Source organism: Physcomitrium patens, chromosome 3 (assembly GCF_059467195.1).
Source record: "Physcomitrium patens ecotype Gransden chromosome 3, ASM5946719v1, whole genome shotgun sequence".
Taxonomy (NCBI): domain Eukaryota; kingdom Viridiplantae; phylum Streptophyta; class Bryopsida; order Funariales; family Funariaceae; genus Physcomitrium; species Physcomitrium patens.
The window spans coordinates 15,327,064-15,469,015 of NC_143412.1; the positions used below are offsets into that span (position 1 = coordinate 15,327,064).

The 141,952-nt window shown below is 36.4% G+C and overlaps 11 protein-coding genes, 1 long non-coding RNA gene and 2 other non-coding genes across 28 annotated transcripts; 8 read left to right on the plus strand and 6 right to left on the minus strand.

Annotated features, from left to right (window-relative positions):
- Positions 1–945: 945 nt before the first annotated feature.
- LOC112280618 (heme oxygenase 1, chloroplastic) lies at positions 946–2,826 on the minus strand. The gene is made up of 4 exons (XM_024516283.3): positions 2,231–2,826; positions 1,827–2,050; positions 1,363–1,470; positions 946–1,253 (listed from the first exon to the last, which is right to left on the minus strand). Exons 1-4 carry the CDS (start codon positions 2,724–2,726, stop codon positions 1,155–1,157), a joined length of 927 nt encoding a protein of 308 aa, XP_024372051.1. The 5' UTR covers positions 2,727–2,826; the 3' UTR covers positions 946–1,154.
- On the minus strand, positions 2,810–3,313 carry LOC149989524 (uncharacterized). Its single transcript, XR_016502162.1, has 2 exons — positions 3,130–3,313; positions 2,810–2,950 (listed from the first exon to the last, which is right to left on the minus strand). It is a non-coding gene; the product is annotated as an uncharacterized LOC149989524 (long non-coding RNA).
- A 35,666-nt stretch (positions 3,314–38,979) lies between these two features.
- LOC112280084 (2-isopropylmalate synthase A) lies at positions 38,980–41,598 on the minus strand. The gene is made up of 2 exons (XM_024515104.3): positions 41,464–41,598; positions 38,980–41,261 (listed from the first exon to the last, which is right to left on the minus strand). The coding sequence occupies exon 2, from the start codon at positions 41,164–41,166 to the stop codon at positions 39,226–39,228; it is 1,941 nt and encodes a 646-aa protein (XP_024370872.1). The 5' UTR covers positions 41,167–41,261; positions 41,464–41,598; the 3' UTR covers positions 38,980–39,225.
- Positions 41,599–42,132: 534 nt separating this feature from the next.
- Positions 42,133–43,430, plus strand: LOC112280085 (putative complex I intermediate-associated protein 30). The gene is made up of 2 exons (XM_024515107.3): positions 42,133–42,416; positions 42,789–43,430. The coding sequence occupies exons 1-2, from the start codon at positions 42,316–42,318 to the stop codon at positions 43,354–43,356; spliced, it is 669 nt and encodes a 222-aa protein (XP_024370875.1). The 5' UTR covers positions 42,133–42,315; the 3' UTR covers positions 43,357–43,430.
- A 20,549-nt stretch (positions 43,431–63,979) lies between these two features.
- Positions 63,980–66,523, minus strand: LOC112279434 (flotillin-like protein 3). The gene is made up of 3 exons (XM_024513858.3): positions 65,848–66,523; positions 64,905–65,637; positions 63,980–64,735 (listed from the first exon to the last, which is right to left on the minus strand). The coding sequence occupies exons 1-3, from the start codon at positions 66,241–66,243 to the stop codon at positions 64,416–64,418; spliced, it is 1,449 nt and encodes a 482-aa protein (XP_024369626.1). The 5' UTR covers positions 66,244–66,523; the 3' UTR covers positions 63,980–64,415.
- Positions 66,524–71,840: 5,317 nt separating this feature from the next.
- On the plus strand, positions 71,841–71,939 carry LOC112280729 (small nucleolar RNA Z122). The gene has a single exon (XR_002969392.1). It is a non-coding gene; the product is annotated as a small nucleolar RNA Z122 (small nucleolar RNA).
- Positions 71,940–71,982: 43 nt separating this feature from the next.
- On the plus strand, positions 71,983–72,068 carry LOC112280732 (small nucleolar RNA U31b). Its single transcript, XR_002969395.1, has one exon. It is a non-coding gene; the product is annotated as a small nucleolar RNA U31b (small nucleolar RNA).
- Positions 72,069–78,269: 6,201 nt separating this feature from the next.
- LOC141045246 (inositol-tetrakisphosphate 1-kinase 6-like) lies at positions 78,270–80,978 on the plus strand. Of its 2 annotated transcripts, none has more exons than XR_012217245.2 (6): positions 78,270–78,918; positions 79,092–79,199; positions 79,367–79,449; positions 79,583–79,645; positions 79,817–79,918; positions 80,148–80,978. XR_012217245.2 is itself a non-coding variant. In XM_073533034.2 (6 exons), exons 1-2 carry the CDS (start codon positions 78,785–78,787, stop codon positions 79,159–79,161), a joined length of 204 nt encoding a protein of 67 aa, XP_073389135.1. In that variant the 5' UTR covers positions 78,270–78,784; the 3' UTR covers positions 79,162–79,199; positions 79,367–79,449; positions 79,583–79,645; positions 79,817–79,918; positions 80,162–80,978. The 2 variants fall into 2 exon arrangements, 1 of the variants encoding a protein (XP_073389135.1); XM_073533034.2 differs by having other exon boundaries at positions 80,162–80,978.
- A 1,443-nt stretch (positions 80,979–82,421) lies between these two features.
- Positions 82,422–89,936, plus strand: LOC112280251 (putative membrane protein At3g27390). 5 transcript variants are annotated; one of them, XR_012217167.2, is made up of 12 exons: positions 82,814–83,048; positions 83,662–84,145; positions 84,579–84,687; positions 85,093–85,285; positions 85,494–85,630; positions 85,772–86,060; positions 86,273–86,379; positions 86,605–86,761; positions 87,323–87,524; positions 87,894–88,137; positions 88,511–88,905; positions 89,458–89,936. XR_012217167.2 is itself a non-coding variant. In XM_090248926.1 (11 exons), exons 2-11 carry the CDS (start codon positions 84,019–84,021, stop codon positions 88,806–88,808), a joined length of 1,863 nt encoding a protein of 620 aa, XP_090105052.1. In that variant the 5' UTR covers positions 82,422–82,590; positions 83,662–84,018; the 3' UTR covers positions 88,809–89,160. The 5 variants fall into 5 exon arrangements, 3 of the variants coding, with proteins under 3 accessions (XP_090105052.1, XP_090105051.1, XP_024371308.1); XM_090248926.1 differs by lacking the exons at positions 82,814–83,048; positions 89,458–89,936 and adding an exon at positions 82,422–82,590 and having other exon boundaries at positions 88,511–89,160; XM_090248925.1 differs by lacking the exons at positions 82,814–83,048; positions 89,458–89,936 and adding an exon at positions 82,589–82,672 and having other exon boundaries at positions 88,511–89,160.
- A 687-nt stretch (positions 89,937–90,623) lies between these two features.
- LOC112280252 (ricin B-like lectin EULS3) lies at positions 90,624–92,038 on the minus strand. 2 transcript variants are annotated; one of them, XM_024515545.3, is made up of 2 exons: positions 91,879–92,038; positions 90,624–91,662 (listed from the first exon to the last, which is right to left on the minus strand). In XM_024515545.3, the coding sequence occupies exon 2, from the start codon at positions 91,598–91,600 to the stop codon at positions 91,022–91,024; it is 579 nt and encodes a 192-aa protein (XP_024371313.1). In that variant the 5' UTR covers positions 91,601–91,662; positions 91,879–92,038; the 3' UTR covers positions 90,624–91,021. The 2 variants fall into 2 exon arrangements, with proteins under 2 accessions (XP_024371313.1, XP_024371314.1); XM_024515546.3 differs by having other exon boundaries at positions 90,624–91,658; positions 91,879–92,034.
- A 2,115-nt stretch (positions 92,039–94,153) lies between these two features.
- Positions 94,154–97,876, plus strand: LOC112279298 (uric acid-xanthine permease). Of its 6 annotated transcripts, none has more exons than XM_024513594.3 (8): positions 94,154–94,339; positions 95,010–95,307; positions 95,415–95,481; positions 95,629–95,912; positions 96,045–96,212; positions 96,341–97,220; positions 97,358–97,469; positions 97,606–97,876. In XM_024513594.3, exons 2-8 carry the CDS (start codon positions 95,137–95,139, stop codon positions 97,661–97,663), a joined length of 1,740 nt encoding a protein of 579 aa, XP_024369362.1. In that variant the 5' UTR covers positions 94,154–94,339; positions 95,010–95,136; the 3' UTR covers positions 97,664–97,876. The 6 variants fall into 6 exon arrangements, with proteins under 6 accessions (XP_024369362.1, XP_024369365.1, XP_024369359.1 ...); XM_024513597.3 differs by having other exon boundaries at positions 94,203–94,339; positions 94,955–95,307; positions 95,679–95,912; XM_024513591.3 differs by lacking the exon at positions 94,154–94,339 and adding an exon at positions 94,380–94,713 and having other exon boundaries at positions 94,955–95,307.
- Positions 97,877–103,219: 5,343 nt separating this feature from the next.
- On the minus strand, positions 103,220–110,063 carry LOC112280599 (apoptosis inhibitor 5-like protein API5). 2 transcript variants are annotated; one of them, XM_024516246.3, is made up of 16 exons: positions 109,726–110,063; positions 109,386–109,547; positions 107,993–108,092; positions 107,738–107,803; positions 107,439–107,521; positions 106,965–107,039; positions 106,554–106,703; positions 106,210–106,275; positions 105,963–106,028; positions 105,735–105,845; positions 105,451–105,540; positions 105,081–105,187; positions 104,689–104,803; positions 104,366–104,431; positions 103,929–104,065; positions 103,220–103,749 (listed from the first exon to the last, which is right to left on the minus strand). In XM_024516246.3, exons 1-16 carry the CDS (start codon positions 110,023–110,025, stop codon positions 103,518–103,520), a joined length of 1,926 nt encoding a protein of 641 aa, XP_024372014.1. In that variant the 5' UTR covers positions 110,026–110,063; the 3' UTR covers positions 103,220–103,517. The 2 variants fall into 2 exon arrangements, with proteins under 2 accessions (XP_024372014.1, XP_024372013.1); XM_024516245.3 differs by having other exon boundaries at positions 106,554–106,733.
- A 3,031-nt stretch (positions 110,064–113,094) lies between these two features.
- LOC112280475 (nucleobase-ascorbate transporter 12) lies at positions 113,095–120,025 on the plus strand. 3 transcript variants are annotated; one of them, XM_090248929.1, is made up of 13 exons: positions 113,095–113,521; positions 114,169–114,469; positions 114,701–114,773; positions 114,964–115,975; positions 116,373–116,470; positions 116,590–116,763; positions 117,009–117,109; positions 117,312–117,447; positions 117,701–117,751; positions 118,026–118,319; positions 118,572–118,806; positions 118,987–119,276; positions 119,563–120,025. In XM_090248929.1, the coding sequence occupies exons 4-13, from the start codon at positions 115,189–115,191 to the stop codon at positions 119,782–119,784; spliced, it is 2,388 nt and encodes a 795-aa protein (XP_090105055.1). In that variant the 5' UTR covers positions 113,095–113,521; positions 114,169–114,469; positions 114,701–114,773; positions 114,964–115,188; the 3' UTR covers positions 119,785–120,025. The 3 variants fall into 3 exon arrangements, with proteins under 3 accessions (XP_090105055.1, XP_090105056.1, XP_024371775.1); XM_090248930.1 differs by lacking the exon at positions 113,095–113,521 and adding an exon at positions 113,556–113,613; XM_024516007.3 differs by lacking the exon at positions 113,095–113,521 and having other exon boundaries at positions 114,329–114,469; positions 114,701–114,733.
- Positions 120,026–126,966: 6,941 nt separating this feature from the next.
- On the plus strand, positions 126,967–138,875 carry LOC112279927 (uncharacterized). The gene is made up of 25 exons (XM_024514700.2): positions 126,967–127,495; positions 128,245–128,354; positions 128,513–128,684; positions 128,971–129,071; positions 129,287–129,359; positions 129,856–129,994; positions 130,235–130,395; positions 130,641–130,762; positions 130,909–131,014; positions 131,157–131,250; positions 131,380–131,428; positions 131,813–131,914; positions 132,056–132,202; positions 132,426–132,588; positions 133,163–133,444; positions 133,829–133,980; positions 134,275–134,403; positions 134,519–134,636; positions 135,018–135,213; positions 135,369–135,480; positions 135,737–135,891; positions 136,186–136,634; positions 136,824–137,695; positions 137,843–138,037; positions 138,199–138,875. The coding sequence occupies exons 1-25, from the start codon at positions 127,330–127,332 to the stop codon at positions 138,670–138,672; spliced, it is 4,839 nt and encodes a 1,612-aa protein (XP_024370468.1). The 5' UTR covers positions 126,967–127,329; the 3' UTR covers positions 138,673–138,875.
- Positions 138,876–141,952: the final 3,077 nt, after the last annotated feature.

Consider the following 141,952-nt stretch of genomic DNA (forward strand, 5'->3'; position numbering starts at 1 on the left):
TTTTTTGGGGCCATTGGCACAAGTTTGTACTAATAAATATCTACTATCTTAAAAGAGGGTGTTGCTAACATCACCACAATTTTGTTATTGTCACCACAATTTGCTATCCATCATATATTATCATAGTTTTTGCTAATGTCACCATAAGCTATTCTAAATTTGCATTGCACATTACAATGTATTTTACAAAAAATTGTTGATGCACACCACAATAAATAAAGTGCACATTCTTTAAGGATGTGTATTTTAATGTTCCATTAAATGTATCATTGTGTGCAATGCAAATAGAAAGCATCTTGTGTATTTTAATGTTCTATAAAACGTATTGTGGTATGCAATGCAAATTTAGAACAACTTATGATGATATTTGTAAAAACTATGATTACATTAATTACCAACATAGAAGTTTCTTCCATATTTGTTTCATTTTGTTTTTGTTTTTGGATCTATTCTTAGATTATCACAAACTTTTTCAGATGAATTTGTCATATGTTGTTGCATCACGTATTACTTGCAGTCTAAAATTTGATTTCAATACCTAACTCCTGTTTTGTATATACTTTCGTTAAAATTGAAAAAAATCTCACTAAGGTTACAGTTAATTATGTTTATAAAAGTAAATGAGTTCACAACAGACTGCATGTTAGTGTATAAATAACAACGGACTGAATGTATTTATTAAATGGGTATGACTTTGAGGTCCATTGGGAAAATTTCAAGGCAATGGAGAGCTACATGAGTAACTGAAGTATTCCAGCAGTGCCTTCATGACTGCTGTGGACTGGAACGCACCCGGGCTGTTCACTACAAGTATCTAGGAAGAATTTCAGGTCAGCTCCTAATTCGCTGAGCTCATGATCTTGGCTTAGTTGTGGTACCTTGCTAGCAGTCATTTTGCCTTTACAAATCAAGAGAATAGGTGGTATGGAGACCTTTACACAGATATGGTTTCATGAAATTTGATCCCTTCACATTTGTATATTCATGTACAAAGCTCCGAATGTAAAGTCTAGCAACTTAAAATGCGTAGCAGTTTACCTCAGTTTGGTTTCTCCACTCACGCCAGAAATTACAGAGAGAAGTATCTTCAAATCGCACCGTAAACTGAAACTTGAAATGATATGGACCTACGTGTAATTGTACTTGGGTGGTCTTCATTTCGAAGTGGCGATCAAACGCAAGATCTTACCAGAGTATTTGAAAGAATTCTCCGTCTCTTTGAGGCACTTGTTCTTCTCTTCTCGTGTCCATTCCTGGAACCATACAAGCAACATAGACAATGAGCACATCGTCTGGCAAACAGACCTCCCCGCAAACAAGTTTAGAAATGAAAGAAAGCAAAGCAAGCACGGATTAACAGACCTCTGCAACTTTGTTAAGATTTTCCTTAACTGCTCCCAGGAGCTGAGAGAGCTCTCCATCCCACTTATAAAACTCCAACTCCCTACCATCCAAAATCATCTCTGCGACCTGCACACGCAAGTTTCTCGAGCTCATGCTTTCTCTAAATGGGCCCCTTTGGTAGATCTAGGGTCAAAGAATTGGTTAACTGAGCTACACCCATGGTTGTAAGAAGAAACTTGAATGGTTAAGTTTAACATAGTGGGTTATTCTTCAATATGAGGATCTTTTGTGTTGCGGCGAAGGTCTGGCAATTTGATCTTGAGAAACAAGCCAGATAAGTCATTCAGAACGAATGGCCCCACACATCTTCTGAAGAACTTGTAACGATTCGAAATACGTTAAATTATACCAATATATAAGTAATCATGTCTTTGCATATCCTCTCCGAAACACCCAACTTCAATGCGGCTCGATAAACACACCTTCTTTCCGATAAATTTACCGCCTGCTGAATGGGCAAAGTAAACGTTGTAGAAGTGGCAAATGAAGGAAGGAACATCCGTCTCAGAAAGCTCAGTCAGGTACTTGGAGTATGTGGTTCCATCTGTTCCAGGTTCTGGGATTACATGCCCTTGCTCTGCGAACCACTCAAGGTCCTTAGCTAATTTTTCTGCTCGCTCTAGCCCGGTATTCCTGAAAAGCTCATCTGCAGCCATGGCGAAAAATTAAATCAATTTTTCAATTTTTCGTATGGTGTTCACTCTCAAGATGTTGGTACCTGTAGCACACCCCCCCCCCCCAAAAAAAAAAAATAAAAAAAAATAAAAAAAAGAAGAAAAGAAAGAAACAAACAAATTCTTGAAAATGGTGTGGAGAATACACTCACAAGAAGGATGAGAGGCCTTCTGAACAATAGACTCCATGGTGTCGTAAACCCTCTTGCTGTCCACGAGGAATTTCAGATACCCCTCAATGGTGGGCTCCCATTGCCCTATCGGCTGCGCATCCGATTCCTTCTCCCCCTCCTTGGATTGATCTTTGGTGTGCAATTTCATGGCCACAAAGCGCATTTCCTCTACGAATCCCTTCTTTTCGCCCGGATACCGAGCCTTCGCCTTCTCTGCGGAAGCAGAACTGGCTCTCACCACGAAGGAGTTCGACGATGTGCTAGGAGCTTCGACGCCCAACCCTAATACTCTCCCAAAGAAATTCAAGCTTCGGAGATCTACTCTCGGAGATATCCTGGTCCCGAAATGCACTGAATGAGGAGCTTTGCTTGGCCCACTCTGAATCGAGCTCTTCTCACATGCAGCAGCACCAACGACAGGCGCGGCCGCATTCTTCAGGCTCAACCCAAACTCACCCACTGTCATTGCCATCATTCAAATACACACAACCACCACCACCACCACGCCCAGAAACTACTGAACGAAAGAATTCCTCAAAACCACAGGTCTCCTCCCCCTGAGACAATTCACCAATTCGTGTAACGGTCCCGGTGACCTTCAGAAGTCGCAGTGAAGAGAGCTGCACAACGCACAGCACAGACAACGAATAATCCCACAAGATGCCACGAAAGCCCAACTCGAGGAACAAGCCAGCTGGCCTGCAACCCCACACCACAAAAATCCATCAGAATTTATACACGACGTCAACCAAATTGCATCTTTCGATGAACTACCATCCAATATGACATCGACCGATTCAAGTGGTCCAGAATCTGTTTCTAAAAGTTGCAGCGGTTTCGGACAAGTGGCTGAAACAAGAGCTGCAAGCGGCACAAACCTCCCCTCAAGTCCACAGGTCCAGTAGCAAAGAGAGCCAAGTTGATGAAAATTGATTGCGAGCACGGAGCCACGAGTTTCTTAGAACTGATGCTGCGTTCGATGCCCTCCACTGCCAAGGGCAGCCCCGCGATGGATAAGCCGCCGTCCACGCCTGGACGAGGATTCATCCTCCGTCACTGCCTGGACGAGTGTTCCTCTTCCGTCGACGGGGGGGCGATGGATTTGCTTCCCTCGACGAGTGTTGACTGATTCATTTGAAATATTTCAGTTCTTTTTGAATAAAGTATATTTAATGTTTGAGAAAAAAAAATTCAAGTTCGAAGATGAAAAACTTAAACTTCAATGTTCAAAAACGAACATCATAGAAACTATCAAAGCCTACCCTGTTGTGTTACAAAAATAAAAAGACTAATAATTAATCAAGATAATAACATGTATAATTTAAAATATTAATAAAAAATAATAATACATAATAAAATTTTAAATGAATTGGTAAAATATAAATTAAATTTATAGAATTTTTAAAAATCTCTTACAATATGTGACAGCATTTTATTTTATTTTTATTTAAGATGTAAAACTATAATGATATATTTTTTAATTGCATATAAATTAATAAAACATTGTATCTCTAAATCATTTTTAAAATTTTTAAGATATTGAAGAATAAGATAAATAAATAAATACCCAAAAATGTAGTTAATTACAGATGTATATTCTGCACCCACTGAATTTAAGTGGTTTCCCATAAGAAGTATTGTATTTTTTAAAAAACATATCAAGAAAAGAAGAAGAAGATATATCTCAAATGATTTTAACTTAAAGGCGCTATGGTATTTTTAAAAATATGAATAATTTATTTTTTAGTGACCAAATATTAATACCATAAAGATAGTCCAGTAAAACTAGTCCATACATATGATTCTTTTTAAGAGAATGAAATCTGAACTAATAATATGTTTCAATGTAATTTAGTAAACATAATACTCTTTTTAAATTTATTAATTTTAAAAGGTGAATTTTTTATGTAGCATAGTCATATATATTATTAAACTTATTTTATTTTATTATATTTTTATTGATTGATTACATTGGATTAAATTTTAATAAAATATACATTTTTAATTTTTTTAAGGTCCATTCTTTATAAATATTATAAAATAATAGTTTATTTAGAAATATATAATTTATTGTTTAGATTTTACTATGATACAATTATTAATATATATCTCTAATTAATTAATTTTTGATCAAATTTACAACTTTATTTGATATTTTTTTGTTTTATTTTTATAAATATAAAAATTACTCAAAATTTAGGTTTTTACTTTTTATTGTAGGATAAAGATTTTTATATATAATAAATCAAGTGCTAAAAATCAAATATAAAATATACAATCTAAACTAAATAAAAATGCACAATCAAGACATTTCAAGTGCTTCTTGTAATTAATTAAGAGCCTTTCTACTCAGCTTGGATAACAACACAGACATAGTTTTAGATGAATGCTACAATGATATAACTGCAAAATTATATATAGTTAAATCAATGTCATAGCAGGTAGACCACCAAAATGTGTGGCAAATATGAAAGAAAGAATCTTCAAGCCTTGTCAATAGATTAAAAATTATTAAAAGACTTCTTATAATGAAGAAAATTTTAATCTCTTAAAAAAAGAATTAGAAGACATAATATTAAGTATGCCATATGCAACCCATGTTAGCATTGATTACACAATACCATGGTAGCATCTCCTTTCTTCTCACTACATATAAAATAAGAAAGTCCATTTAACACAACTATCAGTTTCAGATATACAAAAACATCAATAAAGAGATGATAAGGAGCACAATTTGTTGAAAGTTTTTAACACTTATGTCCATCATTACCTTCATGTAACAAAATACTACCAGACAACACATCTATGATACAAAGAATTATGGGTCTTATTTTTACATCAAGTATTGTAATACTTGATGTGTCTCATTTTTCATATATACATAATCTTCCTTGCAATTTTTTTGAAACTGAGGTTGGTAAGTTATATTACAAATCCAAATGTATTATTAAGTATGACATTGTTGACCAATAGATAAGCTCTTTCATGGCCATAGGCATAGCCCTTTTAAAGAATTTTTTTGATCATATAGACATTTAGCCTAAATATCAATGTCTTTGAAGTCTACAATTGGAACTAACTTTTCATATATTAAGCCTCATAAGATTGACTTCTAATCATATAATAACTAATAAGGATTATAAATGCTAAAGATGCATATTTATTAAAGCAGCAATTTAATGGAATCTATGACAACACCAAGTTCTAATTATAATGGTTTCCATGAAGTAATCCATATTTTTGTAAACCACACTTAATAGTATAAATAACCCGTTCAGTTAAGCCATCTACATCAAGATGATTTCTAAAGGTAGTACAATGGTCTATTAAAGCTTTAGGAAAAAAAGCATTAAAATCTCAAAAAAAATTCTCCTTTGATTTATTAAGACTTCAGCAAAACCTCCAAAATATGCCAAAATACAATCAAAAAAAGCCATAACTATCAATGCTAAAGAACTTTGTAACAAAGCTATAAATTTAATTCATTTGCTTATATATTCTACCATCATCAATACATATTTAGCACCATATGAGGTGACAATAAGTGGCCCAACAAAGTCCAAAAATTAAAGACAGTCCAAATCTATGATGATAAAGTCTTAAAACTCAACTTGACTCAATTGCATACTTTATACCAAAAAATATACGTGGCAAATTGTTGATACATATTAATTTACTAATATTGATTTTATAACATAGGATATGTTCTATGTACTTTAAATATCTAAGCTCTTCGCATACTTCTTATATCAAAGAAGCTCTTTGATTTCACCTTAAAACCATACATCAAGCTCTATCAAATCACATGCAAATTAACAAATTTTGTTTTTTTTAACAAAATCTTATTATTTGGTCAAATATGTGGTTGTATAAGATCTAAGAAGTGCTTCTCTATTATAATCTCTATGCTATTAAGCTTCAATTAAGACTTCTTTTAAAAGACTTGAATTATGAAAAAAAATGTATGTATTAATAATGCCTATCTATTGCAAAACCTTAGAATTATATTCTTAAAGCAACAAAAGCTATCTAGTAAGCTTGTCTATAGGCTTGTCTCACTTTATAAGCCACTTCAAAGGTTGATGGTTAGCCACCAATGTAAATTGTTGCTCATTCAAATAAGATTAAAAGTGAGCAATGATCCAAATTACTGCCAAAGTTTCTATCTTATAAGATGTATATTTGGACTCTACATTATTATTACTTCTAAAAGTAAATATAATAACATATTCTTATCTTATATCATCTTTTGTATCAATACTGCTCCCAATCCTATTGTACTCCAGTCTTTGTATAGTTGTAAAGATCTAATAGCAATTAGATATTGAATCACTAAACTAAAATTTATTTTTGCTTCAATTTATCAAAGGCATGTTATTACTTACTATTCTAAGTCTATGGGTGATTCATACTTGTAAAAATAGTCAAAGACTTAGCAATCAAGTTAAAAATCTTGATAAATCTTTGATGATAATTTGTCAAACTAAGAAAAATCCAAAGTTGTGAAATATTGCTTTGTACTGAGATTTTTAGTAAGGTATCTACTTATGCTTGCTATGCGCTATGGCCTTTGGAATAATCATATCGCTCAAGTATAGTAATTATTTGCAAAAGAATTCATACTTATCATGATATAAGCACAATCTTCATTTCTATATTTTTTCAAATATTACTTGTAAATTCCTCACATAAACTTATAGATTGCTATTAAAAATAATAACATCCTCCATGTAGCATCTAACAAATGTTAAGAGAGCCAAAATCTAATTTATTATCTTCTAAAACTTAAGAAGTGCATTCTTATTGCCAAATAAAATAAACTTTCAATGATAGAATTAATCTTTGATATTGTAATTAATTCTTTAAGATATTTTCTTCATTTGATCTTTAATATACAAATTCAATTGATGATAATCAAATCTTAAATCCAAAGTACAAAATACTTAAGAAAATCCTATTGCATCAAATAATTCTTTTAGCATTTGTATTAAATATTGATAAGATGTTGTCTTACAATTAGTTGAACAATAATCTCCACATATCTATTTTTTTTGTCTAATTATTAAAAACATCGTTTTAAAAAGAAATTATTGTAATACAAGTATATTCAATATTAGAAAGTTCAATCAAATTTGCAGCTAATAATTCTTAACAATAAGTTTAGATGCAATCTTTTTTTAAGGTACTAATTTTATAAAGTTGTTAAGAAATTGGATGATTATTTTTGAATTGGATGTAAATAGGTTTGTTCCTATAGCCTTTAAGCTTCTTAAGGATAAAGACAATTTAGTTGAGATAGGAGCAAATAAAAGTATATAAATTTTGTACTTTGGCACTAAAAAGATATGGTTCTAATTCCAATAGTGAATCACCAAACTTTGTGGTTTTTTTTTTTATTTATTTATTTTATTTTTTATCAATGAAATACTACTATATATCAATACGACCTTTAACCACTAATCTATAAAAGAAACAACTCATGTGTCTCTAACATCCTTATAAAAAGTACCTTCAAAAAATAAATTCAATAAAAGAATCTCTTTAGTACATGTTTTTCCAAAGTCTTTGGCCAAAGCAACAAAAACACTTTGAGCATATAGCTCTTTTATTGCATCCCACTTTAAACAAAAAAATGACTTAAATTCCTCAATTTTAGTGAGTATAGAATCTACTATTCTATGACTATTATTCTTTGACCTTAAAATAAGTATAAGATCATTGTAATGTTTCTAAACATGAAGATATATGCTTAAAATCCACATCAAAGAGTAGAAGTCTATAATTTGACCTAAAAGAAAATGACATTAATTCTCAGTAATATCATAAGCAATGGTGATGCTAGTCAAAAATTCCATAGCATGCTCTCTTTATTTGCATTAGGTTCTTCATAAGTTTTAGAATTAGCATTTTAAACCATATCACATTCATATGCTCAAAATGTAGTGTTTTTAAATGTTTTATTACTATAAGAAATGTGCTATGAGGTCTTCCATCTAATTAATTAAGACAAAAGAAGGTTTATTAGTCTTAATTATAACTAAAAAAAACTTGATGATCTTTTAAGATATAATAAATTTTACATTTAAGAGGTTGTTTGATTCTAGAAAGTGTTATTGTAAGCATATGAGACAAAGCCAAGTTGGTCTAAATCCAACAAAGTTGATGGACATAAGATTCTAAGGCCGTAGTATCTAAAAAGGTTGAAAGATCAAAGAGTTGATAAATATATAGACTAAACTCCAAAACTTTTGCAGGGGTGTTACTAAATAAAGTAAATTTTATAAAAATATACTTAGGTGGTGTCATTTGATATATGAACTACCATTAAATAAGTTACATCAAATCCTCAAATAAATCAGATTGAAGATTATTCAAACCTTAATATGTTCTAATACAAGAAAGACTTTTACAAGGCTATTTGACAAATAGCAAATTAATGTAATCTAATTTCTTCAAATCCTCATCACTAATAAAGATGATATATTAAGAAAATTGATTAAAACAAATGTGAAGGAGAAAAGGTTGTAATTGCTTAATTTTAATTTCAATCTCTAATATTGCTGCCAAATTAGTACCTATGTCTATAAAGAATAATACCTACATTTTGTAGATATCAATGAATAAGTTGAATAAAGATATATAATAATGAATATTATGGTATCTCTAAAAAAAATCATTGAAGATACAATCTCTTGGCATTTTTGAAATAATTATGTATATATTTTTTTATAAAAAAAATAGATCTTTAATTTATCTTACATGAATTTCTAAAGATGATAAACCATGTGGTTTTAAAATAAGACATAAATGCTAATATCTCTTCCAATAAAACTAATTTGCAAGACAACTTTGATGTCAATGTATTAAAATCAAATAATTTTTTTGCCAATATAATCATAGAAATTTCTATAAATGTGACAAAAATAAATTATTTCATTCCATCATTAATAAATGACCTTTTTTTAATCTGTATTTTTAATCCAATTATTTAAATTAAAACTAAGAAGATAAAGTGTTTGTTGATCAATTAGAGTATTAAGGTTGATGGTACTAGTTACTACACATTTTAGAGCCAAATGTAAATAAAGTAGTCTAAGACCAATACAAAAAATCAATTGCAAGGACTATTTAGTATAATTAGTAGCGTGCTTTGTATCCATATTGAAGTGACAATGATAAAAGAATAAGGCTCTATGTTTTTGCCCTTGAACCTAATTTTTGAGAAAATTTCTTGTGAATCATAATTAATTGAGTACCAATATCTATCATAATTGGTAAATATATAGCATAAGTAATATTACTAATAATGTACATAATAATACATATTATTATTATTAATGAGTTGTAAAAATTTCAAGCTTAAGTTTTGATATTTTTGAATAGATCTAGTTACAACATGTGATAAATATGGTATTCTTATAGCCAATGGCATTTAAAATAAAAAATTATACTTATTTCTTTTAAAGCACGTTTATTAAATACTTTAATAATTTGAATTATAAATTTTAATTACAATTGAGTCAAATCTTTCTCTATTGAAGGCTTTATGATTGCTTAAGCTATGATTAAAGATAGCATAGTAATATTATCTTTTGAAATCTTACTAACTATCTTAAATATCCATGCAAATTTAAATTCTAGAATCAATAAATCAATATTAGAAAAATATGCATTTTTAGTACTTTATGAGTCAAAATATGTGTGATGTTTTTATATTAGTATTTCCGCCTTATATTGAAGTTGAAATAAAAGACATTATTACAAAATTAACAAGTACAAGGCCAAATAATAATGAAAATTGAATGTGAATATTAAAATCTCAATGATTGTTTTAACAGCCATGCAAGGTTTTTAGTTTAAGATATCTTAATACTAGATGCCTTATTTTTTGAAATTATTTGAAATTTTTTGATAGATATGAATAGCATTTGTCTTGATGCATTAAACTTATAGATATTTATAATAAAATAAATTGCTTTAATTTCAAGTTTTATATAAGATCTAGTGACTTGGTTTAATGAAGCCACATTATTGAATTTCTTCTTTCATTTGACAATTTTAGCTTATAATGTTCTTTTCTTATCTAAAATAAGCCACTTTTTTGGATGTAAAATGATGAAATTATCTTTACTTTGGTTGGTTTTAAAATAATAGATATAATTTAATTACTTTTTAATTTTTTTTAATACCTTTTTTATTTTTATTTTTTGCTTAGGCTTCTCTTAATATGAGGCCTTCTTCTTCTTAAGGCAATTGGAATCATTTTTGATATGGCCAAATTCACCACATTCTCAATAATACATTATTCTTTTAAATTAAATTTTTATCAAGCTATTTATAATAATTACAATCTTCTTGAGCTTAGATGGATTTTTCATCCATGCAATCATGCTTGTGGTATTATATTTACAAAGGGCCTTATCACACTTTTCAACTTTAAAAAATTCTTAGACTTGTATTGTTTTTCTATAATAATTAAGAATAATTCTTAGTATGGCCAATTCTAAGAGTTACTTATTAATCTTAGACAAAAAATCTTCACAAGTTGGCTCTCAAAAAATTTTGAGTTTGTTGCAAATCAAGCCAAATATGAATACATAATATATCTTCATTTTTACAACAAAAGGCTAAAATGTGTTATATTTAATCACACCTAAAGATTCCATATTCACTCTTTAAATGTTTAATAAATACTTAAAGTGGCTCAAATAATGGTGGCTCTTCTATTGTAGATAAAGCTATCTTTATAACTTAATCCATTTATGATAAACTAAGTAAGATATCGTCTAAAACTACTACTAGTACCTTTCTTTTGGTGTCTTTTAATAATGTTTCAACTTTTTCTTTTAGTGGATATTTTTCTTTCATTGTGGAAAAAAAATTAGTAATAGTACATTCTTTAAAATCTAGAATAAGTTGTATTCTTGCCTTTTAATAATTCTCCATATCTTCCAATTAAATTGAATGCTCTTCATTCCAATTTCTACAGGTTTGGAACGCCTCATGTTTCAAATGTTGTGGTAATAACTCAAAGGCATACCACTCATTAAAAGTAAGAGATTTTTGGAATTTCTTTCATCTATGTTTAGAATCTGAGCTTCTAAACCAATAAGCAAATGCCCCAACTTGTCTTCAAAATCAATCTCTCACTATATTGTGAAGAAAAATTTTATTTCATGAATTATGTCTATATCTGAGATTTAAAACATTTTGGTGGTATCCAATTTTAACACATAATAAAAAGCCTCTTTAATATCTACTACTTGCTTGAAGTCTTAAATGTGGTTACTATTTAAATATTCTAGTGAAAGATATCAATCATAACAATTCCTAATATGCATCATAAAATGATTACTTAACTACTTATAACTATATAAAGGTTAAAGGTACTTAAATGGCTACTTAAGAACCTATACTTATAACTACCATCAATCTTTGCAATTCACTAATAATCACATCTAAATCACCATAAGACTAACAAGCCAATAAATAAAAGGATCTTGCTAACCATCAACTTGACCTCATTTCTAAAATATACCTATCAGCATAAATTAGTACAATATAAAATGGAGCAATATTAGAAACCTTTGGCAATAAAATATTCAATTGAAAAAAGGTAACAAAGTCAAAAATAAAAAATTCTTATTAGATTTTTTATTTTTCAATAGCATAGAATCAAAAATCACAAACAAATTTAGCAACCAATACTTGCTTATGATTAAAGGTCACAAATCACAAGTATATTATAGCAAATAGTACTTGTTCCTTATATTATTTTTATATATTAGTTAAGGGTTATAAATCACAAAACCTACAAAAAAAATAAATAAATAAAAAATAAAATTTTAAATATAAATATTTAATGAGAAGGATTAAAAATTCACTTGAAAATCAAATAGCATCAAATAATTACTACTTAAATACTCCAAATGACTTCTAATTTTTAAAATTAAAATGTCATTAGCTTCTTTTGGCAACTTCTATATAAAAACGACTCAAAAATTACAAATTTGGATACTATATGCTCTTAGGATCAACTTCCAAATTTTAATACTTAGGAATTTTAGAAAAAAATTATTTATTTAATTTTTTATATTTGTTTAAAAGTCCTATGATTGCACAACATTTTTCGTGATTGTACTTGCTCTTTTGGTTAAGCAACTCTTACAACCAGAAGATCTTGTCATTATTAGTTCTTATCACCATATGTTATTAATTATTGATGGATAATTTGCAGTGCCATAGCTTGATTTCAATTTTGTTGGCAACAGATATGGATTGATACTACAAGCTACAATTAATTTCAAACTTGTTTTCTCATATAATTATATGTATTTTATAGAAGAAGCAAGTGAGACAAAAAAATCTTTATTAATTACTTTAGTAACACTATAATACAAATCCATCTATTGCTAATCTAAATCCTTCTTAGAAGCTAATTGTGATTGTAACTATTATAATAACTTAGCCTTGAGGATGCTATTCTGAAATACTTGCACTCTTATTGTAATCTATTTAATTTAACATTGTCTTTTTACATTGCATTAAATCTTAGTGTATAAATAGTAAAAAAAAAAACAATAATAATACAACTTTAAAATATCATTACAATACAACTAACTCTCAATGTTGCATTGTGATTGCCATTTAGTGTTGTACATGCACTCAAAGCTCTACTTCTATGCTGTATGTTTGACAAGCTTTAATAATTGCAACCTTGTACTTCTATTCAATTTTGTAGTATTATTGTATTCTAATACTAATGTACCTTCAAATGTTGCAACCTCTAACATCATAAACTTCCACAATTTGCATTGCAATTCTTCATATACTATAATAATACAACAAAATCTAATACCATGGAACAATAGTCAATAGCATAGTATCTGGCAATATAGTACTACAACCTACTAAATAGAAAATAATATCCCATCAAAAAGTACAAAACTCAATACTATTCTCTAACAATATATAGAATAGTTAAAACATAAGATAATTAGAAATCTAAATGTAAAAAAAGAAAAAATGATTAGGGAATTTTTTGCAACCTTGACAAATGATACAACATGGATCCTTTGTAATTGTCACATAAAGTTTTGCAACAAAACAACCACCAATATCTACCACCTTCACATCAAAATTGAAATCTAATATTTAATGCTAAAATGAAAGAACCTTTGAAGCTCACAAAAGTTTTACTAAATCTGAGTCCTAGAACTTGTTAATAAACTTTTAAGTTCTTGATGAAAGAACTAACCAGCTAAACTAAGTAAAAAAAAAAAAAAAATAGCATCCATACTTAATTATTTTTTAATTATCCATAAAACTTCACCAAGATAAAAGAACGAGATGTATTGCAATATAAAAAAATTATAAATATAAACTAATCCATCTTGAATCAATTTTAGATAAGATGATAAGATCCAAGTCTGATACATCAATATAGTAATAATAGTGTATTGTCATGTAAAATGGCATTGTGACAAAAAGTACATGCCACTATTATAATCTAGAGTTGTGGGTCTAATCTTAGCATTGTGTTAATAAACCAACTAGTACCTTGGTGGAAGCAATATAGAATATATTGCAAATTATTAATATTATGAGTGCCATAGCCTAATCCAAAAAAGGTTAAAAAATCAATTCCATAATTCTTTTTACACACCTCGTTGGCCGTAGATGCATGACTACAATGTTCTCAACTTGAATATAACTAACTAACAATGTTGATATTTTGTCCTCTTTTTCCATCCAAATATTGTTGTTCATTGAATTTGATTCATTTTCCATTTATAGACTATAAATTCCTATTATTTATTTAAATATATCTATTATTTAAGTCTTTATTAAAGGTATAATATAATGAAGTAGAATAGCACTCAATAAAAAGTATTCTTTGGAATTATTGAATAATTTAAAAAGTTTTTTTTATTATTTATTTAATAATTTTTAGCATATTTAAATGGAATATAAAAGCATCTGGCTTATACTTATTGAAAGAAAAAAAGAAAAAAATAATAACAATAATATTAGTGTCTTTAGTTGAGAGTGGTTAGAAGTATATTTTTAAGTCCAATTCTTAACCCAATTGAATATCTACTTTAAATGTTAATAATAAAAAATTCAAAAAAATTCAAAAATATATACATAGCTTCTAATATTACTTGACAAAAACATTGATAACTTTGTAGTAAAAATTGCCTAAGTATTATGATAACATATTCAAATTAAGAATCTAAGTGTCAAATTTGTGGTGCATGCAAAATCCCCTCAATGTAGATGTGATCCCATGCTTTGGAATTCTAAAGCTATTTCAATATATTACCTTACTAAAATATAGACAACCTTTCACTTTATTGCAACTTCCTACCAAGAGTTAAAGTAGACTGACTATTTTTCTTAAGTTGAGAAAAAATCTATTGTATAAAAAATTAAATAAAAAAGAATTGAAATATATTATATATATTATAATAATAATAATAATAATAATAATAATAATAATAAAAACCTTGCATACCAAATGACTGTTGGAGAAATAAAATTTTAAAGTCACAATACATAATATAAGTAAGATTATACAAAAAGAGAGTATGGAGTAAGATAACTCTCATATTCATTATCCATTACTTATAGGTGTTGGCTGCTATCTTAATAGATAACTTTTATTCTTTGATGAATACATCTATCTAACATTCTATTGAGATTATCTATTGATATCTTATCTATTATGAAAACATGCCATTAACATATCTTTTATACTTTAAGATCCTTTGCTTGTTCATCTACCTTGTTTCTTGGCCTTCTTATATATCAAGGATCAATTCTTTAACCATTAGAAACTTACTTCAAGTTATATCTTTTATAGAGTAACTTATTTTATTTTTATTTTTACTTACTTATTTTAACAACAATCCACTCTATTTTCTGTCATTGAGGTGCTTATTTTTTAAACCAAATCAATCCAATTTGTATAACATCTGCAAATAAACAAATGAAATGTTCCTCCAATTTGTACATGTATTTTGTCAAAAAACTGCTACAAGGAATTATTGATGTTGTTTTAATTGACAAAAGTGCTTCATCACTAATTAAATGTAGTTGATAAACTCAAGCAAAGAGTGCAGTAGATTAGTGAGTGAGTTCTTTGGAAGTAATTAGGGCAAGGGAACAGTTGTCATCCATAGTTGAAGAAGTGACAACAATGCAACTCCAAACCTAATCTTAGCTTATGCATAAGTAAAAGTAGGAAAAAAATAAAAAAAATCTTTTATTGAGCTCAATGTGAATGCAATCAAAATTGAATCTTGTGGTAGGTTGCAAAGCATATCAACTTCCTCCTATTGAAGTTATGAAGGATGGTTTTGCTTGGAAGAAGTGGGATCTATGAACCTCATTGAAACAAGATCTAGTCCTAATCCTATCAAAGATGTTGTTTTCTTGGATATTATTCTTTTTTTGTATTCTCTATTATTTTCTTCTTCAATGTTATTATCATCTTTGCTATGTCATCTTTTTGTATTATTTACCTTGTGATTAAAAATATTAAAATAGTTGTATTAATAATCAATATATATATATATATATATATTTGCCTTTATTTTTTAAATTTAGGTAGAAAAAGATATTGAGCATGGTTTTTAATTTTTTTTTGTTTTTAAACTAGTGATAAATAAAAGGATAAAATGCTTAGCTTCATGTTTGATGATGGATTTGTTGTATGCAATATTTGTAGAAATAATAGTAATGTAATTTACAAGATTCATGCAAGAATCAATTATAGCAAATACTTCAATTTTTTTTTAATAATTGATGGATTATTATGTAAAAAAACTCAAAATAGAATTAGACAAATATATAAAATAACATATATATATATATATATAGTTTTTTTTAACATGTATTATCTGATATTAAAAAAAACATAGCATAAATATAGTAATTTTTATGTCTTTTGAAAATATTATATTACTTAAATAATATTATTTTATGCTTGAATATATTTTCATATTTATTTTTATAGATTTATTTAATTAAAAATAATGATATATATTTAATATAGCTTTAAATTAATTTAATATTTAAAATATAAAAAAAATCAAGTCAAATGTTTGATCTTATGTATAATCTATATTTTGAAAAAATCTATAATTTTGAAAACTACATCAAATTTTCAAATTTCTAAATACATTTTTCTTGCAAGAATTTGAAAATTAATAGTTTTAATTTTTTTTACACAAAGCTCAATGAAAGTGCTATTTGTCTACTTTTACCTATGCATAGGCCATAATTTAGTATGGACTTGTGTTGCCATGGATGTCTTAGCTTTGGATGATAATTGCTCCTTTGCTTCAATTATCTATATATTTCACTTTCTAATCTATTATATTCTTCACTCAAAGTTAGTGCATTGAAGGCCTTGATAAACTCCAATACTTGAAGTATATATAATAATTTAGTATAAATCACTCTAAAATCTTCCTAAATTTTTTTAGGTTAAGGCTTATTATTGAATTTATTAGATATTATACTAAAATATTTTTGGATTAATTAAAGGTAAACCATTAGTTTCCTAATGTAGTTGATACTAATCTTAATATTCCATTTGTAATGTGCATCAAGTATATGACTATTACACAATGAAGTAGTAATAGAATTGAATTATTGATTATTCTTATTGGCAAAGAAGTTGTCATGTTTACTTTGATCCAAGGCTTGATTGATTCCTTTGAAGGTTGTCTTTTCTAATACCATAGAAACCTTCTTTTTTAGTAGCCATTGTAATAATAATTGTCCAAATTTGGCCATCTTATGTATGATTTATTATCTATTTTAGGCCAATCCTTTTCATCTTCTATTTGCTATTTCATGTTTATCATTAATCACACATATATGGAATGTGATTCCTTCAATTAAAGACTTAATATTGCTACTAGGATTTATTAATATATTACCTTATAAATTTGTGCCTTGACTTCTTACTCTAGTATATCAACTATTCAACTTTTGATTGTTATTAATTCAACTTATAGCATAGAGACTAACCTTAACTTAAGAATTGAAGTATCAAGAGCAATAAAAGACCATAGCAAGAATTCACCTTTTTTGGAAACAAATCAAACAACCAACATGACTATTCATCTGACAAGGTATGTTGATGCATAAATTGATACATGAATAACAGTAATTCTGATCATTCATTCCTTCTACTCTTCTGACTAATACAAAAGATACACAAAATTTGTGATTAATTCACCACATGTTATCAATTTGCCTCTTTTTCCAAAAGCTAACATAGTTTTCCTGCAATTAGAAATCATCAACTGTCATCAGTAAGTAAAAAAAAAGTAAAAAAAAAGAAAAAAGAAAAAAAAGAGGTCATCCTTCTACTTAGTAGAGAAAAAGGTTTTTTCTAGAGTACCAATGAATGTCTGTTAATATTTGTAATCCTCTGCTGCTTTTTTGTCGTGGTAACAGTAAATAAAAATCAACCCAAACCAAGTCATGAAAGGCATGAGACCCCAAGCGAAGCTTCTAGCGGAACTGGAGTTTTCCGCAACGAGAAGAGGTCTTCATTGTGCTGTTTTCGTTCCGTGGTTTGTGGTCTCGGCAATTTTTTTATGCTCCGTTGTGACCGATCTCGGCATCCATTACGCAACAGAATCGATAAAATCGACACGTGGTGACGGTTCAAGCCCGTGCCCAGTGGCTCTCCGACGAACCTTTCTTTGTCTTTGCAGCCCTCTCACGCAAGCTCTGTGGATTACTCGCTGACTCGGCCTTGCGATTCTATCTCGCTCGTGTTTGTGTTGGTTAACCCCGCGTGCTTTCTGAGATTTGTGGGCTCCCAGCTGTTTTGCGATTTCAGGTGTGTTGCTCGAATTCCTGACTGCTTTTCGGAAATCAGGGTGTTGTCTTTCGAGGGTTTTGGTTTTTTATGGGTCACAACGTTTCTCAGTTTGTGTGTCATGTCGGTCTGGGCGATTGGAGGAATTTGGGACGTCGTGCTGAGCTTGACTCGTTTGACGGTGGGTTCGATCTTGCTGCTCATACTTACATAGACTTGGTTAGTCGGTGTGGTCGATGCGGTGTTGAACTCTGGTGTGTTGGTGTGTGGAACTGAAATCTTTCTAGTTTGTTGTCGTGATTTTCTTCCTTTTGTAGGACGCATTGGCTAGGCTACGTTAAGTGGTCAAGTATACTGGGTTTTGGCTGCTCGATTTCTTGTCGCTCAAAGTTGGAAAATGTGGTAGTAGGCATGCGGTGCGGCTGTAGTGATGTGTGGTATTGTGTGGGTAGAAGCCATTACGTGATTATGAAAGGGAGTGTGAAATTGGAGTAGAGATCAATGCAAAGAGTACGTGATGGGAGAGATAGTACCTCAGTATGTGATACACTTTTGTGCATATCTCATTGGTTCTGAATGACATATCTATTATCGTTTCAATTTGCTGATTTACTAGCGGAGCAGAAGAGGGGTCTCGTGATCAATGTAAATGAGGGTTCAAACACTTGAAACGAGTTCAGGTTTGTTTCGTCTTCCCAGTGTGCGCTGTCTGCGGACTGGTGAATCATGTGTTCATAGTGGATGTTTTTGCGGTTTCTCCCGGTTTTGTATTGTTGGCACTATTATTTCGATGAAATAACCCATATTCGGCATCGAGGCTGTGTATACAAAGTGAATGACATGAAGCGTTGTTGTTTGTCAAACCAAACTCATATTAGCCAGGAAGTGAAAACCAGCAGTTCGACATACATTCTATTTTTTCCCGAGTTCGGTATCATGTGAAGTTTTCGAAATGGTGAAGTGAATTGAGCACTACAAAATCATGGCTTTACATTGCAGGGCGCTGCTAAGATCTTCGAGTTGTCAAGCATTTTAAACTTAACGGTGTCTTATTGCTTAGTTTTGTGTTCCGAATTATGGGTTATATCACGGTCCAAATACTGGTTTGTGTTTTCATTTCATTATGTGTTCAATTCCTTGCCATGTCTATGTACTGGACCGTGATTTACTGATCGATCGTGGTTGTGTGTTCTATCGTGCAGACCTGATCTCTTAAGCTAAAATACAACTAAATTGACAACCTTTCAATAGTATTTTCGCTAATTTTGTATGCACAACTGATCTCAGAAGCCTACGATGATGGTTAGGAGAGTGCCTGATATTTCATCAACTATACCTGAATACTGCAGCCTTTAGAAGCGTGAAATTGGTGTGTTGAAGGCTGTGTGTTGAAGGCTTTGACACACTCCTAAATGGGGAGTTGCCAATCATGAATTTGTGTGCGAAACTTCTCCATGTTTGAGGTGATACTGAAAATCTCTTTAGTGGTACTATTTAGTTGGTTATTTTGGAAGCACTTAAGAATCTCTTTGGGGAGACTTTGAACAATTCAAAATCAAATTAAAACCAAAGACTTTGTGCATGTAGTTTGGGCATGTGGGTGGTGTTGGGGTTGACTGTGATTTGAAATAATCAAGGAAGTGGAAATTGTGATCTCTCGACATTGTGGTGGATTTTGATGTAAGATGATTAATTTTTACACATAGATGATCTAAAGTCTATGTTGGAGCATTCAAGGTTTTATTGAAGAAAAATAACTTATTGAATAAAAACCAATGTGCTAATATGTGCAAGAAAATGAGCATATTACAAAGTTTTTTTTATCATCTAATGACTTATATTAATGATAGATTGGAACATGGATCTCTATTGAGTGAGTTATTTTTTATACTAAATAAATCTTTTCTAGTAGAAAGTTGTGGAAAAGCAAATTGGTGTAAAGAAGATATCTTCCAATTGAATAATAAAGAGACTTTTAGAAAACTACTTTTGGATTTAAAATGTTGTGATATAGTAAATAATGTGCTTTTGAAGCATCATCCTAACAAAGTTGAAGATAGTGCCTTTGCCACTTTTAATGTTGCAACACATGATGAAGTGAAAGAGGATGTTGAGTTTCTATGGAAGAAGTTGGTCCATGTAAATGGAGAAGCAGATTTTGAATATTTTGGAATAACAAAGCATCTACTATAAAGGTTTAAAAACTTGCTTTGTGTAGAAGAGTTTTCAAGACTCTTTTTGTCTGACAATAGTTTTAAATAATCCAACAATATATTGGTTAATATTGAGGAGTCAAAGATTATGAATAACAATGTTCGACATGCATTTGTGAAAGTGATTGATTTTGGAATGTCTAAGATTGAAGTTGGAAGAAATCCAAAAGCCATAAAGAATAATTACATTTATGGTAGTCTTAGATATGTGCTTAGAAGCATTGAAAAATAAATTTCAAACAATGGAAATGTGTAATTTTGAAGTTGATGTTTATTCATTTATAATGATATGATGTAAGATTCTTTCAAAAAAAGATCCATTTTATGATATTTGTGAGATAAAAGAGATTTTAGAAAGAATTGAAAAAGGTGAAAGACCAAACTTACCTTCAAATTATAATGACTTGATTGAGCTTATTCAAGAAGGTTGGAGGTTGAATCCTTTGTATCGGCCAAAGTTTGCAAATATTTGTCAAAGATTGAAATTATTATTAGTTGAAATTGATGTGGCAAATGTTCCAAATTTTAGAGCGTCAAAAAAAAAATTGTCATCAAAATATAGAATTTCAGCAAATATATAATAGATTGCCATTGGTATGACTTGTACTAAAAACCATATGGATTATATATTGAATTTATTGTATTGATGGTATTTTAAACTTGTGTATACTCTTCTATGCTATAATAATTTTTACATATCTTACTATGAGCTCAAGTTAATAAAAATAGGTTGAAATGTAATGCAAGCATCATTCTAATTTTTTTTTGTTGATTTATGAATGAATTTTTTAAATGTAGGTTGATTTATTAGAAGAAAAAACATTTGATAGAACACAACATTTATCACAAATAAGACAAAAATGTGGAAATAAAGTGAAGGTATTATATCTTATTAGAATGGGTGGAATAGGTAAGACTACAATAACAAAGGCTATATTAATCAATGTAAAAGACATATACAATGCCTTATGCTTTGTTGAATACATTGAAAGTAGTGGTGATTGCTACACAACTTTTTGTATTATTTTAGAAAAATTCAAAATCAAATTAAAATCAAAGAACATATAAGAAGCTTAAGAAATGTTGAAATCATTCTTAAAAGAGAACAAAACTAACTTGGTCTTTGATAATGTAAAGGATCAAAGTCAGATTGAAGATGTGCCTATAGATGACATATTTCCTAGCAATGGTAGCATATTGATTGCAACAACTCAAGATTCAAAAGCAATAAAGTATTATGGTAAAGAATTTTTTATTGTAAATATTGATGAACTTGATGAAGAAACAAGTATGAAGTTATTTATCACAAATTCTTGTAGCTAAAAAAATCTGCCTCACGAACTTATTGAGGTTAGCCAAAAAATTGTAAGAGCTTGTAATGGTCTACCAATTATAGGAGTCTTTTTGAAAGAGAATAAGAGATTAAGATGTTGAAAGCAAGCTTTACAAAAGTTGAAAAGGAGAAGAAAGTTGGATGGAGATGAAAACAATAGTAACTACAAGACTTGGGAGATATTAAAGATCAGCTTTGCCAATTTGAAAGTTGAAAAAAAGAGTATATTTTTGGACATATGTTGTTTTTTTTATAGTGATCTATGTCCCCAAGGCATGTCAAAGGAAAGAGCATTGCAAATTTGGAGCAATAGTCAAAAAAATATATTTGAACAAGATGTAGAATTTATATTGGATACATTGATTAATTAATCATTGGTAAAACTAGACAAAGATGGAATTATAAGAGTAAATAATCAACTACAAGACATGGATAGAAATATTGTTAAAAAAGACATGGAATATAAATATACAAGAATGTGGAACTTAAATGTACATTCATTTCATGGATTAGCAACCAAGATAATTTAACTTAACTATTAACTAAATGGCATGTAAAAAACTAATGATATTAAAAAATAGTATTATTTAAAGATTGGATTAAATCTTAAAAAGTCCTTTGTGCTTGAAATCTCCATTCCAATTTGTCTTTGAATATCAACTAAGTGAAAAGAGCAGCACCTTAGAAATAATTTTTGATAAATATTTGATAGAAATTAACAAATCTAAAAAAACATTATACATTCCATATTGTCTTTAAAGTCGTCCACTCTGTTAGAGCTTGAATTTTCTTTGGATTCATCAAAAGGTCTTAATTGGATATAATAAATAGAAATAGTTCTACTTTTGGTTGATGGAATATACATTTCTTCAATTTGGTATATAATCTTGTATCTTCTAACTTTTGTAAGACTAATCTAAAATATTCTTCATGTTCTTCAAAAGTCTTAGAATAGATTAAGATATCATCAAGATAACAAATAATAAACTTATTTATGAATTCTCAAAAAATATCATTTATCAAATGCTAAAATATAAATAGAATATTTTTCAATCCAAAAGATATGATATTATATTCAAAATATCTTTATTTTGTCCAAAATATTATCTTTTATTCATCTTTTTTTTTAATCCATGCCAAATTGTACTCTCTACGGAGATCTATTTTGATATAGATCTTGGCTTGAGTGAATTGTTCTAAAAGCTCTGATATCAATGATAATAAATAATTATTTTTTACCATTATTTTGTTGACGTCACAATAATCAACACATATTTATAAAGATTAATCTTTTTTCTTTACTAAAAATATCAATGCATCTGCTAGAAATTTGAAATGCCAAATAAAATTCTTTGCAAGATTTTTGTTGATATAAACTTGCAATGCCAAAAGCTTGTTCTATAATAGTTAATAAATTGGGCCAAATAATAGTTGAGCCTCTTCTTGAGAATCAATGGTACAATCATACGGTTGATGTTTTGACAATATGTCTGCATTCTTTGTTTTGAAACTCCTTATATTATTCTAGGATAGCTATTAGCAAGCTTATTTTTTATGAGCTAGAATTAAATAATAATAAATGTCATTTCTTTCTTAGTAATTTTCATAAAAGTCCTTCTTCCAAAAAATAAGAGTTTTGTTATTGATAACTTCTTAATAGATTTTGCTCAAAGAGATTCTATAGAAAATTCAACCTTATAAAATCTCCAATCTATAAATGGATTATATTTTTTTAACCACAAAAGTTTTAAAATAATAGGATTGGATGGAGTTCTAATAATTTTGAATATTATTTTGCTACTATGGCCCTTAAATGATATTTCTAGTGGTATGGTCTTATGAGTAATATTATCTAAAGATAAAGGTTTACTATCTATTATTTCCACATGTATAGGTTTTGACTTCTATATTAAAAGAATTTTATGAAGTTTGAAAAATTCTTCATCTAAAAAAAATAGATGCTCCAAAATCTAATAAAATATTTATTTGAAGTTTTTGTAGACTAAGAAATAAAGATATAATAAAACAATAAGCAAGTTGGATAAAGAGAGAAGGATCTTGATGAATTTGAGGTATTGGAATGCCCAATTGTATAGTTCCTATTGTAGTTGGGCCTCTTTGTTTTCTTGAATAATTACATTCTTAATCCTAATTGTAAGTTGTTTCTTTGGTCAATTTCTAGATTTGTGCTTTCTTTACCACAGTACAAGCATAGACCTTGTTCAAATTGATGCTTCTTCTCTCCTACTATAAGAAGTTTGAATTATATTGCATCAATTTACATATCCTCAACTCTGGAGTGTTGAAGTAATGTATTTGTTAAAACAATAGAGTACAAATTTTTAATGAATTATTTTATCAAAGTCCATGAGCATTGATTTTGATGGCATTGAAATTATTGATTATTATACTTCATAGCTTGGTTGATAGATTCATTGAATATTTGAGGATCAGATAATAATAATAATATGTCTTTTACATTATTCTTTAATTTTTCAATAGAATTGGTTTATAAAAGCTTCTTCATCCCAATTGATGTTACAAGCCAATTGCTTAAAATCAAATCTATAAATTGATGCAAAGTATGACTTTTGACATAATAAGATAATCTTCATTATTGCTCATTGAGTCTTATTATGTTCTTCAAATGCCTCCACAAATGCTTTTATGAAAGCTTCAAAGTTTCTTAAGATTAGAGATCTTTTTTCAAATAAAGGAGCAAACCAAAATAATGCTTGACTTATGAGCAAGGTTCCAACTAAATTAACTCTTAACTCCTGTGTTGGATAGTACTTAAGTTGTAAAAAATTTACCAATTAAATTTGGTTAATAAATCCTCAAAACTTAGAACATATGCTATCAAATTTTTCTAGAAGACTAATTTAAAGCTCCTTACATTATTGAATAGGTGTCAAGGACAAGAACTCAATGAAAAAAAATTCAGACAAGTGAGCCTTCACTCAAAGAGAGGTAACAAAATATAAATAAACAAATATATATATTGAAAGAGAAACTGAAATGGCTATTGCCAAAAGACAAGAAAACTAGAGACCCTTGAAACTAGACTAGAAGCAAGAAAGGAGTTGACAAGAGTGAAGAAGGCTTCACTCTTGTCTCTATATATACTATCTAACTAGGGGCTACGTGGCGACGTTCTATAGGACCTCTAATATGTGTTGACTTTGTAGGACACATGCCTTGACTTACAAGGCAAGTTTTTCTACGTGTAGGCCACATAGTTAGCTTGATCTTCAAGCTAACAACATGTGTGGCACATGGCCAACTTGTTGACCACGTTTCTAATCCAAAAAGTCAATTAAAGATACCTATGAAGTCAAAGCAGCGTCTAGGAAGTTTCTAGGAAGCTTCTATATTAAATATTATAGAATTAACTTACTTTTATCTACTTTTACTTAATTCTACCTATTTCTATATGTAATTATTAGCTTACATGATTATGGCCGTGATATTACCCCCCCCTTCTAGAGACGAGTTCCACGAGGAGCGGTCATCATATGTTGAGAAAATCTATGATGCGACGAATTGTATTCGCCACATACTCTGATCTCTGTTCTCTTCGAAGATGATTGATAGGGCCTCTCAACGATCGATAGTATCCCATACCAGGGCGGGAAGACCACCCAGTTATTTGATCATTGTTGAGGCCTTCGTAACTTCCTTCGAATAGAGTATTTGGAACACCATTAGGAGTTGTTCCTACCTCTAGCAAAATCACCAAACATCGAGAGTCCCTTCCCAAATCGTGATACCAAATGCATTGTATCTCACCATCTATTCGAGGAAGAACATGTCGTTCTTAAAGATCTTCATCTCGATTGCGTCGTCTTGAAGGTTGTGACAATCGTAATGTCTCATCCGACAAGTCAGCAAACAAAGGTTCTTGAGTTGAATCCGCTGGTTGTTGGCTCTCCATCTAATTAGCGTCACAAATACAAAGAAGTTACAAACAAGGATAGGAAATTGAATGTTAACTTGCCTCAATCTTGTCTCTTTTATAAGAGAGATTTTCATCTTGGTTTTGATGGATGTCGTTGATAAAAAACTTTGACTTTAGCTGATGCATTTGCTAGATTCCTGGATGGCTCCCATGTGCATTCCCTAATATCATATCCGCGCCAATGAACAAGATATTCTAGCTTATTTCGGCACCGCCTTGAGTCTAATATCTCTTCCACCTCAAATTCTTCATTATTATCTACTTCTATAGGAGGCGGTGGCATTTGTCTTCTTCCTTGTATATCCACTGTCTTATATGGTTCAAGAAGAGACACGTGGAATACAGGATGGATCTTCATTGACTCCGATAGATGTAACCGATATGCAACTGGGTTGATCTGTTCAGAAACAAAAAAGGGGCCAAGCCTACGATAGTCCAACTTGTCACAAGGTCGAGTAGTCTTGATATTGCGACGAAGTAGCCATACCTTATCACCCACGTTGAGTTGTGGTTGCTCGTTACGATATAGATCTGCGTTTATCTTTTGTCGTTCTTGAGCTTCCTTCAATTGCATCTTCATTATTGCATGTAACTCTAACAACCAATTTGCCATATCTTCTGCTACAGGATTATCAACTTTTGAAAAATCAAAAGTATCAAGTCGTGGATGATAGCCATAATTGGCAAAGAAAGGTGTTTGTTGCGTGGAAGAATGTACCATATTATTATAAGCAAACTCTGCCAATGGTAGAAGGGTTGTCCAATCATCTTGTTGGTAGTTGATAGTACACCTTAAATATTGCTCCAAGACTTGGTTTACGCGCTCTGTTTGTCCATCAGTTTGAGGATGGAAAGCCGAAGATAGCTTTATGTCTACTTTTAAAATCTTGAAAAGGGTCTTCCAGAATCTTGACACAAATTGAGTTCCCCTATCCGATATGATATCTTTAGGTAATCCATGATAGCGATAGATATTATCAATGAAAAGCTTAGCTGTTTCTTCACCTGTGATAGATTTTGTACATGGCACAAAATGTGCCATCTTGCTGAAACGATCTACTATCACAAATATAGAATCATAAGATCTTGAGCTTGAAAGATCTGTGATGAAATCCATAGAAACAGAAGACTATGGTTGTTCTGGTATAGGTAATGGCTGAAGAAGTCCGTAAGGTCAATGACGAGGAATTTTTGATTTTGAACAAATATCACATGATTGTACAAAGTCTTTGACTGACTTCCACATTTGTGGCCACCAAAAATCTCTTAATATGAGTTCCAAAGTCTTATTATATCCAAAGTGCCCTGCTGCTGGAAAGTCATGACGTGCTTCAAGAACACGTAAACGTGCTTCTCCTTTTGGAACATATAGGCATCCTTCAAAATATAATAGATTATTCTTGAACTCGAACTTAGAAGGATCATGAGACTTGGAAGAATTATTCTCGATATCATGAACAAGAGGGTCTGAGGACATACTGGACTGGATTTGCTTAAGAAAAGTTGAATCAACAGTCAATGTTGATTTCATTGCTCGGAGATGAAATTGCTCCGGTTTCAAGAGGACCGTTCTGTTGAGAAAAAGAACACTATAAGCATAACACAAGTAAGTAGAAATCAGCAAGGTTGCACATAAGAGAAGTGTAGAATGAGATGGTTCTCTCTTCTAACTCTCGTTACTTATAGGTGGTGGTTGCTGCCCTAAAAGGACTTCTTCCACCATTTGACTTTTACACAAATGCTCCTTGGATCCTTTGGCTCATACCACGAGGGTATCCAAGGATCCTAGGATCCTATGGCATCTTACATACCACGAGGGTATCCTATGCCATATACTAATTACTCTTACCTAGTTCTTTGGATATTCCCTAGGACACACTTTATCCTCTTGACTTTGACTCTTTATCCTTGACTGCATCCTATGTCCATAGGATGCTTTTTCTATATGCCAAGAGTCAAGCCTTTGACCATTAGCAACTTACCTAAGGTAATATCCTTTACGAGGTAACTTATTCTACTTTAACTATTATCTATTCATCTTTACCTTTTATCTCAACACTCCCACTTTACTAATTATCAAAGCCCTTCAAACCTAATGCCTTTGTCAACATATGATGTCTATCTTTGACCAATGCCTTTGTTAACAAATCAGCAAGCATATCTTCTGTTGCACAATACTTCAAGTCAATCACTCCCATTTCAATCTTCTCTCTTATAAAGTAGTGTTGAATGTCAATGTGCTTGGTTCTTGAATGATGCTTTGGATTCTTTACAAAAGCAAGGCATCCTTGATTGTCACAATTCAATAGAGTTGCTTCCAATTGCACAAGTCCAATGTCCTCCAAAACTTACCTTAACCATGTTGCTTCCATTGCACCATGGCTTGCTGCCATGTACTCCGCCTCCATTGTGGACCTTGCAATTGTGGGTTGCCTCTTGCAATTCCATGAAATTGCTCCCACTCCAACAAAGAATACATAGCCCGTTGTTGACCGCCTATCATTTGCATCTCCTGCCCAATCCGCATCACAATAACCATGCAAAGCAATACTTTCACCTCCAAGGCACAATTTGAAGTCCAAAGTGCCTTTCAAGTACCTCATGATCCTCTTGATGGTTACCCAATGAATTGGTCCTGCTTTTGACATGTGTTGACTTACGACACTCACCGCATAAGCAAGATCCACCCTTGTGCCAACCATTGCATACATGAGTGACTCAACTGCTGCCTTGTATAGAACACCTTGCATTTGGCCTTCAACTTGTACAAACTCTTCATCCGTGAGCTTCATCAACTTCAAATTGGACTCCAAAGGTGTTCCAATAGGCTTGCAATCCTCCATGTTGAATCGTTTCAACACTCCTTCAATGTACTTCCTTTGACTCATTGTGATGGTCTTGTTAGCACAATCTCTTGCAAATTCCACTCCTAAGCAATAGTGAAGCTCTTTCAAATCACTCATCTCATATTTTTTTTTTAACTTTGCCTTCAACCAATCCATCATCTTTAGAGTATTGGTTAAGATGATTAAATCATCTACATAAAGAATAAAAATCATCAAGAACTCTTTTGATTGTATCACATACATAGAATGGTCAGCCTTACTTCTTTGGAATCCCTCATTAACAAAGAATGTGTCAATTCTTTGATACCATGCCCTTGGAGATTGCTTGAGTCCATACAAGGATTTCTTCAACTTACAAACAAGATGTTGCTTGCCTTCTTCTACAAATCCTTGAGGTTGATTCATGTAGATGTCTTCTTCCAACTCTCCATTCAAGAAAGCCGTCTTCACATCCATTTGATGCATCTCCAAGTCCATTGCTGCCCCAATTGCCACAATGGTTCTAATGGTGGTGAACTTAGCCAGGGGAGCAAATGTCTCATTGAAATCAACACCAGCAACTTGTGAGTATCCTTTGGCAACTAGCCTTGCCTTATATCTCACAATATCACCCATTGCATCCCTCTTGGTTCTAAACACCCACTTACAACCAATTGAAGATCGATTTGATGGAAGTTGAGTCAATTCCCATGTTCCATTGCTCATGAGAGATTTGTACTCTTCTTCCATAGCCTCCTCCCACTTCAACGCATTCGTAGACTTCATAGCATCACATATATTCAATGGATCAGCAAGGAGTGCAACATTGGCATGTTCTTCACTTACTTGAGGAAAGATGTAGTCCTTCCACCATTCACCACGTTTTTTTCTTTCTCTTGTGGGATATCTCCTATCATTTGAAGAAGATTCACCTTGATGCTCTTCAACCTTCTTTTCTTTTGAACCTTGTCTCTTGTCACTCAAAGGTTGGTATTCCTCATCATCATCATCATCTTCAACTTCTTCATTGTTTGTCATACCAATTGTATATACTTTTTTCTTCTTTTTCTTCATCTTCTTTGGTTCTTCATGTTGATTCAAATCTCCACTATCTTCATTGTCTTCATCTTCTTCTTCTTCTTTCGTTGCTGAAATTGAAGATGTGTCCACAAACACACCATTACTCCCACTTGGACACATCTCCAAGTGCTCACAAGCACTTTTATGCTCCATAAATTCAACATCACGACTTTTGATGATCTTCTTGGTATCCAAACACATTAGCCTATATGCCTTGGTACCTTCACAATATCCAAGAAACACACATTTTGTACCTTTTGCATCAAATTTGGATCGCATACAATTTGGTACCTTTGCATAAGCAATGCATCCAAAAATCGTCATGTGTGAAACACAAGGTTTCCTCCCACTCCAAGCTTCTTGTGGAGTCATTGATGTAAGTGCATTTGTAGGACACCTATTCCTTGTATATACTGCATTCACCACAGCTTCCGCCAAAAATTCATGCCCAAGATTTTGAGCATGAATCATACTCCTTACCATCTCCACAATAGTTCGATTTGCTCTTTCAGCAACTCCATTTTGTTGTGGAGTATAGGGAGTGGAAGTTTGTCTTGAAATACCATGAATCTTCAAATACTCATCAAAATGCTTTGACAAATACTCACCTCCATTGTCTGTACGCAATATCTTGATCTTGCACTCACATTGCTTCTCCACAAGTGCCTTAAATTCCTTAAACTTTGAAAAGCATTCACTCTTAGATTTAAGGATGAAAATCCACACCTTCCTTGAAAAGTCATCAATAAATGTAACAAAGTACCTTGATCCTGCCATTGATGGTGTCCTCATAGGTCCATAAACATCAGAATGCACAATCTCCAATAATTTGGTTGCACGTGTTGCAACTCCACTTGGAAATGAAGTTCTTTGTTGTTTGCCTTGAATACAACCTTCACAAGTAAGATTTGTGCATGAATGACCAAGATCTAAGCCACTAACCATGGATTGGAGCTCCTTCATACTTTTGGCGTTCAAATGACCAAGGCGTCGATGCCAAATGCCAAACTTGTCTTGATCTTGTGAAAATTCAGCAAATGTCGCCACTTCAACTCCATTCACCTTCTTACAATTGATGAAGTAAAGATTGCCATCTCTAAAGCCTTTCAAAAGATTATCTCCATCCATTGTCTTCACAAAGCATCCATTCATATCAAATTGCACCTTACAACCATGAGAAACAAGTTTACTCACCGAAAGAAGGTTCTTCTTCATCTTTGGCACATGTAACAGTTCTTTCAATCTGATCTTCTTCATTTGATTCTTCACAACAATCTCCACCACAATGGAGCCAATTCCAATGGCTTGCACCATGCCATTATCTCCTAACCATACTTTTGTTGTTGGAATAGTCTCATAAGTGTCAAATGAACACTTGTATGGAGTCATGTGCTTGGTAGCACCCGAATCAATGATCCATTTGGACATGGCAGCCATAGACGTGCCTTCATTTGCCATGAATGCATAATCATCTCCACCAACTTCATCACATGCATTGTTAGCATTTTCTCTATCTCCTTTCTTGGCCTTGTAGCAATTTCGTGCAAAATGACCCGATTTTCCACAAATGAGGCAAGTTCTTGTATTGCTTCTCACATTGTCACGTTGGTTGGAATAGGTACCTTTGCCTTGTCTTGAGAAGAGAGCTGAATCTTCACTTTGATACTCCTTCTCTTTCCTTTTAGTTACTTCATGTGCAAGTCTTGATGTCACATAGTCCATTGTAAGCTCCTTCAACCTCAAAGACTCCAATGCCACAATGAGGTAGTTGTAGGACTCGAGAAGACTCATGAGTAGAGTCATGACAATGTCACCATCCTCTAAAGGCTTATCAACAATTGCTAGTTGATTTCCAAGAGCCTTTACCTTATTAACATGTGCCATGAGGTCTTCACCTTCTTCCATCTTACAAGTGAAGAATTTTCTTCTTATGAAGAGGATGTTGGACAAGTTCTTGCTCTCATATATGTTGCAAAGTGTCTTCTATGCTTCCGCTGGTCCTTTGCAATGGATAATGTGAGAAAAGTTGGCTTCATCCAAATTTGTGGCAATCATGCCAAAAGCCTTCTTTTCACGTCTTTTGAAGTCCTTGTGGTCCTTAGGGCTTGTATCTATGCTTGGAGGGTCTTCACTCTCATCTACAATATCCCAAAGGTCCAAAGATGCCAACAAAAGCTCCATTTTGACCTTCCAATGGTAGAAATTGTTGCCTCTAAACTTCTCAATCACTCTCAAACCTTCACCCTCACTAGAAGCCATGTCTAAGGAGGAGTGTATCAAAAAATATTGAGAAAAGGAGTCTCTAAAAGCTTAAAATCACCAAACGAAGTTTGCACTAGCAGAATCTCAGAATGCCCTGTTATGAACAAAAGAGTGGTATCTCACTGGAAACACTTTCAACTCAACTTGTGAAGCTTTCTTCAAGTAATTGCACCCTCATGGAACTCACAATCACTCGTCTTAATCACTTTCTCATCAAAACACTCAAGGATAATGAAGAAACTTCACCAACTCAAGAGACACTATCAAGGTCTTTCTACAAAGTCTTAACCTCACAAAGCAAGGAGATAAGAATCCACAAAGCAATGTTAGAGATGTACAAGCTTAATACCAATAGCCTCCTTATACCAACAAACCTAACATCAACAAATACCATAAGATCTAATCCACACAAAAACAACAAAGAGAAAATGACTTCAACTTACTTGAATAGCACAACAAAGAGTGTGTGGACCCATAACCTGTTGAGAAAAAGAACACTATAAGCATAACACAAGTAAGTAGAAATCAGCAAGGTTGTACATAAGAGAAGTGTGGAATGAGATGGTTCTCTCTTCCAACTCTCGTTACTTATAGGTGGTGGTTGCTGCCCTAAAAGGACTTCTTCCACCATTTGACTTTTACACATATGCTCCTTGGATCCTTTGGCTCATACAACGAGGGTATCCAAGGATCCTAGGATCCTATGGCATCTTACATACCACGAGGGTATCCTATGCCATATACTAATTACTCTTACCTAGTTCTTTGGATATTCCCTAGGACACACTTTATCCTCTTGACTTTGACTCTTTATCCTTGACTGCATCCTATGTCTATAGGATGCTTTTTCTATATGCCAAGAGTCAAGCCTTTGACCATTAGCAACTTACCTAAGGTAATATCCTTTACGAGGTAACTTATTCTACTTTAACTATTATCTATTCATCTTTATCTTTTACCTCAACACGTTCTTTGTTGCTCAAAAGCTGCATCTCCTTCTTTTGGTGCAAAATAAGAACGTCTAGATAGGGCATCGGACAAACCTTGTTGTTTTTCTGGCCGATAAGTGATAATGAACTCGAATCTTGACAAAGACATACTCCAACGAGCTTGACGACGATTCAATACGCATGCTGACATGAAATACTCAAGGTTCTTGTGATCTATATATACAGTGACTGGACTAGAAGCGCCTTCTAGATAATAACGCCATTCTTGAAAGGAATCCACGATCGCAAGAAGTTCTTTATCGTGGATCTCATAATTGATCTCGGCTGCTGAGAATTTCCTTGAATGAAAAGCTATCGGATGAAGTTTGTCATCTATTCCCATTTGTGATAAAACTGCACCCAAGGCAAAATCTGATGCATCTGTTTCCATAAAAAATGCCTTGGAAAAGTCAACATGATATAAGACTGGTGCAGAGACAAATGATGTCTTCAAGGCTTCAAATGCTACTTCCGCTTCTTGATTCCATTGGAATTTATCTTTACTAGTCAAGCGTGTAAGTGGAGCTGCAACTTGTGAAAAATCTTTGATGAAGATCCGATAGTAATTGGCAAATCCCAAGAAACATTGGACATCTCTTACTGTCCTTGGAATCTTCCAATCCATGATTGTTTGGACTTTCTTAGAATCCATCATGAGACCATCATTTGAAATGATGTATCCTAAAAAGTCAACTTGAGTAGTGTGAAATACACACTTTTCCATCTTGGCGTACAATCCTGCATCTCTAAGTTTTTGTAATACTTGACGAACATGTATTTCATGTTCTTCGACATTCTTAGAATAGATCAGGATATCGTCTAGATAGCAGACGACAAAATTGTCTAAGAATTCACGAAATACATTATTCATGAGATGTTGAAAAGTAGCTAGTGCATTCGTGAGTCCAAAGGGCATGACATTATATTCAAAATGTCCATACCTGGTTCGAAACGCAGTCTTCCATTCATCTCCTTCTTTGATCCGTACTAGATTATATGCTCCTCTTAGATCTATTTTTGTATAGATCTTAGCTTGATTCAACTGGTCAAGGAGTCCTGATATCAAAGGTAATGGATACCTGTTCTTGATTGTGATCTTGTTGAGTCCTCGATAATCAACACACATTCGTAAAGATCCATCTTTTTTCTTTACGAATAGAATTGGAGCTCCTGCTGGAGATTTTGAATGGTGTATGAAATTCTTCACTAAATTCTCGTCAATATATATCTTGAGTTCAGCCATCTCATCTTGCGATAAACTGTAAATTGGTCCAAATGGTGGTTGAGTTCCTTCTTTGAGGTCGATTGAACAATCATATGGGCCATGCTCAGGAAGAATATCTGCATTCTTTTTCTCAAAAACGTCTTGATACTCCTGATATTGACTTGGAATGCCACTTGAAGTCTTTACGTTTTCAGAAATAGGTGCAGCATAAATAGCAAAAGTTGACCCTTTTTTTGCTGCGTATATAAATGATTTTGTACCTATCAGTACGGGTTTTACTATACTAGACTTATAATTTTTTACTTGGTTGGTAGAACTATTAATAACGCTCTGGGAAAAGTCAAGTTTATGCGAATTCCAATCTATTCGAGGGTTATATTTTTCTAGCTAGGATAAACCTAAAATAACTGGATTGGACGGGGATTTAATTATGTTAAAAGCTATGTAGCTATCATGACCGTCTATTCTTACTTTTATAGGATGAGTTTCATGAGTGACATCTCTAGAAGACAAGGGACGACCATCTATGACTTCTACATGTACTGGTTTAGGTTTTTGTACAAAAGGTATTTTACGACTTTTAACAAATTGTTCATCTAAAAAACATGCTGAGGCTCCTGAATCTAATAAAGCAGAGGCTTTGTAATTCTTAGGTCCTAAATATAAGTCTATTATAAAACAAGGAGAGGGTTTCGAGGAGAGGATAGGACCTTCATTAGGAATTGTATAAGGTTCCAGCTGCATGGTCCCTATTGTAGCTGGACGAATCCGTTTTTTGACATGTTGTCTTCTTTGACCCTCGTACCCCTCATTTTATAGTTGCATCGTTTCTTTGGACAATGTTGAGCAGCGTGCTTAGGTTCTCCACAATATAAACATAATCCTTCTTGACGACGACGAATCTTTTCTTGCTCAGTTAGGGGTTTAAAACGTATCGCATCAATTTGCATGTCTTCTACTTTCGAATGTACGTTTGTCAAAGATGTTGATGTTGCCATTGAGTAATAACGTTGAGGTTCTTGTGAATGATTCTTGGATCGAAATTCGAAAAGTCGATTATCACATTTTACCGCAAAATCGATTGCTTGACTCAAAGTTTGAGGATCAGGTAAGTTGAGCATCAATTTCTTTACTTCGTATTGCAACCCATAAAGAAATTGACTGATGAGTGCAGCATCATCCCACTTGATGTCAATTGCAAGTTGTCGAAATTGTGAAGCATACACTGTTACTGAGCGATTTCCTTGTCGCAGAATTTGGATCTTATTTGTTGCAACACGAGTTGCATCGTGTTCACCATACATAGATCGAAACTCCACCAAAAAAACTTCCAAATTGTCCAATATTGGATTTCGTTGTTCAAGAAAAGATGAAAACCACGATAATGCAGAACCTGAAAGTAGAGTGCCAATAAACCTGACTTGTGATCCTGGAGTTGGATAGCTTTGTGGTTGAAGTTCAATTGCCAATTGTACTTTATTGATGAACCCTCGAAACTTTGATCTCGTACCATCAAATTTCTTGGGTAAGGCAATTCTTCGTTCTCTAGTGCTTACAGGGTGTTGTACAATTGGAGAAGGAACGTGATTTGTTGTAGATGTTGAAGCAGCTCCGATCATCTCTATATCCCCACTTTCTGCTATTCTTGTTCTTTCCTGTGTTGGTGAATTGAGTTGATGCATCGCAAGCATTAACTCCCTCATTTGCTCCTGCATTTGTGCCATTGTACTCTTCATTTCAACAAGCTCTGCCATAATGACACTAAGAAGAAAAATTTGTTTGATACTGCTCAAGACAAAAGAAAAGAAAGACTTGATAATAAAGAAGATACTAAGAACAATATCAGTTTAGAAGTGGGTAATCCGCAAACTTCTAATACGCTTATGTCTTGTGAAGAGAAAGGAGTAATCCACTCTTGCTTAAGAAAAACAAAGCTCTGATATTGTAAGTGTACTCTTGTCAATCTGTCAAGGACAAGAACTCAATGAAAAACAATTCAGACAAGTGAGCCTTCACTCAAAGAGAGGTAACAAAATATAAATAAACAAGTATATATATTGAAAGAGAAACTGGAATGGCTATTGCCAAAAGACAAGAAAACTAGAGACCCTTGAAACTAGACTAGAAGCAAGAAAGGAGTTGACAAGAATGAAGAAGGCTTCACTCTTGTCTCTATATATACTATCTAACTAGGGGCTACGTGGCGACGTTCTATAGGACCTCTAATATGTGTTGACTTTGTAGGACACATGCCTTGACTTACAAGGCAAGTTTTTCTATGTGTAGGCCACATAGTTAGCTTGATCTTCAAGCTAACAACATGTGTGGCACATGGCCAACTTGTTGACCACGTTTCTAATCCAGAAAGTCAATTAAAGACACCTATGAAGTCAAAGCAGCGTCTAAGAAGTTTTTAGGAAGCTTCTATATTAAATATTATATAATTAACTTATTTTTATCTACTTTTACTTAATTCTACCTATTTCTATATGTAATTATTAGCTTACATGATTATGGCCGTGACAATAGGTAAATTTTCTTATTGAAGTATGGATGCCATCATCTCCTTGGATATAGAAGCTTAGGAAAGTTATTGCATTACACATTGAACTGCTTCAGGTCTTGCATTACCATGAAATCTTACAAAAAATACTTCAATTCTAATAGTTCTACAAAATAAAGCTTTTAGTATGTTCATAATAACATCTAACTTGGACTCAAGAAACTCAACCATACCAATATCTTTACCTCTAGCCATCTTAAAAAAAAAAAAAAAAAAAAAAAAAAAACTTTTAAATAATATCAGTTTAGAGGAGGATATTCCACAACTTCTTAAGTGCTTGGATGTCTTTAAGAAGAGAGGTAATCTACTCTCTATCAAGAAGAATCAAGCTGTAGAAATTAAGACAAATAGTGCAAAACACAATACACAATATTATTTTTGTCTTATATTTAAACTATTCTATTTTAATTTGCTACACCATAAATTGAGAAGAAAAAACATTCTTATTAAGTAAAAGATAAAAAATCTAAATACTATTTAATCAAGGTATTTCTCACACAAAAAAAGTAGAATCCAAGAGTGTAAGTTTGTATAAAGAAAATCCTAAAAACTTTATTAAAAGGCTAATTACCATAGCTAAAAAAAATCTTACAAAAAAGACTTTCTTTCTTTGAAAATCACTCATAAGATTTGACTTGATAAGAATGTTAAGTTAAGAAATTTTTTCCACCTAAGTCTTCAAATCTTAAATGATACTATGAAAGTCAATTAGTAAAAAAAACTAAGTGGATAAAAATCCACTACAATAAACTTAATTACATACATCTGATGGGATTTGGTACCCAATGCCACATCAAGTGATATTTCAAATAATAAAAAATAAAAAATAATTTTTTTTCGGTCGATATCTTCTTAATGTCTTCTATCGATACATATACATAATAAAATTCTTATTCATACTATAAAGTTTCAAGATAAATTTGTATTAAAATAATTCTTAAGTATAATTAATAAAATTTTTAAAATAAATAAATTATTTATATAAAATATATTATAAAAATTTATCAATAATTTTTTTTAAAAAAAATCCAATATTATTGCACATAATTTTTTATTATAAATTTACTTTGAAATATTATAGTATAAATAAGAGTTTTGTTGTTTATGCACAAGGTGTGTAAAATGGAAGGTATATAACTAGTAGTTTTTTTATTAAAAAAAAATTGTGTTTTATTTTTAATTGATACATAATAACTGAGTGTCATTATAAAATTTCTTATGCTCAATTAATGTCATGATTACATACTAAAAAGACTTTAGTACAATTAATAAATTTAGTTTTGATTATTGATTTTGAAATCATATGTAGAATTTTACTATATATTTTCAATATAAGATTTTGAAGCTCTTTGTTGTAGAATTTTTTTCTAGTAAAAAAATATATGTTATCATAGCACAATTACTTTAAATGCTTAAAAAGTCAAACATACTAATTGGTATTTCTTAAAATGTGCTTCTATATATTTTTATGTTTATGAAACTTTTTGGCAATATAAAAGATTAAAAAAATTGAAGCAAGAAATTACTAAAATATTTATTATTAATGCCAAATTCCAATTAAAAGTACATTTAAAAAGTTAAAATTACATTCTTATAATGTAACAAAATTTAGAAACCAAGAAAATAAAGATTAAATATGATTATAACTTTATTGAAAACTTTACATTTGATAAATTGAAGTATTAGCTTTAAAGAGGAGTGTTATAACTTTTAACTTTAGAAGATGCAACATTAACAATACAATATGACAAGTCAATGTTTGACAAGTCAACATTAACAAGTCAATATGACAATTCAAAAAAGGTACTTTGCTCCCAAGAGGTTCCAACACGTATTCAGACAACACATATTCGAACGTGTATTTAAACAACACGTATTTAAACAACTTGGTCTAGTGGAAATGCTGTTATGGCTCACTCATTTCTTTACTCACTCATTTGATGAAATTGTCAATGTTTTTATCACGTTTGTATGGTGTAAACCAAGTATTTCTGATTCATATTTGCAGAGGTGAATCGTTAGCTCTGGAACAAAGCGGAGCTAAATACAGGCGACTGGAAATCGTGGTAAGCGACTTAGAATGAGCTCAATCATACTTTAATGATAACACGACTAACTCCACTGGTAAAGAGAAACCTGACTAAGAAACCCACATGCATCGTGTGGTTTGACCCTCAATGACCCAACCACCACAACCCAGCAGCTTCAGTTGACCGATTACGTTAAGCAGTTTTACAAAAAGTCTAATGCAGCAATAGATTGCAAAGAAACGTTACAGGATAAGGAGAGTAATGATCAGACTTTAGCTCACCTTTTGTTGACTGAGAATGAACTTTCTCATTAAATCAACTGCAACATCTGCATTACACTGGTAACCAAGCTCCCCATAATATATCAGAGGCAAATGCATCCAATAACAGGCCTCACAAAAATACGTACTGTTAGCATGAGCAACCAGTAATCATGTTTTCTGGATAATCATATTACAATATCGGTTTTCCGGAGAGATGGTAAAGATCTTCAATTGAACATCACCTAGGAGCCGTATCTTCAGAATGAACTTCCCCTAATGCTGTCACAATCTATTGAACAGAAATGAACTCTAGGGAAAACCACCAAGGCTAATAATCAAGAACTCGTTAATTCTAAGATGACCTTTAGAACAAAACTGAACGTTGATGATTACTGAGAAACTCCTGCTGTCTGCTCCTCACTCCTGAGACCAACTATGGGTTGCTTTTTAGCTGCTCTGAAAGTAAGCATTTTATTCAAAGCGCTAATGTAGGCTCGGCAACTGGACACCACAACGTCTTCTGATGCACCTGTTCCGCTGTATGTTCGAGGAACTTGCGAGTCTGTTTGAGCATGGGTCACTGTGAGAGAGTCGAGTGCCCTGATCTGAACTCTTGTATGAGCAAGAGCGTCGATACCTTCAGTCACGGAGTTCAAAGAGTACTCTAAGAGGGTTACAGGAGCTTTCACGATAGTATCCACGGCCTTGTAAGCAGCATCCACTGGACCTGTTCCCACTGACATCCCAATATGCTGAGCCCCATCAGGTCCTTCAAGCTTTACCGTCGCCGTAGATATTCCTGCGTTGCCGCAGACTACCTGGATGAGACCTAAAGACCACAAGGTTTCGGGCTGGAAAACCTCATCAAAGAGTAGGGTTTCCAGATCTTCATTTGAGACATTCTTCTTCTTCTCAGCAACAGCCTTAAACCTCTTGAAAACGTCGTCCAATTCTTGACCATCGACTTCGTAACCAAGCTGATTCAGCCTCTGCTTCAAAGCATGGCGTCCACTAAGCTTTCCCAGAACGATGCCCGAGGCATCCGCACGAACCAGGCCAATGTCATCCGGAGAGAGGATCTCATACGTCCCTTTGTGTTTCAACATGCCATCTTGATGTATTCCACTCTCGTGAGCGAATGCATTTGCACCAACAATGGCCTTGTGAGGTTGCACGACCATACCAGTGTAGTCAGCCACCATTCGGGAGGCAACTGCAATATGCTTTGTGTTAAGACCCGTGTACAAACCTCCGAGCCGCTCCTGGCCTCTGCACCTCAATGCCATCACAACCTCCTCCAGGGACGCATTCCCAGCACGCTCACCAATTCCATTGATCGTCACCTCCACTTGCCGAGCTCCCGCATGTGCGCCAGCCAGGGTATTGGCTGTTGCGAGCCCTAAATCGTTCTGACAATGGGTGGAGAAAATTACTTTGTCAGCACCGGGGGTGTTGGCTTTGAGCTTGGCAATCAGACCGCCGAATTCACTCGGTAACGTGTATCCTACAGTGTCTGGTATGTTGAGAGTAGTGGCACCAGCTTTGATAACCTCCTCAAGAATCCTGTACAAAAACTCGGGATCTGAACGTCCAGCATCCTCAGGACTGAATTCAATGTCTTCGCACCCCAGACTGCGTGCATAAGCTACCATATCCCTGGCAATTTGCACAACCTCCTCGGGGGATTTTTTCAGCTTGTGAACCATGTGAATTTCGCTTGTAGCAATGAAAGTATGAATGCGAGGCCGAACAGCGTATTTGACCGCCTCCCATGCAGCGTCGATGTCTTTCTTGTTGCACCTAGACAGACCACAAATTACGGGAACGTAACCGTCGTCATCCACATTGTTACCAACCTCCTTAGCTATCAGCCGAACTGCTTCGAGGTCATCAGGAGAAGCAATAGGAAAGCCAGCTTCGATAATGTCTACCCCTAATCGGGCCAGCTGCCGCGCAATGTCAAGTTTCTCCTTGCTCGTCATCGTAGCCCCAGGAGACTGCTCTCCATCCCTTAACGTAGTGTCAAAAATGCGCACGTACGAGGGATCATCGATTCTATTGGGAATGTATTGAGGCCTTTTCTTGTGCTGTGCCCCCTGGCATTGAATAAATGCACCAGGGGCAACCTCTCTCGTCTTCGTGCTCCGCACACCATTTCTGCCGCCAGAAAAAGGAACAACAAAGGTGGAGGACAAGCCCGAAGACGATACCTGGGATTTTCGGACTACAGGCTGACACATTCCCACATGACTCGCCTCACGCGATTGCACTACCAATCCATAATTCTTCGCAACAATGCCTACAAAACTCTTCCCCTGAACACACGCCATTGAAATTCTCCCCCCTCGATGCCTCCCACTCTACAAACCAGAGGTTTCGCCGCCGAAAACTTCACACTCTCGAAAATGCGCCCGTTAAACCACGACTGCATCAACAACAACAACGAATTCCGGTTTCCCCCAAACTCAACCTCTAGCAGACACGAAACACAAACCCTACCTTAACACAATCAGAATGCAAGCTCAACTGCCTTTAACCCTAAGAATTGATCTGCTCCTGCAAAAAAAAAAAAAAAAAAAAAAAACAACAACTCCCCTGCTAAACTCTAACAGAATCGGTTCAATTACCAATCTCACTACTCACTGGGCCGACTTGGACACTGTAACAATCGCCACGAAAGCACTCCGACGCGTGAATTGAAGTCCGAGGTGCAGAATCCGGTCAAATTGCTCTTAAAAGTGCCGGTGCACCTCAGAAATTAGAATGCGTGGGCCGCAATCCCAGAGGAACCGCGAGCGTTAAGGTCACAAGGACGAAGTCCTATGAAAGCTATTCGTTCATCGATGGTAAACTAGAGATCTGTTGGATGAGAGATTCCATGCTTATGCCAATGTATTAGGGCTGCATTTCATGCCGGATGCGCTTCGGATAGACACACACTATCCACCACACACTTCTAATGTACTGTATTGGTTTCACATTGGAAATAACTTCAACAAATTTTTCATTGTATTATTTGTAATATATTTACATTTCAATAATATATAGTGTTGCTGTTGCTATTGCTACATCTAATCAAATCGAGACTACTCTCAAAATGGAGGCGGTCTACAGTCCAACAAGGCGGCACGTGATTTGCGCGGGAGGAGTGACAACACAGCTGCCACGTCGGACCATTCTTTTGCCACCTAGACCGAAGAAGAACACGTCCCTACCCCAAAACCGTGCGAGAGGACCGCCGTGTCTGAGCCCTTCAACAACGGCATTGGCCTCCACCAGCATTTGTTGAAGCATTCTGTTGATGCGTCACTTGCTCAATCTGAACTCGAATTGTTTGATGGCGTTTGTGAAGCTCGTGTAAAATAGGTGAAATTCAAGTGGATCATTGATAGCAGGGAGTAGGGTAATTGGAGAATAGTGTATGTAAAGAGTATGTATGGTTTAAGATTTAGGGTTTAGGGTTCTAGACGCTGAACTCCATGTTGCGATCGCTTCTGCAAGCGTCGGTCGCTGCTTCGCGCCGAGCGGTGGCGTGGAATTTAAATGACATTGCTCCTCCCTCTGAGCAAGTTCTCTTCAGGTTCGTATGGGATCTCATACCTCGGGTATTTTGTTCTGAGTCTCGGGTGAATTTTCTGACATAGGTTCTTTCTGATAGGGATATTGTTACAATACTATTGTTGCAGTCTTTTTCACTTCCTTCACAATTGTAGTTTTTTTTTTTTTTTTTTTTTTTTTTTTTGGAATCTTGGTGCATTGCAACCAGTTATTTATGGTTGGGAACTATATATGAGATTGGGGATAAATTATTATTTTGGGTGGTATTTCAACTTGGATGCATCGTTTTCGAATGCAATCTCCAATGCCTCAAACTCAGTTTATCCTCGAAGCATGCGCATAAGATTATTGGCCTCTGGATTTATCCGTGCTGACCTTGACGTGATTGGTTCAGGTTTGCCTCAGTTGCTGATTTGAGCCCCTGGAAGGTCTACTCCGATCACGAGCATGGGGGCTTGTCCAAAGCATCGCTTGAATTGAACAAAGAAAGTGGTCAGACTGGTGTGTTTTCTGGCACACTCTCTGTAGATATGCCTGATGATACCAACATACGCATGAAACGAAGCGGTTTTACAGGCATGCGAACATCACATGAAGATGACTGTCTTGATCTTGAAGCTTTTGATACCATTGCATTTCGACTCAAGGGCGACGGTAGGGTTTATGTATCCAATATTCGAACTGAAAACTGGATAGGGGGCCTGGGGGCATCTCCATCGAATACTTGGCAAGCTTTTGTATTTGCTCCTGCGGGGGAGTGGTCTGTCGTCAAAATACCATTCAACAAGTATCTTCCTACGTGGAGAGGAAAGATTATAGATTCCAATCAAGACCTTAATGCAGCTCGTGTGACTGGTATGGGACTTTCTGTCGCAGCTGATGGGGGACCAGAAGGCGCAGTTCAAGGACCTGGAAAATTCCGGTTAGAGCTAGATTGGATTAAAGCTAGAAGGAGTAAATGATCCTTGTTCTCCTCACTTTTATTGCAGGCGATTGGATCCTGCTTATATGCAAAGATCATCACTAATTGTGACAACCAGCTTCCCTGAATGCTTGAGGACATTGATACTAGTATTTGTTGTTTATGCATTGGTACTTTGGTTCTTGCCATTGTTTTCTCAGTTCTCGTTGAAACTGAAGGACACAAAAAGAGGAGTTGAAGTTTAAAATACCCAATCTCGAGGGACATAGATATTTTGAGCATTTGATAGCATGCACGCACGTTTCTAGCGATCTCTGAGAATTATTGTCGGTCAGAAAATGTCCAGTGCGCCACAGTAGATGTAAAGAAGGCCTGATTTTTTTTCTTCATTAGAGTGTCTTAAGTACATCTCAAAGTGGGTGTAATTAAGAGAAGCAGGTCGTTTGCTCAACCAGTACTGACGAAATGTTCAATGAGTCACGGCATGCCAATTTTTTCACTGGGTACCTCTTCTGGGTAGAAATAGACCCTCTAAAGAATCTCTGGCGTTCACAGAAAGAACCCCTGGAAAGAACACCTCAGCAAAACAGTCACAACTCAAAAAATTTAACTTGAAAGGTTAGTTCTGAGTCTGTAATATGCTCTTCCATTCACTGCATAGAAAATCTCCAAGTCAACCACAAAGCTAGAAAGTCCCATCATAAAGAACCACTAAACAACTCAGAGTACACATAAACTTTGTTTGTTTTTGTCAAGGATGTAGAGTCTTGACTTAATTTATTATTGTTATTGTTATTTTTATTTGTTTTTTGTTTAAAACTTAAAAGTGGGTTTTTTGTTTTTTGTTTCTTGTTTTTTTTTCTTTAAATAATTTTTTTACAGTAATATTAAATTGACAAAAATAAATCTTAAATTTACCCACCTTTATTCATATTGTTGTGTATCATGTCATATATTCCTCACCAATTCCTTACTTCTGCACTTTTGGAGTTTTTTTTATTTTTATTTTTATTTTTTTTTCCTCATTTAAAAATATTGACAAACATCCAAGAACTTTATGGTATTCCAACTCATTATTGAGATAGAATAGAATGACTCCTATACTTTCATGTGGTGTTAATAATAAAATCCATTTGATATGCGCTAAAGACAAATTTATTATGATTCAAGGATGACCTTTTCCAAATTGGGGAGAGATATATGATGTAGTATAAGACAAAAATATAAAAGTTGGATCAATTTGAGATTTACTTGGATTACTTTAATATTCCACTATTAAGAAGCTCTTAAGAAGCTTTGCCATAAGATATTATCAAATCTACTTATATTTATCTTCTACCTAATACTTTTTATCCAGGTAATTATGAATGTTTGTGACACTACTACAAGTACAAGAAAAGCAAGTATTAATATGTCATAGAAGTTCCATAGAATAAGATCAAAATTTCAAAGATTTTTACGATGTTTCAAGTCCTATCTAAGTTACATTTTTTTCAATATCTTTATAGATTTAGTTGAGTTGAATTCATAAGCACATTCCTATTTAGAAGTATTCTTTTTAATTTGCATATTTGATGGAAAAAAATTAACAACTTGTATATAATCCAAATTCATATTTAAAGTATTTAGAGTCCTACTTGAAGCAAGTAATCAAGAAAGAATAGCCAAGAAATAAATAAATAAATAAATCCAATTTTTACAACAAGAATTACAATTAATTACCATATATATTGTTAAACTCCAAAATCTTGATTGCAACGTGGATTGGAATGATAAAGTTATTAATTAATTTTGATATAAGTTAAAAGATAGTATCAAAGATTTATTGTTAACATTTTATTGGATTTAGAATCATTGGAATAACTTATTGCTCAAGCCATTGCACATGACAATTTATTTGATAAAGACTTATTAAAACAATTTGTTGCTTAAACTATTACACATGATAATTTATTGAATATAGACTCATTATAATAATTTATTACTCAAGTCATTGTATACAATAATTAATTTTTTGAAAGATACTAAAAAAAAGATTTTATCAATTAAACAAATCAAGTCATAAAAAGAATTTCTAGGTTTTTAGAAATTTAGTCATCAAAACTAAAACCTATGTAAATTGATACAATATGTTTCAAATCTTTCACTAAGCAAAAAAATGATTTTATGTTATTAAAAAGATTTGTACTTATATTGTAGAAAACTTAAACACATTGCTCAACATTGTCTAAAGAAGCAATACAATTATAAAATAAGGAGCATGGTTGCCAAAGAGAATGATGTGTTGAAAAATAAGTTTGTTGAGTTACAATAGATACTACGCAATTAGAATCTAGTGCAATACTCAATAAAAGTCTAATTCTTTTTTTAGATTTTTAGCCTTTTTTTAAAATAGATATTTTTTGAGATTAAAAAATTATAATGCCTTTGCCTTACAAATTCTAAAGCCTCATCTTATTTTATAGACAAAGACTTTGTTAATTTTTTTTTAAAATGTCATTTGTCAAGAAAATTAAGCCTATGCATATAGAAGCCATAGATAGTCGTTTGTTATCTTTTGGAGATATTATCAATGAAATAATTTCTTTAGATATATTAATTAATGATTATAATAGTTTAATAATATTCATTATTATTATTATTATTCTTTTAATTTAATTATTTTAGATTTATTGTAGCGAGAGAAGTATAATCTATTATGACTACTATTAATAAATTTTAATTGATATAATTATTAAAAATATAATTTTAATTTATTTTAATTTAAAAATATTAGAATAAGAGAATAATTTTTTATATTTAAGTATTTATTAGAATTTTAAACTATTTATAGGATATAAGAATTTTATTTAATAATAGTTATAAAAATAGAGTGCTAGTAAGTCTTGGAGATAATTATCTTAGTTGGTTTATATTAATGAGATATTCATTAGATGAATAACTTAGGCCAATAAAAATGCTACTTTAAAGGTGAAACTTGGATAATTACTACACAAATTACAATAACTATATAAGATTGATTGAATAAAGACCAAGATAGATAAAGATTAATTAGATGGAGACACGAATGGATAAAAAATAGTCAAATGAAGATTAATTGGATAAAGATCAATATGAATGAATATTAATTGGATAAAAATTTATTAGATGAAGTTTAAAATGGCCGAAATTTAAGATAGATGTAAAGTAGTCAAATAAAAACCATAATTAATAAAGATCTTTTTAAGGCAAAGATTAGGATTTAGAGGTAGTTAGGATTTGATGGCCATTAAGATTTGGATGAAGATTTTAAGGACTTTTAATCTATTCTTTTTTTTAGACTTTTGTGTATGTTGATATTATTTATATTATTATTATTGTTAGAGATTTGTAAAAGTATATATGATAATTTTGGCTAAAAAGGGCTTAAAAAACCAATTTAAGCAAGTATATATTGTTTATATTAAGATATGTATAATATTACAATCTTTGATGTTGAAGGAAATAAAATCTTATATTATTGGATCTTATATTATATAGATAGTTTTAGATTAATTTAATATATAAGTATTATAGATTAGGTTATTATAAATATAGATCTATATCAAATTTAAGTAAACATGTGAGATTTGGTTATAGATCTAAATTTTAAGGATTTAAAATTAGAAACTAACATTGGACTAGGAATAGTGCCTAAGGTAGTAAATCATTCTTATAAAATTTTGAAGAACAAGTAGTTGTTACTATCCTTAATGGAAATAGACGCTGCTTTGACTTTATAGGTGTCTTTAATTGACTTTTTGGATTAGAAACGTGGTCAACAAGTTGGCCATGTGCCACACATGTTGTTAGCTTGAAGATCAAGCTAACTATGTGGCCCACACGTAGAAAAACTTGCCTTGTAAGTCAAGGCATGTGTCCTACAAAATCAACGCATATTTGAGGTCCTATAGAACATCGCCACGTAGCCCCTAGTTAGATAGTATATATAGAGACAAGAGTGAAGGCTTCTTCACTCTTATCAACTCCTTTCTTACTTCTAGTCTAGTTTCAAGGGTCTCTAGTTTTCTTGTCTTTTGGCAATAGCCATTCCAGTTTCTATTTCAATATATATACTTGTTTATATATATTTTGTTACCTCTCTTTGAGTGAAGGCTCACTTGTCTGAATTGTTTTTTCATCAAGTTCTTGTCCTTGAGAGATTGACAAGAGTACACCTACAATATCAGAGCTTTGTCTAATCTTGATTAAGAGTGGATTATTCTTTTTTCTTGATAAGATATAAGCATATTAGAAGTTACGGATTACCCTCTTCTAAACTGATATTGTCCTTATTATTTTCTTTGTACTCAAGTCCTCTCTTCTATTTGTCTTGAGCGATATTAGACATCTTCTCTCTTCTAAGTGTTATCATGGCAGAACTTCTCAAAATGAAGAGTGCAATGGCACAAATGCAAGAGCAATTGAGGGAGTTAATGCTTGCGATGCATTAACTCAATTTACCACAACAAGAAGCAACAAGATTGGCAGGAAGTGAAGATATAGAAATGGTTGGAGTTGCTTCAACATCTGAATCAAACCATATTCTTTCTCCTATGGTGGAACACCCTTCAAATGTTAGAGAACCAAGAATTACCCTACTCGAGAAGTTTGATGGCACCAGATCCAAGTTTCGAGGATTTATCAATCAAGTGCAACTCGTGATTGAACTTCAACCCCAAAGCTATCCAACTCCAGGATCTTAAGTTAGATTCATTGGTACGCTTCTTTCAGGTTCAGCACAATCATGGTTTTCATCTTTTCTTGAACGACGAGATCCAATATTGGATAATCTAGAGGCTTTTTTGGCGGAGTTTCGATCCATGTATGGAGAATATGATGCAATTCGTGTTGCAACCAATAAGATCCGTATTTTACGACAAGGCAATCGATCAGTAACGTTATATGCTTCACAATTTTGACAACTTACAATTGATATCAAGTGAGATGATGTTGCACTTATTAGCCAATTTCTCTACGGATTATAATATGACGTAAAAAAATTAATGCTCAACTTACCTGATCCTCAAATATTGAGTCAAGCAATTGACTTTGCTGTGAAGTATGACAATCGTCTTTTTGAATTCCGATCTGAAAACCATACAAGTGGACCTCAACGTTACTATAATTCAATGGCAACACCAACATCTCTTCAACACATACATTCCGAAGTAGAGGATATGCAAATTGATGCAGTACGTTTCAAACCTCTTATTGAGCAAGAAAAGACTCGTCGTTGTCAAGAAGGATTATGTTTGTATTGTGGAGAACCAAAGCACACTGCTCAACATTGTCCAAAGAAACGACGCAATCACAAAATGAGGAGTATGGCTGTGAAAGAAGACAATATGTCGAAAAACGAGTTTATCAAGCTACAATAGGGACCGTATGGGTGGAACCTTGCACAATATCTAGTAAAAGTCCTATTCTCTCCTCAGAGCCCTCTCCTTGTTTTACATTAAATGTTATTTTAGGACCTAAACATTACAAAGTCTCTGCCTTGTTAGATTCAGGAGCCTCAGCGTATTTTTTAGATGAAGAATTTACTAAAAAGCATAGCATATCTTTAATAAAGAAAACTAAACTTGTTCATGTAGAAGTCATAGATGGTCGTCCATTGTCTTCTGGAGATATTACTCACGAAACCCTTTCTATAGAAGTAATAATCAATGGTCATAATAGTTTTGTAGTATTTAATATTATTAGATCTCCTTCTAATCCAGTTATTTTAGAATTATCATGGTTAAAAAAATACAACCCTCAAATAGACTGGATTTCTTGAACTCTTACTTTTTCTAAAAGTATAACTAATAGTGTAGTTAATCAAGTAGAGAGTCACAAGTCCAATTCAATTAAACCCGTATTTATAGGTACAAAAGCTTTCTTGTATGCTGCTATGAAAGAATCATCATACATTATTTATGCTACACCCGTTTCTACCGGTGAAAAGACTTCAAGTGACATTTTAAGCCAATATCAAGAATTTCAAGATGTATTTGAAAAAAAAAATGCGGATACACTCCCGGAACATCGTCCCTATGATTGCTCAATTGACCTTCAAAAAGGAGCACAACTGCCATTCGGACCAATCTATAGTTTATCACAAAATGAGTTGGCTGAACTCAAGGAGTATATTGAAGAAAATCTAGCCAAGAATTTCATACGCCATTCTAAATCTCCGGCAGGAGCTCCAATTATATTTGTGAAGAAAAAAGATGGATCATTGCGGATGTGTGTTGATTATTGAGGACTCATCAAGATTACCATCAAAAACAGGTATCCACTACCTTTAATATCTGGACTTCTTGATCAGCTAAATCAAGCTAAGATCTATACAAAAATAGATCTTCGGGGAGCATACAATCTAGTACGCATCAAAGAAGGAGATGAATGGAAGATTGCGTTTCGAACTAGGTATGGACATTTTGAATACAACGTCATGCCTTTTGGACTTATAAATGCAACAGCAGCTTTTCAACATCTAATGAATGATGTTTTTTGAGAGTTTTTGGACGATTTTGTGGTATGTTATCTAGACGACATCTTGATCTATTCTAAGAATCCAGAAGAACATGAACTTCATGTTCATCGTGTGTTACAAAAATTAAGAGATGCAGGACTCTATGCCAAGATAGAAAAGTGTGTATTCCACACTACTCAAGTCGATTTCTCAGGTTACATCATTTCAAATGATGGACTTATGATGGATCCTAAGAAAGTTCAAACTATTATAGATTGGAAGATCCCAAAAACGGTAAGAGATGTCCAATGTTTTTTGGGATTTGCCAACTACTATCGGATCTTCATCAAAGACTTCTGTCCAATTGCAGCTCTACTTACACGTTTGACTTGTAAAGACAAACTCCAATGGAATGAAGAAGCGGAAGTTGCTTTTGAATCTTTAAAGACAACGTTTGTTTCCGCACCAATCTTGTATCGTGTTGATTTTTTCAAAGCATTCTTTATGGAAACAGATGCATCGGACTTTGCTCTGGGTACGGTTTTATCACAAATGGGAACAAATGACAAACTTCATCCAGTAGCCTTTCATTCAAGAAAATTCTCAGCAGCAGAAATCAATTATGAGATCCACGACAAAGAACTTCTTGCAATTGTGGATTCTTTTCAAGAATGGCATCATTATCTAGAAGGCGCTTCTAGTCCAGTCACCGAGTATACGGATCACAAGAACCTCAAATATTTTATGTCAGTCCACGTATTAAATCGTCGCCAAGTTCGTTTGAGCATGTCTTTATTAAGATTCGAGTTCATCATCACTTATCGGCTAGAAAAACAACAAGGTTTATCTGATGCCTTGTCTAGACATTCTTATCTTGTACCAAAAGAAGGAGATGTAGTTTTTGAGCAACAAAGAATGGTTCTCTTGAAGCTGGAGCAATTTCATCTTCGAGCAATAAAATCAACATTGACTGTTGATTTAACTTTTCTTAAGCAAGTCCAATTAAGTATGTCTTCAGACCCTCTTGTTCGTGATATGAAGAACAATTCTTCTAAATCTCATGATTCATCTAAATTTGAATTCAATAACAACCTACTCTATTTCGAAGGATGCCTATATGTTCTAGAAGGAGAAGCACATTTATGTGTTCTTCAAGCTCGTCATGACTTCCCAGCAGTAAGATATTTTAGATATAAAAAGACTTTGGAGCTGATATCTAGGGATTTTTCGTGGCCTCAAATGTGAAAAGCAGTTAAAGATTTTGTACAATCATGTGATATTTGCTCAAGATCAAAAACTCCTCGTCATTGACCTTTTCGACTTCTTCAGCCATTACCCATTCCAGAAAAACCATGGTCTTTTGTTTCTATGGACTTCATCACAGATCTTCTAATCTCAGGTTCTTATGACTCTATATTCATGATAGTAGATCGTTTTACCAAGATGGCACATTTTGTACCATGTACAAAATCTATCACAGGTGAAGAAACAGCTAAGCTCTTTCTTGACAATGTCTATCGCTATCATGGATTACCCAAGGATATTATATCAGATAGAGGAACTCAATTTGTATCAGGATTTTGGCAGACTCTTTTCAAGATTCTTAAAGTGGATATAAAACTATCTTTGGCATTCCATCCTCAAATTGACGGACAAACGGAGCGTGTTAATCAAGTTTTGGAGTAATATTTAAGATGTACCATTAACTACCAATAAGATGATTGGACAACTCTTTTGCCATTGGCAGAGTTTGCTTACAATAACACAGTACATTCTTCTACAAAACAAACACCTTTCTTTGCTAATTATGGTTATCATCCACGACTTGATACTTTTGACTTTTCAAAAGTTGATAATCCTGCTCCGAAAGATTTCGCAATTCATTTATCAGAGTTACATGCAACGATGAAGGCGCAGTTAAAAGAGGCTCAAGAACAACAAAAGGTCAATGCGGATGTCTATCAAAAGGAACAACCTTCATTCATCTTGGGTGATAAGATATGGCTACTTCGTCGTAATATCAAGACCACCGTCCTTGTGACAAGTTGGACTATCGAAGGCTGGGACCATTTTCTATTTCTGTACAAATCAATCCAGTTGCATATCGATTACATCTACCGGTGTCGTATTACGTGCTTTCCTGCTCGAGAACGCGCCGGGCGTCTGGCTGTAGAAGGTAGTATGGAGATTCGCCGATAGTCAAGCAGTCTATCAGTTTTTGACTGCTGGAATATAAACGACTACAACAATGTACCGTAAATCTATACGGATGCTCTTCGACTGCTTGTCGAAGTCTTTTTTTTGCCTCAGTCGATAGGTCTCTAGACGTTACAGAGAACCCCGAACAACCCAAACTGTTAATCTTCAATACCCCTTTGTACTTACGATCTTGTATCCACTGACTGTCCTGTTAGATTAACCCAATAAATTTCATTCACTCCGCATACTCAATCCTATAGACACCCCTTTAATCCTTCAATCACAGACGTAACTCGATTTTACAAAACAGTCAAGAGTATTCAAATCCACTTCATTTAAAAATCCCGATTCACCATTACAACACTGACTTCAGCAGCGATTGCCTCAGTCTTCCCAAAACTCTACGAAGAAGAAAAATCCAAATTCTATGTCTTTCCTTCCCCGACCCAAAGCATGAAGCTCCTCTCTCTAATTCCCTTGATCTTCAAAAACCTCCAATGAAACCGAACTGGTAACCTTGCAAAAGCTTGAAAACTCGCTCCCCCCCGATTCCCCCCCTAACCTTATCCTCTGAATTTCTTCAATCTTTCGTCTTAGATCCGGAATTGGCTCCCACCTCAAGCTTGGATCCGAAATTGGCTCTCGCCGTCAAGCTTGGATCCAAAATTGGCTCTCGCCGTCAGAGCTTTCTCCTCCGTTTTTACCTTTAAGAAATCTATTTACCAAAAACAACATTCCCTAAAACGGCACAGAGAACAGGACAGCCTGAAACAGAATCGAACCCCGTAATCGGGACCACATTGAGTCGCCCGACCAATTCAGGTCCTATATTGGGAAAGATGTCCGTAGTAACCTGGATGTTCCCGTAATTGGGTCAAATTGGTCCTCGCGTCAGATTGGCTAAGACCCGTAGTAAGACCTGGATTTCCCGTAATTAGACTGCATTGGGTTGACCGGCCAATTCAGGTCTCATATTGGATAAGAGGACTCGGATTGGATTATCGAAATTGGATCCAATTGGCTCCTCAAACTCGTCGTGTGAATTGGTCCTTCTCTTCCTGCTGACTCCCGTTATTGGAATCGAACGGAGCATTTCAGTATGCCCCGGCTGACTGTAACGGAGTGATTGAACCTGACCACTCAGTATTTGTACTGGAGTTGGTCGATGCTCCCAATATTCGAGGTAACTGAATATTAATAAAATCCCCTTTCTTTTTATTTTCACTGTATACTCGTGTTACAACACGACATCCACCCCCTCTGAACCTGTGCATCCTCTGGTATGCACCAATTTACCCAATTGCTGTTTGATTCAGAATATATCCCCTACGTCTTTGTCCAGTTCATCTTCGTCACCTTCATTATCCATATCACTTTCATCTTCTTGCTGCGGAATCTCTATACCTTCATTAAGGTCTTCCATATTCATCTCTGCGTGTCTTCATTTAAATATTTTTACTCGCTTCCCTGCAATTGGTATTTTCAATTTTGTACCATCTAACTCCCGTAATGAGTAAGTCGCATTATCATGAACAGTTGTTACTACATATGGTCCAAACCAACGTTTTGAAAATTTCCGCAAAGTACTATGTTGATTATCCAGACTATTGTCATAAACAAGTACCAAGTCACCTTCCTCGATTACTTTTGGTCTCAATCGATGTTGCTTATCGAATCGCGCCTTGTTTTGTAACCTTGCTCTTTTTAACCTTTCTAATGCTATCTGGACATCTTCCGTTCTTTGCTCCAATTGTCGAATCCTAATAGCCAGAAGTTCTTCTCTTGTCAATCCATCTTCCCATGGTAGCATACTCCAAGTAAGTACCTTTTTTTCAATCGACATAATTGGTTTTTGACCTGTCATAAGTTCTATTGGCATATATCCTGTCACCGAACTATGTGTTGTTCAATCAGTCCATAATGCAAATGACAAAAGCCGTGGCCACTCTTTAACTTTCCCATTACAAGCTTTAACCAATGCTTTCACAATCGGCAGGTCACCGCGTTCGCTTTTCGCATTCCCTTCCGGATTATAAGCAGTAGTCAGTGATAGTTTAACTCCACATTTTTTAAAGAACTTACGAGCTTCTTGTGCATTTAATTCTCCACGATTTGCAGTGATTTTTCCTACGCACCCATAATGGCAAATGACATCTTCAAGCAAAAACCTACAAATCCCCTCTATAGATTTTGTCCTCAATGCTCTTCCTTCTACTAGATTTGATAAATCTTCACGAGCTAAAACCAAATATCTCATCTGCCATAACCCAACCGACATAATAACCAAATCAACAACCCATTTAAAATGAATAGCCAGAGGATACGTAGGATGAAGACCATTTCGATGTCAGATATTAGAATACGATTGACAGATTTCACATGACTCTACAAATGAGAGCACATCTCGATACATATTTTTCCACCAATATCGTTCCTTGAGTTTAGCAAAAGTAGCCCAGATTCCTCTATGCCCTGCCCATAAACTATCATGAAACTCTTTTAATAATTTTAGTTTTTCTTCCCTTTTGCCTATCACTCGTTGTGGCATCCCAATTCCTTTCTTCGGTCTCTTCCATAAGAATCCATCTCGAAGTAAAAATCCATATGCTTTTTTTCTTATTTGTTTGAATTTTTCTATAGACCAATTCCCCTGCTTAGACAAGGTATTCAAATAATGACCAATATCCAATAATTCTCCTTCATAAGATTCTTCAAGAAATAGCTTGTCTTCTCTATTGAGATTCGATATTGAATAGAATTTCAATCCGACATCATCAATGTCTACAACCATTTCGTCCTCCCTCTCATATCTTGCTCGAGATAGCATGTCTGCTACTAAATTGTCCTTTCCAGTGATATGCTTAAATTCTAGATTTAGTGACTTAATATAAGCAATCCATCTCAACATTGCAATACCTGGCATTGAACAGTTAATAATCATTCCAAGCAATGGCAAGCAATCTGTTTCAATTACTACTACTGCCCCAATCAAATAGTCCTTTTCAGCTTTCATAGCCGAAACGACTTCCCAAAGTTCTCTTTTGACTTGCGAATATGCACGCTGACGAATACTTAAAACTTTAGCCCCAAATCGAACTGCAAATCTACTCCCATTCGAATCATCTTGACCCACAGCCCATCCAACGGTAATTGGACTAGCGTCTACAGTAAGAATCACTGGTCTATTGCACTTATAATCAACCTTCCTCAATATTGGAGGTGACATCAATAATTTCTTCAATCTTTGCATTGCCTGAATATGCCTTTCTTCCCATTCAAATCGATAACCCTTGCGTAACAGTTCATATAATGGATCCGCTATGTGAGCAAAATGAGGGATCCAGATTCGATAAAATACACATGCACCCAAAAACCTGCGAACCTCTGTTAAAGAACCACAATCCTCTTTCATCCTTCCAATTGCATCAACTTTAGTCGGATCTAGTTTTCTTTTGTAAGATCCGCATAAATGTCCAACTATTACAACCTCTCGCACTCCAAATACGGACTTCATACCCGATAATGTAAGATGAACTTCTCCAAGCCGAGTTAAAATCTTTTCACAATCTTGTATATGATCAACAACATATCTGCGACACCCCCTCGTATCTAAAGTTTCATCCTTGTCTCCTTCTCTGCACCCTTTTATAGGAACATCATCCAGAAAAGGCATAGTCTTTTCCGGAATAAAATCTCTCAATACCTTATTCATCCCATTCATCATATGCGCAACTGAATTGGTCGCGCCTTGAGGAAGAGTGCACATTCTAACCAATCCAAGCGGTGTTCTCATCGTTGTCATATCTCTACTTCCTTCGGCAAGTTGAAATTGATCATAACCTGAATACAAATCACCCATTGAATAGATCGCCCTTCCAGCAAACGCCTCAGCAAATTCATCCACAATAGGTCCAATTCCTGCATTCCTGACAGTTACAGCATTCACCGGCTGCATATCTTGAATAAACCGTAGTGACCCATTCTTCTTAGGTACCGTAAACCATCGACTAGAATACGGCGCAAATGAAGGTTCTAATATTTTCATCTTTATCTTTTCTTTCAATAGTTCCACCAATTTAGGTAAATGTGCCCTCGGTACTAGAATCGGTCTTAGATTCCAAGGTACATGCGGTACAGTGAAGATAACCATAGGTGTTATAATATTTGGATCCACACACCCAATTTCATGAGATTCGAAGGCAAACGATCTACCTTGTTTAGCCAACATCTTTTTGAAGCAAGTAATTTCCTCCGGCAATAAAGAACCATCAGATTCAATCTTCAATTCTTCAAAAGTCTCTTCAGTAAACTGATGTCCAATACTCATTGGATCTCTTAAACTTGCTTCTTTTGATGCTTCTCCCATTTGTTCTTTAGAATCCTCTAGTAATGGTCCGGCAATAGGCTTTACCTTCTTATCTGCCGTTTTATATCTCGTCTCTACAGTGACTTCTGGTGCTTGAAAAGATTCAAGCATGGTATAAACCTCTCTCGAATGAATCTCAACAATCTTATCATTATCCTCTAATCCAATAGATGTAATCAATTCCAATGAATCTTCCAGCCCATTTTCTTCATAAACACCCAAAATCCTCTCATCATCTTGCAATGTATCTATCTTGCGTAACTGTCCTTCAATATCATATAATCTTTTTCTTTCTTTTCTTTTAAAATCATCAACTTTCTTATACATAATATTTCCATTCTCCAATATACCAATAAAACTCGCATCAAAGGCACCTTCATCTCGCGAGAGTACCTCCTCTTTTGTACCTCCATAATCTCGCTTTACAGTGGTACATCCCCAAAATCCTTAAATCCTTCAACAATCTTTGGCAATGGTTTCTCCCTCAACCTATCTCGATTCCGTTCATGGTTATGAGGTACTGTTAGAAATTGTACAGCTTTCCTCCCATCTTTGCTCCGTACCCTTACATAAGCAGAACCATCGTCAAGTACCTTTGTTTTCATCCGTGTTGCCATGATATAAGGTTATCCTAAAATCAACGGATACGACGTTGTATCTTGAACGAAGAAATGTTGCTCCGTCGCAACATCCCCAATCCGAATTTTGACATCTGGACAAGCTCCATATAATTCGCCCCGTGTGTTATTAGCTGCTCGTATTGTCCATCCATGTTCCATATCAATTGGCCATTTTTGCTTCTTATAAAGATCTTTAGACATGAGATTTATTTCAGAACCATGGTCCACCAAAGCAACTATTGGTTCTTCTATATCTCCTACCTTCACCAATACCTCAGTAGTTGCCCTTGCCCAATGCTTTCGAGTATAATGGCTCAAAGTTTCCATTTCCTTGTCACTAGAATCTTCGAAACGTACTCGCTGATTATACCCATTCTTTTCATTTGTTGGCTGCTTGTAACCAATATCAACCTCTTCTTCATCTCTACATATTCTTACATCAATAGCATGACTCATTCCAGTTTCGCTCATTAATTGCCTCTTTCGCTTAATGCTGTCAATGATAACATCATGAAACTCCTTCTTTGTAATTCCCAAGACTTCTTTCAATGTGAATTCCACTTTAGCGTTTAATATACGTTCTTCCAACACCCCTTTCAAATTTGTTGCCGCTTCAATGTTAGAAAGTAGCTTATAAGCAATTGATTTGCCCTTATCTTTTGTCTCCGTTGTTTTTTCTCTCAATGATGCTGAGGTATCCTTTACAGGCAATTCTTATGAAGCTGCCTCCCGAGCCTTGTCTCCTCGAGTTTGCCTCTTAAAAGAATTTCCTTCTCTAGTATCATCAAAATTTCCTCGTCTTTTTTCTTCCATCAAAGCTTCATGTTGGCTCTTAGCAATATATGCATGAACTGAAAGAGACTCAACAGGATCCTCCCAACCTGTTCTTCCTCGTATTGTAGCTGCAGTTCTCAATAACGCTTCTCGAGATAATTTCCCTTCTTGCATTGTAGAAACGGCAAAAGCCCAAAACTCACTAGTTTCCGTACTTCCACCAATTTCATCATCTACTCTAGCACCATAACTTGCACTTTCTCGTACTACTGTTTCATGCTCTTTTAAGTAATCTTGAACCAATGCTCTCATTCCTCCCTTGCCAAAATTGGTTTGAAGAAGATCCTCCCTATCTTTCAATACTATCTTCCCATCTTTCCAGCAAATAATTCCCTGCCTTATCATATTATTAAATTCATTGCAATCTTTTCTAGTGTGTGAAGCATCATCACACCAAATGCATCTTTGTACATATCCTTGTTTTGAAACATTCTTCGAATTATTTATAGAAGTATTCTCTTCAAGTCTTGCCAATTTGATTTGAAGATCTTGCATTCATCGTATAATTTCTTCCATACCCATATCTCCTTTCTTTGACAAGGATGTCGATGGTTGAACTGTAGGCATTGTTGGTGGTGTTGTACGTATTGGAGCTTTGGGTGCTTGTACTGTTTTCGGAATATTGCTCCTATCCTTCCTCCTTTCTTTTTTTGTAAGCAATCCCACCGCATCTTCAATGTTCTTCCACTTCGTTGTCAATCCTTCATCTTCTTCTTTGTCTTCAAGAAGGGGTTCTAATTTCTCTTGCAATTCTCCATCAGCAGCTTGAAGAAATAGATCAACTTTGTTCGACTCCAATGTCAATTTTTCTACCTTCGATAATTGAGAGTACTGCCTCTCAAATTCCCTTAGTAGCTCTATTGCTTGCATATTCTTATTGGGCCGTTCAATCCATCCCAGAAACAGCTTCTTAGTAACGCGATCAGCATCTTCCAAGAAATATTCGTCTTTCAATGCATGTGAAAAATCCTCCCATGAATTCCCACAACGATCCGTAATCGATGTAATGTGGTCCCTTATCTCCGGTATCGTGGCAAGTCCAAATAGTGCAACCATTTTCTTCTCAGAAACCCGATTTAATTCCATTTCACGAACATAACATCTTAAATACCTTGAAATATTCCTCCCATCAAATTGATCAATTTTATTGACCACTGCTTGCAATGCTTTGGTTGCCAAAGCTTCCTTTCGATCATTGCTTTGCTGTTGCTGCATTGACAATGAGAAGGCTTGAAACAAACTAGCAATAGATGGATCCATGTGCATACCTTGTCCTTTAGAAGACTCTCCACCAGAAACTTCTGCCAAAAATCCTTCAAAATTTGTATTTTCGTTTTCCATAAAAATAAAGATAAAATCAACCAAAATCCAATACCTTCCACCTCAAGCTTTCACGTCGGGTTCACCACTTATGTCGTATTACGTGCTTTCCTGCTCGAGAATGCGCCGGGCGTCTGGCTGTAGAAGGTAGTATGGAGATTCGCCGATAGTCAAGCAGTCTATCAGTTTTTGACTGCTGGAATATAAACGACTGCAACAATGTATTGTAAATCTATACGGATGCTCTTCGACTGCTTATCAAAGTCCTTTTTGCCCCAGCCGATAGGTCTCTAGACGTTACAGAGAACCCCGAACAACCCAAACTGTTAATCTTCAATACCCCTTTGTACTTATGATCTTGTATCCACTGACTGTCTCGTTAGATTAACCCAATAAATTTCATTCACTCCGCATACTCAATCCTATAGACACCTCTTTAATCCTTCAATCACAGACGTAACTCGATTTTACAAAACAGTCAAGAGTATTCAAACCCACTTCATTTAAAAATCCCGATTCACCATTACAACACTGACTTCAGCAGCGATTGCCTCAGTCTTCCCAAAACTCTACGAAGAAGAAAAATCCAAATTCTATGTCTTTCCTTCCCCGACCCAAAGCATGAAGCTCCTCTCTCTAATTCCCTTGATCTTCAAAAACCTCCAATGAAACCGAACTGGTAACCTTGCAAAAGCTTGAAAACTCGCTCCCCCCCGATTCCCCCCCTAACCTTATCCTCTGAATTTCTTCAATCTTTCGTCTTAGATCCGGAATTGGCTCCCACCTCAAGCTTGGATCCGAAATTGGCTCTCGCCGTCAAGCTTGGATCCAAAATTGGCTCTCGCCGTCAGAGCTTTCTCCTCCGTTTTTACCTTTAAGAAATCTATTTACCGAAAACAACGTTCCCTAAAACGGCACAGAGAACAGGACAGCCTGAAACAGAATCGAACCCCGTAATCGGGACCACATTGAGTCGCCCGACCAATTCAGGTCCTATATTGGGAAAGATGTCCGTAGTAACCTGGATGTTCCCGTAATTGGGTCAAATTGGTCCTCGCGTCAGATTGGCTAAGACCCGTAGTAAGACCTGGATTTCCCGTAATTAGACTGCATTGGGTTGACCGGCCAATTCAGGTCTCATATTGGATAAGAGGACTCGGATTGGATTATCGAAATTGGATCCAATTGGCTCCTCAAACTCGTCGTGTGAATTGGTCCTTCTCTTCCTGCTGACTCCCGTTATTGGAATCGAACGGAGCATTTCAGTATGCCCCGGCTGACTGTAACGGAGTGATTGAACCTGACCACTCAGTATTTGTACTGGAGTTGGTCGATGCTCCCAATATTCGAGGTAACTGAATATTAATAAAATCCCCTTTCTTTTTATTTTCACTGTATACTCGTGTTACAACACGACACCGGAGTCAATGAAAATCCATCCAATATTCCACGTGTCTTTTCTTGAACCATATAAGACAGTAGACATACCAAGAAGATGACAAGCTCCACCTCCTCCTATAGAAGTGGACAATAATAAAGAGTTTGAAGTAGAAGAAGTCCTAGATTCAAGGCGACGCCGAAATAAATTAGAATATCTTGTCCATTAGCGCGGATATGGTATTAGTGAATGCACATGGGAGCCAATAAAGAATCTTGTAAATGCAGCAAAGGCGGTGGAGGCTTTTCATCGATGACATCCATCAAAATCAAGATGAAAACCTTCTTTATAAAAGAAACAACATCTAGGCAAGATAACAATCTACTTTCAATTCTTGTTCATATCTTCATTGTAGTAGTGACGCTCAGGAGATGGAGAACCAACAACCAGCGGATTCAACTCAAGAGCCTTCATTTGCTGACCTGTCCGACGATACATTACAATTGTCACAACCTTCAAGACGACGTAATCGAGATGAAGATCTTCAAGAACGACATGTTCTTCCTCGAATAGATGGTGAGATACAACGCGTTTGGTATCATGATTTGGGAAGGGACTCTCGATGTTTGGTGATTTTGCTAGAGGTAGGAACAACTCCTGATGGTGTTCCAAATATTCTATTCGAAGGAAGTTACGAAGGCCTCAACAATGATCGAATAAGTGGGTGGTCTTCCCACCCTGATATGGGACACTACCGATGGTTGAGAAGTCCTATCAATCATCTTCGAAGAGAACAAAGATCAGAGTATGTGGCGAATACAATTCGTCGCATCATAGATTTTCTCAACATATGATGACCGCTCCTCGTGGAACTCGTCTATAGAAGGGGGGGTAATGTCACGGCCATAATCATGTAAGCTAATAATTACATATAGAAATAGGTAGAATTAAGTAAAAGTAGATAAAAGTAAGTTAATTCTATAATATTTAATATAGAAGCTTCCTAGAAACTTCCTAGATGCTACTTTGACTTCATAGGTGTCTTTAATTGACTTTTTGGATTAGAAACGTGGTCAACAAGTTGGCCATGTGCCACACATGTTGTTAGCTTGAAGATCAAGCTAACTATGTGGCCCACACGTAGAAAAACTTTCTTTGTAAGTCAAGGCATGTGTCCTACAAAGTCAACACATATTGGAGGTCCTATAGAACGTCGCCACGTAGCCTCTAGTTAGATAGTATATATAGAGACAAGAGTGAAGGCCATTTCACTCTTGTCAACTCCTTTCTTACTTCTAGTCTAATTTCAAGGGTCTCTAGTTTTCTTGTCTTTTGGCAATAGCCATTCCAGTTTCTATTTCAATATATATACTTGTCTATATATTTTTTGGTACCTCTCTTTGAGTGAAGGTTCACTTGTCTGAATTGTTTTTTTATCGAGTTCTTGTCCTTGACATATATAGATATAGATATAGATATATATATATCGAATATTTTTCTAAATTTTAGAGTATATTTAGATTTTTTTGGTATTTATTTATTTATTTTTAGATTATTTATGTTTGCATGGATTATAATTTAAATTTGATATAAGTAAAAATTATTTGAATTGAGGATTCTAAGAGGATGTTTTTTTAACACTTCACGCATTTTTTCGGATTATAAGAAGAATTTTAAGCTTATATGAAACCTTTCTATGATCTAATTATCCAATACATTCTAAAGCTAATTTTTGCATAATACAATAAAAGAAATATTAAATTTTATAGTGTACTTCTTTTATGGATATAGGAATAGTATTTATATGGTAGAAATTACTAGTACATAATATTTTTGCTCAAAATCTGTAAAACTTATAAATATATTTTCACTTCTATCAAGTATATTATTTATATTTTTTTCTCTTTCTATCTAAGTAATAGACAATATTAACAAATCTACAAGTGAAAGTAGAGAGTAATTTATAATATCTAATATTGAAAAAAAATATTTACAAATATAAGTAATCTACTCTCTTTATAGAAAATAATTCAATTTTAGAGGAAAAAATAAAATAAAATAAAGTAAAATAAATTATTTAAACGTAGATAATCTACAACCATCAACAATACAACAATGTTTCTTAAGAAGTAGGATAATTTATTTACTTCTTAAATAAAATAATAACAATAACAAGTTGGTAATCTTGTTAAATTGTTATGGATATGAATCACAAAATAATTAAAAAGACAATAAAGTCGTATTTTATTAAAAAAACAAAGAAACAAAGGAACAAAGAAGATAAGGTTATTAAAAAGAAAAGAGTTAAATACAAAGAAATTAGTGAAGCTTGAAATAAGACTAAAACATAAGAAAGGTATTGACAAGAGTGAGGATGGTCTTATCATTATCTCTATATATATTAGATACTAAAAAGGCCATGTAGTTGCTAAGACAAGTAGCCAACTTACTAAGCCAACATGTGGTGAATTTATCAAGCCAATATATAGCCAATTTATTAAAGAAAAATGGCCAACATGTGCCAATATGCTTCTATCATATTCTACCTACTTCTATTTTAATTCTATTTACTTAGGTTATTATATATTTTTTTCAAAAATAATAATAAAATAAAATAATTAATTACCAACTTACAATTTAGAATCTTTTTATATTTTAATAATATAACTCTATCTTCTTAACCTGTTTATTAGCTAACAAATAGCCATGCAAAAGCTTTCTAAAGACCAAAAAGTTTGTGGATTAATTGTCAAATTAGTGAGATACTTTAATAATAATTTATTAGATTTAAATAATTTTGAAGTTAAATTAATGGCTATTAGGCATATCAAGAGATATTTTTAATTCCAACCCCTTTTGTACTATTATCTTGGTTTAAGTTCTTTAAAAAAAATTATATTTAATAATAGATATACTTATTTTTTACTATTATAAAACCAAAAATTATTCATATTTATATTCTTTTTTTCGCACATAACTTGATTATATTTTGGCAAGTATTAAAGATTTAAATAATCAACAACTAAGTATCTTTATTTCTCGTTTTTTATATTTCTAAAATTTTATTACAAAGAAGATAAAATCTTTTACTATTATTTCAATATGCTCATCAATTCCAATACAATTTTTTGCTTAAGCTCTATTATCCATGAGCTAAGTTTTATTATTTTTTTAAGGTTTGATATTCATATATATATATATATATGTATATATATTTACACAGTTTTATTTTTTTCAAATCCATTCCATACAATGAATCTTAAAAGGTTGTTAAAAATATTTACATACATATAAAAACTATAAATAAATAAATAAAAACGAAACATTAAGAAAATTGTAATAACTATAATGAAAGCAAAGAACGACACCATTTTCATACAAAATCCAAGATAATTCAAAAACAAATGTACACAAGTCAGAATCAGGAACTAAAAGAACAAATAGAACAAAAACACACAGTACCCGATGGATTCCAAGAGTTTATCTTTATTATCCAGAAAAAAAAAAAAAAAAAAAAAAAAAAAAAAACACATACACACACACACACTTAAATGAAATATATTCTAAGTACACTGCAAGCAAACCCACACTACAAGCTGTGGGAAAAACTACGGCAAGATCCATCACAGAGCGGCCGACACTGGGTGAAGCTTAGGCATTAACATACTCTACATTCTATTCAGCAATGTGGTGGTGGTGGTGGTGGTGTCGGTGGCGTCGGCCGAAACCATGCAGTGCCCCGAAACAATCCTCCAGGGATGTTGGAGAATATCTGTACCTCGGGACGGGAGGTGGGTGCAGCAATGGGCCCCTGCAACACAACGGGTGTTCTACAAAGTAAACCCCGATTTGCGCTTCGGTAAGGTTTGAGGCCTTGAAATAGCAATTCGCATGGGAATCGGTGTTAGGCTTGGGGAAGCTTGGCAAGGAACGGCAATGGCTCCACCCCAGTCTGATCTTTGATGGTGGAGAAGAGAGGCGGGATCATCTTGAAGAGATCAGCGATCGGGGCCGTGCCCGCTCCTGAGTCGCTCGACGACCCTGTGTTCCAAACAGTGATCTTGGGTTGAAGCCCTTTCACGGCTCCCGCGTTGATTTCGCCCATTTGTTGATACACTCGCCTATCCAACATGAGGTAGTTGTGGAATGCGGCGTAGTTCCCTTCGAAGGCCGCCAGCATGCTCTTAACGTAGGCTGCTTGAGCCTCTGCCATCACCACAATTCCTGGGAAAACAAGCCACTGCCCTTCAGATCGTGCAAAACGCTCATGGAACTCTGACGTTCCTTTAACATTCGAGATCTAACCGCAAACGATGCATACAAAATGTCTTCTACAACCCAAATCTCCGGCCGCATCGAAGAGGTAGAGAGAGGGAGAGAGAGAGAGGAGCACCTTCAGCTTCTTTGTGTTTGGCGTACAGCGCTGCATCCGCTTCTTTGTTTTTGGAGTAGAGTGCTGCATCGGCTTCTTTCTGCTTCACATACAACTGCGCTTCCGCTAGCCTTTCCTGTCCTTTCGCCTGTGCCTGGCGTGTGTACAGCTCTCCTTCGGCTGCCTGCTGTTTCTCGTAGAGCACCGAGTTTGTCACCTGCATAGAGGCTTCGTAATCCACCTTTGCCTTCGCTAGTTTCTCCGCGCGAAGCTTTTCCGTTTTGGCCTCTGCTTTCTTCACCTCCAACTGCTTTTCCATCTCCGCATCACGAATTGCCGCTGTCCTCTCGGATTCGATGTCTGCTATCTTTGACTTCTTCTGCAGTTCGGCCTTCATGATGGCCAGTTCAGCATTGGCCTCGGCGACCTCTGCTTCTTTCTGGTTGGCATACACCTGGATCTCTGTGTCGATCTTGATCTCTTGTTGCTTGGCCGCACCAGCCTGAGACTTGGCGTAGATTGCTGTGTCGGCATTCACTTTTGCAGCATTCCTGAGGGTCTGACCTTCGCGCTCCTTGGCACCAGTGTCACCCTTGTACTTCGCCTCGGCCACGTCCACCTTCGCCTGGTTTGCAGCCCCTTGCTGTATCTTTTGCCCCAAGAAGGAGAAGTACTCGGCTCCTGGGATGTCCACCAGCTGCTTGATGTTGGCATTGTATATATGAAGACCGAATTGGTTGAGCTCCAATTGCACCTAGATTCGTGAGAGCACCAATTAGAATTGTGCATCCTGGACGTTTGCATAGAGACGGTATAGCCACATGCAGGAATGTGAAACAAGCGACAAATTGCAGGTCCAGCAACTCCAGGGAAGTCTGCAGCGTTCTCTCTTGGTCTTCATGTGAAAGGGATCGTGGAAGGAGCAAGCACGAAGAAAAGTGTTAGGAATGAAGCTTTCCGGTACCTTGTCAAAAACCTCAGCCTTGAATTGCTTGGTTCCACGAAAAATGTCCTCCATCGTCATACCGGCTGCCAACACCCGAGTCTCTCCTTCCACGATCCCCTTCACAAGCTCGACCACATGATTCCCTGATTTGTCGTGGGACGACATGAGCTTGCCATATTTCATCAGAGATTCCGAGTCGTCCTTGGGACCAATGGTGAAGACTGCCGGTAGGATGAACGGCAACTTCTCGGAGCTCATTGCGTGCACATCGAATTTGTAGTTGGCAGGACTGATGTCGAACCTTGAAAACTTCTGACCAGGATAGATCCATCCCTTCTTCTTCAGCTTCACATCCTTGATACCCGCCCCCGTGACCACCAAGTACTCATTGGCAGCAGCGGTATGGAACGCCATGTCTGAAAAACTGTTTGAGAACAAACTGCTGGAGAATCGAAAGCCTAACAAAAAGCACAGGAGGATGAGCTCCGGACTTGGAACACTAGAAAGTCAGTAACCATTTTCCAGTTACTCAAGTCGATTCAGACAGCACGCGAGTATTATCGCATGCGCTCTGCTCATCGAAATCCCTCCTTCTCACACAAAACTCGCAATTCAAAAGCTGGGCCGACGGAACCAAACAATATACAAACCGGGCACGAGGAGCTGGAAACCACAGCATTGGTTGCATCCAAGAAGGAGTCGCCTTCTTCTCTTTATGATGCCTCCCAGCTCTTGACCTTGCACGGCACCGACTGAACATTGCCGACTAACCCAAAAGTCAATGAAACCATGAGATCGGATGGCCATCTTAGAGGTAGTCTTCCGAGGGTTGCTTTTAACGCGTCATGTGGCGAAATGTTCGCATTTTACGCGAAATGAGAGAACTAGCGATGCAAGGAGTAGTGAAGTAGCTGGTATTCCAATATGCTGGAGCAGGATAAGCCAGGTTTGAGCGATGGATCGGGGTTCCACGATTTCAACGATCGTGTCGCACATGGCAGATTCCAAGCTGGGCACTTTTGGCATAGTTTGCAGTTGCCTATGGTTGCCAAACATTGAACAAAATGAATCGTGTGAGATACTGGGGCGTTTGGTTTATCGTTTGCAGAGGATAATGACAAAGTTTACGAGAGCGATTCTTACCCAGAAACCAATGAAAGCAATTTAAAAAAAAAAAAAAAACATTTGATTGAGGATGATCGTGTAACTGTGAAAATTGAATGTTTTCCTGATACAAAAGCTCTACAATGAATAAATGCCTGTTCAACCACATCATTTTGGAGACTTTTGGGAGTCAACAGCGATGCCTTTTACAAGTTTACCCACCTGAACAAATGTTAGAAGGCAAGCTATTATATACGCCTCACTGACAGATCCTTTGCGTGCAGTGAGAACCGGCACGTTGAACCACAGCCGACTGACTGGACTCAAGTTACTCCGGGATCATTTATTTATCAATATTTGTTTGCTCACTAGACGACGCTCTTCATGAACCCCAACTCTCTAATGCTTATACAATACTTGCGGACCGATTTCTTTGTCTACACAGTGTCTCATAATTTACAAATAATTCATATCAAGTCAATATCAAGCACGTATTAAGTTACTAGTTCACTTTCAACTTTGATATGGTTAATACATTGTTGGAAATGAGTCAACGTATTTTCTACAAAAGTTCTGTATTCTTGACAGATGAACAAGATAATTTGTGAATGACTACTTTGTTGAGCTCACTTATGACATTGACTAGTGCTTCATGATTTTTTTTTTAAATGGACGTATACCATATTTTTTTTGGAAAACTTTCAGAGGAATGATATGAAAGCATTAAAGCTATTAAATAAAAGATCAATTTTCAATATACAAGTTGAAAGTTAGAAATTTTTGTTTATAATTAAATTCAAAAACATATATGATTCTATAAATATATCAAGTGTAATTTTATAAGTCATAATCATTTTTATTGTATTTTTAATTATTTGTTATCATTGTTGCAAGAAACATTGCAATTAATGTATTAATCATCTTTTGTGTTTAGATATACATATATGCTAATTGCTATTGATTGATCTCACATTTTATTTTTATATTTTAATAATTTGAAAATTCTACAAGCATTTGTTTAAAATTTAAATTAATCATTCATACTTTAAAGATGTTTTAAAGAATAAATAATTCTTGTTTATTCATGGAATTCTTCTAACAATTTTTCTTTATTCTTGTTATTAGAATTATCTCTTTTTTTAGTTTTTTCCTTATTTTTTATTTATTCTTTAATTATTCTCTATTTAATTTCAATTTATTTTGGATGTGTCTTATATTGACATATTTTTTAAGAATCTTTAATTTTTCTTTATTGATTTTTATTAGAAACCAAATTGATTTTTTTGAAAGAAATACTTTAATGTCAAATATACTTTGTTGAATTTTAAAATTAATATACATCTATATTAAAATATAAGTATTTTTTATTATATATTTCTATTAAGTAATCTTGATAATATTATATAGTATTATTAAAATTATTTCAATCTATATTTTATTTAACACAATAAAGAATACTTCTATTATTAGCTTAAAAAGTCTTTAGGCTTAGAAGACAAGGTGAAAGGTCGCAACTTTTAAATCCTTTAATTGATTGAAATTAAGAAGTTCCATTGTGTTACATTGTGTGCCTTGAAAAATCAAGCCAAATGTCCTAAAAAGAAGAGACAAGATGAAATGTGTTTTTTTCTTGAATAAAAAGAATAGTGTTACTTTTAGGAATTTCTATTATGTTAGTCTTAAGAAGTGGTTTCTTTAAAATAAAAAAAAAAATACTTTAAAAGCACTCAAAAAAGTAAATCAGTACTTTTATGGTTTATAATTGTTAAAATTAAGGTATATGTTAACATATGTAAAATTGTAATAAAAAATGATTGGTGTGTTTCATGGCATCTTCTCATTATATACAATATCCAAAAGCCAAAGATGTTTGAATGTATAAAGTATCTTTTTCATAAATTCCTTTATATTATGTTATGATGCACATAAGAATTATAAAATAATATATAAAATTAGAAAGTAAAAACAATTTTTTGTTAGAAGTTAAAAATGTCTAGCTACATAGACCATTATGTTTCATTTATTGGTATTATATCCATTCTTAAATTTATCTTATTTGAAAAACATTGTGCAATATATTTTAATTCATTCCAACATATACATAGCTTATGTAGTTGTTACATTTATTTATTTTTTTTTTTTTGGATTTAACAATTCAAACCATATCTTATGAGTTTGCATCATATTATTTTGATTTTGGATGTTAGTACTTGTGATGCAATACATTCTTAATGTAATCAATTGAATCACAACATTTTATTTTAGTTTATTTTATTATTTTCTTTCAAACATAAAATTGTTACTTATCATTTTTAATACAAAAAAATATACCTAAAATATTTATTATTTTTATTTAATGTATATATTTATATAATCTTTAATATTTGATTATAATTTATTATTAAATTTTTATTTCATTTCAATGAATTTTATGTGTGAATTGTCAATATTAGTTGTGTGTATTAACAAAAGACATATTTTTTGTCACAGATTTTGTAATCTTCTGCTTGAAACTATTTTTCTATTACTTTTCTCTGAGATTATATCAAATTCCATCACAAATGCATTTTTGCCAAGGATGCTAATCAAATCAATGTAGCACAAATCTAAATTATTTATATGACTTATACTTCATTATTCTATTATATTAGCTCCCATGATAAAAGTGTAAGAAGAATCATACTTATTTTAAAAGCTAAAAAAAGGATGTATTAATAAATTTATCAAGTATTTTAATATTGGAGCCTTTTGTTACAAATTATCAACCTTCTTTGGAGGCAGATTTTCTTCTTTTGTCAATTAATTCCAATTCTTTCAATTTTTTTTGTTACTTGTTTAAAATATCTTCATGGTTTATAATCTAAGAGTACGAAGTTGGGTATTATGCTAAACTTCTATGATGACTTGTGAGTTATTTAGGACCATGGCAGTGTTTTCAAGTGTATTAGCAAGACTAAACCAACAATAATTTTGCACAAATATACTACATGGATATTTACGTTAACTTACAAGAGAGTAATCTACTTATTAATACTAACCATGCCAATTTCCACAAGGAATTTTTTTAGATTTTCTATTTACTTAAAAAATAATCAAAGATCTATTAAAACAATTTTTTTATAATTTAAACTGCCTTCCATCTCTATCTAATGAATGCACTAATCTATCCAACCATTTGCAATAAAATAATTGCTTGGTATTATTAACTCATTTCGAGAGAATCCTAATGTGTTGTGATTATATATATATATATATATATATATATTCATAATTATGAACAAGGAGAGAACATCTCAATGTTTTTTTTTTTTTTTTCATTTTATTTTTCATATTCAAATAAAGGCATTTATTATAACATGAAAACTTAGTCATATGTCTTGATGTCATCATTTTAGTTTTAGAATAACAAGAGGTTATTTCTTTTCATAAATGTTTTTACAGAAAACTTATGAAAAAAACTTATTTGTGGATTCTTATGCCATCCTTCAATACCTCTTGTAAATTTTTTTTGGTCCTCCATCCTACAAGTTCATTATTTGTAACATTGTATTATATGTTGAAATATGACCATTAATGATAACAATAATAAAAATGGACTTGGTTTGGAGAGATGAAAAGAAGATAATAGTGTAACAACTGCATAGGATAGTTGTAGTTAGATTTTTAAAAATTATTTGTGACAAATATAAAAGTATCTAAAATCTGTGAGATATTCTAGAAATATCATGATGAACAATCATGTTATTAATTTGTGGGTTTGAGAAAAGTGTATATCCAAGTAGGGAATTTCATTATACATGCATTTGTATTTTGGTTGAATCAAAGATATATTTTAGTGAACCTCAGTCAAAGGTAATGTCTCAAAGTCTTAATGATAATATTTCAAACTTTATTGTTTTTGATCACAGTATTAGAAATTGAAACTAAATTGATATGTAATGTAACTTTTTTTCTTTCCTTTTTTTTTAGAAACTAGACATGGCAAAAATTATGCAAAAAGGTATTATTTTTTTTCTAAATTTTTGATTAATGAAATATATCCCTGAAATATATATTGTGGAGATTACAAAAAAAACAACAGTGCAAAAGCAATACCCAAATTTAACTTTTTAAAGAAGTATCTTGTATGATGGAGGAAAAAAAATTAATATATATTCACACATATCAGTTGGGTAGGAATTTATTTATGAGTCTACATGAAATTAAATACAAGAAAAATGTACAAATTTATTCTCAATGAAGAGGTATTATTATATTAAAGCAAGCAAACCTTAACCTAATATCTAATTTCTAAACTTTACACTTGCAAATCACTATACATACTAACTTTAATTACCTTCATCATGCCCCTATCCTTAACCCGTTCTGCTGGTGAATATAATTTCCACGATGTGTTGCTAATTTTCTAATCACTTAACCGTAATCAGGCTCTTGGATATGTCTTACCCACAGAGATGAACAGAGTCGTCACACACATGGACGAATAGAAAACGTCGAATGGACGCGTTTTAGGGTTTCGTTCGAGCCCCTTCCGAACCCCCTCACGTTACTCGGCCCTAATCCTCACTCTCAATCCTTAAGAATCCACCGAAGCCCACTCTCCTTCTCGATTTCTTTCTGTGCCCTTGTCCAAGGTCTTGTGTGGTTACTTGTCTTTTCGTGTTGTAGCAGGTCTTGTATTGTACTCTGAGGTCATATTTTTACGGATTTGTTGATGTTTCAATTAGAAAGGGTGGGCTTTCTCTTTACGTTTTCTGCCAGGGTAGATTCGTTCTACTGTCCGACGTTTTGCTGGTTGTTATTGTATTGCAGTACGGAGTGTGGAGGAGAGATTGTCGCTGCAGCCCAACGCTACACCGTGTGTTTTTTGAGTATTGAATAACTTCTATTCTGGATTCCGAAAGTAGAGTGGGAGATGATGAGACTTATTCGCCTTGCCCGAATGTATCCTTGCGACACATCATGTGGGTTGCGACTCATGATTTGCACGTCAGTCTGATCCCTTAGTTCCACGGTCTGGTGTTTTTTTTCGCTGTAATGTGCAAGCGTGGATGTGATGATGAGAAATTGTCGCCCCAGTCCTACTCGGACGCGTAATGCGTTTGCTGAGGATTGACTATTTATCAGTCTGATTCCTACACTGCTCCAGGAATGTTGCTCATTCGATGAACGGTAGAACGGTGGTTCTCCTTTAGCGTCGTGCCACTGTCCTTCATGTAGCTGACATTTCTAGAAGAATGAAAGCCGACTGCCTTGATCTGAATGTAGATTTCGCACATCTGTCACTGTCAAGGGTTGGAGATTTACCTCCTCACATTGACTCCTCCAAAATTGTGCAATATTGACGCTGGTGCTTCGCCCCCAGAATGTGTCCTGTTGATGATAGTTCATGTACGGGGTGATCACTACATTTCACTCACACAATGCCCTTTCATTTGTATTTACGTTCATGCGCGAATCTGAAGTCGAGCAGTAAGTTGGCTAGGATTTGTCCTGATAGTGTGACTAGTCACCGTATCATCTGAAGCTACCATTTTCATGACACTACCCGGTTATGGACAGCACATGCCATTGTGAAATTACAAGTGCAGTGAAGGGAAGTTTTGATCTGGTTAATAATCTCATCTTGAAGAAATGGTTATGTGAACTATAACTTTACTTGCGGTCACCTGTGCAATCGGTTCCAAGTAGTGCTGCACTTTCGAACACTGGTTGCTGCACGCGAATGGAAAACTGTTCGCTGGAGATAAAGATATTTATCTTCCATACCCCTACCATTGAATCACATCTCCGCTTCCAGAATGGTCTTCATAATAAGAACTCCTTAATTTAAGATGTGAGGACAATGATATTACTGACAACATTCGAATGTAGACAGACGTTGCCGAGTCGCTCCTTCAAATAGAACCCAATTACTTGCTACACACAGAATAATGAAATTAGTTCAGGCAAAGGCGAAACTCCAAGAAATAAGTATTAACAAAATTAATGGTGTGCGTATGGTAAAATAAATTATGTCAATATTCTTGATTTTTGACTATTTCTTGTGAATATTGATTTCTTCAATAGTTTTCATTTATGGGTGAAGTCCAAGACTAGCCATTGAAAAACGATTACATTGTTTTAACCTTTCTTGTAACTTTCAACGCAATCTTCTTATTAGTTATGATCGAAATTCATTGCAACTCTTCTCATTTATCATTATTGAAATTCATAGCAGAAGACATTTTTCTTGAAATATGTGACTTTTAAAGGGTTTTAGGATAAATTTGTTCAAAGAAGTGGATGGATTTGCAAATTGAATGGCCTATCTCATAAATAATTTCATCTATTTACAAATGAACTTATAAATCGTTTGGTGTAGATCATAAGGTTATAGTAGTATACATTAGATTCACATCAAGTACATGAATGTTAGCATCACACATGCAAGCCACATACACTAGACCATTACAATTTTAGGAACCTAATACTCATTCTTACACGATTGCAGAAACGCAGCTGTAATTTTTAATTTCAATCAATATACTCATAATACAGAATGAATCAGAAACCGATGCCTCCGTGGGGCTCCGGATTTGCAACAGTGGATGCAGTAACAAAAAAATGGTGTAATAGGGTCAGCAAGTGAGTGGAGTTTAGGAAAATGTGAGGTACACAGCCAAAATGTAACACTGACATGCAAGCGGGTTGAAAAAACACCAGCTGTCATTCCACCGTGGGCTGCCCAACTCATAACTGAACAATTCTTCGAATGCTGCTCAATTGCAAAGTGGGTGCTAGAAAACCTCTGAATCATGTTCCATTTCTTATTCATTGTGTTCCAAAGCCTAGAGTAATGTTTGTTGGCAACAAAATGTCATCTGACAGACGCAAAGCTGCATTCTAGACGCAACCTTGCAAATGTAGGATGTTACACCATTGTGTAACCTGTTTCATATATTTTATCGTGTGCAATTGACGAGGCAGACAGAGAACCATTAGGCATCAACGTGTACCACTAGGATGCATGATTGTTCAAAACAACATTTTCGACGGATTATCATCATGATGCGGTGGAGGGAACTTGGTAATCCTTGATCGCATAATGGATTAGTCTCGTATTACTGGGGATGGTTTCTCATATCAGAACGAAGACAATACTGTTGCCGGATGCATCCATCACTGACTGATCAGGACAGAAAACAACGTTAAATCACCTAAACTATTTAAGCATCGAAATTGTTCGTGGATGAGTGGTGTTCCTCATCAGTCAAATGAGGTAGGGGAAGTTGCCAACTTCAGTACCCACAGTCCGGAACAATTAGTGAGCAGTGAAGTTTAAGAGCCTCCTGTATCTGGTGACTGCCTGTGAGTGTTCTCTCTTCTACTACACTCCGCGGATCCTGTCGTGGTGATGACTCAGAAGCTCGGCATTAGCAAGAAGTGAATTCAGCTTTGATGAGGCATGCCACATTTCCAATCCCACCTGGAAATAAAAAAGACAAAAAAAGATTGCAACTGATATGGTCAATTATAAGGTTGAAAGGATCTTGCAACTAAGATGAGCGTTAGAATTCTTTTAACATGCAACTATGCCAAATCTAAATCAGCCCTTTAAACAAGCAAAAACATATCTCTAGCACATATAATCTATCACAACAAAAACGATGAACTCGCACTCTTATTTCTAATGGAATTGCCAACGCGCTCTGCAGTGCCCTAAATCATGCAAATATGGTGGTTTTATTATAATGCGCTCCATTAATATGGTACAACAATGCATTTTCAGAGTGGGTGACGCAGAGTAACCTGTACAAATCTGATATTCGCAAACAACCATGATTCTGCCAATGATATCGAAATCTAAAAAAAAATGCTGGGTTGACAATGGCAGATTGTTCTAGTCGAAGGAAAAGGAGCACAGATCAAGTAAAATGCAGCAATAGGCTCAGTCTGTCATGAACTCAGAAAACTAGTCAACCGACAGGCTCGTGCATGTTCTTGTAAATTATCAAACGCTTTTCACCATATGCTCACAGAGCTGGGATCATTTTATATTGCAGGTTGGAAGCGTGAGAGTGAATATAAGTTCTCAGACGCACCTTGTTTTTGACATGCTTTATTCCGAAGCACCTACATCTGCATGAAACCAATACGATTCGACTTCAAAGTACTTGCACTGAGATTCTTCATAATCTGAATAATAAGATATGCTATTGAACAATAAAGCTCGTGACTGCCGCGGAGTGAAGCAAGATGGCAATCTAACACAAAACGAAGCAACCTTCCGAGCGATTTTCTTGACTAGAATTTTGGCACGAAGTCTCCTCTCTATTGCTCTCTCCTCCCTCGTCTTGCATACGTACACAGCCAAAAGACTATATTCTCTCCCTTCACTGATCGACATTTCTCCTTAATGGTTCCAAAGTGGAATTACACAATCAAACAGTAGTCGACCACATCAACCCTGTCAGAACGAGACCATGGAGTGCGCCTCGACTCACTTCGGTAGCGTTAACAGTGGATCTCATGTATCTAAGTACCCAATGCACCGCCTTCCCTCTAATTTCAGGGTGACGATCCTCCGTGTCGGAGTACCACTATCTTTGCCTTTCTCCAGCTTGTCGGACGCCCTCATGCAGGATACGAGAGAGGCAGGTGCTGTCCGATCAAGTTCAAAACAAACTACCCAATTCATCTACATTCATCATGCCACGAGCATCTTGTATACACCGCCGTAGTTCCAGAGCTGCGGAGCAGATCCATCGAGCAAGCTGTCGAATCGTCAAATCCTGAAAGTCAAGGCAGGCAACGAAGACGGATTTCCCTACATCCTGAAATCCCATAGGCGTGTCTTCGGGATACGTATCCTCTGGATCTCACCTACAATACATGATTACGATAAGACTGTCAAGTTTTATCGCGAAAAGCTCACAGCTAAATCGGGAGGATTCGCCGTTTCCAGCAGTTGCGAAACTAAGTTGCAGCCTGGAGCATTGACCATCAACGGTCTCACACAATACATAAACACTTCCCTTAGAGTTTCCATGTGGGCGAGTATTTCGGATATTGTGCTTCCGCTGCTTCGATCGAAACCAGTCCTCCGCTGCTACATCTCCGATGCCTCATCGTCTCGTCCAGTCTTTATTCAACAATATTATTAGCATGGTATAAGGTACTAGAGATTAATGTATGTGTGTCTTTAGTTTATTGTGTGTTTACTGTATTTAGTATTTTAAGGAAGAAATAAAAAGAAGGACGAAAATATGATGTGTACTTGTGTTTTAAACACCTAATTGAGCCAGATTTTAAATGGATTGTTTTTGAAGGTGATAACAAATTGCAACCCAGTTTCCTAATAACATAGCATGTTTATTCACACTTTTTCCAAGAATAACTCATCGAGTATTGTAATTAATTGCTCTGGTCTTCGAAATCTAGTCTTTGAATTTACAATAAAAATTTGATGTAATTTTTATTTTGAAGAAAGAAATAAATGAGATTCATTTGGAACAATCTCAAAATAACGTATCAAAAAAGAAAAAATAGTAAAATAATCCAATCGAACTATTAGACTTTGGTGCAAAGGATTTTAATAGTATTTTCGTAAGTGAGTAAGCCTCCAATTTCGTCCTGTGATTTTCACATGCGATCACTTCGTCACGACCTTTGATTCCGAGGGTCAGTACCTTGCTTCCACGAGTTCATGTTTCCTGCACAAGGTTGTTCTACTCCCTTCCACCTCTCTTTCTTCTAATCATCTATTTATATTTCAAATCACGTGTACGTACGTTAAGGACCTGATTCGTTTTAGTCCACTAATACTATCAGTTTACCGCAATGGAAGGTTACAGGTTTTGTTTTCGGTTCTTTCGATTTTAAGAGCGTGGGAATTAGGATGTAGCCAGGATACGTGCGCTAGTGTTATCTTCTTTGCTCTCGTAAACGGAGCTTTGATTCTATTTTGTGAATAAACACACAATCCTTGACCACTTTGCGAAGCTGTCGATCTAAATTGCAAGACTTCCCTCGAGGTACATGAGCGATTGCTGTACTACGGGCGGAATTAACTCTGCAACTTGGTCACAAAGACTAAACGTGCTCAGTGGTAATTTTACCTTTGATGACTTTTTTCTCGTTTAGAAACTGATAAGTATTCTGTGCAGGCATTGCTGTATTCTGCTGGGCAGGAATCCGCTTGGAAGATTTGTAAGACGTTTTTCAAGTGTTCGTTCGGTACCAGATTTATATGTATATATATATATATATATATATATATAAAATTAAGATTACTGCACCTGCGTGGGAGTTAGTTGCAACATTTAATTAGATGATGATTCACTTTCGCTGATTATGGACAGTAATCGACTCTGTTCACTTCTGTGATGAAATTGGGATCAATGAATACCGACGACTCTGAATGCGAGGTGTTGATATCTACAGGTCGATCAATTGAAGCAATGGGGCGTGTCAGAATTTGTGAAAGTATTGACAGTGGATCCAGAGGAGAATACAGTCGAGGCTCTGAAGGATGCTTGGCCAGTGCAAGCCTCCCATTCTGTGTTCGTGGCTTCAAATGTTGAATCTACTGTGACTGAGCTGGCTGCGTCAGGCTGGATTGTGTACTTAAGTTTGCATTTTGACTTGGTCATTAGTATGTTGCGCAAAACACTCATCGGCTCAACATAAAAATACAGACTCACACACAAACACACATCATTTAAGTAGATGATATTCGTTGAAATTCAGTTCATTTTCTCAAAATGTATAATTAAAGTCATAGGCTCAATTTTACATTATCCATCAATTAGTAGCTGTATTCTACCACGTTAGATGATGATGAGATAACAGTATAGTTTGTTCATGTTCGACGTTTGGCTGAAGTTTGGCTGGACGTTAAGCTTGCAGTGTCTGGTAGTCTAAACAGTTTGCTTTTAGCTCTAATTATACTCTAAGGTTGCACAACTGCATGGTAAGCGCTCTGACAGGTGCTTCATTGTATCTCGGATCAAAATTTCCTGGTATCCTATGCAGCGCAGGGAGGTGTCGTAGGAGAAACATCTATTGTTCAGCACATAGATGCCTTATTTGCAGCCGTGGTAGCGTTGGACAAGATGGCATTAACTCTCTTAATTTGACACATTGTTGCCTTAGAAAAGCCACTTTCCTGTACAGATATATGATGCCTTTCGCATACGAGATTTTTTCGTTTATGAATTTTACAACACAGTGCAGGTGTTTCCAAATCCCTGCATTGTCTTACGTTTGAGCTGTCTCAATGCCAAAAGCGATACGTTTTCAGATTCACTTCGAGTTTTTTCATGCTAACTTATTATATATGATCAGCAGGCCCCTGGAGCGGTGTTATTGTCGGATATTTAATGAAGTGGAATCGAGAGGAGGACTTCTTGAAAGTAATCGTCTATTTGAAATTCTTGCCATTCTTCGCCCTGGCGTTGTTCTCCTGTCATTTGAGGAATACGTAGGATGTCCTCCCATTTGTATGAAATACTTTTTTCCATTTAATAAAATACAAAGTTAGATTTTCTTCTTCTTCTTTTTCTTGGTTTAAAACAAATCGAACTCGTTAACTTTTCCAGTTTTGAGAGCTCCGTTGATCTCATAAGCATAACTTATATTATAGAAAAATGGCTACCTCCGGATGGATCACGAAGACCAATATGTGAACTTCACATATCAGCGCAACGCTACCGATTTTGTGATCATGGACCTCCAGAGAACTTTTAGGTAGCTCGTATTTGTATAAATAGCTTATTTCGATTCATTTTGGATATAACAAAGCCGTTTTCTACCTGCCGTACCAACAAGCAACAATCGGACTTTCGTTCCTCTTCAGACTGACCGATCCATGGAAGCACAGCTTGATGTCGTAGTTATTATTTTGCACAAGGCAGCCGACGAAATCGTTAGTGTGTCTGCAATACGTACTTCTAACCCTGCAGATCGCATCCACTTTTCAGATAGCATAAAGTCACTTCAGCGGTATTTATTTGAGGTTTTACAGAATGTCCAGATATTTGTGTCTTAATATCGTAATGCTTACCCAGTAATTAGAGGATTTTGAAGGGCCCCTCGGCGTAGGCTGCAATAGAAGCTTCAAAACTCTGTATGCCAATGTTCATGATGGACAAATTTAACCGGCTTTGCTCGTGCAGATATCTTGCAGAGCATCCGGAGAAATGTGTTGTCGACCCGATCGACCGGCTCGCTCCTATGCAACAATGATCACTTACTCGTGAAGTGTTGAATGATTTGGAAGAGAGGTAATGATGAGGCCATGAATATTTGTTTCTATTGCAATTTGGTGGTATTTACGAATCCTGATATCTTGTAGACCTTATACATGAGTGATGCATAACGCAGAGCATTTGGCTGAATTGGTGCTGATTCAATTATCTTAGATTTTGACCACATTGCCTGGTTCTTGCAGGTGAAGGATCTTGGAGAACCTCATTTAACAGAGGCAAATAATGTGGGTTAATGGCTTGTGGGACTGATGATGCACATACAATGGTATTTTGGCTCTGTTGAAACGCTTTTATACTGTGGCCTAGCCTTCTCTTCTACCTGCTCCAGGCACAACTATTGTTATCGTGGATGCGCACAGCTTTGTAGTAGCTTTCTTACGGTTATAGAGTGAATTCAGGCTGTGGTTTTCAACAAAGAGGGTTACGTCAACCTGGCTGTGCCTCTTCCTGCAGTGATTCAGGTTTTAATCACTTGTAACTTTTGAGCTTTGCCCCCTGAACAATCTTTGGATTTCGAAATGCTTGTAGGGACATTTGAAGATCTTAGGGTGCTGATCTTGGTGTTTTGTGATGCTAAATCATGTAGGAGTATGTCGATCATAGTTCATATGTTAATAAGTTCTATATTGTAGGTGATAAAGTGATGCATTCCTGCCGAAATCCATGCCAAACGCGGCCTCTATGGCCGTATCAGATGGTTCGTCTGGAGGTGTGTCAGCACTGGTTTTCGAAAGGTACAATCGTGTTAAATGTTTGTTTAGCAGGATTATGGTCTCTTGTTTGTTTGATGCAACGATTAGGCAAGAATATAGCTTGTTAAATCATGAATATTGAATGTATATCTTAGGTCCAAAAATAGAGACCTAGGCTACAGCTGGGTTGGAATAATCGCCGCTGCAGATTTACGGTGTACTATAACTAAACTAGTCCAAGATACTACTATTTCAATAACCCAGTGCACAGTCATTGCATTGCAGAGAAGACCCAGTTCAAGCAACGTGTTGAGAAGATTTTTGGTTTTTCTCATCGTGAAGTTTGAAGTGAATTCTTACACTATACTGTTAAAATCCCAGTTTAAAATCTATGTTTTCAATCTTTGAGGGAGACGGTTAAGTATGGTTATACTCAGTGGTGGAAGGAGATGGAAGTCAGAACGTGGAGCTGTGGAGAAAGTAGCGGTTTGGCTACGCAAGAAACTTGGCCTCACAATCATCGGCTTCGACATCATGGTAAGTCTAAACGCATTCCTTCAGTCAATTGTACCAACACTTTGTGAGTTTTGAGTCCCCCTTGGCTATGCTGGCCATTCTCATAGTCTTGGCTTCTCCTGGAGTGTCTTATTAAGGTACTCTTCCGCATTGGACTTTGCAAGTCCAGTCTCCTGGTTTTACTGAACAGGAGTGTTGAGGAAGGATATGTGATGAGTTAGAGTTGGTTGGGTTGAATCTTGGTGCAAGTGAAAACTAAGGACCATGTCATGGTAGATGTGAACAAGGATGTCTCTGACATGGAACCCATCCCTGCTTTCTGGATTGCGCTTCGCAATGCTCACACCAGCATGAGTGCATCCACTTAGTATGCATCAATGAAACTCACGAAGCACGCAATACCTGTTGGTGTAGACTAGAGGAATTGGATGATAATCGCTACTTGTGCTCTAGTGGTTTTCTGATATATAGTTTTCATAGAGATGCAAATCTTCACTTAATGGAAGTAACCATGTACTTTTCACATTCTTTTCATGGTGTTTCTTACATTCAGATTCCTTCACAGTTTCCGAACTGTTTTCCCTCATTCTTGTTAATATTGGAAAGATATGATTTGCATTATCTTCTTCGTCTCCATGTGCAAAAAAGAAACATGCATTCCCGAGGTTAAAATGCGATTTCTGTGGAAAACTTGGCAGAAATCAGCTTTAATAATAACTTTGACGGAGACTACTTGTTGCAAAATTCATTGCGGCAATTTTAGAAAAATGGATGAAATTTTCTCCATATGCTGTGAGAAAAAAATACAACTTTCAAAAATACAATGAGTTTAAAATTAAGCGAAGTGGTCTAGCATAACCAATTCTTAGAACCAATCGGTACCAGCAAAAGTTGGCAGTGGTTTATCTGCGATCCAATGCTTCACATACACGTTTTACACATGCAATGGGTGTGTGTTTGAATGATATTGAATTTCATAGGTAATTCTTTCAAATATGATGATTGTGTATGTAAGAAACGAAACTCAATCTTTTAAATAACAAATAAAAATTTTAAAATTTGAATTTAATTTTTTGCACATTTGTTGTCGCTATTGTTACTCCATGCAGAGATTCACTGCTACGGCTATCCCTATTGAAATTGCTTCAATTATATTTTCTGTGGAACAAATATTGTTTATTCTATTAATATTTAGCTAAATTTTGAATCTAGAGAAGGTTCAAATGGATATTTGGCGGAGATGCGGGGACCGCTGTGTTGCAGGGAGCGATGGCGGGATGTTGCGAAGCTCGCAAGGTGCGTCTACCAACGCACGAGGAGATCGGGGGCATGAGGCATGCCGCTCCGGACAGCAATTTTTTCTTGGCTTCCCGAGATACCTGAGACCTCCCTCCATCCATGCACTGTCGATTCCATAACCTGTACTCGAAATGTGTCATCGCTTATTTCACTTGCTTCGTTTCCACACAACGTCATGGCCTCCGAGGTGATCGACCTGAGGGTTTCGTCTTCAATGATTGCATGTTCACATCTCTCGCTGACGGAGAATAATCTTAGAGCTTCGCAGCTTGTCGATCCATTTGTGAGAGAAATGCGGCGGTAAAAGTTTGGGAGGATTGAGAGCACTTTGAGTTTGATTGCAAGAACTTGCGGTGGTCAAATGAGAAGATGACGGTTGGAGAGTGCAGGAGAACACGTATTGCTCGAGAGGCACGCGCATCTGTACCCTAACACTCAGCATACTAACTAAAGAAAAACTTTGGTTCCCGACATGGGGTCTGGACCTTGTTCGTCATCGTTGTCGACAACCCCTTGCGGACCCGCCAACATTTCAGCAAGGCATGTGCAGAGCGATGGCCGTGCGTATTAGTTTTGCGTCTAGATGGACAACGGTATGGAAAAGTTGTTGATCTCACTGTAACGGAACTGTACCGGAAATGGCAGCATTCATTTGTTGGGGAGTGGAATCTTTAATTATGCGAAACAGCCTGTGAGATGAGACAGAAACTATCAAAAACGACATGTGTCATGTGACGAGGCACCAAGTGAACGCTAGCCGTTAAAATTACAAGACAAATTAAGGAACCATGAGCGAAGGAGAGGAAATAGACCTGAATTTAGGTACCTTGGGCCTTCAGGAAACCCGCCTGAAGCTGTGGTGCCAGCGATATGTGGCGGAGACCTTCGCTTCGTTAAAAGTAAGTACATGGTTACGTCACGCTGATAAAAACGAGGAATGTTTCAGGGCACACATGGTGAGAGGCGGCAAGCTCAGTGCCTGTGAGTAATTTTCTGAAAAGCGGCTACTTAGACATCTAATTTGAAGAAAAACGATTTCTCGAACTGGATGGAATCTAGCTTGACAATGATAAAGAATATGATGAAGGGGTCTTGGGTGAAGTCAACACATGCAGTGCGTCGCAGAAATCCTGTTGATCGAGAATTGAAAGCTTCAGTGTCAGCGAGATATGACTGGAGGATGTACCTGTTTGTAGGATTTTATGGCAGGAACTAGGGTCATGCGAAGTTGGGCTCTTTAACTTGTTGCAGCATTGTAGTGCGAAGTTTCGTGTAATAGTCGACCGAAGAGGTTGTTCATGGAAGAGCTAAGCTCGGAGAAGTGCCATGACCCTTAAAATTCATGTTACTGGAGATGGTATAAATTTTGGCTAGTAGTCATTGAGACATGGCCGGGACGTGATTTGGGTGTAATTGTGATGCACGTAGCGGAAGCTCCATTTGTTTTGCAATCATTCCGTTGTGTGCTAGGTTGATTAGCTCCCGAAATTACTCACGCAGGTTACTGAGTGAGTCATGCCTAGCGAAGTTAGAGTGGAGTTTTGTTAGTTTCAACTTCAGCGTAGCAACATGCGGGTCGAAATGAATAACCCCTGTGCATTACAAATTTTAGTGATCTGGAGTGAAAATGGTTTAAACGAATTAGAACTCTTTGAGGGTGGAACCTGAATTTAAGGAAAACATTTAGGAGCAAGTTCTCAGTGTGCGTATGATTTACAAGTTAAGGTGATGCTCAGGCGATTCTAAGGGCTTTTCGGCCTTGAATCGTGAGCAAACATACTCGGATACACCAACACACGCAGCGAGCGAGCGAACGACAGAGAGAGAGAGAGAGAGATTTCATTCCTTTAGTAGGGTTAGAAATTTTTCCTCTGGATGTGTGGTTTGCATGAAGGTATAGAAGTTCTTATTCGATCATCTTTCTTTTATTTTGGAAATAAATGGCTGACTACTTTCGTGATTATGCCCAGATCTATCCTTGATATATAGATTTCCTGGTGATGTACCGGAGTTAAGAAAATTGGGCTATTCTATTCAGAGCTCGGTTTCAGTAGCAGCACAGTTGGAAAGAATGGATGGGAATACGCTGCAGGTGAAGAAAGATTTCGTACAGAATCTTGAAGACATGAGGTCATAGAGCAGCTCTAAGTGACTCACCCTGCAACATGCACAGGAGGATTTTTGAGATGAACAATTACGCCATTTATTTAACAGGGAAACCATAGCTGATTTCCATTTTGTTTCAGTTCATTCCAAGAATGGCAGAGGTACAGGTGAAGTAGGAAAAAAACTATTAGACTTTGAAAAGGGAACTCACAAGTGAAGCCATGGCGAACGAAACTGGCAAAAAGGGTTTTTTGAAATCAATATCGGCAGGACCTTTAGGCAAAGTTTTCAGGCTACTATGGTTTATTTTATTATTCTTGATGTTGTTCATTCTCGGACTCTTGAAAGGTAATTGTTTTTTCCGCAAAACATAGTTTTCTTATGTGACTTGAGTCTATTGGTGGCTACCTGAACAACTTTTGTTTAAGAGGGGTTTGTTCGCACCCTTCGTTGGGTCCGTTTCCAATGCTCCTTTGAGGTGATTGTGGACTTACTTAGACTTCGGCCCTTTTCAGTCAGCAGAGTGAAGCATTGTCCTTGTGTCTGATGAGAATTGCATGCATACCGTGAATTGATCTTATGATCACTGATCAAAAGTTTCATTGTAGAGAGCAAAAGTCGGAAGCTCCCACTGTTCGTTCAAGCTGAAGTGTAGCCAAGCTAGCAGGGTATAAAAGTTTAGGTATATTGCGTACTTGGATCGGTGCCTCATGGACTATGCACATGTTTGCTTCGTAATATGTTTGGACCTCTTTGACTTTGAATATCCAATATTGTGCAGGTGCCATCTTCGGGCCGTTGGCAGCCTTGATCTTTCTCTCCGGAGTCACGCCAGTGGTGATCGGACTTTGGCCAGTGCACGTGGTGGTCATGTTTCGAACTATCGCAACGTACGCACTCATACATTGTTGGCCACATTCCGTAGCTTATGTAGGCGGATAACGAATGTCCTAAGCTCCGGCTTGGATGGTGTGAAATGGTTTTGAGCTTTTATTTTAGACCAGCATGAGCAGAAACAGCATTTGCTTAAGAATTGTGCAAGTGTGGTACCTTCAGTATTCTCAAATCCTGTCGTCCGAAATTCGAATTTTTTCTTGATACGCATTTCAAACAGGCGTGTTACACATTTTTTCCATTGCGTATTCTTTGAGGGCATTATTGCAACTTAAGTCAGTTACCAGCATGGAACGTTTGTTGCTTTCTCGTAAACAAGTATTAGTGAAAACATTCTTGTTTATAAGCATCGAGAACTGCTTGTTGATTTTGCTATTGTTATAATGTGGTTTGTTTGACAGAACGAGGCAACTAGGAGCTGTATTGAAGACGCTTATTATTTTGTTGCTACCAATTCCACTGGTGATCTGGCCAATTGTAGCAGCAGTTGGAAGTATAGTCACGGGCTTGGGTTATGGAATCGGTCAACCTTTGGTAGCAACTTTTGAAGCGGTGGGAGAAGGTAGAAAGAAGAAATTCTATCACGCCTTTGCGGTAAGGAGAGCTTGCTCCCTAATGTGTTCCACAAGATGTCTGTTTCTTGTGTATTTTAAACATATAGGTTTCACCGAAACTGTACCAAATATTTTGGGATATTGGTTCGAGCAATCAATTTCGAATGTAACTTTCAGTTGCTGACAGTTTTACAATTATTCTCCTCGTTAAAATGTAATGAATTGCTGTTCTTTCTCGGCTACATCAGGATGGCACTGTGAGCACTGTGACTGGATCTTGTACTACTGTGCGGGACTTCTTTGACTTCGTCTATCACTCTATCTTAGATTCCCTTGACGAGTTTCGTCTCGGGGAACCTAAAAATGGCAAGCCTATTGAAATCACGTAAAATCATCTCCCTTACCTCTCTCGGTTATCCTTGCTTTAAGATCTCAGGGATATATCACATTTATTGTTGCTGTGTTGATCTATTTGATTTGGATACTTGGATCAGGAGCACGCGTAAGGATATTGTTTTTTGTGTAGGTTACACGAGCTTCCTGTATGTGCATTGGTTGGAATATTAGGAGTAATTGTGGACACTCCAGCAATAGGTATTGTGGCGTTTTGCAAAACACCAATTATGCTTTTCAAAGGATGGCGGCGAATATTGGAAGACCTGGTGACTAGACACGGTCCGTGCTTGGAGGCGGCATGTGTGCCTTTCGCTGGGCTTGCGTTGGTCTTTTGGCCCTTCGTAGTTGTGGCGTCTGCCCTCACTGCTTTCATCTGCAGTCCATTCCTTGGATTGTACAGTGCTGTTGTGGTGTACCAGGTAAGTTTTTTTTTGTTGCCTACACTCTTGCAGCTCCGTATGGGTTCAAAATCCCGTGAATGGTTTGTTCGTAGTTTTGCGTGAGATTAACTGAAAAATGACACACATTCGTAAACTATTCTAGCCATTAGTTGCAAACATGACTGTTCGTTATACCTTTCAATCTTATCTTTAGAGCCACCACATCTTGAGAATTTCTATCCTTTTTGCAGGAGATGTCATACAAATGCGGGCTAAATTATATAGTTGCTATAGTGGCAGAGTTTGACGAATACTCCAACGATGTTCTTCATACTCATGAAGGATCATGTCTACCTAGGTATTGTCTTGCTTGCTTGTGGAGAGAAGCGCTTTATAAACCCGATAGTATTTTGATGACAGTACTTTGTTAATCCTTCATGAGTATGGTTGTGGGTCCCTCTCAGAAATTACTCCACTTTATGTTATAATCCATTGAGTTGTTTTATGTCTGAGACTTGTGCTGTCAAAAGTTTCCATGAGTAGCCAAGTTTCAATATATCTAATCTACATTGTGGACGGCTAGGCCCAAATATCGAAAGAGCAGCTGGAAAGTAGATGAAGCAGCTGGAAAATCGGACATCGAAGGCTCTCAGAGAGAACCTGAACGTAAGGCCGCCATACCACAGCTCAACACTCAAAAGTCTCTCCGACACACTTTACAGGAAGTGAAGCTCGTGCAGGTGAGGGTACTTCTTTCGTGCTTACAAAAATTCAAAATATGAGATTTAAGTTCTACAGGCTGGTCTTATTCTGTACTTTTCTAGATTAAATTTTCTAGAAATAAACTTTCAGTGGACAACTACACGATCATTGTATATTCGGAATGTCATAGAAAATGGATTCTTGATACTTAAAGGACTTCTTTAGAAGACATGTGTCTCTTGAAACGAGTGACCTTAGTCCTTTTGTAAGCTATTTAAGTATTGTGATTGTGAAACTATGCTGGGTCTTTGGAAAATGTTACAACTTAACCTCGCAGAATGATTCATACTATCTGAATGGAGCGGAAAGTAGTCTACTATTATGAAAAACTTATTGATTCTTTCATATAAATTTTCTACTGGTTTTCGAGGATGGGAAGTGGATGAAAATCCAACTAGCCCCCAGTCATGTAATGTTGTCACCCCTATTTCATGTTTGTGGTATGTGCCAATTGGTTTGTTAAGGAAACAAATAGCAAAGTCCTATGTTTATTTCATCGCTTCAGATATTTAGTCTCAAGGTATCATTTTTGGATGCAGATTATGGATGCATCCTTTCAAGCTATGGAGGTTGAAGGGAAAACCTTAATAAATGCTGGCGTATTGAAGCAGGCGGATATTGATGCTGCGCTGAAGGGGAACAAGTCTGCGTTTAAAATTATGACAGTTGGGTTACCAGCGTATAGCAATCTACGTCTACTCGTGCGCTCGGCCAAATCAAATACCACTGGCTTTCTCTTATGTAATCATATTACCACAACTCTTTCTTCTTGAGTGATTTTCCTCTTCGCCTAGCTTTAGGACATGAGATGATTGGACATGAGATGATTGTAAGTATACCACGAACATACATTGAGAAGTCATCATATCACAAGTTAAAAAGAAAAAGCATCACAATTGGAATGCTTTTCTATCTTCAAATTTAGACTGTTATTTCGGAACCATTCAAGGTCTTCTGTTTGAGTATCATTAGGATTCAAAGATGATTTTTCATAAACATTTTGCTCGTCTTCTCTGAACGTAGTGTATCTCGTTGGATTGTCTAGTTTATTGTGAAACGGTTCATTTGCTTTTGAGTTGTATCTTACTACTGCAGTTCTCACTTGGGCAGATGACGGAACCGAAGTCACCACGAGTAACAAGCCCAGAGATCGCATATCAGACTGGTTTTTTGAACCACTTCTGACTATTAAAGATCAGTTACGGGCAGCTAATCTGCAAGAAAGTGAGGAGCGTTTTCTTGAAAAACTTTGTCTGATGGTTGGTGACACTCAGCGTATAGAAAGCTGGGAAAATGGCGGTGTAGGACCTGAAGATGGTGTAAGAAAAGGAGAATTACAAGCCATGGCCCGACGGTAAGCCTGCTCGTGCAGATCATAAATGCGTCGATGTATTATTTTGAACAACATAATGCTGCATGCTAGCAAATCCATAACTCAATACGGCACTGCAGAAATAAAATTTTAATCGGCACGGTCGGGGCTGTTATTTTGAATTTATATTTGTCCCTCAAACTTTCTGGCTTCTAAAGGTGTCATCCTGGTGTTTTTGAAGCCTCACTTAAATTGGAACTACAAAACGACTAAGTGTTCAGTTATACTTACTTGAATACTTACGAACAAGAGTGGTATCCTGGCATTGCTCATCAGTGCCATGAAAAACTGTGGCTCAGACAGAGATTCTTGTAGAGTTCTAAACAATTGTATATATATGGACTTTGCATCACAGGCTTCAGGGTATTACCAACTCCATTTCACGATTACCTACGCACCGACGGCGTATGGAGGCGTTAATGAAGAACTTACAAGCGTATATGGAGTCACGCTCACAAGAAGGCGCTTTTGGAGATATTAGTCGTCAAAAAGACTCTCGAGACCGAACTAAAAGTATAAAGAAGAGCAGGAGCTTCAACTTTCGAACGTTGTTAACGGAGGGTTCCAACCGCTTCATGCCAACAGCTGTTGCAGCACCTGAGGGAGCCAGAAACGTAAAGGAGATAAATTTCAACGGGGATCTGCCTGTTTAATCCTCAATGAGGCCTGCTCGACGTGATGATAGTAAATGGGGTCAAATCGTGACCATTGGCCACTACAGATAGAAGTACTTGACTAACTAAGTTGCGGGTAAGAGCAGATTTCAAATGCTTTGTCTATGTCGTAGTACCAACAGGCCTTGTTATTTATCCAACTTGGAATTTTTCCTAGGATACCTGCTTGTCACAATCCTAATTAGGGGCCAGAGCGTTAGTTTCACCCCTCATTTTCGTTGCTTGTGTAAAAAATAGTGCCTAGATAATGTTTGTAGATTCATCATATGACCATCTTGGCGGTGGATTTTTCATATTTCTTTCAATAGATTTTCCCTCCTTTGTTTTTGTTTCTGTTGTTCCCCTATGTATTTTTTGCTTGTTTTTATTACATAATATCATCTTATGGTTAAATTTAATTTAATTGCGATTATTGAATGTTCACTGAATGTGCATCAGTGTATATAAGTAAATTGATTTTCCAAGTCGTGGCATTTTTAGTTTTCCAGAACAATTTGTACCTATGCTGTATGCAGTCTTGAATAAGTGATCCCAAAAGTTAGACTAAACCAAGAATGGTTACTTAGCAGTTTGACAAAACTGGTCTCTAGTTATAACCTGCACGATTTTATTTCATCCTGACGGGCAGATGAGGATAGATCGAACCCAGCCTGCGCAGCCGAAGTTGGGCTGCCAAGCGCTAGCGGCCTGGTGTGATGCGGCCCAGATCTGATCAGGGCCCTGGAAAATTTGAGCTGCCCAGAGATCTATTGGAAGACACGGGTGTTGAAGCACCATCATGCTAAGGCGTTCCAAGCATTTATAGGCGTCACACTGCATATCTTCAGTGTATATTATACTAGCTATGTATTCTCCTCCCTCGTTTTTTCTCTGTCATCAAGCTTATAGCTTGCTATAATGGAGAAAGAGGGGGCTCATTTTTATCTCTAAGCCCCTCTCTTGCAACTAGGGTAATGCTTGTTACATATGAGAAAGGGGGAGACTAGGTTTGTTTCAAAGCTCTTTTTTTTGCCTCCTACAACTAGTTCCAACTTTGCTGTTAAGAGTAGGAAGTGGATTCTACAACAAGTAATTAAATGTTATTATAATGTGTAGACATTGTAGCAATGGAATTTGCAAAAAGATCAACGGATGATGGAAAATATATAACTAGAATTTTTTAGGGGAATGTTAGATCCAAGCTTTTACCCACCTATCTTAACTATCATGAAGAAAAAAAAAAAAAAAAAAAAAAAAAAATGGACCTTTAGATTCATTTCTCCACTACTAGATTTGAAACCAATGAAAACCAACCACACTTGTCATGATTACTATATTCTTCATCATGGATAGGTTGATTTGGTAAAAACTTGGATCTATTTAACATTGCTCTTTTTTTAACACCATTTCTAACATATTGAATTCAATATGTTGTCATCTACATTTTTTCTATTCTCTTGATTTATTTTCCAACTTGTGGCTCTACATGCTCAATTCTGAGTCACCTTAAATTCTTCTGAAAACCATTTCTTATAAAAAGATATCTATTACAAAACTTTATCTTATGCCACATTTTTAAATCACTAATATTTGGTTTTAATTAACTACATTCAATTATAGGAGTAGAAAAAAGCCACTAATAGAGCTTTCTAATAATTGGCTAAAATCATACACCTATTATGACACTCAACTTTAAAATATCAATTTTTTCATTAAATTGGATTTAATTATCACTAGATGTATACCTACTACTTGATTTTGTCAAATTCACTTAATAACCATGTAAATAAAACATTGAAATCAAAACTAAATCAATTATCCAAAGCTTGAAATATTACTTGTATTAAATCATTCCACTTAATTAATACAAAATGTGGCATTCTATGCAGATGTTCGGGACACAAGTAAAACTCTTGAGTTAACTTTACTTGATCTCAAACCTGCCGATTCCTCAGATAGGAAAATGCAATTCAGATAGTAGAATAATTGTTCGTCACTCATCAGTTGGACCAGGATTGTAGTTACCCACTTCAGGAGTTTCACATCACGAGGAATCTACAGTCGTGGAAGATGGAACTAATTCACCCATCCGCAACTATGCCTCAAATTGTTCAAATTGCAGGAAAAGCTGGGTTGTGATAAAATGGTGTTGATGGTCTGAACAAGTTGAAGGAGTAAGGTCGGTCAACCTTGACCCTGAAGTGATTCTATTGCTAGAAGCGACATTTAGACGGAGTGAGCTTCCAGAGTTGGTTCATTGCAACAGTTGCAGGGTCATCTTTCTTCGTTCGGTCCTTCATGACCACAACTAGTGTGTTTTCTTTCATATGCGCATTGCCCTCGGTGCATGGCTGCATTAATTCACACTGCGTGCAACGAAGTGCATGCAACACGGTCTCCGAGGTGCCGTTATAGATGGTGTGGTAGTTTCTGCCTCTATTGGAGGACTGATACCAGATCAAGCTCTCATCGAGCTTGCGTGGGTCGTAGTCTGCCAGAAGCACTTGTTTCCCTTCCTCCGGGGCAACTCGAATGGCTTTCATCGTATCCTTGTGTACTATGGAAAATCCACCCTTCTTGTCAAAGGTCCATGCCATCTTGTCATCCTTCAGCCACAGCTGACTCGAGTCTGTGTCATCTGCCATCACGATACAAGTGCCGTGGCCGACTGTGCCTCGCACTGCAACGTTGTAATTTGCGTTGGCTTTACTGTGGATTCGAACAGTTTCGGCCCCTTTGCAGTAATGGCATGTGCATATGCCATTGCATACTTTGCAGATTTGCTTGCACATTTTCTGCAGGACGATGAAATATCACATTTCTCTTCTCCAGGAATGATCACTTTGGTGTCTATCTGAGCACAACGGAAACAGTTGGACATCAAATCTCATTTCATGTAAGTGTCACCAGACCTTAAATCAAGCGCTAGAAAATTTCAAAGCAGTGGGTGTGGGCAACTCTCGATTTACTAAGAGAGGGCACATAATTGTCACACTACGACTTGAAAAAGGACTCTCTTTAGTAATGGTGACAGCTCCCAGAGACTCGATCTCTGCAGCCAGAAACTCACTTTTATTACAACTTCATCATCCAATTCTTAACTGCCGTGTCCTGAAGGATTGAAAGAAGTTGTGGCGTGGTACTTCGGTTCAGCCACACTCCAATATTCCATCGTGTGGATCCCCCCCCCCTTCTCACGATTCTGCAGGGAACAGACAGAGAACAATGTCTGTTCGGAACGAAAGGGTACATGCTTAAGCAAAAATACCGTTGCTCGAGCCCTTTGGCCGCCATCAACCTCCAGTCGGATCAGTTACAAACGGTGTTAAACGTTCAAACTGACTGAACAAATTGTACCATACGCATTCTGATACGATAGTTTGGAAACGAGTGATGCAATTCACCGTATCCTTCTCTGCAACCAGTGAATGAGCACTTTTCACCTGCAGCACTCGGACTGTTTGCAAAGAGCTGGAATGTGTGAGGCATCAAAACCCATGGGATCATTTGTATCAACAAAATTGCAATCCAACACTCAAGGTATACATACAGGATTTAGGGTATATAATCAGGGTGTAGAATTAGTGTATTTATTCAACATACATCCTAGATCTTAAAAGATGGTATTTGAGGGCTGAAATTAGTTGGCACGAAAGAAAGAAAAATATTATAAATAGTGGTAGTACTATTAATATTTTTATGATAGGTGTTATTGATGTGGCAATAGTATTGGTTGAATATTAAATTATTTGATAGAATTCGTGTAATACTACCTTAAGAGTGCATTGAATTGTAACTTGCCAAATGATAAATGTTTTTTTTAAAATAGTGTTGTTGATTGCATCCAAAGTTAAAGTTATTCTTTATAATAATTTGATATTTTAGACTTCTTCAATAAATATAATTTTTAAAAAATTATAAAATTATTCCTTCAAACATGTAGATTTATTATATACACACTTCTTTGGCAAAATTACTTTGTCTTCTTTGGTTATTAAGTTCTTTTATTTTAAAAAATTATAGTTTAAATATATATATATATATATATATATATATAATCAACTTTAATATTAAACTTATATAATATTTGATAAATTTTTAATATTTTAATTTATTTTTAATAATAAGATATTTATTGATATAGTCTCTCAAGCACTATAATATGTTGACTAAGTCTACTTGTCATATCCATTATTATCTCTCCATCAGGTGTATATGACTACTTTTGGATTTGATTGTTGTTTAGTATTTACAGTATTTTATCATGTACTAAATATGAAAACAAAACATTATAATAGAGTATTTTTATACATATAACAATTGATTATGAAATTAATTAGGAAAACTGTAAGTTTGGACAAAACTCCAAAACTCCAGACTACTTATTATATTTTTAATTATCTTGATTGATTCTTGATACTTTTTTTATTCCAATAACTCATTGTGGGGCAATCTTGAGATATTTTTCAAAAGGACTACCAAGAGTAATATAAATAAATAAAATTAATTGCTCCAACTCCCTCAACTATTTTGAAATCCTATTTAACTTTTGTATCAAAGTTAGAATATTCACATTCTACTTATAGACTGATTTGCATAATACAAAAGTTTGACTTGTAATGTCCATAGAGTTTGTTTTTAAGTAAAAAAAAATAGTAGCCTTTAACAATTATTTTTCTGGAAAGAGAGTGTTGTTTCGTTGTTTTTACCGATTGATTAATTTATCAATCAAATTATTCCTAGATGGTTTACCACATATAAGACATACAATATTGGTATATTTATTTAACAATCTAGATTTTATTATTATTATATTGTATTTACTCCAATAGTTTAAGATAAAATATCTACAAAATATCTAAAGTATCAATATATATAGAGAGAGAGAATGATTTGCCAAAAGTAACCTTTAGCTTACCTTTGTGTAAGCTAAAGTTGTCCCTATTGCTTGTTCTTCGGATCATTCATTTCACGTGCACCATGATTGGTTCATGCATACCATCATCTGTCAACAAAGCTTTATTTGGTTCTTCTCCTCCGTTGGAAACCACCCCTTCAAACTCTGACAGACAAATTCTAATCGAATCTAGTTATTGTTGGTTGTCTACAGACTGAAACGAGGAAATCAAAACCCTAATTCCATTTTAACTTCTCTATTACGGGGAGACAGAACTTGAAACTGATGGGAGTAAGTGACTAACCTCGGATGTTGCGGACATTCGACATGTGTCTAATCTCTAAAGCCTAATGTTGATTTGCCAATCTATAAGGCTTGATAGTAGCCACCTAATTGTGGAGGCACAATAAAAAAAAGTCTTCACAATGGGTAGTATTGGATCCTTAATTGTAATTCTCAATTTGGATTTGATACCGACAAGGTCAACCTTACTTCCAGAGAATCCATGGCTAACGTCGAGAAATCATGAAGCACATAAATGTTGCAGGAGGGGTGTTCTCACTAGGATCTGCAATTGTTCTATTTGCGGATCATTTCGCAGACAGTGGCGTGGATCGCCTCACAACAGTATCTGGTACTTAAACTTATCCCAGTTTGTGCTTAAGGGTTTTTATTGTGCCGAGCATTGTGTTGTTGTGAGATATGAGCTCGGTAGAATGTTCTTGCTGCAGGTTTTCCAGCTTAGGTGAGATGGGTACCATTTGAGATTTGATGTAAGCAAATATAAACTGGAGTTCAACAGATTGTTTTGCTGTTGATGATTCTGGCTCTGTCAGTTCCGTGTAGTCAGACGTTCCTGCTTGCGTCCAGAAGAGGTTACCCATACTCTCCGCATCATTGCTCGTTGAGACTTCCTTTCAATTCCTGCGGAAAGGTGGCGCTGTTCTCCAGGCGTGAAATTTCCTAATATAGACCTTGCTCGCTCTCCAATCGGTGATCACGGCAGTGGTGAGGATCATTTAGACTGGGGGGTAGGAGTTCGTTTGAGATTGCAAGGCAAAAACTGATGGAGTTTCCTCGGAGTTTTGCGAGGGGAACTAACATGAGACGAAAGTAGGTTGGTTCTTCAGAATTCCTGATGAATGTCACACGAAGTTCGACCTGACGTTCAAGGTTTTCTATTTCGTGGACTTCACTCTAACCGTGGCGCTTGTTCTGATGCTATTTATGATTTGTGTGAGGATTCCAGAAAGCTGCGGTTGGACTCGATGTACTAAACCGGCTAATGCTTCTATTGTGTTAAGCTGAGAAACAATTAGACTAACTGCGACCACGGAGCAAGGCATGAAATGCCGTGAATGTGGACACTTTTTACTGTTGTGACGGCGTTGGCGAAGGTGGGGTTGTAAGGAGGGGCGCAGCAGGAAGGCGATGGGGGGTGTATGGGCGAATCGGTTGATCGGGGATTACAATTGGCGATTCTTGTGCATGCCAACTCCACCATGGCAGTATGATCGACCTTTGCCCCCCTTCTACGGCAAAGACGACAAGCTCTCCTTGCTGATTGCTGTTGTCATGGGCGTCCAACATGCTCTTGCCATGGCAAGCCCTACGCAATCCTGTCTACTCAACTTTTGCAGCTTCCCGTCACTGGTGGTCTTCGTAAACCGAAAATGCCGTTTAACATTGCTGTTCTTTGTTCGGAACAGGTGGGAGGAATCATCTCTCCGCCACTATTGATTTCCATGACTGGTTTTAAACCGGAGAACCAAGCATGTACGGTTTCAAACCCAGTTACACTTTGTAGTTTTCAAGCATTTCCCGGAGATAATGCTTTCTGATGCCAGTCCTTCACTAGAAATTGAAATTCGTGATGAAGCTCCTGCTAAATAGAAAGCGGTCTGTTGAGATCGGCGCCTGCAGATCTGGTCTCCGCGGCGCTGATAGTTGCGGCCATTGCTTCGTTCATCCAGGTGATGCAAATTAAGATACCTGGGACACGGTACGTCATAGGCTCAGGCTTGCTATCGGTGATGGGCGTATCCTTCTCCTTCGTTCCCGTTGCCCAGCAGGTGATCACAACCCTCAGTCAGTGCGCTTGCGATGGAGAGCCATGCACCTTCGAAGGCACATGTGTGGCGTGTACCAGCCCTCTCGTCGGAAAATGCCATACGCCTGAGGAGGCCTACGGCAAAGTCCTTGGCACTGTTAGTACTTCTTATCTCATCTCGTACCCCTGATCTTTGCAGCCAATTTCTGTGACCATGTCTGATCTTCCATCATCGATTTTGACAGCGAAGTGATTGATGCCTGAATTTTTACACAATCCTGGCCTGCAGCTTCTGGTTTGCTGCTTCTTCCAGATGGCCATATCGTTTGTCTCGTCCAGAGTGCTACGCCGCGTCTTCCCCCCAGTGGTTACAGGAACCTGTCTTGTGCTTCTCGGAGCCGCGCTTATTGGCTCCGGGTTCCAGAATTGGGGAGGAGGCGTCTACTGCAGCAGCCAGGTAAATGTCGTCTTCTCGTACAGTGTCGAGCGTTGGGGAAGCTCTTGCAACCGAATGGAGAATATGAATATGCATTTAATTCTTCTTGGTTGCTGGGATGAAGCATTTTGCATCGTGTTTGTGCGCAGGTGTTGACCACCAGGGTACCTTGCACTGGAAATGGAGAAGTGGTGCTGCCTTTTGGACATCGCGCCTACTTGGGACTTGGGCTGGTTGTTTTCTTCTCAATAATCTTCGCGGAAATGTTTGGTTCCCCGTTTATTCGGAACACGGAAGTTGTCGTTGGGTTGCTTGTGGGTATGATTGTTGCGTCCAACGTCCACTACACAGATTGCATCGAGGGTGTCTGCACTACAAAACGATATGTAACGGGGAAGCAGATCGCAGATGCTAAATGGATGACCTTTTTATGGATGCGACGGTTTCCGCTGGGTTTCTACGGACCTGCCGTGTTACCCATGTTGTTCGCTTTCATGGTCACCACGATGGAGTGCATCGGAGACATCACCGCTACCACTGAAGCCAGTCACCTCGAACCTGTCGGAGAGAAATTCGAGCAACGCATCCAGGGAGCCGTTTTGGCTGACGGGATGAACTCCTTCCTCGGAGCCTTAGGAACGATCACACCCGTCACCACATACGCGCAGAACAACGGCGTTCTGTCTCTTTCTCGATGCGCTTCTCGGTACGCAGGATACGCCTGCTGTGGGTGGCTCTTTGTAATCGGCATTGTCGGGAAATTTGCAGCCATCATCTTGACAATTCCCAACTGTGTCCTGGGCGGCATGACTACTTTCCTCTTCACGGGGGTAGTGGTCTCCGGCATTCATGTGCTCAACTTTGGAGAAGGACTGAACAGGCGGAATCGGTTTATCGCTATTATGGCCATCGGAGTTGGAATGGGAGTCACTCTCGTCCCTGCTTGGGCCAATATTACTGGACAGGCTGCATATCCCTTTGAAGGAAATTTTTGGCCGGTGAATCCCGCCTGGTCTCCAAGCTTCCGAGGTACGAAATCTTGCATCATGTTTCAAGTTTAATTTTGTGAGGTTGCGATTCTGTAAGCCATATCCCGTGTCTCTTCAGATTCATAAATGGGTGATTTTCTGGTGCTTTAATTTGAGTGTGGAACTTCATGTGTTTAGGGTTTAGGGACTCGCTCATCATCGTCCTCACGAATGGATTCTCAATCGGGGGACTAATCGCTATGGTTCTGAACCTCCTCTTACCTTTCGATAAGGATGATGCGCACGTCGGGTAAATCATCAGTGCGCAATAGCTCCATCCTTCTAAAGCAAATGTACACCAGGCAATCCTTAATAGATCGTATTGTAAAGCGCGAGCAATCTGGATATTAGTGTATATTTTTATTTCTGTGATCGTTGTAGTGCAGGTTAGATGCCGACGACAATGCGATCGAAAAGGAGTACACAACACTTGGTGAATCATAGAGTGAGCAGGCAAGAAACTAGTTTGCAATTTGTTTGCTTGAAGTTGCGCCAGATACACATGATGAAACCTGCTGCGGAGTCAATGGTACTAGGTTTTATTATTGAACATTTCTTTGGATTATTTCAATCCATGTATATTGGGCTGTCGCAGCTACCTTATAATTGTATCATACTAGGCTTCTGTATCCGTTCCAGGAGTCTCGGTTTCGACAACTATGATCAAAGTGTTGACCCTTACATAGCGCTTCCTTGTTGCAATTTGAACTGGTGGAAAGGACATCTTTTTCCTGGTTACTTCTGTTGAGAATCTTTAGAAAGACACAAGAGTAATAGTAAGTCATACACACACACAAGAGTAGTAGTAAGTCATGTTTCTAAGGAGAGAGAGCTTCTCACATGAAAAATCTATTGATCTGGTTGTGTCTCGTATACAAGAAGAGAAAAGGGGAGAGGATATATAGTACTTCGCCACTAGACTCTAAATATTGTAGCTATGGTATTTATTGTAGTCTATGGTATTTACTATAGTTTACAGTAAATATTATGGAGAGCGTCGGCTACATTTAATGATCTCAACACTCCTCCTCGCTCATCATAATATTTACATAATATAAAATTTGTATAGAATTATGATCTATACTTTTCTGTGATCTTGCAAGATCAACAATTTTTGCCTCATTAAAACCTTATTTAGGAAAACCTTATTTTATTTAAGGACAAAACCATAGATGAAGGAAAAAGAGTACAACATCATTCTCTTTAATTATTTAAAGGTTTCATTAACTTTTTCATTCAAGAAAAGCAAGTCACCGCATACCAATGCCATAAATAAGTTGACAATGGTTGCTTAATGGGAGAGCTTTGGTGAAGAGATCAGCAAGGTTATTTGTAGATTCAATTTTCTTAATTATAAGTGCTTGTTCAGTAATCAAGTCATGGGTATAACTAAAATACTTTGAATCAATATGTTTTATCCTGTCGACTTTAATGAAACCAACTTGCATCTGTGCAATACAAGCACTATTATCTTCATGTAAGATAGTTGGAGAATCATCATATGAAAATCCACAGGTTGTTTGAATGAATTTATCAATTGATCGCAACCAAATACATTCTCGAGATGCTTCATGTAAGGCAGTAATTTCTGCATGGTTGGATGAAGTTGCAGTTATTGTTTGTTTTACTAATTTCCATGATATTATAGCTCCATGTCTTAAAAATACATATCTTGTTTGAGATTTAGTTGTTGCAATATCAGATTTATATCCTGCATTACAATATCCAACTAATTTTGAATCTGCAGATTGTGTGTAGTATAATCCCAAGTCTTTAGTATCTTTTAAATAACGTAATAAATGTTTGATGCCATTCCAATATCATAGTGTTGGACATGCACTATGTCTTGCAAGAACACTAGCTACAAATGCAATATCTGGTCTTGTAGATGTAGCTAAATACAAAAGTGCTCCAACCGCTGCGAGGTATGGATATCGATCTCCCAATATTTTCTCTTCCTCCTCACATGGACGGTATGGATCATGACCATCACGACCACGTCCAACCATTGGTGTGGACAATGGATAAGCATCAATCATATTAAATCTTCGCAAGATTCGTCTAATATATGTTAATTGGTAGAAACCATCTGTTAGATGCATAATCTGAAGACCAATGCAGAAAGTTGTTTTTCCTAGCATTTTCATCTCAAATTCACGTATAAGTAGATTAGTAGCTGTAACACATGTAGATGTAGTGTCCACTAGATTAAGATCATCAACATATACAGCGATGATCACAAAATCAATTTTATCTTGTTTGATAAACAAACAAGGGATTAGTGGATCACTTATAAAATTATTTGTAATTAAATAATCTCGAAGATGTTGATACCACATGCGTTCGAATTGTTTTAAACCATACAAGGCCTTATATAATTTAATACCATGATATTGTCTTGGAGCGGGTCGATTTGGAGTTCCTATTTCTAAGCTGGGTGGAACTTTCATATAAATATTTGCATCAAGAGAACCATATAGATATGCAAATACTACATCCATCAGATGCATCTCAAAGGTGGCATGAATTGTCATTCCAATAATATATCAAAATGTAATTGAATCCATGACTAGAAAATATGTGGATTCATAATCAATGCCAAATTCTTGAGTAAATCCTTGAGCAACAAGACGAGCTTTATAGCGGGTTATTTGACCTTGAGCATCTCACTTGCATATTAATACCATCTTATATCCTATACGGAGAGATGTAAGAGTATCTACAATTGGACCAAAGACTTTCCTCTTACTCAAAGAGGCATACTCCTCCTCAATAGCAGTTTTTTATTTTGAGCATGTTCATATGGAATACAATATGTCAACTCGATCTCTGTTGCAGTACAATAGTCTTCAAAAGACTTTGATGTGAATTCTTTTGCATTATCCATGCGCAATATTTTTATAGGATAATCAAGAAAATGTGCCCAAAAACAAATAAGCATAGATATAAGATTGGCAAACACCATGTTTCGAGTTGATAATAATAAAACATGTGATTGTTTACCTGATGCATCAACAAGGACCAAAAAATAACGAAATAGTCTTGATATTAGATTAATAGGACCACAAATATCACCATGCAATCTTTCAAGCATTGGTGGTAATTCTTGTGGAAGTTTCCAAATTGAAGGTCGAGTAATTATTTTACTTTGCACGTATGCACGACATAATTTCATAGAGTCTACATCTGTAGGCTTTAAATTGTGCCTAGTTATATATGGAATGATCTTTCTAAATAATGGATTCTGGATATCTCAATCGTCCATGCCAGAGAGAAACACGACTCTCTGTGATAGATGATGCAAAATTAAATATAATGGGAGGCCGAATCATAATTTGGTATAAACCATTTTCTATACCAAAAGCTTTTTCAACAACTTTATGGTTCTTCGTAAGAACCAAAATTTCTTTTCTATTTAAAATGGCGGTCGAGAGATGATAACCATTAATACGCATATCTCGGTAGCTGATCAGACTTCGAGGTGCTGAAGGTGCAAACATCGCATGTTTATATTTTATGATGGAACCTGTAGGTAATTTTACCATCGCTGTGCCTTCTTGGAAATAAAATGCATTTGCTCCAACTATGGTCATCATATTTTTAGTTTGTCAAGTTGAAGATTTTTCAATAAAAAATCGTCTATCTTGCAAGATAGTATATGTTGTTGCAGAATCAATGAGCGCATCATTTGATTCATCATTAGAAGTTCTATCATTCATATAAGCCTCTAAGTCATCAACACCAATTGAATCCATGGACGCATCCATGGTATGAACTTCACAAGCCTTAGCTTATAATTTCTTATTTTCTTGGAACATTTTAATAAAATATTCTGAAGTACGGCACACATGTGCTAAATGTCCAATCATTCCACACTTATGGCAAGAACGCATCTCTGATTTTTTTTTTAACTATAATTAATAATAGAACGTTTATTCTTTCCATGTAGGTAGAAATGGTCATGACTATGACTACCCTAATACTTATGAGCATGTTTCCCATGTTTATATAATTTCTTCTTAGACTTTGAAATATTAAGTACATGAGATTCTGGAACTGTAGTTCCAATAGGACGAGCTTCTGCATTGCGCAAGAGTAGCTCATTTTGCTTCTCCGCATGAAGTAGATAGGATATGAGATCAGAATGACTCTGAAATTTCATGTTCCTGTATTGTTGTACAAGCACTGCAGATACAGGAGGAAATGTAGAGAGTTTTCTCAATCATTTCTTCTTCAGAAATTTTCTATCCTTTTAATCGTAATTGTGAGATAATATTATATATTTCACTATTGAAAGCATTTAAATTTGGAAAATCCAAGACAGATAAATGTATCCAATTATGACGTGCACGTGGAAGAAAAATGGTCTTTTGATGATCAAACCTAGATTTGAGATTCTTCCAAAGTTTTGCAGGATCTTCCATTTTCAAATACTGATATTGTAATACAGGTACAAGATGACGACAAAGGAGAAGAAGTGCTTTCCAATGAATAGCAGGAGGTATAGAAATACTCATTGTAGGAAATTCTTCAAACATAATGGCATCCGAGAGTTGTTCTGCAAATAAATTTGTTTTTGCCATTTTTGCCCATAATAGATAATTGTTTCCATCCACAGTCAATGGTGGAAATAAAAGAGCTTGAAAATATTGGGATACACTGGTAATAGTTGGAACCATAGTAGAAGCAGTTGAAGATGTTGAAGCACTCATTATAATAAATCTGTAAAGAAAATACAAGATCAAGTAGAAAAGTTGAGTAAAACGTACCTTAAAATATAAAGTCAAATAAAATGATAAACTTGAACTTGAAAAAAACAAATATATATATATATATATATATATAAAGGAGAGATTGTGGATTAAGGCAGCAGAACAGCAATAAGATGGCAGCAACAGTAGGCAGTGGTAGGATGGCAACAGTAGGGCGGCAAGGTGGCAGCGGCAGCGGCGTTAGGGCGGCAACAGCAGTGGCCGGGAGCATCAACGGCAACAAGGTAGCAATCGCGGGTTTGGCAGTTGTTCGGTGGCAGTTCAGCAGCAGGGAGCAAGCTGGGGTGGAGTTGGGCTGGATCAAGTATTTTAAACAAGTATTCTAAGCAAGCAGGGCAGAGAGTGGAACAAGTGCTCTAAGCAAGCAGCTAATGTGTGAGGGGCTAGCAAGAAGAGCAACAAGTTTGAAGAGTCAAGACTAGAGCAAAAAAAATTGTGATAGTGTGTAGAAGAGAGTCGTGCTAATAACGTGTTGAGAATGTTTAGAAAGATACAAGAGTAATAGTAAGTCATACACATACACAAGAGTAGTAGTAAGTCATACACACAAGAGGGTTTCTAATGAGAGAGAGCTTCATACATGAAAAATCTATTGATCTGGTTGTGTCTCATGTACAAGAAGAAAAAAAGGAAGAGGATATACAATACTTCTCCACTAGACTCTAAATACTATAGCTACAGTATTTACTGTAGTCTATAGTAAATGTTATGGAGAGCGCCAGGTACATTTAATGATCTCAACAACTTCGAAGATCAATGACCGAGAAACAAACCCAAATAATGCCCCATGGTCATGCACAAGCCAAAGCTGGTTTACACAACTGCAGGTCGCATTTGTTTGTTACTGAATAAATCTACTAGGCATTAGATTTCATCCTTCAAGTCTGTCAATCCTACAATGTCTTGACTATCAGCCACACAATAAACGTGGTATAACAATTATGTTCAAGTGTATTTAACCACATAATCACACTTGTATTTATGGACAAATATGATACTTGACGTAACTACCTTCAATAAAAAGTATCCTGACAATTAGTAACAACTTTTACTTAAATCTGTAAGTTTCAGCTTGTAATGTTCTCACACAATATCCTGGTTCACATTGCAAAATCACCACTTACAAGCAGATGCACACATACATATATACTTCGGTGTCTCCACATCATCATTTGATTTTGATTAGTAACACTACAATACGTCTAATGTCTATCCAAGGTTGTCGAGATGCCAATAAATACAAACGATTTCTTGTTTTGAGAATTGATTACAAGGTCATTTGATTTTTATGAAACCGGATTTGAGGTCGCATTTTCAAGTAGCAGTAAAACAAAGGCTTCATGGGCCTAGCAATGTCTGAGCAGTAGGAGCTCAGGGGATATTTCTCCTCGACCAACTAAATCAGAGTAAAACTTGATCAGCTGAAACATGTAGAGCCTCATGGGCATCCCCACCATGTAATATCACTTGATTTGTAATGATCTGATATTACATGGTAAACTAACCAAACGATTCCTCAATCAAAGCTAGTAATCTCTATTGCGATTACCACGGCCCCCACGCCAGCCACCCCTGCCTCCTCTCCCACTTCCTCCGCCTCTGCCGAAACCACCCCTAGAAGAAGACCCAAGCCCAGCAAGTGCTCTATTGACTAGCTGACTAGTCATTCCATCTCCACGACCTCTCTTTGGAGCTGAAGCGGCACCGCCATTTTGGTTATTATGACTGTTCTGGTTGTTTTGATTTTGGCGCTTCTTCCTGCAAATGAAAAAACATGAGTTGAATAAGTGTCTTTTAGTGACGAAAATGACGTAGGCAATCAGTACGGATCCCATAACTAAAAACTAATACCACAAAACAAAAATGTAAACTGTGTGATAAAAACAAGGGAAAAAAACTAATTTGTGGGATAAAGCGTCCTAGTTAGTTTAGCCCACCCTCCATTGTGTTGTGTTGCAGAAACGGCATGTGTTGGAGCCGAAGTTGGAGCTGGCTTTGAGGAATCTTTCTCCTTCCAAGACAAATGTATAACTTTATCTTTTCCAAAGAAAGAAGGAACTTTCTGGTGTAAAGGCTGCGAGAAACAAATATTGCATCAGCATCATGACACAACTACACGCGTAGGGTCACATATAAACCAGAATAGAATTGTTATAAACCAGAATAGAATTGTTGTAAACCAGAACCTACAACAAGAAGCAGTGAGGCAGGATGAAGAGCATGATCCCGAAGAGGACATGATCATGGGGGTCAAGATAAGGTTGACAGAACATCAACTGTGAGAATTTTATGTAGCATAATTTCCAGACCTTCGTGCCTATGAAGTCAAAGCACATCACAAAAACCATGATAGTAAAGGGCAATTAAAACTTACTTGAGCTAGAGTTACAATATTATTGTTTGAGCGCAGCTTCGTGCTTGAACTGAGCTTCTTTGCTTTCTGTGCAGGTATGGTTCAGTTGCAAAAGATGAGGAAACAAAAAAACAGCCATCAGATCAGCTCAAATATCATCTCTAAGCTCAGAACTCAACTCAATACCAACAGTACGGCAAGTTAACTTTAAGATAGCAAATCCTGAGCAGATACGCAGAACATGTTCATCAAAGAAACCTGACCATTCTGAAGAATTCATACGTTCCATTTCACATTCAATATCTCCTACACTAGTGGATTACTGCGAAGTTACGGTCCATTACCACTTCTTCTTTTTCGGTGTCAGTTTTTGCTGCCGACAATGCCTTGTTAAGTTCTGACATTCCCTGCGTTAATTTCTTGTTGGCTGCCTTCGCCAGCTCCTCTACTACAGTCAATCTGAATACGACCACAGCAAGATTTGAGGCATATCAAATATGCGGCAGATAGTCACCGCATAGACCAGGTTACTGAGGAAAAGAATTGCCCAGCCATTTGTTCACGTCTTGAAGCATGCATGTTCTTGAAGCATACAAAACTTCGATCTCCATTAGCAAGAAGATATCGTTCCTTTTTGACAAACACAAGAAGTATACTGGATACGGATTATCAAACAGGTGCAACCCAGCTTCCATAAACGTAGGCCAAGTTTTAAGTGGCAAGGAAAAACTCTCACCTCTCATTGAAATCTTTAAAGAGCTCTGCAAAATCCTCTCCTAAACGGTCTGATGGTTGACCAGTCACAATCTTATAGCCACATAAGCTGTTTGTCGTATTGGGAGTCTGCAAAACAAATAGATAATTGAATTTATAAATGAATAAATAAAAAGCAATAAACATGAAATGTGCTACCACGCGAGTAAAACTACTGCAGTTGGAAAGACTCTCATAAAATATCCAAACCAACTGCATTTTGGCATCTACTCTTCAAAGGTATGTTCAAGATGCAAAATAAGTAGATTGTATCAAAATCACCATTGATGGTATCATGAACACAACTTAAGTCATTTTCCAGGCACACAAAAAAAATTCATCTATAATGTAACCTTGTGGGCCAATTCATGAAAGGCATATAGTAGACACTCCACATAAGTAGATTGCAATTCTTCGGATACTTTCTTCCGAGGCATATACTTCTGTGGACAAAAATTTTGTGTTAGAAACAAGTAATCAGAGGCCAATGCAATCATCTGGACATTCACTCAGGCCACTCTTGAAACTTTCAACCATCAATATGCAAGAGTGCTTCTGCTCGCTTTGCAGCAAATCAAATTGTTATCATAAGTAACATTCTTTGCACACCACATTTGCACAGTATAACCACCGTCACCTTGAGAAGTTGTAGTATAGATGGAAGAAGCTGCCGAGCATCTTGAGCAGAAGTGTAAGGTGAGCTCTCCGCTAGATTCTTCAGCAAGTCCAATTTCTTGCCCTCTGGAAGCTGTCCACAAGAACACGAGTCAAACTTGCATGTTGATTATTGTTGCCAATTGAAAGACTTTCTGGAAGCACTTAAAGGGAAACAAATACACTTCTAAAACTGAAACATCGGACGTACCTGTTCAAAGACGGGAAGCAAGTGTTTGTTGATGTAGTTCAAAAACTTGCTATTAGAAGCTCCACGCTGCATATGTACATACATATTATTTACATAGTTTAAAAAGCAGCAATGACACATTGAGATCTATGATGAACAATGGCGGCATTGGAGGATCTAAACAAGAAAGCAGCTACAACGAAAAATAACTCAATCATAGCACAAAGTTCAAATCAAATCATAAAATGTCATAGTTGCAGAAACGTACAGCATAGAAAGGAAGAGCCATATTCAAGCACGACATCAGACGATCAATATGGTCGGTATCAGTTATCTGCATACACGAAATTCATTGTCAACATACATCACAACGGCCAATCTTTACGTGCAATAATCGAATGACCTCCCACTCACAGTTACTGTGTATAATATCCCTCAAATGTTGCACGAGCAGGATACAACAATTTATGTATATTGAGGCAGGGTAAGCCAGGTAGTTGCAAATGATCCGTGAGAAAACTTGCACTTCACACACAACAAAAAATCAAAATAAATTAACAAATACTAAAATGGCTCAAGTTAGTACATACAAGGTAAAAGAGAAATACTCACATTGAAGACAGCATCCAAATCAGCCTGACCTTCAACAATTTCCAATAGCTCTTGAACACGTTCTGATGGGGCATTAGGACCGAAAAGGGCCAGGCACTTAAGAAAGTCCATGAACATCTTAAACTCTGCTCCTGTCACATCTTGAAGACACTGCATCACCACTGGCCTCAGTTGCAATCTCTGCACCAGCCGTGCATTGCAGAGTATGATGAACTAAATAGTCAATTGCAAAAATTTGTTCAATCAGTTGTATACTAGCTGATAAAGCATGCCCTCTCAAGCACTAGAGTTCTGAGAGATACACTAAAGTGTTCCCCAGCAACATAATCGGTGACAAACAGGGACAGTTCTTGATGATAATTACACCGTAGACATAACAACTTCAAAAAACTCAAAAACCAACTAACTGACCTTTTTTATGAGATCTGTTATGTGCCGTTCCATTTCCTCCTGAGGATGTAGAAGCTCCTTCTTGATTGGAAACACCTGAAAGAAAAACATAAAAAATAAGCCAAGCAAGACAGAAAATAAAAGACAGCATCAAAGATATTTTCTAGCATAAACTTCAAAAAACAGTCTTAGCCTAGAACCAAAATAGAAAATCACAGTCTCCGACCGACATCATCACAGATGAAAGTGATGAGCTGCCACACAGCTCTGCCGTAATCAGATTGAAACAATAGAAAACGAAAATGAGGTAACACAGATATAGTGCACTAAACGGAAAAACCTCCCACTTCACGAACTTCATAAGTCTTATTCGAACAAACAGCAGAAGGTAAAAGGGAAACTAAAGGTAATATGCTGATATATTGCATTCCCAAACTCGTAAACGTCCAGAATCACGTTAAAAATGAACCAAAAAAAGGTTTCACAGAAACATACTTTCTCTCTTACAAAGGTGAGAACCTTATCTCTAAGGTTCTCATCTGAATTCTCAATGTGCTTGAATAAAGCTGTCAATGAACCTGCAGGAAATACAAATCAATTTCATGTGCAAATCGGCTGTGCATAACTTTGGGGTAGCCTATGATTGAATTATGAGAATCGTCATAGTAATTCGTAACACATGAGATAAGAGCTAAACCTACAGATTATGAACTTCCTGCGAGTAACACAACACGCTGACACCTTTACATGTAGCACAATGGTTGAATTCGTATGCGAGTTTAAGCGATGAGCACCTTTTGTATCCTGACGTAGCACTGACATCAACGCCTTTGAAGCAGCATCACGCTCCAAAACCTCTTCTGTGCGATGTCACATCCAAAAAGTGAGGAGACCTAAAAATGATGATAATAATAATAATAATAATAATAATAATAAGGATTATGATGATGATGATGATGAGTTACACTAGTTCGCTTACAATGCTTGAAGACAAGCGAAAAACTGAAAACTTTCTCAGAGCAATGTTAACAGAAGATTAAGCCCCAAACCTGCAAGAAGTAATTGTCCCAACACATCTGCAATTTTCGGCAAGTGCAGTGGTGTGTCTTTGCATAAAAGCGGCAATCCTCTAATCGCCTGCACCCGAATCTGTTATTGCACCAATATCCACTAACTTAGTAAATCGTAGCATACACCAGAACAAAATTCAAGCAAAATAGCAAGCTTCCGAATTCACCTTGGTCAGATGGAAAATTTTTGAAAGTGAAAAAGAAGTAGACCCGAAAATTCGAATGAACCGAAACGAAAAAAAGGAAAAAAAGGAAAAAAAAAAAAAAAAAAAAAAAAAAAAAAAGAAGAAGAAAGATATGTCAATATGCCTTAATATAACTGTGCTTTCAGGCAGCAGCAAAATCTCAGCGTGCTGAAATAAGATGCAGAAGAATAACACGCTATATGAACTAACGTTGTAAGACAGTGTCAGTAATCCAGTGGGTAGTTTCTCACTGTCCGTACGTGTAAGCATAAAATGACAAACCACACAACATTGTGAAATCTCAAATCTTCAACGTACTCGATGAAACGAAACATAGTCTGTAGTTCCATTAATATATGACAATCTTGATGTAAGTAACGTGTAACTTGACTTAGGTAAAAGCCAGTTTCCAAGAAAACTACTGTCGACAAGGTTCGTGAAATGTAATCGCTTACACATTGACTACCTCCAGTTCAGAATCCTATTTTAGTAAGAAAATTTAATCCAAGTATAAGCAATTAAAACCGTGCTTCCACCTGCCATGTGGCTACACAACTTCGTCAAATGGTGAAACTTCCATGTAGACCGCACCCTTGCTCACTGGGGCATTTCACCAAAACGATCACAAGAAAGTTGTTTTAGATTCTAAGGTAGAAAAAACATGATATTTTCTTTCACCGTCAGCATTGACGGGCCATCAATACAGCGGTCGATGATACTCAGGGTCTAAGATATTCGTTACTCTTGGTTCGTTTCCCCGAGTATACCCAAACAAACTGATACCCAAAATCGATGAGATACCAACTCTAACCTACAAATGTTATGAGGACCAACTTGACAATAAATTTCATGCTACCTCACTGATACACGGCCTGATTGTGCCAATTTTATGTCTGCACGGACCCTGAACCCCTGGAACTAAAACCAAATAAATATGACAAGGTTTCCTTCATTACTTCATTGCATCGAGTTGAACTATTGGAACGTCGCCCTGCAGTTATACATCCCTCTAACATGTGCAGACATCCACATGCCATGAATAATCTGCATTTCGAAACGAAAAGGTTGATCGTCGAAATGTCAATGATGAAGGCTCCAATGCTCCAAACAGCTTCACATCCTAACTCCGGCTAGGGTTTAGAACCAGTCCTCAAAAGCAACACCAAGGGAGGAGAAAATTAACTCACCCCAAGCTCATCTTCCTCGCACAAATCCAGCTGTGCATTGATTGCGTCCGAGGAGAGATCAGGAAAATGCTTGAAAAATCGAGGGATGAGCTGTGCGGCTAGCTGCTTCGACTTCGCGCTTCCTTTCGCCGCAGCAATAATTCCCAGATAATCTGCTTCATTCTACTCACAACACCCAACCACTCAAATGAAACACATCTCACACCCAAAAAAAGTAATTACAAAATGACCTGCATCACCCCAACCACAATCCGAGCGCTACCAACCCATCCCCAAAACTCCACTTCCTACACATAAAAACTAATGTAACAAAAGAGGCAAAGCACACACACACACACACCTTCGACTTATCCTTGGACTCGTTCAGGCTCTCCCCGAACCGATACAGCTGCTCAATCGCCGCAGCGGAAGCATCCTCCGATGCAGGAACAGACATGGCGCACCCAGAAACTCCCACAAACCCCGCCAAATTAAAGGAAAAAAGAACGGCAAAACCCCACAAAATTGCTCCGACAGAGCGCACTGGAACGGCACTTCCCCCGAATGCAGCAAAATCTCGGAAAAATCGAAAACAGCAACCCAACAACTCAGCAATCAATAGACGATCTCCCGCCTCTCGATGATGAATCCATGAAATCATCAATCCATCGACGTCGGAACCCAAGCGAGCAGGCAAGCCCTAGAGCCAAAACTGTCAGGGGCCTCCCTCCCTCAACGCTGCTGCCCCTAAAATCTACGATACACCAAGATTCCTCAAACCTGGGGTGCACTGCCCCCTCGACGATCTTGTTCTTCGCCAATTTGGACCATCTAGGAAGTTCGTTTATTCTATTGCACCTGGGGTTCATTTTCAGCCCCTGTCGCTTAATGACCTGTCGGAGAAGGTCATTACGTAGGTCAAATTACCCCCTCTTAGAACTCACGCATCATGTTTGCTAAGGAATTAACATATAAAATAAATAAATAAATAAATAAATAAATAAATAAGCCTTTGACACATGCCCCAAATTATCATTCATATCATAAAGTTGAAAACTCATATAATTTATTGGTAAACATAAGTTAAATTTAGTAGTTGAAAATGAAATTTCAAATGTGTATATTTCTCATAGATTAATGATAGTTTTGTGTGTCTATCTAAGTGAATATACCAAAAGAGTATTTTATTTATTATTTCATTTATTTCTTTTTTGAATTCATTCAAAATTGTTAGCCGATTTCTACCTCATTTAAGTAACTTGAAAAATGAAGAAGGTAGAAGACTCAATACCAAAGGTTCATATGAAGATCCACAACTTCTTGATTTTAACTATATTATAAGTTGATTATTTTGCAAGAGATATATGACATTCTATTATTGGATTTTAATTTATGAGATATTACTTATAAAATACAACACTCTACTAAATTGATTTCTATCTCCCTTCTAAACATATCAAGACCAATTGCTTTAATATATTGCTCCTAAAGCAAAGTAAGAGGCTCCAATGCTACTATAAATATATAGTTAGACAATTCAAGAATATATATATATTTAGATTTAATTTTTTAAAAAATACCATACATTTTAAATGATATATTCAATTAGTATGTTTTAAATTTATAAATAATATTTATTTAGAATAAAGTATTTTAATTTTAATTTTATTTTTTATATTTTTCATAAAAAATTTATAAAAGACATACATGCTATTGTATAATCATTCGTTTTTAAAATTATATAATAAATAATTATAATATAATCATAATATATTTATACAAACATATTAAATAAAACAAAAAAAATAAATTACATAATATAAATATTAAAAAAATATCAAAATACATAAAATAATACTATTATTGTTATACAACATACATGTATCTAACAAAAATTCAATAAAAATAAAAATATATAAAATTTTGCATTTAGAATATATAGAATTGCTTCAACCTAAACTTTGAGACATTAAACTATCATTGTATTTATGATTACTTTCACGCTTGTTACAAACAAACAAACAAACAAACAAACAAACAATAATCATAACATAAATTAATGTAATTAATACATTTATAATAACATTTTTCATACTTAATTTTTTTAATTTGAATTTTTTTATAAAAGTTACAAATCAGTATTTTTTATTTACTGGTTTCATACAAATTTTATGGCTCTTAATTCAACTAATTAACATAGCAATAATATTTACTATATATGTATATATATATATATACTTTTTATAATTATTTTTAGTACTTTTAGTTATTTCTCTAGATATTGTTGATTTTAATACTTGCAAGACATCTTTGTATCTTCCAAGAAATTTATATGTTTCAACATAATTTTATCTGTGTTGTAATACCCTTAACTTTTAGTATTAAGTTTTTAATTTATGTTGATGTGGCACATATTATCTATCTAAAATTAGAGATGTTAATAAAATACTTGCACATATAATACTTGGTTATTATTATTAAATATAACAATATTATCTTTATAATTTTTATAATTTTTTATAGAGTATAATTTTAAGCAAATATTTATTTTTTATTTAATTAAAATCTAGAAGTTGTGTTAAAACATATGATTCTTCTATCAAACGTAATCTATGTATTTGATTAGTAAAGTTAAACAATAAAAATAAATAAATAAAACTATATATATACATATTTATATATATATAGTTTTAAAACTTTCTCACAGAAGATCCAACTGTTATGCTAAAAAAAGGATATCTTCACATACATTGATTAATTGGTTGCAGGTACAAATTTCAAAAACTCAATATAATAGTTTATCTCAAAAAGAATTATGCAACTTTAAAGTTCAAATATTTTATGTATATCCATCATTAAAACTTTATTTATTTGAAATTTTATCCAATCTTCAAATAACATAAGTCTTATCTTACTAGATCTCAAATTTATTTTAATTTCTTTGTGATTTGTTTTGTTAATGTTCATAATTGCCTTTACAAATATACTCTGATTGTCATGGTCTTGAAAAAGTAGTAGTATGAGAATGATTTTAAACATTATTTGTTTCAAAGTTAGGAAATAAATTAGACAAATGCAAAATATGAATTAAAATAGACATTTGAGGATTATCCAATAACATATATATATATATATATATATATATTTGTAAACATTTAAATGAGACAAACAATGGGTTTCTATATAAAGATGATCCAAACATGTAGAAAGCAATGTCACAATATATGAATCGACAGCTCCAGTAGTAAGTATTTTTTAAAACCCAGTTTTAAAACTTAAAGAGTATATATATTGATTTTCCAATACACAACAGACATTTGAAGAATTAGAATCAGGGGATTAAGAAACACAGTAACCCACATGAACCATTTTTATTTAAGGGGGGTGAGATAACTAACTGGCTATCCAAAACAAGCAACAACACAGCAATAAGCAGGTATTAGATGCCTGCCCTACACAAGGGGTTGGGCCCAATGATGGACAGAAAGAGGTGGATGATTCATGCGACGAAGGACTTCGTTCAATACTCTCATCCATCCATCAAACGCACCATCTTCTGAAACCGTACATCTTAAGCTGGATCCACCGAGGAGGTGAATTCCGAGCATAGGAACATGTACCCAGGAGGAAGATATCAAGGCCGAATGTGGGGAGGGAAGACTTGACTTAGACTTGGACTTGCCAGGGGTAGAGTGATCGATCGATGGCTATGGCGTTACAGAGCCATTGCATGGAATAGAAGGGAAGGGAAAGGAAAGGGAATGGAAAGGAAAGGGAATCGAAGAGGGAAGCTATTAGAGTGCAGAGCCAAGTTCAGTGGGGCCTGTCTTCTAGCTTCCCTCAGCTAGGCTGCCGTTGTCTTGCTGCTCTGCGTCGTTTGTCGTGGGGGAGAGAGATGTTGGGGCGCCCTGCATTGCGTTAGTTTGGGCCATTGTCAGTAGTTCTAGGCTCGTAGTGCAGACTGAAACCAGGGGGAGAGGGAGGGAGCCAGACAGAGAGAGTTTCAGGCAGAGTCTGGAGCCCTGACATTGCAGACAACGCAGGTGCCCGTTGCAGCTCAGACACATCCCTCTGTGCAGATCCTCTCCCCATGGTTGGTTGGGATCAGTAGCAGGGTTTGCGTTGCTGGAGCGCGCAGCTGGTTTGCGGGAGAGGAGGTATGTGTCTAGGGCTTTTGCGTTGCGCGGGATTGCTTGAGGTTTGCGCGGTGGAGTCTTGGAAGTCGCAGTGAGTGTAGTTGAGGAGGGAGGTGGGAGTTTGCAGTTGCTTTTGTGAGCGCGTTTGTTTTGCATTGTGTGTTGTGTGGCGTGAGATACTAGTGAAGTGCGTGTGATGTAGGGTGGTTAGCTGGGTTTGGCAGGTTTTTGGGTGCGTCAAATAGTTGCAGGAGCTCATCAGGCAGTGTGGATTGTTGTTTCCGTTTCTCGGGTTGGGGTACAAGTCGGTCAATGTAGATTTGGACAGTGGTTCACTTCGTCGGATGTGGTTCAATTTTTCCTCATTGATAATAGGACAATGCGCCGTCTGGTCGGGGCTTGGTTTTGCTTTTTGTTGCATGCTAAGTGATCATGATACCTGCATCGTTTGGGGGGGTACCAGTCCATGACAATCGATCGGGTCGTTGAAAACATCGTGTGTAACAGCTTTTGCACTCTTGTCTTCACTTTTGTATTTTTGCAGTAGTGTAGGTATTCTGTAGATTCTGTTGCTAGTCCTCTTCACTATGCTGGCACTAATTTATGGGAGAGAATGTCTCGTTAACAGTGTAATGATTTTTCTTCTTCTTGTGGGCGGTCTTTTTCAGAGCGATACTCTATGCTCAATAGGCGGTTCAGAAGGTTGATTCCCTGTTTGGACGTCCTTGGATCCTCCCTTAGTATCTCTACTTAAGAGTGCGCTTAGTTGATGGAACCTGCACAATTGGCCGTCTCGCTTTCTTCCCACGGGCAAGTAACTGGCACTGACCGAGCACTGACTATCACTTGATAAACTCCACTGAAGATGGTGTTAGTGTGAAGTACCTTGATCATGATTCACTACTAGCCAGCTCAGAGAGGTATTTGCCCAGATGATACGAGTCAAGGAATCATATTACTTGCGACAAGGTGCGTTGGCCTGTCTCACTACGATTCCGACTTGGTCCAGTATATTATTGTGCCATTGACTGCTAGATTTCTGGATCAGTTTGTACTGTAGGTGACTACTGTGGAGAAATTGATGACTGACAATCGTCTTGTTTTAAATAGCCTTCAGCATTCGCCTTTTAATAAGTAGTGGCTTCGTGATGAAAGTAGGACCTTAGCATAGTCGGTAATGTTGGGGATTACTCATGGCAGGAGTGAGGACGAGCTGAGAATCATCAAGTTGGTGTGAGTCTGCACTCTACTCCGTACCTTTGTGAGTTTACAGGTGATGAGGACATGAAATTGTCTGTTCTTTCTAGGGTTGAGTACACCCCTTTTTGTCCAACTTTAGAACACGCGTTGAACTCAAGTATCTACTTCTTCACTGGATTGGTCGCATTGGCAACACCTGCTGGACCTCTTGTGACGCTGATCCTCCAAGTAAGATTTTCTCATCATTATAGCATGAATAACAGGATTTGACGGAGGCCCTACTTCTTGGAGGATCCCTTACTGCCAGAGAATTTGATTTATGTACATGGTGAAGAGCAGACCGAGGGTATATGTTAAAGTAGCATTCGTTTCGCGGCGGTGCTCCGTGAGTGAGTCTTTGGTTCAGCTGAAGGTGCGAGGTATTTCGACAATGCACTCCGTAAAAGTGTAGTAGCAACTACGTTCCGAAGTGATACTACATTTGAACAATGGGGGGAGTAGGGGAGGATAAATCTGACGAACGAGTGTCAGTGCAGCCAGATTTAGTGAATGATGGGAAGAGGCCCGCTGAAAGTAGCCTTCCTTCCAGACAGATAGAGCCCCTGCCCGTGGACCATACACACAATGCTAAGAACTTAGGTTCGTGGGCCCGCCGCACTGGCTATAGGAGCTCTCGCCCAGGTGATAATCGGACCGACATTGAGATGAGCGAGGCTTTGGCTGGTTCCCGAGGTGCTCCTGTTGTTGCGGGAAATCCTTCGATCAAACGAACTCCAAGCCCTCCGCTGTCAGCTCCCAAAGTTTCCAACGTATCTCAATCTAGTGCCCCATATCAACCCATTAAGGCTCCGACTAGTGTCGCTCTTCAACCCCCTCCGGGTAAGGCACCGCCTGGCTATGCAGCCGTGTCCTCTGCTGCTAGGGACATAGAGAGTGGCGTTTCCATATCTCCAGCAAATGCAGCAAGTGGAGCCCACGAGCCTGAAAGAGCAAGAAATGTGCATCCTCAAAGTGCGGCTACTACTGTGCCAGGTGCAGCCGGAGCACCTGGGCCCTTTCTTCCTGGCAGAAGAGGACATGAGTCGCTGAATACAAGTGGGGTACAGAGCAGTGCAGGCACAAGTGGACCTCTCAATATAGAGCCGCTTCGAATGGAACGGAACATGTACAAGGACTCAGATGTGGACAATATGTCGCAATCGCAAGATCCAGACGACTATTTAGCAACGAAACATTCTCACATGAAGTATGAAATTCGTGAGCATCCTGGACTAGGTAAGTTTGCGCATCGCCTTAACCAATAGTAATTCGTACACCCGCCTTTGTCGAAGAGCTCTATGGATTTATGTTTCTGTATTACGCGTATAAGATTTTTGTGGTCTTGATTTCTTCTAAGCTGGTTTCGCAGCTGGTTCCCAACTAGCCCTTGCACTCGTTAGTTTACTAATTTATTTTTTGAGTTGTTTGGTGGCGTCTCTTTGTGGAGTAACTACTCTGGGTCACTAGTCTTTAGCTCTGTCGCATCAACATAACAGTTGAACCCTCATATGCTAGTTTTGATGTAGTAATTGTTATCAGACTTTAATGGTCGAACTTAGATTAGCCTTCATTGAAGTCTGGTAGTTTTTACTTGACATGTTGGTTTCACCTTATCTGGCTTTCTGTTGTGCAGTTCCCTTGATCCTGTATGGCGTACAGCACTATCTATCTATTATCGGTTCTCTCATTTTGATTCCTCTAGTCATCGTGCCTGCTATGGGTGGCTCCAGTGTGAGTGCTAACCTCGATTTTTGGGACGATTCATAAATTCTCTTTGCACACTCATCCAGAAAAGTCACTCATGGAATAAGCTCCGTGCTGGAATGACACATTGAACCTTTGCAACGCAGAGAGATACCGCAAAGGTTATTTCAAGCATGTTTATGGTGTCCGGAATATCCACGCTGCTTCATTGTCTCTTTGGAACACGGCTACCCCTGGTACAAGGAGCTTCATTTGTTTATCTCGGTCCAACTCTTGCTATCGTGTTCTCGCCTCGGTTTACTATCGGTTCACAAGAAGATGTAAGTCATCTCCTGTATGCAGTCTTGAGTCACTTCACCTTTCTATACCTTGCGTCGTATCAACCACAGGGACACTTGTTAATCTTATTTTCTAAATATAAAGCTTATCTATAATGCCGCACTTTCGAGCCTCGACCATTCGCTTACAATTCGTAGCACTTCACTGTATAATAGCTTATGTTTGAATTCCATGCAGTATACTACTTCAGTCTCCTCACACAAGGCCTGTATTTGTGTGTCTCCAGAGGTTTAAGAGTACAATGAGGGAATTGCAAGGAGCTATCATCATATCCTCTCTGTTTCAAACGTTGCTAGGGTTCAGTGGTTTCATGACATTGTTGCTCCGGTAACCCCATCTTAACTTATGTAACCATTCTTCCCATTTGAGTGTTCTTTTGTATTCTTAGTTAGAAACTTGTCTGGTCTCTTTCACTATCTTAAAATCTCGTTCTTTCTTCAAGGGGCCGAGATCACCATTCTGGCCTTGGATCTATATTGTGCCATTGGAATGTTTATATTTTGAAATGACCAATGCTTGGGCTTGACAGAGCAATCAATCCCGTGGTGGTGGCCCCGACTGTAACTGCAGTAGGGCTTGCATTTTTTGCATATGGATTTCCCGTTGTTGGTACTTGTGTCGAAATTGGCATTCCACAGTTTGTAGTTGTCCTCTTCTTAGCACTGGTGAGCGACTACCGACACATTTTTTCATGGTCTTTGTGTAAAAAAATGTTGGTAATTTTATATTTTAAGTAGAGACAATGTTTACTGCTACCACTGATTGCTCTCAGACTTATATTTACTCCTTCTGTGTGCGCACGCACACATTCTCGTAGCTTAGGGAATTCGTTCATTTCGATGTTTTATTTCCACATCTCAATTTTTCAGTGAAGTTGTCACAACGAAGCGTAGTAAGTATGCTTCTTTGTCGTGGCAGTATATGAGGAAAATATCAGTTTTGGGACACCGTATCTTCCAAGTTTATGCGGTATGTCCTGCTGAACCTGCTTCATACCTTGCGTTATGATATGGTGCTTATTCTGATAATTGCTATATTTTTTGAGTGTATTCCGCTTATTGCCGAATTAGCTGTTTGCAGTACTCCTACAGTATGTTTCGATCTACAATGCGTACGTGTGGTCTAATTGAGGAGCTCGTGTTGTGGGCTTCTCAATGCTTGCGCTCACGTATGATCATTTTCGTGCAGTGTGGAATGCCTTGGAAATGTTGTATTTGACTGATGTCGTTAATGTCAACTGCAGGTGCCTTTGGGACTGGCAGCAGTCTGGGCTTATGCATTTTTGCTTACAGAGTCGAAAGTTTACACCTACAAGGGCTGTGACTTTAGCCTCCGCAACAATGCAACAGCTGACCTCACACCGTCGTGTCAAAAGCATATGATCAAAATGTCTAATTGTCGTACAGATGCCTCTGACGCTCTAAGTTCTACGTCTTGGTTTTGGGTTCCATATCCATTTCAATGGGGCGTTCCTACTTTTCACTGGCAAACTGGAATTGTAATGATCGTGGCATCTATCATTGCTACAGTCGATTCGGTAAGTCGAGTCGGCTTTTAGTATTTGTATTTGTTTCTTCTTTCATGCGAGATCAGTCTCATGTCTGACAATTACCTCTTCAACGTGCTGAAGCCAAAACCTATTTAATGCCCATTTTATTCTTCTAGTTTTCTTTGGATGTTGTCATTACACAAGCGAGTAGAAGTCTCATTGTCGATTGAACTACATCTCAATGTAAGGAAGCTGCGTAGCGAGAGAGTTGAGCTGGTTGATGACTTTATAATGTTGCAGGTAGGTTCGTATCATGCAGCTTCCCTACTTGTGGCTTCTAGGGCACCTACTCCAGGTGTAGTTAGCCGGGGGATCGGGATGGAGGGAGTGACCAGTTTCTTGGCTGGACTTTGGGGTACCGGAGCGGGTGCCACCACCTTGACTGAGAATGTCCATACAATTGCTGTCACCAAGATGGGCAGTCGGAGAGCTGTGGAGTTTGGGGCATGTGTGATGATTGGAATCTCTCTCGTTGGTAAGTTCTTGGTACTTCTATTGATAACACTAGTGTCACAGTATTACAGCTGGCTTTTGGCAAACTCTATTTTTTTTCCGTATTATTAATCTACGAAGGTAGTTCTTATAAAAGGATAATAGGCGAGAACATTTATTATCCAAGTGACTTTCTCGTGTTCCACTTATGCTACTTCTGCAGGAAAAATCTCTGGATTTATCGCATCTATACCGCAAGCAGTTGCTGGTGGCCTGCTCGTTTTTATGTGGACATTACTGGCTGCCTTGGGCCTTTCGAATTTGCGTTATAGTGAAACGGGAAGCTCTAGGAATGTTCTCATCGTGGGCCTCTCCCTCTTCCTTTCGCTATCTATTCCTGCCTACTTCCAGCAGTACAGCGGTGTTCCAGTCGTGGCAGGGGTTCCTTCATACTTCCAGCAATATGCCCACTCAGGTCATGGCCCATTTCACTTCGATAAGAAGTATGAGAATGTAAGCATTTTTCATGCTAATTTTTTTCTCCTAATTGACCTGGCTGAACTTTTAGAATTCTGATCTAATCGTCTTGTTCCCACTACCCATGCCCAATAAGCTACTTGTATGCTTGTGGCATTGGTTTGGATTAGCTCTAAATTGCATGGATTAGCTCCTAATTGTATGGATTTAATGGACTTAACCTCTTTTGGCTCTTTGAAGCATCTACCGCGCCTGGATTCTTGGCAAGTGAACAGTGAGGAATATGTTTCAATTATATATTTACCACTTGCTTATTTTGCAGGTGAACTTTGCATTGAATACCATATTTTCTATGAATATGTCCATTGCTTTTTTGGTTGCGTTCTTCCTCGACAACACAGTACCAGGCAGCCGACAAGAGAGAGGGACTTACATTTGGAGCAATGGAAGAACAGCTAGGAACGACCCAACTGTAGTGAAAGAGTACGGCTTGCCCTTTGGGTTGAGTAGATATTTCATGTGGTGTAGATGGATGGGTCTCTGATTCTTGTAACAAAAAATAGACCTAGAAGATTCCATGCCTAGTTGTAAGAACTATGGCTTGAGATTCTTACTGTTCCAAAGAGTGGGCATTTGTGATGTGGGTCGTAGTTCGAGGAAACATCTGTAGTTAGCCCAGAGTGTCAGCTTTTATCCTTGTGCTCACATTTCAAACCTCAAAAGTTGTGCTTGTGTTTTTGAAAGTGCAATCAATTTACCTGTATAGGTCCTGATTTTGTTTGTCATTGAAGTTATTAAACAAAGTGCTTGGTCTTATTACACAGCTGCTGCCCTCAAAAAATGCACAATTTCAGCTTTACTCAAGTGTCACCAATCACGAATTATGTTGTGTAAATGTTTCAGTAGTAACATGAGACCATTAAAAAAAAGCTACCATAAGCAAACCTGTTTACTTCTTCAGTGCCTCAACCAGACATCCGGAGGCTTGTATGTCTTACAGAACAGAGGCGTTCACATCTAAAAGATGCTTCTGGAATGCTCTTACTCTACCCACTTGATTCTGCTCCCAGACCATTGAGTCATGGCAATCCCTATGGCTTCCCTATGGCATATCCCATAGGCATATCGGAATTGATTTTACCAGGAAGTATAGATACCAGCATGCAGATAGTTGAGTCTCTGTTTGATCATACCAACTTTCACAACAAATTCAAACTGAAGTCTCTGTAACCACACATGATGGTTTTGGTGGTACAATTAATAACCCCGAAAGCCTCGCTCGTCAAGCTCAAATGCCCCTGCAATTGTGGTGCCTTCACTCGGATCATGTGTCGCACTTATGGCACGATACGGTAATTCTCAACGGTGTTATTAACACAAGCTTCTCCAGCTTCTTCTTCCTTTCTGTTGTCCTTAAGAACTGGAAAATTGAGCAGAAAAAAGCAGCGTCATGGATTCTGAATTTCAGAGCTTGTGACGGTCATTTATTTCACAATGCCAGAGGAAGGTGTAATACCATCCGAACTTGGATATAACCAAGCATCCATCTGCATGTACAATATCGTCAAGTTTTAAGTTTTTCGTTTATTATTTTTCAAATAAATAATGAAAGAGGGGGTCGTAAGAAAATGATTTTCTTCACTGAACATGACCTGGCTGGATAAGAAAATCTATGCTTTGACCTAAGTTTTCAATATTATCCTCTAGAAAGAGGGTAAGGAAAAGAAGAGAAAGAAAACAGTCATTTCTGATGCCCAAGAGCTCTGCAGTAAAATTCTGAAGCATTATGATTGACGAGTCCATGATAATGTGCAGGTGATGTCACCAGATCTTTCAATTTACCAGGATGCTTCATTGATTTGTGAGATCATTTTTGCAGGTCCGGCAATTGAAATTTGAGCACGACTACTGAAGAGACTAAAGCAAAAACCAAAGCAAGTGGGGAGAAAACTCGGTTAGAATAAGAGCACCATCTTGAAAGCACGATCCCTGAGATGAGAAGATATGCTGCCAAGGCACATGCGCGTTCAAAGAAGTAAACAGTGTGAAATGGCTGTCGTCACGGGGATTATTAAATAACAAATTTAACGTTTTTAACAAATTTAACTTAAATTGCAAGCAAGGGATAAACCAAGGTATCTGTTGAACACATCAAGAACATGAATCTGTATTCTGACATCAGAAAGGGGGCTTCGATTCCCCGTTTGAGCAGATGAGGACATTGCAGTGTCAGGGGGAAGACCAGCAGCCATACTACCATCAGCCAGAACTTTTGCAATCACCAAGACACCACTAAATCTGCAAGAAAAAAGAACTCAGGTCATGTGAGACCAAAATTCAAGCATTGTGAATGCAGAGCTTCATTTACAATTGTATTGGCGGGTGTGATCACAGCCAGTTTTGATCATTCGAAGTACAGATGAATATTTTATCAGCAGTAGAGCAAGGGCTGGAGAAAGAGGGTTCATGCAGCTGTTTCACCAACAAGACATATTGGGCATCACACTCAAAACTCGTGATTCACCAGCCTAATCCTGAAAAAGACCAGCAGAAGGTGCAGCGGAAGAAAACCTGTGGTTTAGAATGGGGCAACAGAGGCTACACACCATTCTTAAGGCCCTTTCTTCTATCACAATAATGCACTGCATGACTTCTGTCATGTACGTCTATGACGGACGTGGAAAAAATTACATGTAACTTACAGCACGGGTGTCCTAGTAGCTACGGAAACCAAAAGATGGTTCTTCAGCAAACTTGACCTCGCCTCAGTAACGACCTTCTCAGCTGCACACATCACCAAGCTCCAGATATTCAGAACCGTAGAGACAGCATGGTACCAATTTACCTTTCCAGTAAATCACTTCCAATAAACGTTCAGATAGAGATTAGAGTTTCAAGTAGTGCTGCCAAGCTGTAGTCATGAATGAGATGCATACTTTAGTGATTAGATTTGTCAACCACGATGTGGCTTTAGCAGACTTCAAGCGCCCTCGAACACACTACCAGTGGGTAAGAAATCGGATGGTGAGAAATTGCAGATTACTAACTCGGGATTTATCGGCAACGAAGCTGTTGTTTGCAAGCTGCGTTACCTAGTAGCCATGCTCTCATATAGAGTGTTAATGCAGTGGGGCAATGCAGAAACCAGTTGGCAAAGTCAATGCAACAGCCTCTCCAAAATATGCTCACCTCCAGCACAGACTTGAAGCAATGAACACAAAATCTAGAACTCATTAGTCGACGGGTTTTGGGTGAAAACCATGGTATAAGCCAGACAACCTTAGATGCTCAGTGATTCGAAGACTCTCTCATCCGGTTGACGCTGCCTCCAGAAGCCAACAACCTGTCAGCAGACAAAAATATAAACCAGACTCGTGCAGGCCTTCGGGACACAACAACCTTCGCCATCTAGCCAGGCCTCCTGAATCCTATCTATTCTTGTGTTGGCCTTCATGTTCTTCGCCAATGCCACGGGGCACTCTCATGAACTGACTTTGGTCATACTACCAATTGCGACGACCCTGACCACACCGCCCAAGTACATTGTAAACAATTTTTCGACATGCATTGTCAGTTCACTCTCAGGAACTTCAAGGATTCCTTCAACCTCCATAAAGGAAGGAGTTTGCTGGATTAATTGATACAACTTCAGCATCCAAGAGTGTTGCTATCATTTGCAGCTCGTCGTCGTCGTCGAACTTGGTGTTCAAAGTGAGGCTGCTACCTCGAAGTGGCCTCTTCTGATTCTAATCACTGGAGACGAGTGTGAGCATGCAGTCCCGATCCCATCCTTTAGTGCTTAGGCTTCCGAACGAACGAAAGCACCGGGTTCCTGAACGAACGTCCGAGCTGGATGAATGAATCAACGACAGCAACGTTTTTATATTTAAATATTTAATTCTGAAAATCTATCAATAAATTACACACATATATATATATATATATATATATATACACACACACACACACATATATATATATATATATATATATACATATATATATTTTTTATTTTATTTTTATAGATATATAAACTATGCAATGAAGTCATAAATTAGGTATTGACAAGGTTTAATCAACACTTGATTATTATCAAAAAATTGTATATAATAAGACTATATAAGATTATTGTTTTTATTTTAATTAATTTAACCAAAAAAATATTATATGTTATCAACTTAATTGAAATTTATCATGCCTTATTTAAACATGCTTATATTGTCTAACAATATGCTTTTAAGAAATTTGTTAAGTAATTAATTTATCATTTTTTGTACAAGAAATAGATTGAATTAAATAGGTTTAGCTTCTATTTTTAATATTTAAAAAATATTTAACAATTTTTTTTCTTTAACGCTTAGAATCTGAATTTTTCTACAGTTATTCATTAATTGGTAGTTTTAGTGATAGTTATTAGAAATTGGTTACAATCAATTCTAAACTTATTATAGTTTTATTATCAACTAAACTAATAACATTTAATATATTCAGTAACTATAATTGCTAATCCAAAGACTTTAATTGATAGAAGATTATTTATTTAGTTCTTATATAATATTTTCTTATATATGTTCATATTTGGCTAATTAATTTGATTGTTTTTATAACAAGTGTATCTAATGTGAGATAGCAAAATAATTTTTTTTTATCAATTTGAATTCAATTCCAAATTTCAAATGTTTGTTTGCAATAAATAAATAACAAATTCTAAAAACTTTTATATCTAACTTTGAGTATAGAGTCCCACTACTGCCAATAACCATTTCTACTTATGATTACTAAAGGTTTTCTTGAATTCACAAACACAAATTGATGAAATCTAGTAAAGCCTAAAACAATAAACAAATTTCTATTTTGGTTGTTTTTAGGTTTTTTTGGTTTTTGGTTTTTGGTTTTTTTTTGGTTTTTATTTTATATTATTTTAATACCTTCCATGTGATCTAACACTTTGGTTGATCAATGAAGAATATAACTACACATTCTCCACCAATATCCATATTTATATACCAAGCTTTGTAATTTTTTTTTGTACTATTATCAATTAATAATAAATGTTAAATATATATTTTTTATATAAATAGATTAATTGATAATTAAATAGTATATATATTTTAATAATATATTTTAATTTAGATATCTCTACAAATATAATATTTTAATTTAGATATCTCTACAAATATAATATTTTAATATAGTTACATCTACAAATAAAATTAAACATATATGTAATTATTGTCATATTATAAATATATATTTTTTCTTTCAATCCTAAATTTGAATTTTTTTTTCTTTAAAAAACCATGTGATGATTTAGATATATTTGTGATTAGCTATAATTATTTATTATAGTCTATTTTTTTATAAAAAATGCATCTCAAAATAATTTAATTAATACATGATAACATCTATTTATATAAAAATTTAAAAAATGATGAATTAATTTTTAACAAAATTTTCTTGAAAAAAATCATGTATCAATAATCAACTATATATATATATATATATATATATATATATACACACACACACATACAAATATTCACAAATTCTTTTTTATTTATTTTTTTTTGAAATTAATTGATGTAAGCTATTGAATAAAATAAAAAAAGAAAAAAGAAAAAAATGGATATAATTATGTTAATATTTTTCAATTGATTTCAAAATTTTATCTTTTGATACAAGATTTTGCATATACCTTGGGAATTGTTAAACCAATCTAGGCATTTACTAAATTGATCCTTCTATTGTCATTAGTTGTGGATCTAACTATTTTATTTTGTTAGTTTCCAATGAATCCAGATATGTCAATGGAGATTTTTTTTTAATGATGGTTAGGATGGGTGGATTGATTTAATAAATGCTTGGGTTTTTTTAAAAATTCTTTATCTCTTTCATAGAAGTTTTTTAAAATTATGTATGTATATTGATGAAATGTTGTGCTAACATAAGAATATTATCATAATTTCATTTCATTTCATTAAATTATTTATATATATTTGAAATGATAGATATTTTTATTAAATTTGAATTAATTTTATGTCTAACTATACATTAGATAATTTAAATACGTTAAACATATTCAATGTATAATAAATCTTTGGATTTTTTAAAATTTATAGATATCTTAAATTTAAAATGTAAAATTAACTTTATTTTTATAAAAACTCAAATAGAAGTGAACATACTAACTTCATTTTTTGTACTGGAATTAAAATCATTGAATGACTTATTTATTTATATATAGAAATTAAAAGTTACAATCTTCATTTTTCTTTTTGAAAATGAGAAAGTTATACATATTTAACAGTCTTATATAATATATATATATATATATCTAAAATAACAGTCTTATATAATATATATATCTAAAATAATAGTTTTATATCTATATATACCTTTTTAAATCTATATATATTTAAAACGTCTTCAAATCCAATTTTGGAAACTGAATCAAATTATGATTTTACTAATATTCTTCATAAACATAAATCATTTATTGGTAATTTTTGGTATTTTAAAACTATGTTCAACTTAACTAAAATTCATGTGTTGGCATACTAAAAGTTAGTATATCAAATTGTTTATGTGTTTTGTAATTATGTATTGTTTTAATGATATAAATATTTACTATAAAAAGGATCATAGATGTTTATCAATAGGGATATAATATTTTGGTATTGCAATTCTGTTATGATTGATTTATAAAGAATATAAAAACAAAAAAGTTAAATTATGTTTTAAAAAATCAATTCAAAAACCTTTGTTTATTTTAGGGGATTGTTAGGTGGACACCACCACCTTTTATTATGTGAACTCATCATGTACCATGCATCCTTGTATGTATAGAATAAAACTTTTATTTACACTAAAAAGCTTTAGGATAAATGTATACCTGTAGATTTCTTAAATGAAATTAATTAGCTTTTTAAAGTGAACGAAAGAATTACCTGAATTTCTTATTTTTTTAATATAATAAGAAAATAAAAAACACCATAATTCATTATATGCAATTTTTTACTATTAACTTATTATAATTTTTTAAAATGTAAATAAGAGTTTTATTGTGTGTATGCAGAGGATTATGACACAAGAGGTGTCTACACAATAAAAGGGAGATGTCCATCTAAAATTTCCCTATTTTATTATGGTAGACCAATTTAAAAATATCTTAGTACAGATGAATTATGTTCTTACAGCACCTTGGATACATTTGGTGTTGTTATTATTATTTTTATTGCATGTAGGAGTTAATTTATATTATTATTATTATTATTATTATTTTTGTGTATTCCTTAAGTAATGTATCTACTATTAAACCTTGAAAAAAGTTTTTAATTTTAAGTAATTATTAAGAAACTTCACGCATTATACATATATACATCTATATATGTATAAAACAAAGCAACACTTAGGTTTTCCTTTATCAAGTTTTAAACAGTAAGTTAAAATTGTGGAAAATTTTCTCCATAATAAATTTTACCATGTACCAAGAAAGAATGCCTTGTAGATGGAAAGTATTGAAGAAATGGCTAATTTTAACATAGTCAACAATCCCCCCCCCCCCAAAGAGAAATGATGGAAAGCGAAGAGGAGGAATAAGCGAATGAGAGTGTGGGGGCCAGGGATGCATTCACACCGCACTCCACTTCATTGAGGGAGGGTCATTACGAGTAGTGAACAAGCTCGGTAGGGGGGGGGGGGGGGGGGTGCTTTTCACTTTCACAATCCCATTCATTTTGCATTTGCAGCCAGTTTGCTAGTTGAGGAGGAGGAGGAGGAGGAGGAGGATCCATCGCCGATTTCGCCTCTTCTTCGCCCTCTTCGCAATTCTATCCTCCCCTCGTAAATCAGACTGACTGTCTGCATTCGACGACGCGGTGCAGTGAGAGTTAGTGAGGAAATAAGCGGGGAGCCCTAAGGGCGCCGATCTGTGGCTATTTGATAGGAAGACGGAGTCAGGCTTGCGAGGGAGGGAAGAGGGATCTGTAACTTGAGTGAGCGGTGAGAGCGAGGAAATCGAAGGAGTTAGGGGATCGCCGCGTGTGTGAAGTTTTTTTGTTTTTGTTTTGGAGGATGTGATCGGCAGACGATGGTGACAAGAGAAGGCATCGGGGGAAGCATGATGAAGTGGGTAGCGACGCAGCACCTGGACCTGCAGCCGGTGCGGTCCGGTGCCCCAGCTGTGCAGCCCCATTGTGCTGCGTTTCATCACTCGCAGGCGTTGATTGCTGTGGCTGTGGGCCGAAACATCGTAGGTGAGGGGTCTGTTGCGTCGGAACCCTACATCGCTGGCTACTCCGCTCTCTGCTCTGTGAATGATTTCTGGAATTCTTGAGTACTAGCGCACGAGAGGAGTATACTACATTGCATTTTCCAGTGACCAGAATTGTGGAATCACCTGTAGCTCACATTGGTTTTCTTATGTTCGATTTTATATTTGCTAAAATTCCATTGATCTGCGAGTTTTGATTTAAACGAGTGCTAGGATTCGAGGAATAGGGAAATCAGCTTAGTTTAAGGCGTGAGTAGCTCCTAGTGAGCTCCTAGTACCAGCAAACGATTCTCACAAGCACCTCATTCAAAGCAGATTTTGGAAAATAAACATGGGTGGTTTTTTCCCCGTAAGCATAGACAGAGTCTAGTTTTCTTTTTCTGACATACTCCTAGTCTTAGCATGAGGTTCAGTTTGATTCGTCTTAGCTGCTCTTAAGATATCGTTCATTTTAAAGTCGCTTGTACATATGGTTTAATAGCATATTCTCAATGTAGATACTAATGCCTTCTGTTCTGGTGCTCTTGATTAGTGGGTTTTATTTTCCTTCTTTCAGTTTGAAATTACCACACGCACAACGCAAGATTCGGTTTTTCGATTGTGCAATATTTTCTAGTGGCAGCTCTAAAACCCCCTGCCGTTGTTGATATTCTCTTCCTTTATTAACTGGCAAACGTTTTTAGTCATTAGAAACGCTTACAGTTATTGGATGTGAATCTGTCTATTTTGCAGAGTTCGATGCACTCACAGGATGCAAGCTATCGAGCATTGATATTGGAGCAGTTGTTGTGCGCATGGCTTACAGCCCAGCTGGAGGTCATGTCATCATTGCCATACTTGAGGTTAGTTGAAACATGAAAGAGCTGAGTTCTCATACATTTTTCTTGACTTAGAAGATACATTTCATTATTACCCTGTCAGATTTAAGGCACTTAGCTGATATGTATCATGGTCTTCTTTGTTCTGAATTGCACTCTGATGGAATTGTTTGATGCTGCAGGACTGGACTATCAGGTCATGGGACTTGGATACTGAGCACACATATGTTTTGTATTCCCCATCAGATAGAAAATCTGAGAATTCTGGCGGTGGCAGTATTGAAGTTCATGTAGCACTCACACCCCTGAAGCCTTGGATTTTCTTTGCTGCTCATCGTCGGCTAAGTGTCAATGGTAAGATCAACTCTGCTCTACAATTGCACACAAGTTCTTGGGCAGAAAATATTAAACTTGGACTTAAATGTGGTGTCCGATTTCTTTATAAAAAATAATTCAAACGAAAATTCTCAAATCGCCTGAATTGCACAAATCATACAATAGACCTGTGCTGTTTAAACTCCACGGACTTTCAGTGATTTCACCAGGGAATTCATGCACCTGAGGAAGAGACCTTTCTCCTGATGGCTTTGGTGGATTATGCATCGAAGACTAATTTTTCAGGTGGCTTTGTGTAAAACAGTTGTTGGTACAGTCGAAGGCGTGAAGTCTGCCTCTAAAGTAAAGATGGATCTAAAGAAGCCCATAACTGAGCTTGCATGTCATCCTCGGCATCCAGTGTTGGTATTTTTTCTTTTCATAGTTGGCTACTTTAGTTGACTTAGATCAGGAGCTGAGTCATGCCTACCGTAGATTTTTTTGAACGGGGAAACCTGTTATTTGCTTACCGGATAGAGCGTTTTTAAAGTCGTGTATTTGAGTTCTTGACCTATCTCTTCCACGATGGAATCGCGAACAGATACTCTAAACTAATGCTTTTGAACTGTGTTGGAATTTAGTATGTTGCATACTTGGAGGGCGTCATACGAGCCTACAGTATTCAGAATTTTGCTCTCCTGTACACACTACAAAGTAAGTTACTGACATCTAGACTGGATTTGGTTCAATTAGGAAGTATTCGATGGTGTCTATTCAAGAATTGCCAAAGAAGTGTTATCACGATTATATAACGTTTTCTTTATGGTCTGGGAGTGGTAAAACTAATGGTCCGATGGATGTAAAAATTACATATTATCTTTGCGCTAGATTGAATTTTACATTTAATCTTATTGTTCGAACACAACAATCTTGAGATTATACCCGTTGTCGGTAAAAGGGCATGAGAATATAAAGATTGTCTGCATCCAAGGTTGCAAAGCTACACGTGAGCTTGTAGTTGTCAGTGTGTTTTAGATTTTTCTGCTTCGACATGTGCAAATCTTAATGTGACGATACTTGCTCTGGTGGGTGAGTTCCGAGTATTTTCATTTGAGGCTGGTTCAACTGTAGAGCCAGTACTGTGGATCGCATATCTGACCTATTCGCGTCTTCGATTACGCATCGATTTTTGTCGTTGGCGGTGGTGCAGTTGAGCCGACTGTAAAGCTAGCAGGAGCAGGAGCATTTGCTTTCCATCCAACATTGGAGTGGGTCTTCGTTGGTGATCGGAGTGGAACTCTTTTGGCTTGGGATGTTTCAGTTCCAAGTAGACCAAGTTTGATTGGCATGTGAGTAGGCACTACCTGTAGTTGTTATAGCTGTTTCTTTAGGGTCCAAAGTCTAAATTGCCACGGGTTGCATTGTCGTTTGATTTTCGAACACTTTTCTAGAAGGTGTCCATTTTATTCAAATTATGAGCTGAGTGGTTTGACAAAACAAGTAAGTGGAAGTCTATGTCAAAAAATTACAATTTCTTTTTTAGGTTAATGTGAACAAAGAGCAGTAACCTTTGATTGGGTGTTGAACAGTGCCTCTACAGGCACAAGTCCGATCACTTCCGTCTCTTGGCTCTCAATGCTCAACATGCTAGTGACGCTTACGAAGGAAGGAGTAGTTCAAGTATGGCGACCCCGTGTGAACCCCGATCCAAATAAAACCAACATGCGTGCCAATTTCTTGGAACCTGCAGGCAATTATCATTTATCTATTTATCCATTTGGTCTTTGAGACAAAACCCTTCTGATTATATATATATGTTCGAGAAGTCTGAAGCATTGAGAGGATTGCACCAGGAGCGCATGTTTTTCAGTTATTTTGTTTGAAGGCATCTTATAGGCCAAGAGAATTTTTTTGTAGCTAGCAATTATACTATTTGAAGTTTGCGTGTGTTGTACTATCAGTTAAATGCATTCCCACGTATTGAATATGGTGCAGGAGTGGATTCGTTGGATATTCCCACAATCCTGAGCCAGGGTGGAGGCTCTGTGTATCCAGTGCCTAGGATGATTGACGTTGTTGTACATCCTAAGATGAATCTCGCATCACTTATTTTTGCGGTAAGTCAGGGCAAAATGGCATCCTTTGAAAATTTTGGTACTTAAGTATGCATTTTAAGTAGCTATTGCCTGACAAGTTTGAATGGACAGTACCAAGCTGCAATTCAATTTTCCATTAGTTACATTTTATAGTGAATTCTTTGCAGAACGTGGCTGCTACTGCTGAAGAGACCAGGAGGAGAGGAGGGGGTGTATCTCGAGAGTCGAGAAGGCAGCTCTTCTCAGTGCTTCAGGCTTCTCGAGGATCTCCAAGTATTTCATTCCTCACGTTTATTTCATGTCATGGTTCAATTTAAGTTGATTAGCGAACAGCTTTAAGTACATCTTAACTTAGCACCATACAGATCATGGTTCGATTTTGCTTATGCTGGAGCCTCTGATTTTCTCTGCGAAGGTTCTGTTCTGAAAGAGAAGCTGGCAGTCCTCGGATCTACTGGCATCTTACCTGATCATCAGACGCAGCTGCAGTATGCTAAATCACAAGCAGCGTAAGAATTTTTGTTGTTTTCAAATGGTTTAGTGCCTTGTTACTGTGGTAAAAGTAGCATCTTGGGTTGGAGCGTCATCCTCCGGAAGTACACCAAATTTGACTCATGAGTTTCATGTTATGGATACAGTGGCCAGTTGACTATATCAGACCTTGCAAGAAAAGCGTTCTTATATGGAGTAAGTGAGGTCTTGGCATTGTGCTCTGTTGTTCGTGCATTTGAGGGATAGATTGTAAGCAGAATTTGTTTTACGTTGCTACGGATTTCTAAATTTAGATCAATGGTGATAGTTTGTCAATGTACTAGGGTACATTATGCAGGCTTTTGATTTTCTGTGTCGAATTCATTGGGTTATGTTTCGATATCGATCCAACTATGATAAGTGCCTCTTTTTAGTTCTCGTAACATGCTCAAGCGCTGGATGTAAGGGTGCTGAGGTATTTACCCTCTATGTGTCATTCCTAAGCATCTTTGCATGCTCTCAAAACTTGTTAGTAGTTATTTGATACTTGACTTAATTACAGTTACTGTTTTTACCATGATCAAATTGTGATGTTTTCAGAATGGCATGGATGGGCAAGGAAAAAGTGGTCCAATTTTGTCGCTTCCACTCCTCACAATTGCGGATCCTGGGCATCCCTTGCGTGATATGCCTGTTTGTCAGGTAAAATTCCATATATTTGAACAACGTAAAAATCTCTCTGTAGTCTGAGTTTTTCTTTCTTCAGTTCAACATGTATGATATTTAAATCTACTTGTGTCCTGTAACACGGTTGCAACGTTTTCTTTTGCTGCTGTGATACAGGCTTTCCAGCTGGGAATGAAATTTTACAACAATGAAAATCGTATATTTAATTACCCAGTGAGATCTTTTTTCATGGATGGCTGCAACTTGACAGCATACAACCTTGCGTCAGGAGATTACAATATCTACAAGAAACTATCACCTACGGTTAGTATCTTGGCTTGTAGGAGTGTCGTAAAGTTCTAATGAGCTGGAAGCCAATTTCCATTGAGAGCATTTCTTCGAAAATCCGTGAAGATGTTGGTTTCTTCAAAATCCATGTTGGTCGTCGATTTTTTCTCCCAAATTACTAGAGTTCAACAGTAGTTGTATTGTGTAATCGATATTTCTGTACTTAGCTTGAACTAAAACTCTGAGCCTATTCCCGCAGGCCAATGGAGGAGGTGAGAGAATTCCTAAAAGGATGCTTTATAGCACCAACCAACATATGTTTCTTATATTCTTCGAGTGCCGGGGTGCTGCAAGCGAGGTGGTTGTCTATCGGGACAACCTTGGAGCTAAGACAGCCAAAGATCGAGTTAATGCTCTTTTAGGTTCGTGGAGATTGCTTAATGTCCTTATTGCAAGTCCGTGCAAATTTAGTTTTTATTGTTGGCGTAGGGTTTGCATTTTACTTCTCTGAGTCACAATAAGTGAAAGACTGACGAATTTTGTAGTCCAGGACTTCTTTTCTGTTTGTTGCATCATCAAAATTGGTCCACGGTCGGCAAAACTACGAAGTCCCTTCTAATTTTCCAGCAATTGCTGAGAGCATGTAGTATCTAATTAAATTATTTGTGAAGTAATACTTTCAAGACTTATCTATAAAGTCCTGTGTGAAATGCTTGTGAGTTTATCTTTCAAGTGTATTCACTTTCATACGCTCTTCAAGACAACTACATAATTACTTGTTTCATGCATAAATCAATCTCACTGTTTTTTAAGAGCCAAAGTTTTTAGATTCAAGAAGGGCAACTTCAAACACTTTACACTAGACTGCTCTTTCATTACTTTAGTTGTGTGCACATGCCTTTCTATGGATCCCAAGGATGTGCAACTTTCTCTTGCATCTGAGACTACATCCCTGTCGCCTACGTGTTTCTCAATTAAGACCTGCTATGATTGCAGGTAGTGATGGCGCATTCATTGGCCCTACACAGAACCAGTATGCGCTTCTTGACGATGATGGAGTAGGGCTCGTTTTGTACTCCATTGTAGAAGATACAAACCTTGCCACTTTGACAGATCCAGCACCAGAATCAGCAGAGAGTAGAGGTCCAGATGGTGCATTGGATGAAAACGATTTCACAGAAACTTCTACTAAAAGACCCCTGGATAAGAAAGGGCCTCAGGATCCGATCCAATTTGCGTTCGACACCCCTGTGCATCGGATTTTCTCATGTCCTTTAGGTGGGTTGCATTTGTGATTGCTTCTGTTGATTTGCTACAAACTTTTCTTTGGCGAATTGTCTTTTTTCAGTCGTTCCATCAGTTTTCGTTGATTGTTGTATGATCCGTTCTAGCTTTGAGGGTTCATAGAGATCTGTTGCCTCTTAACTTTTACCACCCTTGCTGCTCTTTCCTGTTTTGACTATTTATTCTCGTGGTTTTGGATTTTTTTAGGGTATTTTTTTAAAGCAATATAAATTAGTTCTTGGGTCGTGTTGCTAGTTCCCACCATCTGTAGTTTCTGTTTACCCCTTGTATTTTATTCTGTCAATGTTACAGCATAATGTAGCCGGGTACACGTTATGTGTTGCACGTTCTTAGTTTTGTATATTGTAACTTTTGCAGAAGCAACACTGCTGTACGTTTGCCCGGAAAGTCATATTGGGCTTGGAAAGGTGTATCCTGGTGCTTATACTACTACTGGGGAACTGCTTGTATCTACGAACCCAGAACTTGGTCGTCTTATACAGCTTCAGCCGTTTGAAGTAGTTTTGGAGGTCAGAATACCGATTTTTTCGACGATATTTTATGTGATCGCGATCTTCCAGTGAAGCTAGAGTAACATTTGCATTGTTTCATCGAGATGCATGGATGCAAATCTGTGTTCTTGAAGGCAGATTTAGTGGGATTTGTGGATTCCCATTTCTTTTTATTCATCATGCGGGCAATATCTTCACTTTCTGGAAATTATGTGTAATAGTGTACCTCATTGTTCTTCTTTTCACACATCTCAAACAGAAACCTTGGTTGGACAAATTCATGATTGATTAAAGATTCCTGACCTCTTACAGGTGCAATGGCAAGAAACTTTGAGTGGGCAAGTTGCTGGTATCTTAACTACACAGCGTGTGTTAATTGCTTCGGCAAATCTGAGCATTATCGCAAGCACGTCTGCCACTGCCGACAGGGGCTACCCTCCAATATCCTCTCTGTGTTTCCAAAGTTGCATTTATATGTCCTCTTTTGAGGAAGTTTATTTGTTTGCTGATGTTTTGTAGCTTTGGACATTGTATTATATCCTTGACTTCCATGAACTTTAGATCTCTCATGTGGGTAGGTCCCTCATTGCTCTACTCAACAGCTACATCTGTAATGATACTAGGATGGGATGGGGTTGCCCGACCTCTAGCGCGCATTGGAACTCCAAATGCTGGTAAGCGTGTAGCACATCACCCATTGCTCTGGATGTTCCACTTGAAAGTGTCCATATTACTCAACTGTCCAATTTATTGTTATATGCTTGAGCTTTAATACCATCTGTAAAGCATGTCTCTCATAGGGTTCGCAGGTTGTTTTAATATACTTGGATGACAAAACATTTATGCTTTAGTAAGAAATTCGAGGTGGTTTCATGCTTGTGCTCGAGAACTACGTATTTAAGACACCACCAAATAGATCCTCAAACATGAATAGCGGAGAATGAATCAACCACCCTATGACTTGTATTCTCTGTAATTATTTGAATGTTGAAATGCTGATCCTGAGATATTTAGTCAGAAAGCCTTACTACCGTGAATTTTGGTGTCGATTGCAGCTCTGGTTGGAGCTTTAAATGATCGGCTGCTCCTGGCATGCCCCAATGATCCTAATCCAAGACAAAAGCAGGGAGTTGAGATCAAAACTAGGCTTGTTGGTCTGCTAGAACCTTTGGTTGTCGGTTGGACAACCATGCAGAAAGTATTTGAACCAAAGCTTGACCTTTTGGAGATTATGTACCAGCTTACTTCCAGGTCAGTGGTTCGTTGAGATGAAATTGACTAATTTGGAGATAATTTGTTTTCTTTGTTAGAGTACTGTGCTCTCTTGCAATGCGTGGTATACCTGGTACCGCACATAGAAGTCTCAAAAGTTGATGATGTACCATCTTTGGTCTGGGTTATTGCAGTTTTGACAGCTTGCGTGTTACGTCTCATACCCTCGATGCTTTAGCAAGCGGCCCTAGAGTTTGTGCTGAGCTTGCAGTGGAATTAGCACAGGCTGGGCCACAGTTTACCCAGGTATGTGCGATTGCTCTTAGGTGTGATGGTTCTCTATACGACACCGGTTGTTGTCTGGGCAAACATGAGTGCACTCAATTCGATTAGATGTCATCATGGGCTTATTACAGGCATTCCTTTTTTCTTTTTTCTTTCGGTAGCATCGGTTGTCATGCCAATCAGAAATCTGGGTAGTGTTGGCGGTTTCTTTCTGGAGAGGTTGAATGTCTCTCAATTGGTTTCTGAGATGTGATTAGTTTGTTGTTACGTGTTTCAGGAATTGCGATGTAATTATGCAATTAAGGCTTGCCGTTTCCAAACTGCTTTGTCCATTTTAAAGGACGAATTTATTCGGTCTCGGGATTATCCACGCTGTCCACCAACAACTCGCCTGTTTTTGCGCATCCAAGGCTTGGGTCGTGCTTGTATCAAGTGATGTCCTTGTCCTACATCAGTAGTTTGACTGCTAAACCTGCACTTGGATTCGTTCATGAAGTAGTGTTTATTGTACTAGTTCGTACTTGTCAAGTTTTCCCCTGCTTTGGTGGCTTATATAAATTCAAGCCCAAGTCATTGTGATGGGTTAACATGGCGATTCTCGCTTCTTATGGTAGTGTTTTTTTGAAGGGAGTGTAGGTCGTTTTAAAGTTTATTTGTTTATTTATCTTCTTTTAACAACTCTAATCCTCTGTGTGCCTGACATCTATTTTATTGACTCGGATGTAGTTATGGACAATTCGACATGGCAAAAGAAACTTTTGAGGTCGTGGCAGATTATGAAAGCATGCTGGATCTTTTTATATGCCATTTGAATCCAAGTGCGTTGAGGATCCTCGTCTACAAATTGGAAAGGGAAGGCGCAAATACAGAATTACAGCGACAGTGTGAGAAGATTTTGAGCGTTAGGTCTGCTGGGTGGGGTCAATCAAATTTTGCAGCAGAGAGTATGATGCCTAAAGGACCTGAGTGGGCTGGAGGAAATTGGGAGATCAGGTCACAGTCTGACGGCAAGAGGGTCACGGATTGGGAGCTGAATAATGAGGTGACAGCCTACATGAAGACTGTCAATGGCCCAATTCCAACTATAACTCCTGACCATATTGGAGTTTACTTGGGGACTTTAAGAGGCCGTGGAACAGTGGTGGAAATTCGAGAAGATATGCTCGCTAAGTTTGGTAAGTTCCAATAAACATACTTTTAAGTTTCTTGCAAATGTGTCATTCATGTGGATGTAGAGTTATGATTCATAGGTTACATGTTTTTAATGGCCTCATTCCTCTGTTTAAATTTTGATGGTGTATTACTCATGGTTGTGGCACTTGTAGTTGTCTTGTGCTGATCGCACCACCACTTGTGTGAAGCAGGTTCAAACGGTAACACAGAACCTGTCCCAGCAGTATCAGGCATGGAACTGGCAACTATCGATGCAACTTCCACGCAGGCACCTTCTCCTGGATTAAAAGCAGCAGGCCAACCTGCTTCAGAAGTTGATTTGCAAGCACGTGCTGCGGAGGAATTTGCGAAGGGCTTAGGTGCTGCCAACGATGATAGTAGCGATGAGGATGAAGCAACGACTAAGACCACAAAACCCAAATTCAGAATCCATATCAATGCGAAGCCTACAGGTGGTGCGGCAGCGGATGTCAGTCAGTTAAGAGCAGCTACTCAGAAATTAAACTTTGGGGAGGGATTAGTTCCAGCAAGGTCTTCAATCTCCAGGGCCCCACAAGACCCATTCCCTGCCCTTCCGGCCCCCACGTCATCTATGGCGCCACTACAACCACCAGTATTTTTGCAACCAGAGAGTGGAACTGGACAGAGTTCAGCACCCATACCAGAAGACTTTTTTAAGCAAACTATTTCAGCGACCGCTGTTGCCAAAGCCTTTGAAAAGACAGGTACCTTTGTTCCTCAGGCACTTCCTCAGGCGCTTCCTCCTAATCAGCCTTCCCCAGCCTCTTTCGAACTTCCTGGTGGAGGCGTGCCACCTCAGCAACCTGAAAACGCAAGCTCTGCCATTAGTGATGGGTTGAGTTTGCCAGGGGGCGGTGTGCCACCTCAAGCTTTGACTGCTCCAGATATTGTTGCTGCTAACTTAAAGGAGTTGGACAATAGTTTGGACCCAGCAGCAGCAGCAAGAAAGAAACAGCAGCAACTTCTGGACCTCGTCGGTGGTCCCAAACCTCCAGCCCCTGCTCCTGTAGCACCATGGGCTGCTTTTGTCAAGCGTAATCAGGTGAAAGTTGTTCGAGGCATGCTCTTTTTCATTTTGCTGCATTTTGTAGTTTTATTTATTTATTTGCAACCATAATTTTTGCGTATTCGCGAAAGAGTTGATTCGAGAGTGCTTCTTACCCTAATTCTGGATTATGTAAATCCTCAGATTCCTCGAGGAGAGCCAGCAGCTATTTGTTTTAAAGCTGGACTGGCCTACATAGAGCAGAACCAGTTGAAGGAGGCAATCCTTTGCTTGGACGAATCTTTTCTTGGTTTGGCTAAAGAGCGTTCCCTTGGCACGGATATCAAACCCCAAGCTCGTATTATTGCACAGTATAAGGTTGCTGTACAGCTTTTGCAGGTAACTAATCTACTCCCATTTGATGCACACAACTTTTTTCCTTCTCAGCAGTTGCATGCACTTTCCTTCTGCCCTGCACTCATTTACCGGTTCATTTCTTCCCTCGTGCCTGCTTACTTAATAATGTCCTAATTTTGGCTCATGGGGTTTTGATTGGGCAGGAAATATCACGGTTGCAGAAAGTTGACGGTCTCGGGTCTGCAGGCGCTCAAGAAATAGCCAGATTATCGCGACATCTAAGTTCGCTTCCACTGCAGGCCAAGCATCGCTTCATCTGTATTCGAACAGCCATTAAGAAAAACATGGATGTGCAAAATTATGCATATTCGAAGAAGATGCTGGAGTTGCTCCTATCGAAGTCCCCTGCTAACAAGCAAGACGAGTTGAAAGCTATGATCAACTTGTGTGTACAACGGGGTCTGGTTGATAATACCATTGAAGGCGAGGAGGACCCATCACAATTCTGTGCCGCAACTTTGAGTCGTTTGTCTACTATAGGGCACGACAATTGTAACGTTTGTGGTTCGAAGTTCTCAGCCCTGGCCACCCCCGGTTGCACAATCTGTGGTATGGGTACAGTTCAAAGATCAGATGCAGCTGCAGGCGGCCCCATTTCGTCGTCTCCATTTGGGTAGAAATATTTTCTGTGTATTTTTCGCATTTCCAGTAATGATAGCTTCACACAACTAGGGGATTTCTGGGTTGACATGTTCTTATAGTTCCGCCAACAGCCTGAAGATTGTGTTCAGTAGTGAGGGAACTGTATTCAGGTCGAATTTTTCGTTGTATTGTGGTAATCATGGCAGTACATGAATAATTATCACTGTTTAGAACACAATGCCTCGCACCATAGTCTTCCAATTCCATCTCTTACAATTTCTGGACTCCAGTGGTCGTGGTTGCAGTAGTCAATCGCATGGTCTCTGTTACATATTTAGTGCATGGCCCGCCAAAGTAGTATCTAGGCACTAGTGTCAACTTTGTAATATTGTCACCATGACATTTAGATGCCCTTGCTTCTGATGTGGTGGATATGAGTAGATTCCCTCACAGCCAGTCATTCTTAGGTGCTCATAATCAAATTGTTAGTCATTGAATTCGTTTAAATGTCACATCCAGAGGACATCTGAAATAAGTTCATCGTATTTGTCTATCAAAGTAAATCCCATTGGAAGAGTGTTGACAGTCTCAGACTTATTGCATCTGTGCCTTGTGCTGTAACTGTTCTGACGCATCTGGGAAGTGTGCAAGTGTTGATTAGAGCAGTATCATGGAAGGGCACATTCAGTGCTGTTGTTTTGTTACGATTAAGCCGTTGCACTCATAGAAAAATCAGTAGAAAAAGCTGGTTTGTCGCAGTGCAAGTGTTGTATGCAGAATATTTCCACCGCGAAAAGAAAAAGGTGGATGGTGTTATTATCAACGCAATTTAATAACCTCCAACAGAGTAACATTTGAATGCAGCTGAACACGTTGAAGCTTGAATGAGATGAGTGTTTCTTCTCAATCAATAACATACAATTGTATTGATTTGTAAAGGTAGTTTTTGAACATTCTTAAATAGTAAACTGTGTTGTCAAAGCCTGTTTTGTCCAAGGCAAGTACATATTTATTCATAAAATGAATTTTAAACATGCAAATAAAAATCTCAATAATTCTTTTGAGTATGTATTTTATCATGTTAAGACTTAAAAATATGTCAAGATATATGTTGAGACAACAATATTAGCTATAGTTGCTCACACACAAGTAAAACAAATATTATTTAACTATTTACTCATGTTATATAGGTAATTATATGAATAAATATGTATGTCTATAACACAATGGAAGAAGATTGACACACTCAAGAAGGTCAACTTCTTTAGCTACACCACTAAACATGGTTACAAGGTTGGCTTGTTAGAAGAACCCAAGATGATGTTAGGAATCATTAAATTCAAATTGCAAGGATGTTAAAAATCAACAAATCAAATAACTAATCCAATGGGTATGGTATGCATGGCTTCCAAGAAAACCTTTTGTGATGATATGGCTAATGCTTGTAGGAAATCTATCCATTGGAGAGTGGAGAAACAAGGCACAGTAGAAAGATACTTGCAAACTTTGTACATTCACAAGAGTAGAGACAACATCACATGCATTTTTTACATGTTCGCGGGTTAAAGAGGCATGAATAAGACTCAAATCACTAAGGAGATTGGCACACTTACCAAAAACATATAATACTTGGCAAATATTATTACATAACATCACTAATATAGAAGAGAGCAAAACATTAAAGACTTAATATTTTTAGGACACATCAAGCAAAATCAAGGTATTATATAACATTGTATGGGAAGTATTCATATATAATTTCTTATGAAATATCTCGATAGCCAAATGTATGCAAGAACTCAACTATGACAAATTCAACCTAAGCAAAGCACCTTACTAAGAATGGAAGGTACTAATATAGATAGGAATGGAGATTTGAAAGGATATTTTTTGCTATAAACAAAGTACAAAAATAAAAGTATTGATTATAGAAAGGTTCATGATAATTTGGACCTTAAATGACATCATTGCTACATGAAGGTTTGAATCTAAATGGAAGTCAAGACCACCAAAAGCATTCATGTCCCATCATCTTGTAGCCTACATTCCAACAATATCAAAAAACCAACCGCTCATAAGCATTATAAGGTGGAGAATTTCACAACATTCACAGAGGAATGAATTGTAACTTGTAGTTGACTTTGAAGATATTTAATTAGTCCATCTGGAAAGCCCTATTGATGCCCTATTTGAAGAAGTTTGGTTGAAATTAAGAAGATGTCAACTAATAAGACATCAAGATCAAGGACAACACAATACAATAGAGGAACCAAATCCAATGTACAATTATAATTATATATGGAGTAGGTGATAAAGCAAGCAAGACATGGAGCATTAACAAGGCCAAAAACCCAACAACAAGAGGATAATATACAATCCAACAACAAGACGATTATATACAATCCAACAACAAGAGGATTATATAAAACCCAACAAATGAGGAACAAAGATAGAGGTCCAATACAATTTGAAGGACAACCAAAGCCATTGGTTGTTTCTAATAATCATCAACGAGCATCCACCATCACAAATTGATGTAAGGCAACAACAACCAAAACAATATCAATAGCTACTGGAAGAAGTAAATATACAATACACAACAACCAATTTGATCAAATACTCTAGCCTAGACACAACAAACTTTCTTAAGATAGTAATATAAAATAAAAAATAGATGACCTACTATCAAAAGCACAAGTAGACCAAGACATAGAAGCCTTGATTGCAAACATGACAATAATAGAAGTTGAATACAATGTATAAGATTTAACCAATCCTATAGCATATACCTAGGAAGAGTTAGAAATGACAATACACACAAGAAAAAGTATATAAGGTAACAAGGTTTATATAGCAACAACTTGAAACTTAAAAGATGATGACTTTTGTAGATAGATGGAAGACATGCTAGGATACTATAGTTTAGGACAAAGATATCCTAGATAGCTATACTAGACTCATTAAATCTATGATTTGTCAAGACTTGGCTAATGGCCATATAAACCAATGTTGTAACACACAAATCCATGTTATTTGCACAACATAACCTCAATGGGGATTTCTTGGATTACACTAACATTGAGTAGATATTGAGTGGGAGGACAACGGCAAAAGATAACATATATAATATTTGTTAAAATTCTCCAAAATATATTTAAGAATGAAAAAAATAAATTACCATGCAAGGTACTAGCAAGATACCTTTTCTAACTTGGCCACAGAAACCCACATGAAAGACCATGACAACGCACATGAAAATGCAGTTTCCCAAACTAGAAGTTCAACAACCAGTGTAACATATACCATAAGAAATAG

Coding starts and splice junctions, on each gene's coding strand:
- LOC112280618 (XM_024516283.3), bottom strand. CDS start 2,726: ATGATGGCAATGACAGTGGGTGAGTTTGGGTTGAGCCTGAAGAATGCG. Junction 1,471..1,826: donor GTAAATTTATCGGAAAGAAG/GTGTGTTTATCG, acceptor TTGCGTGTGCAG/GTCGCAGAGATGATTTTGGA. Junction 1,254..1,362: donor ATCTTAACAAAGTTGCAGAG/GTCTGTTAATCC, acceptor GTATGGTTCCAG/GAATGGACACGAGAAGAGAA.
- LOC112280084 (XM_024515104.3), bottom strand. CDS start 41,166: ATGGCGTGTGTTCAGGGGAAGAGTTTTGTAGGCATTGTTGCGAAGAAT.
- LOC112280085 (XM_024515107.3), top strand. CDS start 42,316: ATGTTGCGATCGCTTCTGCAAGCGTCGGTCGCTGCTTCGCGCCGAGCG. Junction 42,417..42,788: donor TCTGAGCAAGTTCTCTTCAG/GTTCGTATGGGA, acceptor TGATTGGTTCAG/GTTTGCCTCAGTTGCTGATT.
- LOC112279434 (XM_024513858.3), bottom strand. CDS start 66,243: ATGGCGTTCCATACCGCTGCTGCCAATGAGTACTTGGTGGTCACGGGG. Junction 65,638..65,847: donor AGGCTGAGGTTTTTGACAAG/GTACCGGAAAGC, acceptor TCACGAATCTAG/GTGCAATTGGAGCTCAACCA. Junction 64,736..64,904: donor CAAACACAAAGAAGCTGAAG/GTGCTCCTCTCT, acceptor TTGTTTTCCCAG/GAATTGTGGTGATGGCAGAG.
- LOC141045246 (XM_073533034.2), top strand. CDS start 78,785: ATGGAAGCACAGCTTGATGTCGTAGTTATTATTTTGCACAAGGCAGCC. Junction 78,919..79,091: donor AGCATAAAGTCACTTCAGCG/GTATTTATTTGA, acceptor TTGCTCGTGCAG/ATATCTTGCAGAGCATCCGG.
- LOC112280251 (XM_090248926.1), top strand. CDS start 84,019: ATGGCGAACGAAACTGGCAAAAAGGGTTTTTTGAAATCAATATCGGCA. Junction 86,061..86,272: donor GTGCTGTTGTGGTGTACCAG/GTAAGTTTTTTT, acceptor TCCTTTTTGCAG/GAGATGTCATACAAATGCGG. Junction 86,762..87,322: donor AGGAAGTGAAGCTCGTGCAG/GTGAGGGTACTT, acceptor TTTTGGATGCAG/ATTATGGATGCATCCTTTCA.
- LOC112280252 (XM_024515545.3), bottom strand. CDS start 91,600: ATGTGCAAGCAAATCTGCAAAGTATGCAATGGCATATGCACATGCCAT.
- LOC112279298 (XM_024513594.3), top strand. CDS start 95,137: ATGGGGGGTGTATGGGCGAATCGGTTGATCGGGGATTACAATTGGCGA. Junction 96,213..96,340: donor GCGTCTACTGCAGCAGCCAG/GTAAATGTCGTC, acceptor GTTTGTGCGCAG/GTGTTGACCACCAGGGTACC. Junction 97,221..97,357: donor CTGGTCTCCAAGCTTCCGAG/GTACGAAATCTT, acceptor TCATGTGTTTAG/GGTTTAGGGACTCGCTCATC.
- LOC112280599 (XM_024516245.3), bottom strand. CDS start 110,025: ATGATTTCATGGATTCATCATCGAGAGGCGGGAGATCGTCTATTGATT. Junction 105,846..105,962: donor TGCTTCCCGTCTTTGAACAG/GTACGTCCGATG, acceptor TCTTGTGGACAG/CTTCCAGAGGGCAAGAAATT. Junction 104,432..104,688: donor ACACCGAAAAAGAAGAAGTG/GTAATGGACCGT, acceptor ATACCTGCACAG/AAAGCAAAGAAGCTCAGTTC.
- LOC112280475 (XM_090248929.1), top strand. CDS start 115,189: ATGGGGGGAGTAGGGGAGGATAAATCTGACGAACGAGTGTCAGTGCAG. Junction 116,764..117,008: donor CTATCGGTTCACAAGAAGAT/GTAAGTCATCTC, acceptor GTGTGTCTCCAG/AGGTTTAAGAGTACAATGAG. Junction 117,752..118,025: donor GTATCTTCCAAGTTTATGCG/GTATGTCCTGCT, acceptor TGTCAACTGCAG/GTGCCTTTGGGACTGGCAGC.
- LOC112279927 (XM_024514700.2), top strand. CDS start 127,330: ATGGTGACAAGAGAAGGCATCGGGGGAAGCATGATGAAGTGGGTAGCG. Junction 130,763..130,908: donor TCGCATCACTTATTTTTGCG/GTAAGTCAGGGC, acceptor AATTCTTTGCAG/AACGTGGCTGCTACTGCTGA. Junction 135,481..135,736: donor CTGGGCCACAGTTTACCCAG/GTATGTGCGATT, acceptor TACGTGTTTCAG/GAATTGCGATGTAATTATGC.